Below are 144,179 nucleotides of genomic sequence, written 5' to 3' on the forward strand. Positions count from 1 at the left end.
AAGTTGCCAAGTTTGGAGATTACTGTTCTATAACCCAAAGTTACATTACATATTGCAGTACTTTGAATGCTACATTTCCAATTAAATTAATATATCAAATTATTTGTGAAAAGGTGTGTATGTGTCCGGTAGACAGGTTTTTATTGAATTAATCATAATTTTGTACCTATTGAAATGTGATAGCACATATACATTTCAGTTCTTTACTCCATATCTTTTATGCATGTCTAAGTATATTTAAGAGCCGTTAATTAAAAAAACCCATTATAAACTTGTTATATTGTACAATGGGTTAAAACCTCTAGTAGAGGTGGTTCAGACCTGGGACATTATTTAAGATAGCAAAAGATGGTGCCTCTTTGATCTTTTTTGCTGATGACTGTGTTGCAATTCACAGACAAACTTTCATCATCAAATTCTACATACACTGATCTAAGATAATGCATTCCAAACCCCACCCAGGTTTTCCAATAAGTGGATTGCCTTGGTAGTTTCAAATCTAAATTATTCTATAATGTTAATTTAGCTGAATGTAATGACTGGAATTGTTACTTTATGCCAGGCCTCCCTAACAACTAATATAGTTGAAGGGAAACTCCATACTTTCCAAGGTAGCTGGATCATTTTTTTTTCTTCCGTTCAATCTTGTCCAATTCTCAGAGACTGCTGAGAAAACTGCAGTTTTCTTGGCAAGGATTTTTAGAAGTGATTTGCCATTGCCTCCTTCTTAGGACTGAGAGAGCAGTGTCACCTAAAGTGGGACGCATGGTTTCCTGATTTTTAGCCTGATGCCTTAATCAGTACATCAAACTGACTCTCAGTTGAATCATAAAACTCTTTAAATCAGAAGGGTGTGCCCTTCCACTGATTCTGCCAATTGTTTTCCTCATTAGTCCAATTTCAGCCAAATGAAACTCTTGCGCCCTTGATCTTCTTCTCCCTATTTCAGCACACAGGGGAATCCCTGATGAGCAAAGAAATAGCTGTTCTTCCTTTCCTTCTCTGGTCTCATTTCTGAGTTATTTTTCGTTTCCTCTTTCGTCATATGGAACACTGAATGCCAAGAGCTCCACCATGGGACAGAGACTGCTGACGAACCACTAAATCAAGCAATTATAAGATTTCATCAAGGTGCCTAAATGGCTTGTCAGGAAGGTTCAATAAAACATGTTCCAGAGCTGTCTGGAGTATGTTAAATAAATAAATCAGCTTCCAAAGGAAAGATCCTTAACTTATTCTGGTCCCGCCCTCTATGGAGGGACACTTATTGGAACAATTGAAACCTCAGCAAGTGGTGGTTTATCCATAGCAAGGACCTTGTAACACTTATAAGATAAAGATAAGACTACTTATCTTTAAGATAAAAACAGAACAAGGGTACAAATTTATTCCTGGGTAAGTTCCAAAATTCCCATTCTCCCATCCATTCAGAACAAGCGACACATACTTGAGCTACTACTACTTGGTTGTTGAAATAACACTGAATCAGCGCTTTTCAACCCTTTTAACATCATCTCCAGCACACTCAGAGAAGATTCTGCAACATACATCTTATCACTCGATTCCACACGACACCGTGGATAATTTTGGGAGGGGTTCTGCCCCACAATCTCCTGTACTTTGCAAGCAAACATGTGGTACTGCTGAACAACACTTCTTCATCATTAACAATATAAAGGGGAAAATCCCAGTGACGGGATTAAAACAAGGCAACCAAATGAATCAATGGTCTAATTCTTGTAATGGGAAAATGCTTGAGATTTGAATTCAGTAGGAGTTGTCATTAGAAGATGGGTTCCCAATCATAGGCAAGTGCTAAAGGAACATCAACTAATTTAGTATCAGGCTCCATTTAAAAAGAAAAGGTATTCATAATATATATGTCTAGATGCCAAGTACAGACTTACCTAGTTGTCAATGAATGCTAATAGACATTCAGTATATTTGAAGCAAAATAGAGATTTACGAAGAAACACATTGAACCAAGAGAGCCTTGCTTCTCTTAAACTACTTCTTGAACAAAAAGATAAAGGGGAAGGAGAGATGAAGTTTTTTTGTCTTTTAAACCCATAAATCCCTTTTACAACTTTAACAATAGGCCAAGCGAGAGACAGAGAGAGGTAAAACTCTACATCTTCTCTATTTTCTATCCTTTCTTTGCCTTAGTGGTCAATAGACTGAAGAGATGATGGCTTTTCCAACAAAGTGTTTGGAATTCTAAAGCAGGGTGGGGGACTGAGTAAGATAAATGTGGGTGGTGTTTTTTCTATTTGCTTCATAAAGTTAGAAGCCAAACTTATGTAATGAATCTGAATAGAGGGACACAAAAATGTTTTTCATGCAATGCACACCTAATCTAATTGCTGATGCCATTGCTACTGTAAGAATTAGGAACTGGTAAAAAGGCAATGAGAGAAGACAGGGTTGAGAAATAACTGCAGAGGAGACTGCAGTTACTCCTCTGTTTAGTATCAGAGGCAACAGCTTCTCTGAATAATAGTTACTGTGCCACATTACCACAAGGATGATATTACTGCTTGTCAACATTCCACTGGCACTTGGATTGAGAAGAACAGAATGCAAGATTAGATAATGCCCAGACAGTTAGAAATAACTCTCAAATAGTTGGCACAACTGGAAAGTCTAACAAAATACTGCTTTATTAAAGCCTTCTCCTCTTCTAGCATTTTCCATTCCATTCCATCTCCTTACTACAGTTCCATCCTCTCTTCTTAGTCAATATCTTTGGGCTTTCTTCAAGAGTTTTGCTTCTTGCACACAAAAGTAATGTCTCCATCACGTCCAGGTTAGTTCTGTGTGTCTTTATGGACGGGCATGGTCCAAATCTACTTAGTTTCCAAGCCCAGAAAAGTTTGGCTTCCTGAGAGTCCCACCCATCATTTCACTAGAAAATATTCCAGAGTTCATCAAGTTCCTCCCCACTCACCTCCAATGTCTTTACCTTTTTCCATTAATAGCACTATAAGTCTTTGCTCTTTACCACTGATTTACTATTGGGTTGCTTGGCGAAGGTCCTTTGGAAGGGGATAGGTTGCACATTACAATTTTTTTTACAGTACTCCAAATGTACATTTGTCGCGATTTGTCAACTTAGTTAACATAGATTTGTTTCCATTGAGACCTATAAAGTAGTCCTTCCCTGGCCTATTTTGTTTTTTGTATAGTTTCTAGAGTTTGATTCTAGGGCTTTCTGTGTGTAAAAAGCATTTCCTCCACTACACAAAACTCAGTTCTTCCTCTTCCTCTTGTAAGGGCATCACCTCAAACTTCTTCCACCGAATGCCAGTTCCCTGCAGGATCTGGTCAGTAATCCTCTACTGTAGTTTTCCATTTTGCCTGCCCCAGACCTGTCAAATCACTTGCAGCCCTGTAGTACATAACTTACCTAACATTCAGAAAGTAGTCCAAGATTAGTAACCTAGGCAACCCAAATCCTTTATTAATGTTTGCAATTTCTTTCTGAAACCATATAATATGGTGGACATCACCACAACTGATTAAATTATAAATTAATTACATTTTCAAAGCATGTATACTTTTTTTATACCTCAGACTTACACTCACTTTCCTATCAGGCTCGTAAAGCGTCCCCCTTTCTCAGAACCAAAAGAATGCAGGGATCATTCATTGAACCATAACGCTCCCGTACAGTTTAAATTATTCAGCCAGCTATCTGCCCAATGCCCATTGCCGCTGCCAGGGGGAAACGTCTTTAATTACAGCGTTGGCTCTTTGCAATCCTGGAGTCGGGATGGCTTTAATGACGTTGGTCCCGCTCGAAAGAGTAAGTCAGCCTTGGAATGCTGGCCGGTTGCAAAACTTAACCTGAATTCATGGCATGGTAGGATCGCATTTTGGCCACAATCTAGAGCAGTCTCCAGGCGCCTCAATTCTCAATCCGCTTCCGCATTCTTTTCATCTCGGCTGGAAATTCTGCTTTAAGTGGAACTGAAGCCCCGTAGATGATGACATTCTTCTTGCTAAGATGCCCGGTGCTTCCACCACCACCCCTGCTTTGCGGAGACCCTGGTTCCTTCCGCGCGGAGGAGGCGCCTGATGACAAACCAAGAGACACACGTGCGGGGCGCTGGGGGCGGGTCTCCTCTTTCGGTTTGGGAAGGGAAGCACTCCCGCTCCGCCTCCAGCTCCACCCGCGCAAGGGCCGAGTGACTAACCAGCCCGGCGCGGAGCATCGGGCGCATTTCTCGTCGGAGCTTCCCAGTGGCGGCTAAACGCGATGCCCAGACGGCTCTCCGGAGCCGGATCGCGGCATCTGATGCCGCCCGCTTGCATCGTCCGCACCGTCGCCTTCTTGCTCTTGGCGCAGGTCCTCGGGGCGAGGAGCCTCGGCCTCTACTCGCCCGATGACCCGCTGGTGCAGCTGGCCACCACTACCTTGGAACGCCGCATCTTCAATTCCACTGGCGCGTGGGTGGTCGAGTTTTACGCCTCCTGGTGCGGCCACTGCAAAGCTTTCGCCCCCGTTTGGAAAGGCTTGGCCAACGACGTGAAGGGTAAGTCCAGCAATCGCCCGTGGCCAAAAGCCAACAAGCTGATCGCCGGCGGGACCTTCTTGCTTCTCTTCGCTGCTCCCCCCCCCGCTCCCGAGCAGGTGTGTGTCCGGGAGGGGGGACGTCAGATCGCACTAACTCAGAGATGCCCTCTCGGCTGGTCCCGGCTTCGCAAGTTGCCCGCAGTTGGCGTAGAGTCTGCCGCAAACTAAGTCCTGACGAACGAAACCAGCCGCTGCTTCCACGCTCATTGAGCTGAATTGCTGCCTCTTCCGGGACAGGAGTTTTCCTAGGCGCTGGTTTTCTCGGTGTTTGCTTTTTTTTTTTTTAATCACGTTTTCTCTTGCCTGTTTTGTGTAACGCAGCCTTTCCCAGCTGCCCGGTGCACTGTATTACAACGTCCGTAGTTCCCAAACATGACTCACCAGACTAACTGAATGATAGGACCTGCAGTCAGTCCAGGAACAGAATTCAGAAGTTTCCCAGTGTGTACTTTTTACTGTGTATACTGGGAGGCAAACCTGATAGCGTTCACTAGGTTTTCCTTCAAGTAATTTATTTTTCTTTCCAAAGAAAAGATGAAGACCGAATTATTGATTTTTAATTGATCTCTCTCTCTCTCTCTCTCTCTCTCTCTCTCTCTCTCTCTCTCTCTCTCTCTCTCCCTCCCTCCCTCCCTCCCTCCCTCCCTCCCTCCCTCTCTCTCCATTAAAAGCATAATAATTAGAGCTTTGTTTTGGGGGAGAATGGGGGAAAGATTAAATTCCTAGCTATTTCCAGTTGCAGATAAAAAAAATACCTGAAACTGTGAAGAAGAATTAAAAAGGGTGCCTTTCTCTCTAATTGTTCCTCCATCTGCAAAGAACTTTATTCTACAAGTCCCCTCCACTATAAGTTGTATTATTTCCATGACTCTGTCCTATACCACTCCCACTCTGCCAATTACTTTCCTCACTCCAGTAAGCTTGCATTAAATCATTAAAAGGTACATTGTACATTTAGATTGGTGGTCTTGTATTGACTGTACTTGCTGTATCAATTAGTTCTAGCTAAGCAAATAAATTAGTTCTAGCTAAGTAAATACCGTTTAAAGCCTTTCCTGCTTGTGTCTAACAGTGCATTGTCTGCAAACCATTATGTAGGATAGTTCAAATATCTGGAGGGTGTCTTCTTAGAAGGACTCCTCTAGATACAGGTAGTTCTCAACTACGACTACAATTGAACTCCAAATTTATTTTGCTAAGTGAGACAGTTAAGTTAATTTTGCCTCATTTTATTACCTTACTTGTCACAGTTCTTAAGTGAATCTGGCTTCCCTATTGACTTTGCTTATCAGAAGGTCGTAAAAGGTGATAACATCATCCGGGACTCTGCAACCGTCATAAATATGAGGCAGCTAGTAAGTGTCTAAATTTTGAGAATGTAACCGTGGGGAATGCTGCAACGATTGTAAGTGTGAAAGGTGGTCCTGCGTCACTTTTTCAGTGATGTTGAACTGTTGTAAAACAAGGACTACCTGTATATGCTAACTAAACATACAACCTATGAAATCTTCTAAATCCTCACATTTTCTAGCTGGAGTAAATTACAAAAGATATGTGCAGTCTTCTTCTCACTGCATGGATTCTGTGAGTGTGCCCTGAAGCATCTGTGCGTTATTTAATATCACAGTTGAACAATTGTTTCATCTCTGTTTTGCTTAAAAAAGAACAAGAGCTACAATTTAAATCCGTTTTGCTTCTCAGCTGCAGACATCTCAGTGCTTTACAACTAATCTTTGCGGTTATTACTGACTCTGTTAACGGATACATTTGTGTAATCCTGCCATAATTGGTCTTTTATGGATTCTGTATGAACATTTACCACCAACTGTCATTTTCATGACTTTTTCAATTATGATCAATTGTCTTTGTTATTACTGTTACTATTTTTACATCTCTTGAACAAATATTCTCCTTCCTTTTCCTCAGGCATCTTCTGTAGTGCCTTTTTATGCTTCAGCAGTGAATTTCCATTTTAGTGCCAATCTATTTCATTACCCTTGGCTTTAGGATTGCAATGAGCCTCTTGTTCCTTTGTATCTCTGTGTTTAATTGTTTTTCTTTTGTTCTAATTCAAAAGGAGAGATAGGGTTGGTTTTTTTTTTTAAGTTTCCCTTGATGGATCAGTATTCTTTTTAACAAACTGGCTGCTATAGGTGCTTGTGTTCAATAATACGTCTGAATGAGTATAGGATTGTAGCTTGGAACTTTCAGTCCAATTTATGGGAAATATTTATTAAATGTATGTCTTACTTGACGCCTAGCCCTTTTGGGAATCTTCACTCCCATCTGTCTTTCAGAATAGGTAGGTGTATCTCGCTTCATGAGGCTATGTTTAGCATGAAACTATATAATGGAATCATGGCTCAATTCTTATTGTGTCTACTTTTATGCTAGTCAGCCATTGTTCTGTGATCATTTGGCAAATGGATGACCAAATCAGTATCAACCAGTGGTCCATGGAGTACTGGTGGTCTGCAGAAAAATTATTTGCATTTTTGTTATTGCGCTAAATCCTATTTATCTTTTTAAAAAAATCATATTAGTGGTCCGTAGGATTTAAAATTATAAATTTAGTGGTCCCCTGAGGTCCAAAAGGTTGGTGACCCCTGGTGTAAACAACTCTTGCACTCAAAACTCAACCTTGCTCTATCTTCATTAGGCAGTTTTGGGCAGAAAACAGAGTCCTCCTTGCCTTTTGCAATCTAAAGATAAAAGCAGCAAAGACGATAATGATTTAATCGTGATATGCTTTGCACACAAAAGCACTTGTCATGGATGCCCTTCCTCTATCCTAGCAAGAGGAAATGAGCAGAGAAGCCAGAGACAGTTTAACTTTACATTTGTTGTTGTTTGCATAACAACAGTGGGAGATACAAGAGGCCATGCTGGGGAGCTGGACTGATAAGCCATATCAGTTAAAGCTAATCAGCTTTAATAGAGAGAACTGAGGGTACAAGCAAAATGTTAATGGCTTGGAAGGAAAAAAATGTGGAGGATATGGGAAAGAATCTTGCAGGCCTGTTTCTCTCTTTTTCTTTAATGAGCACCTAAAGAGGCAAAGAAGGATAGTATTTAGTGATAGATTGTACCTAAAAAGACAGTCATACTCTCTCAAGGGCACCTACCCATCAGAAGTCATTCCGTGCTGTAATATATATGTTGGAAGTTATCACCCAGCCCTCTCCCAGAAAAATGAAATATCCTAGGAAATATTGAAAAGGCAGAATATTATATTTTTCTGGATGTGAAAAAGGGAGAAACACCTTTTAAACACAAAGTAAATTCCTGCAGCTTCCGGCCCATCCCCACTTTGTCAATGGGCCATTAAGAAGGCCAAGCTAGTCCACTTTACATAATAAAGAGTTCTCCTCTTCAGCTCCAGAGTGATGGGATTAAGGCAGGAAAATATTGCCTTTTACTCAACTGACCACATGGCATCTGAGAACTCAACCAAACCTGGATTCAAAACTCAGCCTAGAGGGTTGCCCTTGCACGGGTCCATGGGAGTCTGGCAACCAATCAGAATACATTTCTTACATAGGAACAGGAAACAGATAGGTGGGGCAGAACAGATTATAAAAAGTCCTGCAAGCCCTTCTTCACTCTCTTCTCTTCCCTTCTCTTCTTCTCCACCAGCATTGAAGCATGTGATCACCTTTTCTGTTCAGGACTCAGGCCATGTGGTCCTGTCCACCATTAAAACCATCTTTCCAAGCAGCCTCCATGTCTCCAGTGTCTTTTTCCCCACTTGGAGCCGAACCCAGAAGGATATTTCTTCCAACATATATAAACGTGGTTCTCAGCCAGAGGGCCATGTGCTACTGTTATAATAACAATAACAATCCCAAAGCAACTGGAGCAACAGTTCTACACCACTGGCGTTGACAAAATTACCATCTATGGTAATTACCATTACCGTTGCAAAAGGCAGGTTTACTTTGAGGAGCTTACATCTTGCGATGATACCTTTAGCACCATTAAACAACAACTTCTGCCTATCCCAGGCCTTTGGGAAGGACTTGATAGATGAATAAAAACACCAAAGCCAATATAAACTTTTGGCTGACTGTTCAACCAACCATAACAAAAACATTTATGGATAGTCGAATTGACTCGGGGGGGGGGGGGGCAATATTGACCACTTTGGGGAAGCCTTGTTTGATTGCTGTGTGGTGTAGATGGAGAGAGTCTGCAGAGGGGGAGTCACAGAAGTAATTGAGGTCCAGAAGGGGGCCATGAGCAAAAAATGGTTGAGAACTTCTGTTCAATAGCATCTTCCAGTATCAACTGATACTTTTGGGGCAAGCATGACATAAATAAGGATAGGCTTTAGATCACTTCAGCATTAGATATGTGATGCTATGAAGATGCTATTTTTCTAAGCATCTTTGCAATTTAGAAAATATTCTGTACAATATATTCTTACATAAAAGTATACTGTACTTTTATTTATTTATTCAATAGCTGCCCATCTCAAACTCTGAACAGTGAACAATCATATAAACAATGAAAGCACAATATAGAAAAAAATTAAATTCAAATAACAAGCAAGAGATATTGTAATCTGTTTATGTCAGCATAATCAGGGCCTTTCACAGACTCAAGACCCCAGAGCTGGATACATAGCCAGGACTTCAAGACTTCTGAAAGGCCAACAGGGTCCGGGCCATCCTAATTGCAGGAGAATAGGTGCTATAGCAGAAAAGATAAACATCTGGTTACCCATCAGGGGCTATATTCCCTGGTTGACAGGACCTGGAATATGCCCTCCTAACAGATCAGATTGGACCAGATACAAACTATTGGAAAAAGACATCCTTTAGGTAACTTGCTCCCAAGCCATGGAGGGCTTTAAAATTGCCAGCCATCACTAAAAAACACTGGCAACCAAACCAAAGCAATAATGTTATGAGTGCTGAATAGCCAATGCTATTTACAACCCATGCAGCTGCATTCTGTATCAGTTTAAAGTTGACTCCCAATTTCCCCATTATCATACAAGTGGTCATGTCTGCACGCACACACATGCATTATCCATACCAGAGAAACAACAAAAAGGGGTGGGGGAATCAAGGAGACATTGGGATGAGGGGAAGTTGTACCTGCACAGAGAGGAAAAGGAAATAGAAAAGTGGGAAGAAAACTGAACAAGAAGAGGTTAAGGGGAATGTGTAATTGAATGGGGAAGAAAAGAAAGAGAGAATCCCTATTCTGTTTTTTCAAAAAGGGTTATGTTTTGCAAGTAAGAGGTCACTTCCAAGGAAGGGATCAACTCCAGGATAATATATTAAAGGCACTACAATACAGCTCTTTTAAGCAACCCTGCTTGCAATTGCTGACAATTTATTCTTTGGTTTATTATTTGCTCAGCAAATACAAGATTTCTGTGGTAGACTATAGATCCTCAGGAAGGAAGAAGTACATTCTAAGAAGGGGACAAGACAAGAGCCAAGACAATCCGGATCTGGATCAGGGGGGAGAGGAAGGGATTTGGGATAGCCACTCTCTAGAATCTCTCAAAATACGTATATCCTTTGGGTTAGAGTAGTATAAGTTTACTCTGGCAAGATTCTATGTAGTATGAGTAAATAAGGAACTGAACTTTGGCTGGATTGTCTTACATCATTCTTGAGCTAAACCTGACAATCTCCTCCCAGGCAAAAACTGGAGAAAAACCCTCGTTTTTTTCAGGCAAATAAGATAACCTCTTGGAACTCTATACTAGGTCAATAGATCCTATTGACAGTAAGGTTCAAGAGTGTACTGGAAATATAATCAAAATAAAACCATTATATTTTTGTTGCAAGATCTGCGACGTGAATATGGCAGAAGACTGTCTAATGTTTAAACTGCTGTCTAATTTAATTTATTGAAGCTTTTGTTCTTATGTTTATAGATTCTAGTTATTGAGCAAGAATTCTAAGTTGGAAACTTAAAAATCCGCTTGATCATCAATGTTCCCATTCATTTCCCCCTTTTTCTTCATGGTTTCTTCTCTTTTTCCTTTTTTTATGGTTCATTGCACAGTCAGCCAGATGCTCAAACTGGATTTGGCATTTTTATCCACCTATTGAATCCTTCTCATGTTGATATTGACGTTTGATGGCATTAAAGGTATTGTTCCAGGATGTAAGCTGTTCTAAGTAAAGCTATCTTTTGCAATTGACTGATGTTGATTTTCCAATGCCTTGTTACTATTGGTAACAATACACTGTATTTCCTTTTGCCACAATCATTCTGCATCTATTTGCAAGTCCTTATCTTTTGTATTCACCCCTCCCCCCATTTTTTCTCTTCCTGTCTGGTTCCAGGTATTGCCATGTCTATTATCTGCACGTTCTTATTGATAATTGTGGTGTAATATGGCTATTTGAATTCTAAAGTTCCAGAGCACTTTACCTTATTCATTTTCTAGGACTTTCTCTATTTCTAGGACTTTCCTACCATTTCTTACTTGCAGGCAAAGGGTATTTCTTGTAGATCTTCCAGTACACCATTGTTGCTACTTTGTCATGCTGTTGTTTGTAATCAGTTTGTGCGATCTTCTTGCAGCAGTTTAATCAGCAAGTCCACTATTTCTTCAACTTCTTTCAAAGATGGCACTTTCTCTTTGTTATTGTCTTCTTAATTCTGACTTTGTATCCATTTGCTCTTAAGCCTTGATCTTATGCAACCAGAATTTGTCTGTCTGTCTCTTCAACATTCTTGCTCTTATCCATTGCTAGGTCTAGTTATTAACTGCTGCTATTTTTTTAAAGTACTAGACATGTAATACTTTGTCTTCCCATGTCTCTTTTCTATTCTTCATTTATTTTTTCTTGTAGGCAAGTTTAGCCTCTGTAGTACTCAATAAGCCTTCCTGGTATACTAGCTTCTGTGCATTTGCTTCAACGTCCTTCAGCTATTTTACCAATGCCTTTTTTTTGGTCTGATATACTTGCAAAGTTCCGTGCCCACCTGTTTTCCTTGGTAAGTAGAGTCTGTCAACATTACTATGAGAATGAAAGGCACGATTTATTGTCATTATTTTTCTGGTCTTTCTATCAAGGGATTTTAATCTGCTTGAGTCCAAGCCATACCATAGCTGTGTATCTAATGACTGGAATTGCCCAGGTGTTAATTGCCTTGATGGTAAAGTACACTGAATTTAGACTTTTAAGATCCTCGTCGCTCCCTTCATGTATTTACTTCTGACTTTTTTCTTGACTTCAATGTGCTTGATGTTGTCAGCTTGAGGGATGCCCAGGTATTTGTAGTGACTGTCTTCATCCTTATTTTTTATTTTATTTCCAAAGGGCATCATGATTCCTTCAGTTTTCAGTAATTTTCCCTGTTCAATGGTGAACATGGCACATTTGTTCAATACAAACTCCATTGCAACATCTTGGCTACTACATATGCACAGCATTGAGCAGTGATTCTATTTCAGATGGTGTTTTTCTATACAGCTTCAGATCATCCATGTAAAGGAAGTGAGATAACCTAGCAGATGGTTTTGATATTTGATAGTCATGGCCTGAATTATTCAGTATTGTTGATAAAGGAATCACTGCAATGACAAGCAGTAGTGGAGATAGTGACTCTCCTTGAAATATTCCTGCTTTGATATTAACCTCTCTCAATTTATCATGATTGACCAGCATCTGAGTCTTTGCACAAAGCTTCTGATGTTTCAACTGACTCCAGTTATTTGTAGCCACCTGATTATCCAGTCATGTGCCAGGGAGCTGAATGCCTTCTTTTAGTCAATCCATGCTACATTCAAGTTGGTCTTCCCTTCTCTTGCAGTTTTCCAAAATCATCTTGTCAGTTAGGAGCTGATCGTTTGTTCCTTGGCTCTTTCGGCTGTTTCTTTTTTTGCTCATTTTTGCTTTTGCTCTTTCTGGAAAGAGATTGCTTTCAAACAAATGCTGCAAACTACATCAGCTACTACACCGGTTAGCAATTTGAAAGTTGTTGGTGAACAGGTAATTAGTCTGCAGTTGCCTGGGTGCCCTTTGCTAGATTTTTTCATTATCAGATAGGTTTTACCAGGTGTTAAACCACTCTTCAATTTTACCCCCTTGCCGTATGTTATTAAATGCTTCACAATAAGTGGATGTAGACCAGTCAGATGTTTCAGCCAAAATCAGCAGTTCATCTTCATCTGGTGCTGATCAATTCCTAATATTTCTTGCCCTTTTGTCCACCATTTCTGCTGTTATTATAAATTCTTTCATTTCAGTTTCTTTTTTGCTTATCTATCTCTTTTAGCCAAGCTGTATTTCTTTAGGTTATCCCATATCTGTACCCAGAATGCCACTGTTTCTTCTTTTTCAGGTGTTGATTGATTTACTGCAGCCTCCCCATTGATGGATTGGTAGAAACATTTTTGATTAGATTAAAATTAGAGATTCTACCCTGTAATTTAAGCCTAATATCTGCTGATTTTCTTGGCTTTGGCTGTTATTTGCTGCTATATTATTTCCAGTGTTTCCTTGTTCTTCCTTGTTTTATTATTATCTTTATTTCTACATTATTATTGCTTCGGGCCTGTCCATGTCAAAATTATCTCCCCAAAACACTGAGACTTATTTTGCTAATTTATCACTGTAGATAGGACTGTCTGAATCCTTTTGCTAGCTACAGGTAGTCCTCAACTTATAACCACAACTGAAACTGGAATTTTGGTCAGTAAATGGGGCATCACATGACTGCAGTGCTTAGCAGCCTCAATCCTGGCACTCCTGCTTGGCCATCATTAATTGAGGATCACAGATTGTTAAGCAGAGGGAGCCACGAATAGGAGTGTGGCAGTGCCACAGGAGGATGTGGGAGGCTTTGGAAGACCTGGCACAGGCTGCACCTGAATTGGGAGATTGCTGTAGTACAGCACAAAACTGCAATTGCCCTGGGACCCCTCAGCCACCTCATCTGACCCAGCAGCAATTATGATTGTTCTTCATAATAAGGTCTGATAATAAATGTCCCTTTCCTTTTGCTATAAGGCCTTAGGCCATTTCTGTTATGAGCTTCTCCATTGTGCTGCAGACGTAGATCTGAATATTAATGCCCAGACCAGATTATAAGATTAAGCCTGAAAATGGCTGTGGAATTTGGACAAGTTTATAATGTGCTGCTATAAAACCAACATAGGCCAAGTTATTCATACGTTTCATAAATGCTTCTTCTAGCAGGTCCGTTTGTCACAGAAGCTAGCATTCTGTTCAGTTTCAAACGGGGGTCTCCACATTTGGTCTGTAGCAAATTCCTGGTTTTCAGTGCCACATTTTTTCTCTTATATAGATAAAACGAAGAATCTAAATTAAGTGGGTTAAGAAAAAAATAGTGTGGCTCCTTGCTATAAAAAAACATCTTGGCCTCCAGGATAAAGTCCAGTTCCTATACCTATCTGTCTAAAACCCTAATTTATTTGAGTTGATAGCCAGATTTTCTTTTAGTTGCAAGACTGAGAAGGAACTGCTAGAGAGTATTCTATATTTAGGATGCATCTTTGTTTAGAACTCTCAGCTCCATAGGTAGAGTGGAAAATTGCCCAAATATAAGTGTGCCACATTACTGCCAGTATAGCAAGTATGTTTTGTGCTGGAAATGAGAAAGAAAGCTTTTTTTTTCATGTGATACTAATGAAATCTTCCTTCCCCTCAATTATGTTAAAACATATCATCCCTGTTAGATGTTGTTTAGATCTCGCTACTATAGCAAACTCAAATGAGCTAAACAACTTTTAGATAAGAGATCAAAAAAAGTTGTGCATGTAAATCTGTGTCTTCTGCACTTTTTGGAAAGAAATACTAGCTTGGGAGAGGAAATAAATGAGACATAAATTTGAAAGTAAAATTGAACAAGTATATTCAATTGCCTTCCTTTAAGGGATTTTCCTTGCCAGCAACAGTACCGTCAAGTTTCTGACTTAACGTCTTAAACTCATTCTTTGGCTGCGTTCAGGAAAGTCTTGGCTCTTGAAGTAGTCACGTTCTACACCACACACTATTTTCGCTTGTAGTCACAATTTTGTTTTCCCTCTGATCCCATTTCACCCCTAACAGTGGAGACAGTTTTCTTGTTTTTGTTTTTAAAAGAGTCCATTTGAGAATTTCTTCACTGTTTGGGATGGCTCATAAGTAGGAGCTGGAAATATTCCACTCTGGCAAAAGTTGACAATGGCAAAATATTTTTTAAAGGCAAAATCTATGCAGAGGCAATGGAAAGAGTAGCTTGCCAAGTCTCCCTTATGTGCATTTCATGTGAAAATAAAAATAATTAATACAGAACATTTGTTCAAAAATAGCTTGCTGGTTGAGTATCTCTTCCCCAAGAATAGGCAGTAGATGACCTGGTTTGTCTGCTGACCAATGGGAGCTCTCTAAGGCAAGACATTTGAAGACATTTGCCATGGAAGTTTAAAACTCAAACTCAGCAAGTAAAATGTGTTGCTCTGAAAGGTAGTTCTATCAAAAAAATATGTGCCTTCAAGTCAGTTTTTGACTTGATGACCGCTTGATCTGGTCCCCGCAGTTTTCTGTTTTTTAAAAAATAATTTTATTGATTTTTAAACATTTATGGGAAAGGGTAAGTGGATATACAAAAATTTTGGCAGCTCCATCATGCTAGAGATAGAAATCTCTCCAAATCTCACAACTTTTACAGAAAAGAAAAACAAAAGATAAAAGATAAGCAGAAACAGTGTCTTGTTATACATTGTATCAACAATGTGATCAATCATCTCTTTTACCACTTTCTAATATATCAACAATTACAATGACATTTCAAATGCATGTATTTTTGTGACCTGAGTCTTTTCGATATTACTCCCTCCCCCCTGTCTTCAAGCAGAGCCACAGCCCCTCCCTACTTCATATCTTATGTATTGTCACATTTTTCACTACCTCTTATATTTTCGTCTTCTAAGAGGGCACTATGTTTTTTAATGAAGGCCTCTGCCTCCACAACTGTTTTAATTCTAATTCTGTTTCCCTCCTAGAAGATCAACATTCCTTCTGGCAATAACCATCTAAACCAAACTCCTTTATTATATAATTTCTTTGATAAGGAGGAATACTTCCTCCTCTTATCTCTTTTTTCCCCCCGAATTTGCTTAAGAATGGTAATTTCTTTGTCTTTATATTTTAGTGGTCCCCCCCTTTGGGCCCCTAGCACCTCATCCCTTGTGGTCTTCCTAATAAATTTAACATGTACTTCCCTTGGAACATTATGTGTTCTGGCATATGCTGAGTTGATCCTATAAACCAGATCCACATCCCACCACAACTGTTCTTAATCTCTCTTAATATATTCTGCTAAGATTGTACTCATAATATCCTTAAGATCTTCATCTTCTGTCTCCGGTAGGTTCTGGAATCTGAGAAAAAAGGACATTCTTTCAAGTTCTATCTTTACCATAAAATTTTCCAATTCTCTATTCCCCTTCTGGACTGCCTTAACCTCCTCCCCCAGCCCGACCACACCCTCCTTCAGTACACCGATTCTTTGTTTATTTGCTGTTATTTGCTGCTGTACACCTCTGAGCTCTTCTTTAAAATCTGCCACCTCTTTTTTCAACTCATTTTGTCCCTTCATAAGCCTGGAACATTTGGATAACAGATAAATCTTTTGAACTCTCTCCAGTCCCTTCTTGTTGTAAAAATGATGGAATTTTTGTCTGTTGTGTCATTGGGCTGAATGTAGAGGAGGTAGGTGCCGAGGCTGCCTTGCCTGAAGGTGGTTTTCTGGGCCCCATTTGTCTGAGTTCAGAGATGACTGTAAATCTTTTGCAAAAGAAAGGGCATCTGTGGAGCGTGCAGCTGGGTGAGTCCGAGAAAACAGGCAAGTCCAAAAGTGAAAGTTAATCCTCAATCACAGTTCCAAGCCAAAAAAAGAAAAAAGAAAATCAAATAATCCAAATCCAGAAAGACCACATAACAGGAGGAGCTCCAGGAGTCCTTCAGGGGGGAATAGTAATATAAAGCCAGGAATTTCTTCAAAGGTAGTTTCAAAAGGCAAATTTCATTTATAAGTGCGAAGAAGAAGACGGAAGCAGGTCATCTTGGCTCCCCCTTTCACAGGGAACCAGGGAGTAGAACATCAAAAGTTTCCATAAAGTTTTTAAAACAGCTCAGCAATCACCTCTTGCAGTTGTGATATAAATCTTTCTGACATAGTTAGTGCAAGTGACTGATTCAACTTTTGCTCTCTCTCTCTCTCCATTCCGAGATTGAGAGATAGTCCAAATGCCACTTTACCCAAGGGGGGGTGAAAGAACCCCCCTCCAATCTTCCAACTTCAAATAGATTGAATCCACAACTTACAAAAGGCTGCTGCTCATCAATTAAAGAGGGTTAGAGAGATTGGAAGGAACTTCTCACCTCCAGCACTTCAGCCGCTACTTCTGATTAATTGCTTCCTTCCGACTGCTGAGCTATGCACCCCCCTCGCTCCCCGGCTCCTGAGGCGAGGCTGGAAACCCCCACAGCTGCTGCCGATTCCGGGGGTTCCAGCAAGCCGCCTTACGGCAGGTGGGCCCTCCGAGACCGCCTGGGCTCCTAAAAGGAGCCCACCGGAGAGGCGAACAGCAGATGCCCAGCGTCCGTCACCTTCGGAAACCAGAAGCGATCTCTCTCTGGTCCCCGCAGTTTTCCTGGCATGATTTTTCACCAGTTTCCTAAGGCTGGGAGAGAGTGACTGGCCCAAACTCATCCAGCTGGTTTTGTTGCAAGGTAGGACTAGAGCTCATAGTCTTCCAGTTTCTATGCTGGTGCCTTAATCACCAAACCAAACTGGCTATCTTGCCTAATGCTGAAGCTTTGTGTTGGCTGCCACTTGCAAGATCTGGTCTTCCTTAATACTGGTCACATCATAGTCCTTGACTTATGACCACAATTGAGCCCCAAATTTATGTTGCTGAGACATATGCCCATTTTCTGACCTTTCTTGCCATAGGAACCACTGCAGTTTTAAAAGTTAGCAACATGGTTGTTAAGTGAATCTGACTTCCCCATTGACTTTGCTTGTCAGAAGGTCCTAAAAGGTGATCACATGACCCCAGGATACTGCAACGGTCATAAATACAAGCCAGTTTCCCAGCATCCAAATTTTGATCACATGACCATGGGGATGCTGCAATGGTCGTAAGTGTGAGAAACAGTCATAAGTTCCTTTTTTCAGTGCCGTTGTAACTTTGAACAGTCACTAAATGAACTGTTGTAAATTGAGGACTGTCTGTGTGCACCCAAGATAACCTTCATTCTGCAGAAGACAAAATGCTGAGGAAGCCAGGAGCTGCCCTCAACAACTATGGAGTTCTGTAGCTTATATTATAATAATTTTGGTGAACAGGAAACTTGTGTATAGGAGAATATCCAAATGACTTTACAGCTTTTGCTTATGATCCAGGAAAAATATGGTTCTAAATCCATAGATTAACTTGCTGCAAGATTTCTGCCAAAATGTCTTTCAAATGGTTCACTAGACAGAATGACATTTTCTTAAACTTTCCCATGGAAGTTAATTTGTTTTTCCTCCCATATGGAACAATTGTTGCTTTGTGTCTAGAAATCAGGAAGCCATTAGTACCTAAGCCAGCATTCATTTGTCTTTGCGTTCTTCATTGTGTTGCGTTGTAAGTTCTATATTTCCCAACCAATGCCATACAAAATTACAATAATGGGTGTAGTAGATGACAAGGGAAGACAAATACCTGAAGAAAAAGGTTAGCCTTGGTCTTTCTTACAGAGATGTAAATCCTTCCACATGGTGAGTGTGGAGTTTGCAAATGTTCCATATAAGCATAAAATTCTGTATTTGATATTGAAATAAATACCTTTGTTGGATCTTTTCTTCCTCATCTTCTGGTTTTTTTTTTTTTTTTTGGAACTACAGCTATGGAAGGACAGGAAGCTATTGGATGAAGATAGGGGGAAATCAAATGAATGACCCACGGTAGATCCCATCACTTGCCTTGATCTTTAAACAGCAGAAGGGGGCAAAAATTAATCTGTTTTCATTCAGTGGTTCACTGGTTCTTTGTCTATCTTCCATATATGATGGATCTCAAGGGACAAGCTATGGTTTCCAGGATTGGCAAACCTGAAACAGGTTCATAATGCCCTATAAAATTAGAGGTTGTAAGGGAAGTGGAGGGATAGCCTCCCTTGCCTCCCTTCCCCAACTACAAGACATAGAGCAAAGTAGCTACTCTATAAATTGTGTTTGCATGATTTTCCTCCTACCCATTCTCTTTCTTCTCTGTTTCTTCAGCTTATACAACTAGTCCTTGACTTACAAACACAACTGTGCTCAGAATTTACATTGCTAAGCGAGACATTTGTTAAGTCAGTTTTATCCCATTTTATGACCTTCCTTGACACAACCTTTCTTGTTGAGACGACCTTTCTTGTTAAGTCATTCACCGCAGTTGTTAAATTAATAACACAGTTGTTAAGTGAATCTGGCTTCCCCATTCACTCTGCTTGTAAGAAGGTTGCAAAAGATGGTCACATGACCCCGGGATACTGCAACCGTCATAAATATGCCTTGGTAAGGCCACACTTGGAATACTGCATTCAGTTCTGGTCGCCACGATGTAGAAAAGATGTGGAGACTCTAGAAAGAGTGCAGAGAAGAGCAACAAAGATGATTAGGGGACTGGAGACTAAAACATATGAAGAACGGTTGCAGGAACTGGGTATGTTTAGCTTAAGAGAAAGAAGGACTAGGGGAGACATGATAGCAGTGTTCCAATATCTCAGGGGTTGCCACAAAGAAGTGGGAGTCAAACTGTTCTCCAAGGCACCTGAAGGTAGAACAAGAAGTAATGGGTGGAAACTAATCAAGGAGAAGCAACTTAGAACTGAGGAGAAATTTCCTGACAGTTAGAACAATTAATCAGTGGAACAGCTTGCTTCCAGAAGTTGTGAATGCCCCAACACTGGAAGTCTTTAAGAAGATGTTGGATAGCTATTTGTCTGAAACGGTATAGGGTTTCCTGCCTAGGCAGGGGGTTGGACTAGAAGACCTCCAAGGTCCCTTCAAACTCTACTATTGTATTGTATTGTATTGTAATATGAGTCAGTTGCCAACTGTCTAAATTGTCATCCGGTGGCCATGGGAATGCTGCAATGGTTGTGACCATGAGAAACGGTCATGAATCTATTTTTTTCCCAGTGCTGTTGTAACTTCAAACGGCCACTAAATGAACGGTTGCAAGTCGAGGACTCCCAGTATGCCGCTGCATTGCTAAAGACACAGAGCAGATTTGTACTCTTGCTTCTAAAAAGAATACTTAACCTGTCAGGAAGCAAAAGAAAGCCAAGCAATGTTTTAACTGGGAGAAGTTTAACAATATTCTGATTACTGAAAAGATGAAAGGAGTTTGCTAAGAAAAGAAAATATAGTTATTGGGTTAATATAAATAATAGAGGGGATAGTGGACACCCTTGTCTTGTGTTCTTATTTATGTTATGTTAAATTTATTTAAATTAAATTTTTCTGTTATTACTTCATTTACTATCACGTTCACCATTTGGTTGGAGTATATGGCTTGAATAGTCTTTGAAGTTCTGAGCTTCGTAGAATTCCAGTACATTCATAAGAATCCTCATGTTATTTTTCAATTGTCTTTTTGGTAAGAAACCGTTCTGCTCGGTTATTGGCTGCTTTTTGATTCATAGGCTGAGTTATCTGTATCCTTTAACACATTGATCTTGGGGCTTAATCTCATAGTCAAACTTTCCTCCACCTGAGACTTTTTAGATGTGTTTGGACTATTCATAATGAGAACTCTGAGTCATCTTTGCCACTCTATATTTCTGCCCTGACATTCTCATTCCCATCCTCCACATTATGCAAAAAACTTGACAACAGTCTTTTGGGGTAAGACCATATGCTTGCTTTTCTGGAAGAGCAAGATGGTTTTTCAGGTGAATTTGGATCAAGCTAAAAGGTACAACTAGCTGGTGGACTTGGGTTTAGGCAATGCAGTTTACAAAATTCATCATGTGATGAAAACCTAACATTTAAACTGAAATATGATCCCTAACTCCCCTCAAGAAGTGTGGCTTTATCTTATGGGGCTTTAACAGAAGGCCTTTTATCACATGCCTGGTGTTAATCAGTTCTTCATGTAAAGGACCTTGGAATCCTTTGTATTATCTTCATTTATAGGGGATAAAGAGTCTCTTTGCTAGGTGTAGTCATCCTGTAGTGATAATGGCTTTACTGGCTGAGAGATGTCACTCATTATCAAGACACTTCTGGAATACGGTAGTTTGATGCAGACCTCATGTTTGAGTTCCATGGCCATCATGGCTTCATGGCAAAGGCCACAAACTTTTGCTCAAATTGGTTATACCTGCACCTGTTGAGGCCAGCCTGCCTCTGATTTTTGTCCACTGCCATTTAGAACAGATTGTTCCCTTATCTAGAGGACTGACCCTTAAGTGTACAAGTAGCCCTTGGCTTACGACCACAGCAGTGGTGGGTTCCAGATCCTGTTATAACCGGTATCGTTGGAACGGGCCTGGCAGCATGCACATGGATGCACGCAGCGCGTGCACGTGTCTTACTGTCCAGCAGCACCTTCGTGACGTTCCAGCTGCTTAGCGGAGCATCACACAGGTGCTGTACGAGCTGTGCACATGCGCGGAAATGCCGAAGACTTTAAAGACAGGTAAGGAGCGTGGGTGGGCCCTCCGGAGCACCATACCAGAACGGTACCCCGTGCTCTGGGCAGGCTCCGGTACACCTGTACCGCCTGCAACCCACCACTGGACCACAGTTGATCCTAAAATTTATGTTGCTAAGTGAGACATTTCTTAAGTGAATTTTGCCCCATTTTATGACCTTTCTTGCCAAAGTTGTTAACTGAATCATTGCAGTTGTTAAGTTAGTAACACATTTGTTAAGTGAATCTGATTTATTGGTTGACTTTGCTTGTCAGAAGGTTGCAAAAGGGGATCACATGGTCCCGGGATACTGTGATCATTGTAAATATGAGTCAGTTGCCAAGCATCTGAATTTTGATCACAAGACGATGGGGATACTGCAACGATTGTAATTGTGAAAAATGGTTATAAGTCACTTTTTTCAGTGATGTTATAACTTTGAATGGTAACTAAATGACCTGCTGTAAGTGGAGAATTACCTTTATTCTCTTTTCAGGGCTATCTCACTATTTTGCTTCAAAACCTTTGGACACTAAAACATATCAGCTTCCATGACAATTATGAGACACTTTTCTTACTTTTTGGATTACAGAATTCATGGGGGACCACAGTAGTAAATAGCCACAATTTTACTACTGCTGCAACTAACATGTATATACAAGACTGTTTCTACAAAAGAGTTAGAGCCAGTTTCCTTGCCAATTACTAGGCACCCTGCTATAGGTGGTAATCTCTGTTCTGTTTTCTGTGCTTGAGCCTGAGATAATTCCTCCTCTTGTTTCTCCCTTGTGTCAAGGAATCCTTCCATTCGTGGCTGATTTTAGACAATTTCCCCAAAGAAGCTTCCTTAATGCCTCTGTCAGATCTACAAGGTAGACCAGACTAAGACACCAATCCCATATAACTCAGAATTGTATTATTTATTGTATTATTTATTTATTGTGACAGTAATTGTAGCAGAGCATGCTACGCCCCACCCACCCACCCACTCACACAACATCTTCATGTGAACTAGGTAGGGCTTGCTTGTCTTGAGATCTTTTCTCAAATTAGTTTCTGCTCCAGGTTCCAGCCCCATTTGTCTGACTGTTGCCTTATAGTGACTCTTCCTCCTGTCTTTCAAGGTTATTTCCTATACCCTCCCTTATGCATGTCCTCACCACCACTGCTTCCATTTCCTCCACATCCTCTGAATCTAAGGTGTCTGGTCCAGCCATGAAGCATTGAGACACATTCATGAACTTAAAGCACTTCCAAGGCTGTCATTGTCATCAGTCTACATGTCAGTCTTTCAAGGTAGATCAGGTCATAAAAAAATACAAGAACTACTGGAATTCTTTTTTAATTGTTATATTGTTGTAGGATATACAAAAGCCTTACTCTCCATCCAGCCTTAGCTCATGCTCATATAATCACTATTGAATTCCTCCTTCAAGGCCATCCCCCTGTTTCTCTACTTGACCTTAGATAAGATTGAACTCAGCTGCAGCTTTCCAGAAACTAAACACCAAGCACTGCACGGATATGACAGAATTGTTATTATAACATCAAGACTAAAGCCCTATTAGCACAGTTTCCTCTTACAATTAAGGTTTCTGTTCCACTTTATTACATCTTGGATTAGGTCCCCACCCCCTCTTTTTTAATAGCTTAGTAGAAACCTACTTATGCTTCCCTTGGTGGGTGCTATTGACTTTGTCTACATTCCTATCCTAGTATACCCCACATCCATTTCTGGATTTTTATGCAGCTTAGGGGAAATACGTTTAGGAATTTATCTGAATACTTCAGTTTAATATCAATAACCAATAAACTGGGTTATTTTAGGGTTTTTAATCTGTTGTGTCCGTTTTAGGGATTTTAAAAAATTATATTTATTCAGCTTTGTACAGTTCTTTTAATTGCATTTTAACCTCCTCCAAACTGTACATATTTAATATTTAATTTTTTATTGTATTTTTGTGATATTCTCTATGGACTGTACACCGCCCCGAGTCCCTTCTGGGAGAGGGGGCGGTCTAGAAGCACAAATAAATAAATAAATAAATAAATAATAAATAAATCATGTTATACCAGGTTTTTCAAATTTTGACTTTTCTGTTTCATCTGAAAAAAAGTGATGCGTGGCTCCAGTAACATTCATAAAAAGCCACAATGACATCAAAATGACCATATGCATCATGGCATCATCATGCAAATAAGAAGAACTGATGCAAGTGCATTGAGTCTCATGATTTATGTGGTGACGGATGTATAGTTGTCATTTCCTTACCCTCCAACATCCTTGTTGAATGCAATATTTGACTTCCATAACAATATATCTTCTCCCTTTTTCCTTTGCAAATTGGCCCTTTTTGTTCCTTCCGTTTTTCACGTTTTACGGAAAGCCTAGTATGTTCCTGCTGTTTGTGACTTTGAGCTTTCCTGTGATTTCTCAGTGTTCAGGTCAAAAACCTTTGAGTTCACTGAGATACGGTTCCAGTTGACCTTTCAACTTCTCTTTAGCTAGGAGTTGAAAGTGATTTTATGGCACTCTTACTACTGGACCTAATGGGATGAGTAGGAGTGATTGTAAAGAGGTGGTCCCTAAAATAACTCTGCCATGAACGGCCTTATAGGTCAATCAATAAGACTTGGTGATAGAATCAAGTTTTTAAGATATTGCAAAAGGTCCACAATGTTGAAGCCAAACTAATCTTTGTGGGAATGACAAACAGCAGGCCCCACAACAAAAAGAAAGCTCTCATTCCCGGCCCTGCCAGATGACATTCCCTAATAGATGGGACCCAGAAAACGCTTTTACTACTGGACCTGATGGGATGGGTAGGAATGATTGTGAAGAGGAAGTCCCTAAAATAATTCAGTCTTTATAGGTCATCTTGAACTGTGCTGGCCAAGTAGCTTGTGAAACAGAGACATAATATGCACTAACCAAGGAAAACATATAACTGTCTTTGCAACTACATTTTGTACCAGCTGTAACTGTTTCAACCAGGCAAACCTTTTTCCTTTTACTAAAAGCTTTTATAGAACCTTTCATTTGAGAATCTATTGGAAACTACGTCATGATTAAGTTAGTGGCAATTTCTTAAACACGATCCAAGCTTTTTGTCTAAATTAGAATGGGATTCAAGACAATTTTGGGGCCATATAGAGTTTTAAAGGCTTTACTGCCAAAATACGAATTATTCAATTTGAAAGGCTATAGTTAATAGTTAATAGCCAGAGATTTTTCTGCTTGATATTCTCTTGATGTCAGGGAGGATCAGCAAATCTCGGCTGCAAGTTGGAAAAACTATTTCTTTTCTCTTTCTCTTTCTCTCTCTCTCTCTCTCTTTATAAACAACTCTATTTCTTGGATGTTGTACAGAACAAAAAAAAATAGGGAACAGCTCCTGGCTATCTAGTCATTTTATATGCACTCAGTTATATGTTTTCACATATTGGAAAAATATGATTTATTATTTTTTGTGTCGTTCTTCCTTCTAGACTGGAGACCTGCTGTAATGCTGGGAGCTATAGATTGTGCTGATTTTTCCAATAAGGACATCTGTTATAAGTTTGGAATAAAGAGCTACCCTACTGTGAAGGTAAAAATTCTAGTGGGGAGGGTTACAATTCCTGTTCTCTCCAACCAGCATGATTTGGGGTAATTACAAGCCAGCATCCCAGGAGTAGAGGGTGCCCTATTCATCACTAAAGGCTTTATTCCCGAAGAATCAAGACTTCAATGAATCGGAGCAATTTTGTCAGTGAAATACTGTACAATTGCTTACAATAACCAAGTGGGAAATTTCTCCCTTGACTTTTTCCTGAAAGTAAATTGGAAACCCTGAACAGGGGCTAATGGATGACAGCTACTGACTCAATAAAGGGAAAAGGAGCTTACTTCTCCTCCTTTAGTGAAGACCATGCTTTGTTGGATTTGTGTTTTACCTTTATCTATGGGTACTCCTGATATCATTTGTGATACTTCATTTCCCATGGCACCTTAAGGCTAATCATATTCAGTATCCAGCTTGCCTCCCATTGCAATGACACACCAGGTATTGAACTGAACTGCCCACCAGAGGTCTGGGGAAGTGTTTAAGTTCTCTAGAAAGCATTTGGATCTATTGGGTGCTTGGGAAAGTCCATTAGACTGGGTCCCTTTGCCTCAAGGAGGTTTTGGGTGGTTATCCATCATATCTGGATCTATTCATTGCAGATCTCTTAATCACTCTGAGATAAAAATGAGCTCTGATATATGCCCACCTGTATTTTCTGACCCTAAAATTAGAGAAACCATTTGTTGCCATAGAGGCCAGGAACTTCTAGGCTTTTTAGAACTACCCCCTCCCAGCACATCAGGCTAGAAAGGCCAACATCAGAAGATGGAGGTTCACTACCAGCCCTGAGACTATTCCAAGCATCCAGAGGAAGAATCCTGCTAGGCAATACATTAGTAAAACCCCCAGCTTGTCTCCACAGCTACACTGAGCATGCAGACACTCCTATCCCAGTATCTCCAGAACAAAGTTCTTGATCACAGGTAAGGTACCATATCAAAGACACACCATATCTGACCACGGTGTTGATCTTTCAGCTGAAGATATTTCAAAAAAAGCAATTTTGTTGCCTTTACCCAGCCAGGTTTCAGGTGCCACTTCTTTCACAAACAGTTTGTGGGAATAGGTGATTTTTCTGCAATTTGTTTGCACCTTGAAGCCAAGCCTCCAGCAAACTGGTCATGCAGCCTCTAAGGATGAGTGGTTGGGTTGGAAATTGAGATAGCCATCAATTTGGAGTGTAGGTGTTTACTGTACACTATGGATTGTATGGATTAGACACAACTTGTATTAAGTTACTTTCATATTGTTGGTTAGTTAGTTGGTTGGAGCCAGTGGGTACTTCTGAGAATCAGTGTAATCGTTGAAAGGAATGATATATGGTGATGGTAGATATCCATGGATTCAAATTTATTTCTTGGCACAAAAGAAGCTGCCCCATTGGGTGCCCTTCAGTATATCTGCCTCTCCTGAGTCCAAGCTTTGTTTTGTTGAAGGTATATGAGAGAGTATAGCACCTAGTCCTTGTTGCTAGGATCTTCTGTAAAGAAACAGAACAGAATCCTACTAGATTAATGTTCATGGGAAAAAGCAAATAAATTAGGCTTGCAGAAAGGGGGCTGATTTTAATATACAAAGATGGTAATTATCTTAGGATTTATGATGCTGGATCTGAATTAATCCTCACTGTGCAGTTATTTAAGAAGAAAAGCAATCTTATCAATCTCCCAGAACTTGCCTTTTCTAACCTTAAGTTTAATATGTATGTATGTATGTATATGTATATGTATATGTATGACTTGTTCCTTTTCTCTCTTTCCTGGATCTACATTCAGTTTTTGTTATAAGCTGATGTGGCATTTTCTGCTTCCATTTCCTTGTATTTTGTTAAATTTCTAAAGCCTAGTCATTACACAAGCTCTTGATTTGTGTACATTTGATCAAGTGGAAAGTACACAGCTGGCAGGACATGTTAGAAATCTTTCCAAAAGAATCAACATAGGAAAGGGAAGGCATATTTGCTTGGTAATTGAGTTCTGTTGCTTTGCCCTATCGCCTATCCAATGCCACTGGCAGCATAGGGATGAATTTTTCCCACGCCATAATTAGAAACTAACTTTGCAGTTTTATTTCAAATGATTGATAAATATATTTTGGGGGAGATATAAAATGGGACAAAAATGATAAATACACCTCAGCACACGGTCAAAAAATCACATCCTCCTGCTCAGATATGAGATCTGCAGTAAGGAAATGCAATTGCCTGAGACAGTATTGTTTAAGATTTTGTAAAACATTTTTTTTGCAAACCAGTTGGAGAACTCTCTCTGTGTGTGTGTGTGTGTGTGTGTGTGTAACAATTTTAAATAGCATAATGTATGAGCATATCAATTTTTTAAAATGAGATAAGTAGGAAGGCAAAACGAATAACCTAACAGGGCCTGGGTAAAAAAAGTTTTATAGATCCCTACAAGGTATTCGTGTAGACGTGCTATAAATTTGGGAAGAGATGGAGAACATTCCAGAACGTATCCCCATTACAAGAATTAAGGTCTGGGAAGGCATAAAAATAGCTGAAGAAATAGAATATTTAGTGATGACTGTTTGTCTGATTTTTGGCCAAATATGACAATTAGGAATTATCCTTTATCTGGAGTCTATAGAAAGTTTTCAGCTAAAATTGTAGCTATGAGACTATGTTCCTACAGAGGTGGCCACAGGAGAGGTGAAAAACAAGGAAAGGAACCCCCCTCCCCAAATCCTTCAGCTCTGATGATTCCTACAAAATGATAAATCATGAGCTGGGGGTTGGCATAATCTTTTAATATTTGCAACTACATGAGCTATTCTTTCATCTGGTATTTTTGCTAAGAAATGGATTATTGATTAATTTTCCCCCCTGGCACTTTTTCTCCCTTGATGTTAGCTTTTATGCTAATGGTATATGTCCAGAACTTTGGACGAAAAAAATCTGTTAAATTAGAAACAATTAGGATACTGGAAGTAGTCTACAAAACAAGATACGTACAGTGTCCCACAGCACTTATAAGATCTCTTTTTAAGATCTCAAAGAACTTGTTGTTCTATATTAGAACAAAGTGAAGTTTGAATCTATTAGCAGCGTCCTGAGCAACATATAACTCATAAAACAAATGTAGCTAAGTTGGAAACCAATGGAGCTCCTGGTAAGATGAATTATGTCTTTTATAATAAGTATCTAACTGATTTTTTAAATTAATTAAAGCCACATATTTTTTTCCCTGGGGATGCTTTTATAGTTCAGTCATTACATCCTCCCTATGCAATGACCAGCATTCTTTGATTGGTCCTCTGCAGGTGAAAATGGGGTATTTATTCTGGATTTGTGGGAAATGCCCAACCCAGCAAGGGGGAGGAATCAAGTGGGGAGAAATCCTTGAATTGTTTGCAGTCTCAAGAGATCCAGGCCTAACACCCACCTCCACCCTGCCATCCCCACCCCCAAACTCTATGGTGCCTTATCTCTCTGTTCCCAGAGGAAGATAAGCAGTTTGGGGAGAACCCTCTATTATAGGCAGAATTGTTTGAACTTGAGCTCTTCACATGTTGATTTTTGCTTGGGCCTGACAGGATCCCAGAACAGAATTCAGTAGAATTGAAAGAGGCATTTTAATTGAATTTTAAAATAAGAATTCACAGGGATTTTTAAAGCAAAGTATTATATATACAATAGCTTAACAAAAAGACAGTTTTCAACAGAAAGATATGGATAGATTGAATAATTGATTAGATAATGCGCCATCAAGTTGGTGTTGATTTTTAGTGACAACATAGTAACGTTTTCTTCACAATGATCTGATTCCTAATCTAGTTTTTCAGATCTTCCAAAAGTGAACAGAAAGGGAAAATATCAACAAAAAACTGTCTTGGTAATTTTCTTCCATCTCAATCTATATATTCGCCCAGTTTATAGGCTGATGGGTGAGAACTTCAGATTATAACAAGGCATTTGTGTTGCTTAACATACTACAAAAGCAATATTTAAAAGCAAACTCTAACAATGTGGTTTATTTCTTTCCAGTTTTTCAAGATGTTCTCCCAAAAACCTGAGGATGGCATACAATTCAACAGTATGTATCATATGCAGAATTCTTGCCAGTAAAGTGGCAGCTAAATAAATTGTCTCTTTCTATCCCCAAGGAAAGTCACGCTTATCAAAGAGAGAGATGATCCACCATGTAATATGACCATTATTGTAATGCAGTTTCTTTGTGATGTCTCATACCTTTCCTGTACTTCTATTACATATTTCATTTGGACAAGGCGTGAAAGATATTTGTGTCCTTCTCAAATCAGCAAATTGGAACTTCCATTTTGGGGTGCCAAAATTCTGTATCCAGATAAATAATATGGCTTATGGGTAAATCAGAACCTGATTAATGAATTTAGAAAAGAACATATCACTTGACTTTCTCTTGTGTATTAATCTAAGGCTTAACATTGTTCAGAATGACACATGCTTTCTTTTTGCTTTGAAAAAAATTAAACTATAACCAGTTGTGGTTGGGATTTACGTTTCCAAATAAACTGTGTGAGTGCTGGCTTATTTTCTGATTACCTGGATGAAGACCTACTTAAAACCTAAATATTTATCTAATAGCGGCTTCCTGTTTCTAGGGACAACCAAAAGTGTTTGTCTTGGGAGAAACTTAAGAATCTGTAACAAAGCATTCTCAGCATGTTCATTAGGCTGCAATATGGACATGCCATAGTGTGTGTGGGGGGGGACATAGATTCAAAAGAAAGTCCCCAAAGAAGAAGCAAAATCTAAAAGCAAAGCGGAAAGTGCTAATGCATTGCTGCATAAAGATTGCCACAGCCCAAAAGCCAGCATCTAAGTTCATCTCCTTATGAACTCCAACAGATGCTGTTGATTGCTTCTTGAACTGTAGGAGGATCAAACAATTATTCTTTCTTTATTGGCGATGCTTGTTAGACAACATTTGTGAAATTCTTGGTCAAGAGAATTACTCAGACTCTCTGTAGAGGAAACCCCCCTTCAGGAAGTACTGTACTCTGGGATGAACTATGTTAGAACTAAGTTGGGAATGGCTCATTGGCAGAAGGGTTACATTTGAGTGGCTAGATTCAATTTTTCACTTTTACTTTTGTCCCTCAATTCTCAACTGAAAATTGAACTTTATGAGTGTGCAGCAGGCATATAGAGATTTGCTGGGACAAATGAACTACAGGTGGCTGGAACTCACCTTCCTCTAAGTATTCGGGGAGGAAAAAATGGCTGTTTCTGTTGTTCCATGTTCCATGTTTAGAAGTTTGACCTTGTAAAATCTATAAAAGTTATTTGCATGATGTGATCATTTCCTGCATACTCTCTCTACATGGATAAAGGTGATAGACTAATCAGAAAAAATGGAATCCTTGTCCTTAAGCCGTTGGAAAGCCTGTGTTGGCAATAGTTCCCAGTAATCAGGTGGTAGAAGCTGCTGGGACTTTGCTCATGTATGATATGTTCTGGAATAACCTGAATTATCTTGGGTTTTCTTGACCTAATCATACTGGTTGAGTGGAACTTCACAATGATATGCTTTTTTCCCTATACAGATAAGGAAAAAACCATTGAGTCTCTAAGAGGGACCATAATCACTTTAATGGAGAGTCATGAAGATACGTGGCCTTCTCCCAGCCCACCTTTGCATCCAACAAGGTAATTTGAAAGGCGATTGCAAGACAAACTATCCCTTTTAAGCATTAGTATGCATCCTGCTCATTTTTCCTTCATCTCAACAGAATAAGTAAAAGGGCTTTGGACTCTGAAAATTGAACATTTAACATAGGATAGTGCTGTCCTACACATTTAGCAGACTGAAGGTATCAGATCTCTGCACCAAAGGAGATTGTAATCTAAAATCATTTATGAGAAGGATAACAAAGAAAGGGGAAAAAAAGTAGAGACTGGGGCTACATTGAATCAATGTGAACAGATATAACTTGTTCGTGATTTGTAAGGCTAAGTGTGTGTATTATCTCTTAAAGTATATATACATCTTCCATGTTGAAAAATCAGCATGGATAATTTGCTTGGGCCACCAAATCATTTTAAATTCAGCTATAATGTCACTTGACAGTGGGATGGATGACATATACTGTCAGTTTAATAAATAAAAAAGAACATAAAAATGAGAACAATGTATATTTTTAATTAAACCAGCTTGTACTATGCTGCATGGATTGAAATTACATTATCAATTATTTATGTGATTATTGATCTTGATAAAATATTTACTTTCTAACAGCTATAGAAAAATATTTTAAAAACAGTTATTAGTTTCTATTTTCTGGAAGGCTTCTAATATTTTTATGTTGACTTAGTTTTTGAATAGAATATAGAAGAATAGTAGAAGATGATCTTAGATCACCGTTATTATCAAGCCAGAAGGCTACAGGAATTGATGGAATATTTATAGAAATATTGCAAGTCAGTAAAGATGTTAACCAAGTAATGGGAGCAAATATGGACATAACGGTTTCCAGATTGAAGAGATCAGTCTACATAGCGAGACCAAAGAAAGGAGATTTAAGAGAGTGTGTGAACTGTCGCACAATAGCCTTAATTTCACATGCTAGCAAAATAAATTATCCCACACAGATCAGAGCCCTAAATAGAAAGAAAGGGGTGTGTCAGATGTTTAAGGTGACTTTAGAAAAGGCCAAGAAACCCAAGACATTTTTGCTGATGCTCCCTGGGCAATTGAGAACGCCAAAGAATTCCACAAAGAGGTCAATATGTTTTTCACTGATTAGCAAAATGCCTTTGATTGTGTCAACCCAGATTCTTCTCTGCCTTGTGAAGGATTGCTGTAGGAAGGATATTGTAACGTTGCTTGTCTTACAAAGGAGATTATGTCTTACTTCTGCAACCCAAATTATAATTGCCTTTGATAAAATCTTTATTCAGTTTGATCTCCCTGAATCTAAATGACTCTGGGTGGCTCGCAATACATGAAACAATATAAAAAGAATATCATAGAAATAACAGACAATAAAACCAGGGTCCAAGAAAAAAAAAGGAAGAGCAAATGGCAAACCCCAAACCATCTTACCAGTGACTAACATCCAGGAAAGGAGTCAATAGCCTCCCTAGCCCTGGGCTTGGGAGAACAACCATAGTCTCATAAAATAAAACAAGTGTGCCCTTAACTACAAAAGCCTTGACAACAATGGGCAGTCAATTGCCCTTTTGTAACTGGTTACTCAATTAGTTATATAGAATCCACACTTGGGGTGACATTCTGTGGCCTACCTGAGTGGCATGTGCAGAATTGTATAACTTAGCTTTCCTCAGACTGGTACCTCCCCCCTCAATATGTTGGATTAAAATTTCCATCTTCTCCAGCCAATATGTTCTTAAGTAAATTTAGTATTTCATCATCAGGGATGGTTTCTGCATTGTATTGAGCCCCAGGAATGAAGAAAGGAGTGGTTTTCCATTCAAAGATTCCGCAATTTTGTCCTCCTCTGACAATTAATAGTCTAATTATATTTGTAATTTCTGGCTTTATTTTGTGGGCAGAAATATCCACTCATAATACACTCATATTCTCTTGTAAGGAATTGAGTGATTAGCGGAACTGACATTTCATTATTTGATGTTGTATGTTTTGGAGATAACCATCAGCTCGCATATTTAGAATTATTCATTTTATAAAATTTATAAACAATGACTCAATAAATGATGCGTAGTTCTTAGAACAGTGCTTATATAAATATTTGAAAGACAAGTTATAGCTTATAGTATTTGAATACGTGTTGTAACAACTGCTCATTTACTGAATCATTGTTTATAAATCATCGTGAGTCTTCTACACACCTATCAAACTTCTTATTTTATAAAGTAGAATTTTCTGTGGTTTTCTCTTTCTTGACCTAATCTACCTTGAAGACCTGACAACACATCGGGTAATCAAACCTTTTAATTTTTCACTTAAAATAATGTTTATGCATTAGATCTGGTAGTTCCCTTGGAATGTGTGATGGATTTTTTTCTTACCATAGTGGACAAAATTGGGCTATCTATCTTTGCCTTCCTTTTTCTCTGATTCTGGAATTAGAGATAAACTTTTAAAAAAAACCTCAAAACAATTATTCATAATTATATCAAACTGATTATGTATGAAAAATAGAAATTACTTATATTCTCTTGGAAAACATAACAGATATCCTCTACTTATGACTACAATTGAAACTGAAATTTTGGTCACTAAGCAATATGGCAATTGAGGGAGTCATCATATGACCAGACCCAATTTTATGATCATTTTTACATTAAGCAAATCATCATAGCCATTAAGCAAATCACATAGCCATTAAGTGAATCACCCAGTTGTTAGGAGAATCCAGCTTCTCCAATTAACTTTGCTTGTTGGAAGCCAGCTGGTAAGATTGCAAATTGTGTTCATATGACCACAAAACACTTCCACTGTCAAAAAAATCAAGCCAGTTGCCATGTGCCTGAATTGTGATCAGATGACTGCAGGAGTGCTCCAATGGTTATAACTAAGAGGACAGGAAAGCCGGAGACTGTGAATTCAATTCCCATTTTAGCCATGAAAGTCAGCTGGATGACTTTGGGCCAATCATTCTCTCTCAGCCCAACACACCTCACAGGGTAGTTGTTGTGTGGAAAATAGAAAGAAGTTGTATTGGATGTATTCACCTCCTTGACTTATTACTAAACTAATAAAAGGCAGGATGCAAACCAATAAAAGCAAGCACAAGCTTGTCATTAAATTGATGATTACCTTGTCAAATCAACTCAAATCAGGTTTATTACAGTCAAAGACCAGACACCAGAACAAATAAAAACACTCAAAGAATATCCAGTTAAAAATTCTAGAATAAAGTAATAAATGACAGATAAAATGTATATTAAAATCACAATTTGGCATCCAATCTGTCAGTTAGACATGGCCTAACTATACTATAATATCAATCCTTAAACTGTGAAGCCCATAGTCATTAAATACTAAAATGAAAAAGAGTAGTAATGCAAAAGGTTTTGCTACATTAGCTGTGTAAAATAACTATGGTGGATTAAATAAAAGCAAGCAAAAGCAAATTTCAAACTGTTATTAAATCAATGATTGTCAAAGGGAAAAAAGAAAAGAAAAGTCTCCTAATTGCCAAAGGAAGGACCTTTAGAAACAGCGATTTCCCCGAAGATAGGATGTGCTTTCTTCCTGGCTGTATATCTGCTTTCTTTAAAAAATCCACCGGAAATAATCCTGTATCTCAGTTCTCTGTCCCCAACTCCATAACATGCCTCTCACCTGTTTCAGGACATGTTGTTTTTGTATTTCAATGTACAAAATAATCTTAAAAGTGAGTAAACCAGCCTGGGTACCCTGTCAGTCAGTACTGAGTGATGAATGCTGGGAGGCAATTACAGTGCAATGGGAAGATGGCTATATGAAGGAACACTGACGAAAGCCCTAGCTACATTTTGTGGAGGTGGACAATTTGCACAAGGATGTCACTTTTGATAGCTGCTCTATATCACTTGTAATACCTGTTCTCCCGTAACAAGTACAGATGTAACAGCTGAAACATTTTCCCATTGCTGATATATGCCAGCCTTTATATCGCTTGCTTGTTATCAGCTGCCATAGTAACGGGGAGGGAGGGGGTTCATGGTATTTGGGAGGCGAATCGTGCTGTTGGAGACATCTCGAAAGAGGGAGTTTTATTCTCACCATCTTCTGCTCATGCTGAAGTCTTGTGTTTGGGTTTGGTCAAGGTCAGCCGTCTCTGCATACCAGCTGGACGAGGCCACCTGAAGATGCACCCCACATGAAACCCTTGGGGACTGGAGATTGGACATTTGAGCCAGGATAACTGGGGGGGGGGAGGGATTTAGGTAAACATTTGATATGTACAAGTTTACACCTTTTTGCCTCAGATCTTGCTTCACTTTCGCTGTTTTCATTTCATATCCAGTAAAAGTACATTTTCTCTAAATCAATGGAGTTGGGGGTTTCCTTTCTTGGATTTTGAAAGAGGCACGCCTGACAATATATCTGTGCTAAGGAAAGATGTAGCTGCCGTATTTGGAAAAGGGGAAATAGGCCAGATTTTTCAAAGGGTGATTTGCATTCCTATATTCTCATATAAGATCAAAAATCCTGTTAGATTAAAAATGTATTGCTGTTCTCTACATTCAGGAAGAAATGCTCATAAGTTGGTTGGGTAAGATTTCCTATTGCAGGAGGTAATGGGCAACTAAATTTGCATAAGAAGAATTTATCTGTACTTGGAACAATATATAATATTTTTCCTCTTTTTCAGTGTGACAGAACTTCGTGATTTCTTCCTGGTAAACAACGTGACTTATTTGGCCCTGATATTTGACAAGGACGACTCCTTTTTGAGCAGAGAGGTGAATCTTAATTGATTGTTAAAACATACACATCACAGTCAGTATTATTACTGTTTATTAAATTTATATCCTTCTTCTCTACACAGAAAACATTTGAGGCCTCTAACATAAAATTAAAATAAAGAGTTGAAATTGGATTAAAAATTTTAAATACAGGTAGATTGCTATCTGTGTGAGTTCAAATAATATGATATTTGGTTTAGTGCAAATTAATACCAGGTTGTATTTAATGGGACCATGTGAATGCAAGGCTATTGCTTGTGCAATTGAGACTTGCACAGGTGCATTTGCAGTTGGGGTTTTAAATGCTGCTAATCTTTGTGGAAAGTGGAGAAAAGGAAGATTCTGTCAGAAGAAAATAGTACAAGTTTTAAAAAAGAAGAGACTTATTACCTTGGAGCAAAAATGTGATGTAATTGAAGACATGAAAGTGGTTGTAATAACACTAAAATAGGATATATTGAAATACTCATAGCATTCTTTTGTTTTTATTTTGCTTTCTGTAACTCTGTGATTTTGTTAACCATAAACTTTAATCAAGAGTATATTCTTTTTATCCTTTATTATAATATTTAATTATTGTTTAAAATACTTCACTGCCTATTTGAGCTGGAACTAATTTCCACATTTACCATAGAAATATCACTTTGGATAGTGCAAATTCAAATAATCATTTTTGGGACTCACTAGCTGTACTAATTGAGACCCACTTATAATCATTATCAAATTCAAACTGAGAAGTTCTGAATAAAGAGGAAGGACCCAGCTAAAAGAGTGGAGTCTGAATGTAATTCCAAAGCAAGAACGTGCCACAGGGTAAAGAGTAAAAGAGATGACCTTGACAGAAATATGCAAGAACTGTTATTTATGCAAAAAAGGCTGGAACTTTCTCTATGTCCTGAGAAACAAGATGATCTTTAATGTGGCTCAGGTAATAACACCTTGCTGATTCACTGGGCTATAGGACGGCAAGATACTGCTACATTGTGCATGGGAAATAGTTGACAACCAATTATAGGATTTTCTACACAGGTACAGTGAGGTTTTGGTATTGGGTGTCTATTAGCGCCCTGCATGCTGTATTTTGCACTAAAATTTCAGGACACTCTTGAAGGCATTGCAGGTGTCAAGTGACTAATGGCTCATTCCCTGTAACATTGGAATGACCTTTAATCAACCTGACTAAGAAACCTGCCCAAAGTGAGTTTTTAGAGCACGCTCTGATGCACAGATAAATAGGCTAATTAAACATTATTATGTTATTATAGACCTGTAACTTTTGTGGAAAGAAATAAAAAGTACTGATTATTGGCTCTTCCTTCCTGTTCCTTCCTGGAATATCTTACATGGGTCAAGCACTCTGTGGGAATATGTTTGACGTATTAATTAAATCCCTGATACTGTCCGCAATAACTATTCTAGGGATATTTCCCCATCTCTACTGGTTAATTGTCCTGTGAAGTCTTTGGTGCATTCTGAGTTTGATTGTTGCTTGCAAATGTTTCATTACCCGACTAGGTAATATCAGTGCTAGTGAATGTGGAGTTTGTTCCCTGTTTATATGCAGTAGCCTGCCTGCCAACATTGGTGGGAGTGTGATTTCTTACACACCATTCATTTACACACCATTCAAAAGAGACCATAAAAATGCTATAAAGAAACTAAAAAGAGAAGAGCACTTCCTCTACAGGAGCCTGTACCCAGATAAGCAGGGATTAACAGCAGGCAAATAATCATGCAAAAAACAATACCCTAATCAAAGGACTACTAAGCAGAACCTTTCCTCTCACTCCCCCCAATACCGTACTGAATATAAATAGGGAGGAACACCCACACTTACTAGCACTAATAATTTTATCTAGTTAGGTACTGAAATGTCTGCAAGCAAACAACTAAGCTCAGAGAGCTCCAAGGACTCCAGACCTACATATATTCTCTTCTATTTGTGCTGTGTGAGGTCAAGTTAATATTTCTGAGTTGTTCAGGAGATGTTTGTTTTACAGCTTTGGGATGCTTCCTCTTCCCTGGCTTGGCTGTTGCTTACTTTATTAAAAATAACTGCTATGCATATGAGCCCAGATATCGTCTCTTGACAAGGTTAAATTGAAGGAAGCAAATGGTATAGTTCACAGAACATGTTTTCTCCATATGACTAAATAAAATAATATTTAACTTCCAATTAATCTCCTGTGAAAGAATTTCTTTTACATAATCCGCCCCCACAACCCACAGTGAAATCCAATGAAAGAAGGAAACCAGGATAATACTTCTTCTGGTTAGCTTTTTTCATTCAAGGTGACAGGGACATCTCTTTTGTTTCTCCACAACAGTTACATTTGTATGGTAAATTAGAACACAATCTCTTTCTATAAAGTGTGTTTCTAGTTAAAGTAAATATGGATAACACTGACAATAGGATTTTGTGAATTTGCCCAGATTTTTGTTTTAATTTTTTTGACAGGCTAAGCATGAACTTCTGATTCCAAATTAAGCAGGGAACATCAAAAAGATCTTTAATTTAAAACCTAATGTAGATGTGAAAGGATGTAAATTCTGATTCTAGCAACACTGACGTGGTGGCAACACAGAAGACGTCTCCATGCATGAAAAAGTGTGGATGAGCAGCTGCTGATTTCAGCTCCAAGCATCTTAGTTATTTCCCTCCCAACGTCTCTTTTTAGCTGCCAGTTTTTCTAAAGATGGAAGAACCATTTGTTCCTGGAAAGAGAAGTGGGAACTGACTAATGGACAGCCATTATGTTGCCCATGCTTTTATGTACCCTCTGGCTTTCTATGACTATTTATCTCTTGAAGTCTGAACAGAAAGACTTCTACCAGATTCAGTTTTGGCAATGGAGGCACTGTACTATTCAGAATGCTTTCCCCACAGATCAGGATCCCAAGTAGCTCACCCAAAGTGATTATAAAATCTTATGTGTATCATGACCATTATTGAGGTGTAACCCTGACCTAACATCTGATGGTAAAGTGATAGCCTTTGGCTTTAAATTGATGATGCTCCCTGATGCAAATCAGTACAAAGAATTCCTGCATAAAAGAGGGGAGAAATAAAACTATTTTTATAGATAAGTTTGCATGCTGAAAAAAAGTTGTTTGTTGTTTTCAATTCTTTGTTTCTTTCTCTTTTGACTTTCCTCTTCATGGCCTACTGGGTACCTCTGGCTGCTTTATTTCCTTCAGTGAACTTTGGGATAAGAGGGAAACAAAGAAAGTAGTTAATTGCCACAAGGCTTAAAAGAAACAATAGGTTGTACCTACTGGCTCTTATAAATATAAACACAAAGATGACGCTAAGAATCTTTAATTGTGTAATCATTACGCTGAGTATATGTAATGGTATTACCTACCTCTTTTCCAGTTCAGGATTCAAGGGACATTTTGGCAATGGATATATCATTGCTAAAGAAATAATAATGGAATGTTCCAAAGAATGTCTGCACCTCTGATTCATCCACAAATATGCAACGTGACACTTGTTTAGATGTGAATAACCTGAAAAGGATCAGCAAGATTTCATTGGTAGTGGACCATGAGAGCTGCAAGAAAGTCTTTCAGAAGATAAAATTTTCAAATAGAGGAGGAAGAAAGTAACTTCTTGCATCCAGATGAGCAATATTAACTCATGCCTTGTTTGATTCTAGGTAGCACTGGATATGTTTCAATTTGAGAATATTGCAGTAAGGCGAGTCCTGCAGAGCAATGAAGAGCTAGTGAAGCAGTTCAACATCACTACCTTTCCATCTGGCCTCCTTGTGACCAATAATGGCTCTTGCAGAAGCATCCCTGGGTGAGATGTTATCGTAGTCATAGAAACCTCCCTTTTCTGTTTTATCTAGTACTGTTGCTAAAATGCTTAAATTCTCTGTCACCCATGTTCTCCTTGTTCAAGAATTTAGGTTCCTGTGGCAACCCAGATTTTTTTTGTGAGGACTTTTTATCCAATTCACAATTTCTTTTAAATATGTTACAAAAATTGACTGTCTATTCTTAAATTTTGTTTCATAATTATTCATTTAAGGAATTTGCAGAATATTTATATTTTTGGGATTGCCTGACCGGTTCCTCTGTGAGAGATATTATTTAGAAGTTTTGTTTTATTTTATTCGTATTTAGAAGGGGAACTTATCAAATTTACAGATGACACCAAACTTGGGGGAATTGCTAAGATTTTGGAAGATAGATTCCAGAATCAGAAGGATCTTGATGGACTACAGCAATGGGTCCTATCCAATAAGATGTGGTTCAGTGGCTAGAAAACTCCTTCATTTAGCCAGGAAAAACCATATGCATGACTATAAAATAGGTACCAGTAGCACCTGGCTCAATAATAGCAATAGAGAGAATGAGGTTCCTTGTGGACTACCACTTAAGTATGAGCCAGCAGTGTGCTGCAGTTGTCAAAAAATGAATACAGTCCTAGGCTGCATTAACAGGGATAGCATCAAGATCACGAGAAGTGATAATACCGCTCTATATTGCACTAGTGAGGGTATAGTTGGAATACTGTGTCAAGTTCTGATAGCCACAATAGAAAAAAATGCTAAGATCCTAGAAATAGTGCAGAGAAGATCAGTAAAGATGATAAGGGGTCTGGAGGCTAAACCATATGATGGATGGTTAAGGGAACTATGTATGTTTAGTTTAACAAAAAGTAGCATTAGATGAAATATGACAGCTGTCTTCCAGTACTTGAGGGCCAGTCACAGAGATGAGGCGATTGACTTATTTTCCAAAGTACCTGAGGGCAGGACAAGAAGCAATGGATGGAAGCATTTAAAGAGATATTATACCTCAAACTCAGAAGAAATTTCCTGATAGTGAGAGCAATTAACCAATGGAACAGCTTGCCTCCTGGAGTTGTGGGTGCTGGAGGTTTTCAAAAAAAGATTGGACATCCATTTGCCCAGGATGGTATAAAGAGACCTACCTTGGGCTAGAAGACCTTCCAATCCTATGATTCAGGCATCTGCAGAAAACTGCAACAGGATAGATTTCTACAGAACTTCTGTGATCATTGTAGCAAGAGATCAGCCTGTTTATTATAATTCAGACAGCTGCATTGTCAAAACCTGTTTTCAGCCAACTGCTTGGGCATGCAAGTGTTTGTCTGCTAGCTGGATTGGGAATGACGGAATCTCCACTGATGGGAGGTTCTTGTTGTATGTGAAGCATTGTGTGGATTTTTGTTCTGGGTGTTGCTCAAAAAGAGATCTCCTGGGATATAAAGGATTTGTGTATGGAGGGTGTGGATATGGGATATGTCTTGCTAATTTCTTACAGAAGCATTTGCGAGTGCTGTTATTCCAGAGAGACAAGCTGTGTTCTTCTCTTATTTTTGCATCATACACACACCATAATTAGAATCCTCTAAGGCAGCAATATCAAACCTGGTTCTGTATAGATGTGAGGAACCGTGCCTCCGATTACTGTGATAAATTTTTGACTGTGGTCCTGTAGTTTAATCTAAGTCTCCCCCAAACCAGACTTGAACAATGTGTGTGCCACGTGTGGCCCCACGCATTTCTGATAAACTTCTCTATTCTTTAATATCAAGGCACCAGACCTAGTATGTATATATTGGATTTATGCCATCTGATCTAAACAGTTTCTTGTCTTCTACATTCCTTCTTCTCCTTAATGATTTATATACACTGACCTTTTTGTGGTTAGCTGCACATGTTAGGAGATTTCCTCTGAAGATAACATTTCATAATCCAGCACTAGTTGTACTCACTATCTAAAATAAACAGTTGTCACTTCAAATGCTACAGTGTAATATATCTACACAGGTAAATTATTAATTCATTGCGAATCTTCTTGAGAAGAAAGGTGATTCCCTAATTGTGGAGCATTCAAATTTGAACTACTATCTCTTGGCAAAGTAGCTTGGAAGCTGAATTTTGAGGCACAACTTAATAGATATCATAATTGTACCTTTTTAATATACTCAGCAACTGTAAGTAGAGCTGAACAGCTGAATTCTCAAACTAGAATGTGATATTGATATAAGGCATTTCAGATGTCATTGTAGTTTGTTGCATTCATTCATCGGGAGGCCAACAGCTTTTAATTAGTATCTGCAAAATTGTAGCACACAGAAAGACATAACATAGCTGGTTGGCTCAACTTGTAAGTGTCCCGGCTGGTCAGGAAGCACCAGTCTTCTTATTTCAAGTGGGCCAATGAAAGGAATGGGAAATGGGCCATGTTTTAAAATATATTTCCCATATTCTTGCTTATTTTTTCTTCTGGATTTAAACTGCAATGATTAAATACTTAGAGCTGCTTTCCAGATTTTCCCGTAACTTTGAAAACTCTCTGAGAACATGACACAACTGGGAAGGCCTCCACTTATTATTGCAGTGAATAAGAATATTTATGTCAAAAAAAAGTGTGCTGTTAGTTTTTTGGAGCCAGGCTTTTAGAGGCTCAGGAATGAGAATTAAACCCTTCAACTTCATGCAGTAGTAGCAAATCCATAGTTTGTGCAGGTCTTTCAGCTATGGAAACCGCTGTGAACATAGGACTGCTGCTTTCATTGCTGCAACCTGTGCCCCTTTTAGACATAAGTGCAATGAAGAGATCTATGGTGAATAGGGATTGCATAGCACCACTTTTGACAGCATTCTTGCTCCCCTTAAGATGCTGCCGACTATGGTTTTATAGGGCAATGACTCTTTTGTTATTCAGGAAGGTAATTCCACATTGAACTTGGTAGAATTAGTGACTGGAAATGACTCATGCTTATATCACTGTAACTAAGCTATCCTAGTCCATCAGTATATGTATGTGGCTGGCATAAACACTCTTCGGCATTAAGGTGGGCATCTCCAGGCCATATACCTTATGCTTCAGAGGGATTTCAGCTCCATTCACAATTATCCATTTCCTTGATTTAGAAACCATTTACTCGTACTACCTTAATTTCACCAGGATTCAGGCCCAGTGTACAGTATTGATCCCCTGCTAGTCTATTATTGCTACTGGGCATTGCACCAAACCTTTTCATATTCTTTATCGTGTCTTCCAACGCTTTACATAGATGCAGTATTAAAATAGCACCAAAGTACCTTGGGTTTTTCTCTGGCAAACGTATCAAGGAACTGAAAAATATTCATCCAGTGCTACCTTTTATGATCAGCCTTGCAACTTGTGTTTCTCGGCCTGGTTTGCAGAAGGGAAGTTTTATTTCACATTATTTGGAAACAAAGATAATTGAGTGTGGTCTTCCGAAAACCTGGCAAGTGATCAACTGTGTTCTGACCTACCACCTCACATCCACCCAGCTGCTCGTCTCCTCCACATGCATTTCTAATTACAGAAAAGTTCATTAGAAGCCAGACAATGGCTGGTTCTGAGATGCTGGCAGAGAACAATGGAACCTGTGCTTGGACCCTCTGGTGAATTCCTGCTACTGAATAGTGCATTAAACAACAAGCAGATGGTCTCCCTCTGCCCCCTCCCCTACATCGCTCTTAGCAGATGATTGATGTCCACCTGGCAGTGAAGGCATTAGTGTGATGGGCAAAGGGGCAAGTTGGCACTGTTGATTTCCTTAGCAAGAGGTTTACAGATGCAACGGCACTACTCACTCCTGGACTGGAGGGGAATAATTGGTGCACGTGAAATCAGTATGCTTTCTTTTGCAGTGAACTAACTGGAGTGAGGTAGCTGGCTGGCCTAGAGGTGGTCGTCTTGCTTCTTTCCTGCCAGCTTCACCCAACAGGAGAGCCATTGTTTTTCTTGCTGCAGAACTGGCAGAGAAGAGAATTATTTGTGATGATGCCGACTCTTGGCCATCTGCTCACAGAGAGCATCAGGCCGAGAAAACAGAGTGTAAAGTGACTGGTCCTGCTTGTGCTTCCCTGAGGATTTTTTTCTTTTGATGGTACTACTGCTTGCTACACTGGCAAGCAGCTTTCTTTTAGGTTGTTGCTCTTTGGGATGTGGGGGAAATTGGCTTTCTCCAGCAAGGTTATTCAAAATTCTCTGTTTATATCTTAAGCCACCTTGTTTATAGATAAAGGGGTGACTGAGATTAGACTTGTCTCTGTTTGAGAGACTGAGTTTCAAAGGGAATCAGATTTTGTGTGTGTGTGTGTGTGTGTGTGTGTGTGTGTGTATGCTATTATATATATATTTGGGCTATTGAAGTCAGTTAGTAATAATATTCACAATCTTTGCTGACATCTCTTTCTTTCAATTCACCTGACCAGATTCTAATGGTGCCTAGTTATAAGTCAATGTCATTCCATCCAATCTGAAGCTCAAGAATACAATCTGTATTTCTCTGCTATATTCTAGGTACAATCCATTTGCTGAACATGCTGGGAGCAAACTGCCTAGAGAGGGCTGTAAAGCACTGTGAAGTGGTATATAAATCTAAGGACTATTGCTATTAAGAGAAAGGAAATGTGGATTGTTTCATCTGTAGATGTGGTATCAGTAGGAAATAATAATATACTGACTAACTTCATAATTACGTCACAGACATACTGAGTGCAGGACTGTTCTTTAATTTGGACTTAGCTGTGGTGGGGAAGGGAGCTGGATCTGGCAGTTTATATGAAGGATATTTCATTTTTTTTGTCTTTTAAATTAATTATGTGGCAAAGGCTATAAAGTGAAAGTGAAGTGTTCTAATTTGGGACGAATCTGCTTGGCTTGCCGTATCCTATTATAGCTTGTTTCCAAGGCCCATTTATTTTAAGTGTTTGCAAATACTATATTGCCTGTTTTGCAGAATAGTGATATGATAATAATTTTAATTTACTATTCCATTCATATCCTGCCTTTCCTATTTAATCATAAAATCTAGAGATAGATTACTCCAATAGCCTGATTTGAGTTTAACAAACCATATTCAATACCCAAAAAGAAAGATTATCAAGACCAAGTTCATTTCCTGCAAAGTTACGTGGGATCTTGTCTCTGGAAATCAGACTACCAAGATGTTAAACATAGTTATGTATAAGAGCTGTGAATGCAGAAAATGTGTACTGCTTAAGGAGAGCTTATTGGTGTATTTTTTCTGAAAATTTTAATCAGTTGGAATTAGCACATGGAGGTGATAACAGGGAGTAGTTATAAGGTGAGCTATCTATTAAAAATTAATAACTAACTAACTAAAATATAGAGAAGATAGGGTAGCCAGTTAAGCACCTAAAGAAAAATATGGGTCTTCGTTTCTATATATAAGAATTGCAGCAAGACATTTGTACGCATAAAGATGAAAAGTTGTACTGATTCCTATAATGAAAGAATGGATGGTGAAGTTAGTGCAACTGGCTGAAATGATTAAATTAACTACATTGATTAAAGAAAAGTCTTTGTCTAATTTTGCTTTTACGTGGAAACCAATTTTGGACTTTTTGCTAGAAACTGAAAGAAATGCCACATTAATTTTGGGATTTGACAATTAAAAATGTTTATGTGTATAGAAATGCTATTACTGAATTTTAAATCAAGAGGTTAACATATTTTATATTTGTAACTGTATCGAAGAAAGTTGGAAGCTATTCTTTCTTTTCATTTTTCTTTATTTTTAGCACCTTCCTTTCCTCTTATCTTTTTCCTTTTTAATTTATTTTTTACACTTCATCTTTCATACAAATTGAATCCTGTATATAGCATCTCTGGTAATAAGGTATATTTGGTCATTCTGCATAATAGATAGAACAGCAAATGATTCTATGGCATACCTATTTGAAATTCACTAGTGCAAAACATTACATCTCTTTAGTAATGTTATATACTCATTTGTGTATTTTGATGCTTAAAGAGAATTGACAGTTCAGTTTTCTCTTTTGTAATATATCTATTGCTATGTGAGTTCTAACCACACTGAAACTTAAAGATAGTAACTAGAAAGGACACAAATACACATTGTTAAAGTTTGTCTCCTATCATGTTTCCTTCCAGGTTGTGGGACTGGAGATCTCAGTATACTAGTTTCCTGCGGAACTTATCTGGGGTGTTTAGACGAGATGTTTTCATACCAACGGTGACCCCCACTGCACAGACAACAACTGCTTTTACAATTTGGAAGGTGGCAGACAAGTGAGTGCCAGCTTCCCCGAATGGTTTAATGTTTTTTCTTTCCTAGTGCTGTTTCAGATGTTCTCACGATATAAGCTAAGACTGGTTAGTCTCACCATTCATAGTTATGAGGAGCAGGGTATCCAGTCTGTCCTGAACAAGCTTATACACGAAAAGGGGGCTAGCAGATGCAAGAACTACACATCATGGATGTACAATGCTTTGCATCCGAAGTAGAAACGTAACTTTAGAGATAGCATTGGAATATTCTCTGCACCTTTCAACACCTCCTTAAAAAAGCTACATCTTTTCCTGTGTTGGCACAATAGGCACTCATCCCAGGAAAATCTATGTTTAAGCTAAGCAGCATGTTATGACAAGTGTGCTGCATCTTTTTGGCACCTCATTAATGCCAGTGCATATTTTCTTGGGACTCTATAGTTGCTGTGCCAGCCCAGGAAAAGATGCAGCATTTTAAAATAGATCATGAAAAGTTCACATGCATACTCATCACTTGTTCCCTTTCAAGGTAAGCAACATAATGCAGAATGTAGAAAGGGAGTAAGAATTGTAAGCCAAAGAAATTAAATTGTGAGTTTAGAAAAAGAAAACAAAATAAAGCTCAGTCTAGTTCACGACAACATTCTCTTTATACTTGTCTACGGTGGCAACTGTCTTTGCTTCCATTATGTCCTTTCAGAGGTAGATACACTGACTCTTCTTTAAATTTCTCACCTCTCTTTAAGGACCTCAGAATCACCTACCATTCTTCCTCTTTGTCTTCATAGATTTGCTTTATGATTTAATTCTTAATCTTTCTTCCTATACAATCAAGCCATTTCATTGTACTTTCAAACTGATCCCTCATTTCCATAGTTACCACTGATTTGGCACTCACTCATTCTTGATTCTTTTTCTTGTTTTACCACCATATTTCTTAAATGCCCCTTTCCTACTGCATTCAACTTAACTTTTCTCTTGGCATAATAAATTCCCACTGCCTTATGCAAAAGCAGAAGCATGTTCTTAATACATAGTCATTCTTGCTCCTTTCAACAGTCATTTCTCACCACAGACCACAAACGATCCACTACGTTTCTACCAGCATTTGGTATTTCTCTCTCCTTTTTACCTTCTTAGGTGGCTATTGTGTCAAAAATACATAAATTCATTTACTAGTTCTCTATCTATCTATATTTGTTCATTCCCTCCTGTCAAATACAATTTACATTCTTTTCAGATCCATCTTCTTTGGTGCATCATACTATTTATCTAACGTTCACTGCAACTCCATTCTGGATCTCGACCACCATCTGCACCTGAAAGAACACAGGCGTGTATGTCCCTGTTCAACTTTTATTAGTGTCATCACAGGGATTCCTGACACCTATTAAGCAAACCAAATGCCTCACTTTCTGCTCAATGCTAAACCATTTACTAAGCACTCTTGTTAGTATTCACAATTTATTTACAATTTTTTTCTATTCAGATTAGTTTCAAGTCCATTTTCATTCCATAATTCAGACCCATTCATTTTATCAGTTTCTCCAAAATCAACAAACGTACAATAAATATTCTCACAAACGGCACAGGACCTGTCATTTCAGAATTTTCCAAAGAATGTCTCAATGCCCAAATCACTCTTCTGTTCAGCTCCAATTCAGTAGAATTTTGGTGAAATTTCAATTGGGGATGAATTTTCATCAAAATCCTACTTTGGATAGATAATTCATGGAAAAATCATTCCTGCATTCCGGAGTATATTTGGGCAGAGATGACAGAATACATGATTGAATCCAGCTCTATAAAAGTACGCACATAAAAACTGAAAGATGAAGAGAACTGTTTCTTGAGAACGTATCTTATTAAGTCATTCTACTCATTCTCAAAGCACATTAAAGTGGTTCTGTCTGGATAAAGTAGTTAGCTCTTCTTTCTTTTGTCCAAAGTAATTTTCATATTACTTAAAAGTTAAGATGGATTATCTGATGTCATAGAATAAGATACATATTCATAGTGGAATTCACTGAGACCAGCTCCAATTAAAGATACTCTGGCAAGAAATCTTTAAAAACAGCAAATCATTTGGGGAGAAATAAAACAATGATTGATACAAAGCATGAAGGCAAGACACTTAAGCATTAAAAGAAATAGAGGCCTAGTTCAAGTTGTAATTTGAAGGGGGTCTGGTCAGAAGGGAAATTAAATCATGGAACTCTATTATGTGCAGGATGCTAACATTTGTGGACTTTTGGAATTTAGCAAAGAATATGGTTGTCAGTGCAAATTTAAAGAAATTAATCTCAAAAGAGATAAGTGAATAGAATTAAAGTCTCATTTCTTTTTCCAAAGAAAATTGTTACTAGTTCTATAGACACATCTTGGGCTAGCTTTATGTATCTCTGACCTCTGCCAGAGTCAGATGATGCCAAAGGAGGTGTTAGATTACACCCTAGAATTGCCATTTTATGTTGTGTTATCGATAAATTTTCCATTTTTGGTTAATGTTTGTGCCACAGGAGAAAGATATACATGGCTGATTTAGAATCTGCAGTGCTTTACACTTTAAGGGTGGAGGCTGCAGTATTCCCCAACCTTGAGGGAGAGCGACTCTCTGCTTTGAAGGACTTTGTGTCTGTTTTGGTCCAGGTGAGTGATGTGAAGCCTTTAGACCCGAGAGACTTTCCAAACAATTCCTCTCTCTTGTTGCACTCTCCCCTTTTATATCCAGGTATTATTCAAAGTATGACCATTTGTTCAGCAATTGTTTGACATTAGTGTGATGCTGAACAAATGGCAGTTACACCTGGTCCCTGAAATTATGGTTATTGCAGCTCCCCCCCAATTGTCATGTGATTAAATTTTCGGCACATTGCAATCTGCCTGCATTTATGACTGTAGGGTCATTTCAACTCCCACTATCTGCCTACCCTCCCCCTTCTCTGCCATTTTGGCTGTCCTGCACTCACTGGCCTTCTCACCTCTGCTGACCTTGTCACTCCAGCTGACCTTTGCCCTCTTCTTCCTGCCATTGTTGATAAGGCATAGGGGATAGGTCTTTGGCTATCAACTAGCCAACCCAATATAGTTTGGTTAATGATGGCAATCAGGATTGCCGGGATTAAGCAATGCTCATGTGACTTCATGCTTTACAACCACATCATTTAATAATGGACAGCAAATCAATTTAACAAATAAATAATAAAATAACATTCGGGTCCCAATTGTCATTATATCTTGAGGACTACCTCTATACATATTTGCCTTTTTATAATTTTACAGTAATTCTTGCTTTTTTAAACCTATATGAAAGTATTTCATTTGGAGAGTAAGTTCAGTCTTAAAAGCCATCCATAAGCTGTTAATACCCTCCTTTCTCTAGATAAAAATCATAATTCCACCTTTAATAAACAACACTGTGCCTTTACCTTTTAGAGTATTATTAATTTTGTGTAGCATCCCTGTGAACTTGGCTTCACTTTGTGGTGTTTCCCAAACTGTGCTCAGAAGACTGCTGAGCTGCATCTATGGACAATTCTGCAAAAGCAGTTATAAGAGTTTTGTTGCTAAACATTTTTGAATGTTTAGTTTTTAAAAAGTTTCAAGGTCTTTTCAAAATTCAACAATCTTTTGAAATTTCAATTTTTTTTTAATTAAAAAGGGAGACAGGGAGTACCTCACATCCAGTGGTGGGTTTCAAATTTTTTAGAATCTCTTCTGTAGGTGTGGCCTGCTTTGTGGGAGTGGCTTGCCGGCCATGTGACCGGGTGGGAGTGGCTTGCCAGCCATGTGACTGGGTGGGCGTGGCCAACTTGTAAAATGTGGTTGAAACTCACTTAACAATGCTCTTGCTTAGCAACCAAAATGTTGGCTCAGGAACTCTGGCATTGAAGTGTGCAAGTCTTAAAGCTGTCAAGTTACAAGACTCTTGCACCCCTAACCCTTTAGAAAAAATACCCCAGGGGTGTTCAAACTTGACAGCTTTAAGACTTGTGGACTTCAACTCCCAGAATTCCTGCTCTCGCTCTTCATTTTGATGATTTGCGGATGGGCGGGGGGAGGGACCTGGAACCGGTTCTAAATGGCATGGCAGATTTGTGGAACCTCTTCTATAGAAGAGTTTAGAACTGGCAGGAACCCACCCCTGCTCACATCTGAAAAAGTTACTTTTGGAAAATTGTGTACATGTTATGAGGCCAGTCACATAATATTGACAGGAGACCAATTCATGGAGATGTTTTCCAAGTTCTTTTTTAGCCTTCAATGATATTCCTGTCATTTCAGTTGACCTCTGTCTTTTTTCTGGGCAAGTGGTTGTGCTCCTAGAGAAAGCATGGAGCTACAGCCCTATCATTTTCATTTTCTAAGAATCTCTCCAGGATTGTTAGAGAAGAACAGGCAGAGCTGGGGGATGGAGGTAAGCATGTAATCAGTTTAGAGTCCTTGAGTTGCCACAAGCATTCTAAATCCATTCCCTCCTGAATTCTATTGACTATTATCAGGTGCCAATTTAGTGCTGAACTTTAGTTTACCAGATTCTTGTGTATAGTGAAATATGAATGGTCCTGATTCTTTGCACCTGACAAGGATTTATGCATTCCTGGAAATAAAGGTTATGCTTAAGGCTGCGACTTCACTTTCCAGCGTGCTAGTTTCCCATGTGTGCTTTTTTTTAAATAGCATGATTTAAAAATCTGTATCAGCCAAAGTCTCTGTGGGCAACACATTGAGAAACAAGGGCATAAATATTTGTGGTTCTGATTCAATATAAAAATTTGTTTCTCTCTTGAGAATCCATGTTTTTCTTAGTTGCATTCCAGGATTTTGTTGAATACCACTCTTTGAACGTTTTCTCACTCATCACTGTTTTAGAATAATTTGGGTTTAACAAAAAAAGAACTGTCTAATAGTTTTGAGCAATAGAAGATAATTGGCCCCAATTAATAATGTCTGGGCTTAAACAAAGCTAAGCAGGGAGGTCCACCATAAATCTCAAGGGTCTAGATTAGACTGAGAAGTCAAAAATTATCCTGAAAGAAGGCAATGGAAAATTACTTGCGTATTGTTGCCAAGAAAATTATATGGATGGAGTCCACAGGAACTGAGCTGGATTTAGGTCAGATTGAATGGTAATATTGTATAAGATTTATTATCTCATGTCAAAGAACTTGTCTTATTCAAAGATAAATCTCTTATCTACTTACCCAATTTCTCCTAAATCCACTTCCTCAGAATGGCTGATATAATTCAGTCAATTTCTTTCCCTTTCCAAACAATGTCAGAGAAAAATTGAGCATGATTAATTCATACATTAAAAAGTAAAGCAATTGTATATGAAAAGCATACTTGTTTTCTATTCTACCTCCACATAGTCTGAACCTTTCAACCACAATTCTTTGTAAGTTGAAATAATGCCGCTAGGCCAATCTATAATGAAAGAATTCTTCAAGTTCCAAATTTTCATTTCTGACTACCAGTACCTTATACAGTTTATTTTAAATTTACTCCTATTCTTGTATGTTTGAGCAAGCATAAAACAGAGAAAAAAGATGCAAGCATTAGCAAAACATTACATTTTTTGTTTTGACTGCTTGTAAATTTTCAATGCAGTATTTCTCAACCCTGACAGCTTGAAGATGTGTGGTCTTCCAACTTCCAGAATTCCCAAGCCATCAAGGGGAATGTCTTTGACTGGCTGGGAAATTCTGGGAATTGAAGTCCACGCATCTTGAAGTTGCCAAGATTGAAAAACACTAATAACTTCTAAGATATATCTGTTGCTTCTCTAATGTGGATATCAAGGGAAATGCTTAAATGTGCTTACAAGGCTTGTGGGGGGGGGGGTGAGATCCAAAGATCTCTCCCCCCCCCCACTGTAATTCTTACTGTAATAGGAGGAGGATATTATCAGTTTATATGAATATAAACTTTATCTGCCTGGACATGGATTTTCATCATTTGAAGCTATACAAATCTTGGTTGAATATAAGTGTTAATAAGACACGTGCTATGATGTTTCAGATTTCCTATATCACATATTCACATGGGCAAAACCTCTGTGTGGCTGGGAGATTATTAAATCTGCCCTTTAAGATTGCCAAAGGGAGGGTCTTAAAATAAGAAAAGGCCAGCAGATTTGCAGGGTAATAATTTAGGCTTTCTCTAATACTTCTGTATGACTGATGGTTTGGCTGAGCTCACACTGTAACTCTGTAGCCTCCACTATTAATCATCCCGTTAGTTCTTATTCCACATCTGTTTATATACATTAAAAATACCCGCCAAGTCAAATTGTAGTTTCTGGGATTAACTGTAGCATAAACTTTGGTCAACCAATGTTCGAAAGAGCCTGTGAGTTACTTTCTTTTTTCCCATAACCAATTTACATTTGAAAAAGCAGAGTCAATCTTGTATCGGATGCACGTGTTTCTAGATTTGGGCCACAAGGTGGAGAAGTCTGACTAAATTCCAGTTATTTAACTCATTATTAGCTAGAGAGAGGTTTCCTGAAGATGGGCTCCAGGACAAGTTCAAAAGCTCGGAAGACAAAACCTCTCGTCCCCAGTGACCAACCTAGACTGAATCCTGTAACTCACTATTTCCATGGTCATTATTTTGCCAGGTTTTTCCTTTTAATCACATTCCTTGGAATTTGGCTTCTCTATATCCAAAATAAAAATAAAGCTTTGGAAGGCTGTATTTTTAAAATTATTTTAGAAGGTCCGGGTCTCAACAGGCTTTCTGCTACCTAGGCATTCTCCTCCCAATCTACTGTACTAAATTAAAAAGATAGATTTGTGTTGCTTTAATTCTCTATAAAGTGTGTCTGGCTATATGTTCAAATAAGCTAGTGTATACTCTTCAGATAGAAGAAGAATTTTTGGTTCTCTTGAACTCTCTGTGTGCTCGTTTTTTAAGTAAATAATCAAAGAAAAATCTCCTTTCTTTCATCAACATCCATTGCTGATTTACTTTAATTGCCCATTGCCATTTAATACTGCTTACATTTTCTCATTGAGAAACAAAACAGGTGTTTTCCTTTTATACATTCTCTCAATCAATATTCCTGTTTTCTCTGAACTTGTTCCCCTCCTCCAGTCAACCTGTCATTTTCCTGGCTTTCTTTTAGTGACATGCCTCTTTCTGCTACATTTCTCCCCCCCCCCACCCCCAGTTGGAGCATATAGCTCTTTGATCCCTTTCCCCCCCTCCCTGGAGTGCTTGTGGTTTTAAAGTGCTGATGCTAATCGGATTTGAGATGACTTATTGTCAAAGTAGCTTTCTGTGATCCTTGGAGACTATTTTGGACTTAGAGTCAAGATTTGGATCTTGGCTGTAAGCCCACAGGGACTGACTTATTTGCTACTGCAGCATCTTGAACACCACTCAAAAAAAAAGTATTAGCAAATAGTGGGCTGGATTTGAAAGGAATGCCATAAAGCCCATTGGAAAACAGGAGATGAACTACTGCGCTTACAGGGCAAGTAGCTGTTCTCTGTTTTCAGTGCTGTCCCCTTTTCAAATGCTGTCAAGATCTGCCACCAATAACTGGATGGACAGTGCAGAAAGATACATCCATGGCTTTTTCAACATATGGGAAACAAGGGTATGGTTTTGGCTCAAGTTACTCCTCCTTGCTGACTTGTGTTCTCTGCATGATTGGGAGGACAGGTGTTCTTGCATTTGATATTAACAACATCATGCTTTTGGTGCTAAAGAATGTCAGGGTCTATGCCAGTAACTTTTTGCCGCAACAGTTCATGGTTGTAACTGAATATTTTTCACACTGCTTTAAGCCTTATGTGTGGCAGCTAATATATATCTGATAGTTTGAATAAGATGGCACTGATTAGTGGTATCTCAGTGATTCTGTTCTAATAAATTGCTATAGGTTTTAGACACCAATTGTCTATTGTGGCTTAAACTGGCTTATTTGTCAGTCTTTAGTCTGATGGAGGCTAATGGGTCTTAGATTATTTCCTCTTAGCATGCTTACAGCTTCTATCAGAATCCTGGATGGTCTCTGGAATAATATGTTCTGGACAATAAATATGAGCCTGGCTATATGTCCTATTTTATATTTGTTGTATTTGAAATGCCTGGATGAATTCCATTCTTTCTCTCTTTCCTACACTAGAGAAAAGGCTCATATCATGTGGTTGATAACTCTGGTACTTGCATATGTCCTACTTGGGGCAGAGGTGTTTCTCTCCCCCCCCCCCAAGTTAATGTTGTTTGGTTGTTGTTTTTTTAAGAAGATGAATTTGGCATGCTATCCATTATACTCTGTTTTGCACACCATGATATTATACACATATGCTTCAGAGAATGACTCCATCTACAAATCTTAATCATTTCCTTCCCATTCTTATTTTTAAATTCAGCATTTTGCTGGGCGGTTAGTAGTCAAGAATTACCTTTACAACCTGGAATTGTGGCTGAGACCAAAGACAATTGTTTTGCAGAGTGAATGGGAGGAAGCTCTAAAGAATAAAAAAGAGGTAGGTTATATATAAAATAAATATAAGGCCCACTAGATATTGGTAGTATTCTGTCTCCAACGCTACAAGCTCTATGTGTAACTTGCTAAATGCCATTGTTATCATATATTATGGAGCTGTCTCAAAATCTAAATTTATTGCAAAAGTATATTGAGTTTCATTAGGTTATATTATGAATAATGTAAATGTTTTCTGTGATCTACGCACTGTTCCGTTTAAACATTTTTCTTTAAAAATATATTGTCTTTGGTGTTACTGAATACTTTTAAAAAGTAAGGAATTTGTGCTTTTAATGACCATGTTATTAATAAATAGTGTGCAATTCTTGCATCGTTTGGGTCCTTTATTCATTTATTGAGAATTGAATAATGTTTATAAGAGGGAATACTATGACAGCTTCTGGATGAAGGGAGAAATATAAACTTAAGAAATAATTAAATTAAAACATGGGAAAAATCCTTACTGCCATATTCCATCTTCCCAACTGAGACAGATAAGGGTCACTTTGATATTATTTTATTATTTTAATGTTTTTCATGCTGCTCACCACTGAAAATTACTTGTATTGGATGGGTGGTATGTATGGGTGGTATGAATGAATAAATGAATGAATTTACTAATCGGGTGGTACAAAAACAGTGGGCAGCCCTTGTTCAATATATGTTCCTGTCAAATTTCTTTCTTTTCTTTTCATTTTTTGTGGTGGTGGAGGAAGGACAAATAGCTTAACTGTCCACTGTACACAGGCAGTAAGGAAGCTGCCTGTGGAAACAACCTGGGAAGGCAAGGAGATCATGGCCCAGTGCCAAGATGCTATAGGGCCGGGAAGGCGAACCTATGGCACGCGTGCCACAGGTGGCACATGGAGCCATTTGTCAGGGCACGCAAGGCATTGCCTTGTCAGCTGGCCAGCGTGCATGTGCACCTGGCCAGCTGAGTTCAGCCTTTTTTAAAGCCATTTTTTGCCCTCCTCAGGCTCCAGAGGCTTTATAGGAGCCTGGGGAGGGCGAAAATAGCCCCCCCGCCCACCGGAAGCCCTCCGGAGGCTTCAGGAGCTTCCCTGAAGCCTCCGGATTTAAAAAAAAAACGGCCCTATGAGCAAACAGGAAGTTTGGGAGTGGACTTCTGATTTGCTCTTAGGGACGGTTTAAGCCCTTCGGAGTCTTCATGGAAGCCTCCTGAAGGTCCCTGAAGACTCCGGAGGACTAAAAACAGCCCTATGAGCAAATCGGAAGTCCGTTCTCGAACTTCCAGTTTGCCCATAGGGCTGGCTTTTTGCACTCCGGAAGCTTCAGGGAAGCTCCTGAAGCCTTCGGAGGGCCTCTGGGGGGGTGGGGTAGGGGAGGTTGTTTTCACCATCCCCAGGCTCCTATAAAGCCTCTGGAGCCTGGGGAGCCCCAAAAAAGCATGCAAAAAATGTAGGGGGAGTGACTGTCATGCATGCATGGGCAATGGGGGGGTCACGCATTACATTATGGGTGCGACATGCCCGCACACGACCCCCTGCACTCCCCCCACTTATGGCACATGAGCCAAAAAAGGTTTGCCATCGCTGCTATAGGGCAAAAAGGAGAAATCCTAGGGAAAATATTCGGAGAATGAATGAACAAAACAACCAGAAAAACAATTGCTTTGAACCCTGAACAATCCACTCTGTACATTTCCATTGAATTATTGCAAGCATTCCATGGTTTGGCATAAATTTAACCCAGAACAGATTGATTGTTCCAACCTTGATGAGATGAATGTGGTGAGAACTTCACATCCTCTCTTTCTTAAGCCGTTCCCAGCTGCTTTTTTGTTCCATCTACCTGCTCCTCACCCCCATCCTTGATTTTGTTTTTCTTTTGCTTGGAACTGACATGTTGTGGTCCATGCAGTGAATGAAATGGGGTATCTTGTTCTATGCACAGCCTTTTTCCTTCAACCTCCCTCCTATCTTTCAGTTTCCAAATGCCACGTTACCTGAGAGACCTCACTGGGTAGGATGTCAAGGAAGCAAACCTCATTTCCGGGGTTTTCCATGTGGACTCTGGACTCTCTTCCATCACCTGACGGTTCAAGCAGCATGTCAAAAACAGCCTGGTAAGTAACTGCATTAAAGCTTTATATCCCATTCATTACACTGAACTTTAGAATGGAAGGCCTGGATCCACAATCATAGTCCTTGGATATATTACTCTTTACCATTTTGATGAGATTTTTAAATCATAAAATACTGTCAGAACTATACCTGCAGTGTCCATTAAGTTCATCACCATTTCACTCTCATCTGTTGCAGATAGAGGATTTTATACATATTGTATTATTTTATCAGATTTATATCCTAGATTTTCCCTCCAAGATCTCAATCCAGTACACATTGCATTCCCTTCTCATATTTCCACCACCACCACAAGAACAATTCTATAGGTTAAGCTTATGCTGAGTGAGAGAGGCCCAAAGATAACCCAATGGCTTTCTTGGGTGGAGATGGACTATAACCCTGATCTCTCCAGCCCTTGTCCAAAACCTTAGTGCGTACATCATGCTTGCCCTCACATTTGAACATACTCGGAAAACATTTTGGGAGTTGGTTCATCACTGGCGATGTTCTGTCTTTGCCATTCATATATTAAAAAAAAAATAAAAGAGAAAGAAATGACAGAATTACTCTCATACCATTTTTAATATTGTTTGTGATGATCTGGATGGATGACAACCGACTCAAGCTCAACCCCTCCAAGACGGAGTGGCTGTGGGTGCCAGCTCCCTGGTTCAGCCAATTAATTCCATCATTGGCCATTGGGGGCGTTCAACTTGCCCCCGTGGAGCGGGCGCGCAATTTGGGCATCCTCCTGGATGCCCGGCTGTCCATGGATGACCATGTGACAGCCGTGGCAAGGGGGGCGTTCCACCAGGTTCGCCTGGTGCGTCAATTGCGCCCCCTACTGGACCGGGACGCCTTTTGCACAGTCACTCATGCACTGGTGATGTCTCGCTTGGACTACTGTAACGCTCTCAACATGGGGCTTCCCTTGAAATGCACCCGGAGGCTACAGTTGGTCCAGAACGCAGCCGCGCGGGTAATTATGGGGAGTACTAGGTACTCCCATGTGACACCGTTCCTGCGCGAGCTGCACTGGCTTCCTGTGGTCTATCGGGTGCGTTTCAAGGTTTTGATAATAATCTTTAAAGCGCTCCATGGCTCAGGACCTAGTTACTTGCGGGATCGTATTCTGCCCCATACATCCCTGCGTCCAATCCGCTCGCACAGAGAGGGCCTCCTCCAGGTGCCGTCCACTAGACAGTGTCGGGGGGCGGCGCCTAGGAGTAGAGCCTTCTCTGTGGCGGGCCCAGCCCTGTGGAATGACCTCCCTCCGGATATTAGGAATACCTCTGACCTCCGCTCCTTTCGTATTAAGCTTAAGACCCACCTTTTCCAAGCAGCTGGCCTGGCTCAACTTTGATCTAACCATATCGCTCCTGACGGGTTTTCACTGGGTATTTTAATTATATTTAATTATCTAGGGGTTTTTAAATACTGTATTTTAATTGTTTTATTTATCAGCCGACCTCCTCCTTGTGTATGTCTCGGTATATGTCTCTGTTATATGTTTGTTCTGTCCACATATTTATTTCATATGTTTCATTGTACGCCGCCCCGAGTCCTTCGGGAGAGGGTGCGGCTAAGAAATAAATATTTATTATTATTATTATTATTATTAAATATCTATCTCCCTTTTTTTTGGAGACGTTATTACAAAGCATGTTACCTCTTTAATTTTATTTTTTACAACCATTGCTCTATGACCGGGATGGCAAACCTATGGCACGTGTGCCACAGGTGGCATGCGGAGCCGTTTGTCAGGGCATGCAAGGGGCTGCCTTGTCAGCTGGCCAGCACGCATGTGCACCTGGCCAGCTGAGTTCAGCCTTTTTTAAAGCCATTTTTCATCCTCCTCAGGCTCCAGAGGCTTTATAGGAGCTTGGGGAGGGCGAAAAGAGCACCCCCTGCCCACCCACCCCTGAAGGCTTCAGCAACCTTCAGGAGGCTTCCCTGAAGCCTCCAGAGCGCTCAAAATGACACTCCGAGCAAACCGGAAGTCACTCGGGGGGGGGGGGCAGTGGAGGCTGTTTTCGCCGTCCCCAGGCTCCTATAAAGCCTCTGGAGCCTAGGGAGGACGAAAAGAGCATGCAAAAAATGGGGGTAGCGCCTGTAGTGCACGCATGTGCATTGGGGAGGTCACGCATTGCATTATTGGTGCGGCATGCCCAAGTACGACCCCCCTGCGCTCCCCCCACTTATGGCACATGAGCCAAAAAAGGTTCGCCATCGCTGCTCTATGAGATCTACGTTTGTATGTGTATGTATATGTGTACATATATTCAAATTTCAAATTTCTTGCCAGATACCAGGCTGGTCAGATGGCATCATTGAGCTTGGGATCAAGAGGGAACTTCAACCAGCCTCTCTGGTCCATGTCTAGCATTGTAACTACTATGCTACTGCTATACTACACTAGTTCTACACTATTTTGTCACACCTCATCCAAATAGTTGCATACAATTTTATGGCTTTAAGAGAGAGAAGGAAGCATTTATGTCAGAAACATTACTTAGAAAAGAAATGGTAGTAACGATAAATGAACATGCTGGATATTTCTCCATTTAAATTCAGATAGTGGTCATTTGCTCTGACAGTAAAATATTTCATTTTTAGATGGACTGCCTTATCAATTCAAAGTAACAGAAGAGAAATAAGTTGATTTTTGATTAGCTAATGATAATAAATTGCTTTTAATAAATAAATTACAGGTGAATAACGCTTAATTGTATCGCTTTTCCTTCTACAATATTCTCACTTCTTGATAAGGTTGGCTCTTTTTAAAAATATCAGGGGCAAATGCATTCTTCCCCTTTCATTTGTTGCTCTGCTTCGGAGAAGAAACATGATTTGAGTTCACTTTAGGAAGATGGTAGTTGTCATGAGTTACTTTTTTTCATTCTCTCTCTTTTTTACTTTGGTGTTAACAATTGTGGTTTAATTTTCAGCTTCCTCAGGTATACCTGAAGTTCTTCCTACAATGAGAGGATACATCCACAATTTCTTTGGCTGCAGGATGTGTGCAGAGCACTTTGAAGCGATGGCAGCTGAGTCTATGCATGAAGTGAAGAACAGGGATGAGGCTGTCCTATGGCTTTGGTCAAGGCATAACAGGGTCAATGCTCGTTTGGCAGGTGAGGATTCTGCTCCTGGCAGCCTACTTTTTGACCATTTTAACCAGCAGATATCCTGTTTCCATAGTAATATATAGCCTTCCAGAACCTTACTTGGTGGTTGGATTTGCCTCAGAAGAACGGTCCTTGGAGGTAAGCTGTGGAGAAAGAGAACAAGCTCACCCAGTGAACTTCCATGATTGAGGGTGGACTTTAATCTTCTCCATTGACTTTGGATATCAGAAGCTTATGAAGATTGCAAATGGCAATCCCATGACTGTGGGATGCTACAACTTTTGTAAATGTGTGCTGGCTTCTAAGTGCCCAAATTACAATCATGTGACTGCAGGGACTCTGCAAGTAGTTGCAACTTCAAGGACCAGTTATAAGTCTCTATTTCCAACACCCATAATATGGTCAAATGTCTGCTGAATAAGTGGTTGGTAAGCAAAGACAACTGTATATTCTCACTGAGTTCCATCTCATAGAACATAGAATAACTGAGTTGGAAGGGACGTTGGAGATCTTCCATTCCAAACCCCTGCTCAAGCAGGAAACCCTATACCAATTCAGACAAATGACTGTCCAATCTCTTTTTGAAAGCCTCCAGTGATGGAGCATCGCAACTTCTGGAGGCAAGCCATTCCATTGATTGGTTGCTCTTGCCATTAGGAAATGTCAAATATGAAAGCTTTTAAGTATTAGCCTGTAACTCTCCTAGAAGACAATTGATGTTGAATATGTGTTGGGGAAGTTGAATATAGGTAGTCTTCACTTATGGCCACAGCTGAGCCCCATATTTCCACTGCTAAGCAAGACAATTAAATGAGTTTTGCCCCATTTTACAAACTTTCTTGCCACAGTTGTTAAGTGAATCACTGCAGTTGTTATGTTAGTAACATGGTTGCAAAGTGAATCTGGCTTCTCCATTGACTTTGTCAGAAGGTTGCCAAAGGTGACCACATGATCCCAGGACATTGCAACCACCATAAATACATTGCCAAGCATCCAAATTTTGATCATGTGACCATACGGATGCTTCAACCATTGTAAGTATGAAAAATGGTCACGTCACTTTTTTCAGTGCCCTTTTAACTTCGAATGACCCCTAAATGAATGGTTGTAAGTCGAGGAGTATCTGTAATAGCTTGTTTCTAGAACTGGTTGGCTACATTTTCATTCTACACTTTAGTGCAGTTACCTTCCAAGATGCACTGGCCTTTTTAATAGCCATCTCACCTCTACTGGATTTATTGTTGTAATGCTGAGATCTGAATAAAGGAATAGGCAATGGCCAATTGATTCTGTATTGTGATGGCGCAAGCTAAAAGTGATCAGAGTTCTTGATATGAGAAGCTTCCTTGTCTTTTTTTTGTTAGTTTGCAGTCAAGACCTGATTAAGGGAGATATTGTTTCTTGATATAGATCAGGGGTCCCCAAACATGGCAACTTTAAGACTTGTGGACTTGTGGAATTCTGGGAGTTGAAGTCCACAAGTCTTAAAGTTGCCAAGTTTGAAGACCTCTGATATAAATAGTTCCAATTATAAATGGAAGCATTTTTGAAACATATACACAGAGATCATTTTTATTTGACTGAGTCTACATGCTGCATCTCTTCCACTGACTCTAAAACAAAATAAATAACTTTTCTATCTCAGAACACTTTCCTTAGAACCTCGATTAGGCCCGACAGGCTATACATTTCTGGCTTGCAGAGTCCTTCAGCTGCCCTGTGGACACTGCAACTTGAAAAGAAACCTCACCACCCACCATGCTGAAAAAAAACTACCCTCTTCTTCCCTACAAAAGGAGGAATTCCCGCAAAGTATTGTAGGCAAGAGCATTGTGAGTTAACCCCTGCCTGCCATAACAAAAAAATAAATCAGTGAAGAATATTTGGATCAGAAGAGGGCAGAGAGGGTCAGACAGCAAACACTGATTCTTTTTGTCAGAAAGGAGTCAACAGCTGGTGGTTTTGAACCAGAGACTTAGCTACTAAATCTTCTTCATCTTTTCTACTGGGGGCTTCTAAAGGCTGACACGTGCCTTGAGAGGACCTTCCTCCAGGACTGCTGCCCAAATGCTGTGCTTCTCAGAGACAGATGCAGTCCCTTGTTCTACAGTCCTGTTTTCCCTGACAGGGGGAGGAGTAGGTGACTCCCCTTGACAGATGATTGTGAGAGGAGAAAGTAGAGGGACTCATTGACCAAGCCAGGGAATCAAAGGAGTTATTTACTCTTTGTTCCACTTGGGTTTTCCCACCCTCTCTGTCTATCCCTAGGGACTTAATCTCTGATCTTCTGAGGCATATTTTCTTATTCTCTTTACACAGACACACACCCATACATTTATTCCTTCAAACCCAGGGTAAATAACAGCCACTAAACAGGCTAAATCCTCTTCAGAATTTCTCCTTTAATAGATGCCTGTTAAAGTCAGTCTCTTAAATGCTTTGGACTGTCAACAGTCCAAGGGAATGTTGATGGCATATCTACTGACAATAGGGAAATCGCCCAATGAATGTAGAGAGCAGATTCTTTATTGCAAGCATTTACTAAAACTGTGATGTTATGATTTAAAATACCCACAAGATGTTTCCACAATATGAATCTTTCTTTGTTGTTCTCAGCAGATTCTCCATATAGAATGCTTACCTGCATTTATCTTAACTCATCCTGCTGCACCTTCTTCTCCTTCTTATAGTCTATTGAGTTGCTCTGGACTTAAAAACTATTTCAGCCCTTTTTGTCTAAATAGAAGTTTTTGCATATGTCTGTTGTTTTCCTGTATAGTTAGAGATAGAAGATTGACCTGATATAATTGGGTGTATTTCAAATATCGGATACTTAGAAAGAAATGATAAAAACTGGGTATCCTTGGCATGCCCTATTGGCATGTCCTAAATTTGGGGGAGGTTAAATTTTATTTATTTACCTTTGCTTATTTAAAACATTTATATGGCCATCCAACTCAAACAAAGCAACTTTGAATGGCGTCTAAAATCATTAAACAAAAATAGAAAAGGAAAACGGTATGTGCCACTAAAACAAAATAAGCCAGTTTAATGGTTTGTTGTACTCTTATCAAATATGACATCTGCTTATCTTGACTCAAGTGCTGGGATTTTAACTGCTTAAAGTTCTTACTGTAGTGGTTCACTTTTGGCAAAGGCAAGTCAGGTGTTAGGTAATCTACATGGTGCTTTTAAAAAAAACTGGCACTAAGGAAAGCAGATTCATTTGTAAGATAGAAGCATGCAGTTTTACTTTTGTCAGTAAAAATAGTACTATTTCCAAGTGGTGGCAATGATGATGATCTGCTGCAGCCATTTCCCCCCACCGCTTAGGTGTGTCCTATAATTTAAATTTTGGAAGTTGCTTGCTTGCTTTTGTTGTGGGACCAGAATTATGCATATATGTGTAGGAATGACAGGCACAGTATTCCAGTTTGCAGCAGTGAAGCCCATAAAGTTGTACAGGACAGGACAGCACCTTCAGCCAACATATTGAATTGGAGCAAAGAAAATATTGGAAGACTTGTAATAACAAGTGAATAAATAAGGTTATTTTTCTCTGTTGTTTTTTTTTTCATCCAAGATTTTACATCCTTATCTGGAGATGGATTATTGAAGCTATTTTGCGGTAGAAATGTTTTCTTGGCTAAGAACCAGGGAGTTCAAAAGTTTGCATTGCTTTCAAACTAATGAAGGGAATATTTTTATTTTTATTTTCTCTTCAAACCTGTTTCATTGTCAACATGTTTTTATGAAAAAGCAGTGTTAATATTTTGATGCCTACTTCTCTTAATATTTTATGTCACAGTTACTGAAAACACAGTAAAAATTGTTGAAAGCATTAGCTAACTATTTCCATAAATATTTAGAGACATCTTCTTTGGGTTATCTTTCAGTTTTTGAAAACGAATAAGCATTGATCAGTTTTTAAAGCAAATCAGTATACAGTAGTAGTTATATTGAAGGTGTGCTTATAATTAAGTGGAGTACAGATAAATAAAATGGTACACCATATTCACCAACATCATTGTAGGAAATTAGCTAATGCAATATAATAATCAATATAAATGTTACCTAATACTAGCAAAACCTTTGTATAATCTACAGTGAATAATGAGTTATGTTTTCTGGCTTCATAAATGTCCATCATAAAGAAGCATTTTAATGCCTTTTTAATAATAAGGTACCGAAGGCAGTAATTAATTAGGCACAGGTCAAACTGCTTATAGACTAAGTAACTTGTGAATGTTCATGTGTGTGAGAATATTATTTGACTAACATGATAGTAAGATTTTTTTTCATTTTTTTTGTTCAGGTACAGCAACTGATGATCCCAAATTTCCCAAGATCCAGTGGCCTCCCAAAAGCTTCTGCCCTTTATGCCATCGCATCTCAACTGACAGTTCTTTGCAGGATGGGAAAAAGTCTATGTGGAATGAGAATCGAGTCTTGATGTTTCTCAAATGGCATTTTTCTGGAAAAAATATTTACATGGATTCTCCCCTGCAGCATCAAACAAGAATGGGTCGAAATGTTGCTCAGCAAAATTATGAAGCTGAGTGGAAGCTAGAAGGGGGAGGAAGAGGAGAAGAGAGTGACCAAGATAATCAAAAGGAGACTGGGAAAGTAGAAAAGAAGAAATTTGATTTGGGAAAACCTGGTTTGCCAGAGTTGCATAAACCAAGCATTGTCAAGATGAGCACAAAGGCAAAAGAAATGGTGGAGGATATTGTTGATCTTGATCCATTTAGTGAGCAGCATTTTAAGAGCAAAGCCTTGAAGCTGGCAAGACAGATTAGCATCAGGGAGAGGCGGACTAAGAGGGACACTCGGCTGTTCCTGATGGAGAATGAGGGCCGACGCTCACTTGATTATATTAGAGAGTCCCTGAGGCGTAAGAACTTGGGAGCCAGACAGTTCTCTGGCATCCAAGTGGAAAAAGAGAATACTTTGAGAAGAAACCAGTGGATCTATATCCTGGGAATGGGTTTCTCCCGGTTGGATGTCAGCTTGTGTGTTCTCTTGTATTTGCTTTCTTCTGTCTGCCTGTTGGGCATGTACACCTTCTTCCGCATGCGCATGAATTACCGCAAGGCCCGGTTAGGCTACTCACTGACATGAAATTGAAGGATCCATTAGGTAATGGAAGGGATATGTGCACATCAGCTTGATTTGGTGGTCTTTCACTAAACTAACCATTCCTATACTGAATATACACAGATGCAAAAATACACAGATGATATATTGGTTGTGAAGGATGCAAATTAGTAGAGTATACTATTAGATCTCTTAAAATGCATGGAAATTGCTATTTCTATATATGAAAGAGTACCTAGTGAACAGGCAGGTCTTATTGTCACAGTTGCTGGATCATTTGTATATATTTGTGATTCTGTACCAGAATAAAATAGCTGAGTGTGGTGCCAAAAGGGGCATGGGGTCATATTTCAGAGCACATGGTGACAGGCTGATTGTCTGAGGAATCAGGGGCTCTTTATTGTTCTTGGTTTGTGATGGCGGGAAAGGATTAATAAGCAGAAAGGATTCAGATCTTATTAGATAAATGTAGTACAATCATCTTTTCAACAACCAGAACGTAATGCAAATACCGTTGCTATTTTAGGGGGGGGGGAAGCATGATGAGTTTAGGACCAGCAACAAAGTGGTACTTCTGAAATCTTTGTGCCTTGTGTCTTGAGATATGTCCAAATCCTGTAACATTGTGAAGAAACCTAGTATACGAGCAGCCTAAAATATTGTGCTGGAATATCTCTTGAACACTTTTAATCTCTCTTCCAAAGCTTCTGTGCCATTATAAAACTACCCTTAGTAAAACCAGCTCTATAGTGTTATTTGCAGACAGCGGTAATCAAGCAAACCAAAAAGAATTAAGTTCTCAATCTCTCTTCCATACCTTTCTAAAATATAAATCGAAGGAGTTTGCTCGCCCTTCTGCATGACTTCTTGGGGTCCTGCGTGGAATATACTTACGGTAGTGCTTTTGCCTGTATTTCCCATGCAGCCCAGCTTCTTCCCTTGATCAGATGACGGAAAACAAAAGCCCTTGAGGGTTTTGAACTTGAACTCATAGTGTAAAGAATTGAAAGCAGTTGGCAACAAGTCCAGGTCAAAACTATGCCGTCGAATAGATAGATCGGTGTAGCAGTTTTTACTAGCTGCTACGTTTCTTTCACTGTGCCTTTTGTCTTTCTCTCCATATCCTAGTAGCTTCAGCTTTGATGTCTTTACCTTTTTCTATCTTACTCTGTAAACTACGGGTGTCAAGCTTGCCGCTTCACGTTACTGTCATGTGACATGTTGCAACATTTCTTTCTTCACGGAGCTGGGGTGGCCGTGACTTAAATATGAAGCATCGGAACGGTAGGCCACCAGTTTGACACCCCTGCTGTAAACTTACATATGTTCTAGTTTTTTAATCAGGTGATCTGTGTCTTCATATTTTACTTAATAGGAGAGAAGAAATGAAAGCAAAGATGCATTTTTAGGAGTGTAGCTATCACTCCCTGAGACATTAATTGATTATTTTTGAAATTATTAGAATTATCCCTGTTGGGGTACCTGCATTCAACTGGAAAGAGTTCTGGAAGAGAGGGAATTAATCAGGACCTCTAAGGATCCTTTTGGCCATTAGGTTTGATTGCTGAGGATTACTTTCCAATTGTTTCTGAGCTGCTTCAGTGTGGAAAGAAATAGCCTAGTCTTGTTTAAAAAGAAAAAAGTTATTGGTAAGTCAGATAAAAAGTTAATGTAGCAAGATTTTTTTTCACTGGGGAAGAATGATAAGACTTTAAAAGGTAGAAGACAATTTATACACTTAGATGTCTAATAAGACATTGCAAATTCCTATTCATTGCAGTTAAACCTGGTGCCATTACCCTAGGATGACAATAAACAACTATGGCAACTTTACAACCTGTGGACTTTAACTCCCAGAATTCCTAAGTCCGCATGGCCAGCTCAGGAATTCTGGGAGTTGAAAACTACAGATTGTAAATTTGCCATAGTTGCCCACCCCTACACTAGGAGAAAAGTGACTCCACCTGGCATTAGAAAAATAGAAAAATATGTAGCACAGGAAGATATTATTGAAGGTGCATTCTTCAGAAACTGACTTTCCTCCCCTAGAGTGCTACTTTTATCTTGGTTTGTCGTCTGTTGTCTTTGTAGGTGGATATTCATCTTTATGCAAGTGCCTTTTGAGACTTTATCCAGTCTAAGAGAGCTAATATGAATAGGCTTCAATAGTTTGTGATTCAAATCTCATGTACAAATATTACCTGATTGTCAGATACCTCTCCTCAAATTTAATCTTCTGTCATAGATGATATAGAAAGATAGATAGATGATAGATAGATAGATAGATAGATAGATAGATAGATAGATAGATAGATGATAGATAGATAGATGATAGATAGATAGATGATAGATAGATAGATGATAGATAGATGATGATGATAGATAGATAGATGATAGATAGATAGATAGATAGATAGATAGATCTATTGATTATAGCTCAATCAATGGATGATAGATGACAACAAAATTGATGCAGACTACTTGTATGAATATTTAAAATCTACAAGAAATATGTATTGATATTACTCTTGGAATATCTGTTTTTCCTGGTAACCCTAATAGAAATTAAGGAGGAATAAATCCTCAAATACATCTTCCATTTTGGCTATTGAGAAATATTAATAGTTTTATTCAGCTTCATTTCCAATCCTGCTTTGGTATTTTGAAATAAACTAGTCTAAAAGGTAGTATCTTGACAAAACATCTGAAGGGAATTAATCACTATCATCCCTCAATTTCTTACATTTTTTCAGCTCATCAGGGATTGGATTTCTCATTTGACTAAGATCAGAGAAAGCCATGGATTTTAGGATCATATTTAGTGTGCTTTGGGATTTGGAACAATTTAATCCAATTTTAGCTAGGATCTATAATGCTGATGTCAGATAGATGAAATGACCAGTATTTCTCTATTTTTTTTCAAATAATCTTAAGAATTACAAGTAGGAAGAAAACTTAACAACCTTAAGTTTTAACCCCTTTAAATATAGTCCCAGAGCTTATTTTCTGTACATCTTTTTTTAATCCAAGAATATTTATAACTTTAAAAGACTCCTTTTGTACATCCAGCAAATAACGTTTGGCCTTTTTAAAATCATTTCTCATAATGTCCTTCAAGACTTTAACAGATCTCTTTTGTAAGTTCAGTAAGAAAAAGTTATTTTTCTGATTTCAATGTATATCCTCTCACAGTGAAATATCCAGTTTCATTTGCATATTCAGTATATCTTTTTATATTTTATATTTTTCTGCTTGACACAATTAAGTCTACAGTCTAATTAATTTCATACTTATCTGTTGTAGCTAATTCTTCTTGTCTAACTTCATTGTCCCATGTTCCCTCATATCAAAAACTTTGAAGACCAATATTCAAAAACATGCATTAAAGCTTGTTGTTCCATTATTTATTTCCTTGTTAACAAAATGAATGTATTATTCTCTAGCTTCCTCCTTCAAAGTCCCATTATCATGTTTCTTCTTTAAAAAGCCCAAACAATTGCCAATTCTGACAAGAAAAATTCTTCTAATAAATTCGGAATTCCAAGTCTATCTGGACTTTTAATCCTTGTTACCATTCCAAAACCATATTCTATACATCTTTTTCCATTTAATCAAAAAATCAATATTTTTCCAGAGCCTTTAAAATCACATTTAAAACATCTTTCTCCAAGGAGAAGGCAACTCACTCAATGAATACAGCAAATATTTTCAGGACAATAAAAGAAATAATCCAAAAAGTGTTTAAGAAATGAGGGTCAGGCAGGCTTTATGTCTTTAAAAGGCTGTGTTACAAGTATGAGCTTGATCATTCACTATCCCTCAATTCTCAGCCACTCAACTCATAAGGTGACCATGAAACAAGTGTACCCTCTGATCTACTCACAATGAGCAGCTGTCTGGAGTCACATGGATTATCTCAACAATCTCTCCTTCCTCGGGAGAGATTTTGCTGGTCTGGAGCCATCATTCAGCCATTCTTTGTACACCTGGTCCTGCTGTCAATAGAATATTTCTCAACCTCAGGAACTTGCTCTCTGGACTTCAACTCCCAGAATTCACTAACCAGCTTGTTGAGGTAGAGAAACACTGGCCTAGACTAAATTTAATTAGACTGTAGTATTTCAAATGATATGAACTCTGTCATATCATTTAATGCTGAAGAATACTTAAGGCTTCCCTTGGTACAATGGCTTTCTAACAATTATGTGCCATATGACTATGTGTATGAGGTAATACTATGGTTACAATAGAGAAATAAAGGGTCATTGAAATTACTACCCCCAATTAAAATGTTATGATCTGTGGATCAAAGACTTAAAACTATAAATCATATTTGCACTAAATGAGAAACACCATAGACTTTTTCAGGTATCATATAGCTCAGAACTGTTTGGTTCCATATTGTAGAAAAAAAATTCTGAGAATTTTGAAATACAACTTTTTAATGTAACAAGATATTTCTTGCATTGTAAATTGCCATTGCATTCTCTTATGGTTGTTTACAGGTGACAATAAACACCAGAATTATATTTTGTTTGTTTAATGGTTGCATGCGTGTTCAAGGTAAGATGCACTCTAGATTTTCATTCAAATGGTGTAGATGTCTTTTGGTGCATAGACTTTGTGGTAAAAATAATGCTGCCGTTGCCTTGTTTCTTGTCTGTTAGCATAATTGTAGTCTCAAACTATTAATTTATTCAAGGAACAATAAGTTTGAAAAACTATTCTTAAAAATCCTGTTAATTCTTCTTGGCTATCGTCTGTTTAAAAGGTTATAATCCAGTGAGCTTTTTAGTCAGATTTTAATAGCTAGAGTAGGAATAAATTCTTCTACTCTCATGGAACATAGGAATATATTATTTTCAAAAACTGTGTATTGCCTCAAAAATTAATTTCACAGTTCTTCAAGTCCTAATATAGTTGGTACCATCTGTGTATGTATGAGAGTATGTGTGCTTGGACAAGAATAGGGAGTTTAAATGATCTACCAAATGCAAAGGATTAATAGAAATAATAGAAGTATTCCAATACTTCTAATATTCCTAATAACTCCATGTATTCCTTCTTTTCCCTTTATGAGCAAAACTGAGAACAGTCCCCTTCCATTCACACAGTATATGGTGATGAAGACACTTAGAAGCCAGAATGTATTCTAGTGATCAGATCTTTCCTGTAAACTGCCACTTGACAGTTTATAGTATAGTGACAATAATGATGTCTTCTTCATTCCTTATAATGTAAAATGCAGATGAAGGTAAAGGCTAAAAAACAAAATTACAGAGTAGACCTATAAGATTAGATAGTATGTCCTTCTTGATCAGATATATCTCTGACTCTAACTACCGTAAATAAGAAATAACATACTGTTGAATGAGGTTTGCTGGTCACATTTTGCTTCATAACTAATGTGGTTGAGGTTGGGCTGAAGGATGGGGAATCACCAAGCCATATATTTGTGCCACAGACTGACTGCCCAATAAATGAGTAAGTGTTATAAGTATAGTATATACTTTGCTAATACAGTTGCTAATTACATGATCTCACAAATATGCCTTTTGTTTCCCAGAATTTCTATGCCAGTCTACCTCAAAGGTCATTGCAGAGACAAATTGTCCTAACCATCTTGTATGATATAACAATAAATTTGTCTGTTAGTCTTTTTCTCCTGTACCATAATGCTGATTGCCTTGTAATGGAATGCTGAAGAAGCCACTTTAAACAGGAAAGAAGACGTTTTCATTTGCTTTTAGTTCTTTAGAGCCATCTGTGGCTGGTTTGTGGATCTAGGAAAACTTGGCATGGCCAACACAACATGGCCAACTTGCTGCAGGGCAACTCTCCACGGGACAAGAGTTACACTAATATTGGAGAAATGGTGGAATAAAGGATGCAAAAAGAGGGACAGAATGGAATGGGAATCATAAAAATTAAAATATTTTTAAAATTATTTTAAAAACTTAAATTGAATTGTTGAATTGTCCTATAGTGAGTTGTTCCAAGGCAAGTTGACTGCGTCAAGTTGTTCCATTCCACTGGTTTACTGCCTTTTCTTTGTATTCCACCATGCTGCATGGAAATGATCCAAGAAGCCTCTGTTTACCCAAATTATTTGACCTAGTGGAATAAATTTATTTTTGCTAATAAATACGTTTGTGTATGTAGCCTGTGTATTTGCTTTATGTTTCTAAGATTATGATACATTGCACTGACTAGTGGGAAGGCCATGGGAAGTTTGTAAACTAAATCACACACACACACCACAACTATTAAGTTTTTTTTTAAAAAAAATAGATTTAGAAATTAAGCTTGAAGTTATTCCATAAAGTTTGCTGTAAAATTCCTTTGCAGCTTTGAATTTTGAAAAAAAGATAACAAAAGATTTTTTGTTCTTTTTTTTAAAATAATTTTGTTAAATATTATAATTGCAATAGTAAAAACATATACTAAAGAAGTAAATTAAAGACAGGAGATTAGAAAGTAAAAAAGTATAACAGAAAAGATAAGAATTTAAAAAAGACAAATGATTTCCAACTTTAATCACAACTAGTACAAACAATTTTGTTTAGTTTATTTCTTAATTTACAAACAATGAGGTCTTCATCCTGTGCCCCATCTCTTACCTATAAGCAAAGCACAGGCATTTGAATCCTAGCAAAATTCCATTCAGAGTTATCAGAAATTACATATTTTAACCTTGATCAAATAAACCAACTTTATATTCCTGCTTTTTATTGTACTTCTGGCAATCTTAATCTTTAGTTTTTTTAAGAAATGTAGAACTTGATTTCATTTCTTTTTTGCCCCTTCTCACAAGATTCATCCAACTTTAAAAAAAATATATCTTTTGTAAATCCAATATAAAACAATTAACAGGTTGCTCTTAGTTTATTATTTGTAATTCCATTTTAATTTTAACAGCAACTTTTTCCATATTCTGTCATTTATAGTTCCGTTTTCATGTCAACTCTGACAGATAAAACCTGTTCCTAGTCTGCCATTTCTTTCTTAACATCATTTAGACACTGTCTAGTCATAGAAGCAAACATTGCTATTGACATTGTTGCTATTAAACTTCTGATTCCATTTTTCAAAATTGCCCTTCAGTATTCCCAATGCAGTATGTTGCATCATTCTATACTTGTTAATCAGGATCATGTATTATCTTTTCATTAAAGTCCAGTTCCCTCCAATGTCCAATTTTTAAAATTACATACATTACGTTTATTATGTTTTAGAAAAAAATCAAAACAAATCCATTTTCCCATGAGAAGGATTTGTTACAATTAATTCCAAAATCTTATTTTAAATTAACTGGACCTTTAATTCAATTATAACATTCCAAAATCAAAGTCTTAACTATTTACTCTTTATTTCAAACATTTAAAAATTAGTAAGCTTGTAGTTAATTTTTTTTCTTTCATTAAGGATTGAAGGCAGACTCACTGGGTGCTTCCAGACTTGTTTATTTATTTATTTATTTTCAAGATTTATAGACCACCCCCTCTCCCCGAAGGGACTCGGGGCAGTGTACAGGCATCTCATTAAAAACCAGACACAAAAATAAATACCCTTAAATACCCTTAAAATCGAATTAAACCTAACAGCTGTACAAGATAATAAAAGTTAAAAATCAACCTAAAACTAACCCCTAGAAATTTAAAAATGCAGACTTGAGGGACTAAACTGGGATTAGGCCAGGCCGGCTAACTTGAACAGGTGGGTTTTAAGCTTCTTACGGAAGGAGCGGAGATCGGTGGTGGTTCTAATATCAGGGGGAGGTCATTCCAGAGGGTCGGGCCCATCACCAAGAAGGCCCTACTGGGCGTCGCCCGCTGGCACTGCCTAGTGGATGGCACCCGGAGGAGTCCCTCTCTGTGAGAGCGGATCGGCCGAAGGGATGTATGGGGCAGGATACGATCCCGCAAATACCTAGGTCCTGTGCCATGGAGCGCTTTAAAGATGATAACCAACACCTTGAAACGCACCCGAAAAGCCACAGGTAGCCAGTGCAGCCCACGCAGGAGAGGTGTTACGTGGGAGTATCTAGTGACTCCCGCAATTGTCCGCGCGGCCACATTCTGAACCAACTGCAGCCTTCGGGTGCATCTCAAGGGGAGCCCCATGCAGAGAGCATTACAGTAGTCCAGTCGGGACGTCACAAGCACATGGGTGACTGTGCAGAGGGCGTTCCGGTCCAATAGGGGACGCAATTGGCGCACCAGGCGAACCTGGTGAAACGCCCCCCTTGCCACGGCCGTCACATGGTCATCCATTGACAGCCGGGCATCCAGGAGGAAGCCCAAATTGCATACCCGATCCACGGGGGCCAGCTGTTCGCCCCCAATGGCCAGTGATGGAAGCAACTGGTTGAACCGGGGCGCCGGTAGCCACAGCCACTTCGTCTTGGACGGGTTCAGCTTGAGTCTGTTACTTCCCATCCAGATCCGTACGGCTTCCAGACACCGGGACATCACTTCGACGGCATCGTTGGGGTGGTTCGGGGTAAAGATGTACAGCTGAGTGTCGTCAGCGAACAGATGGTAATCTACCCTGAACCCACGAATGATCTCGCCCAGCGGCTTCATGTATGTGTTGAACAGGAGAGGTGAGAGGACCGACCCCTGCGGCACCCCGCAGGTGAGACCTCTGCCCCCCTGTCAACACACATTGTGCTCGGCCAGAGAGGTAGGAGGAGAACCACCGCAAAACGGTGCCCCTCACCCCCAACCCCTCCAGACGATGCAATAGGATACCATGGTCGATGGTATCAAAAGCCGCCGAGAGGTCTAATAGGACTAGGATGGAGGAACAACCCCCATCTCTGGCCCTCCAGAGATCATCCATCAATGCGACCAAAGCCGTCTCCGTGCTATGACCGGGCCGGAAGCCGGACTGGCGCGGGTCCAGATAATCAATTTCCTCCAAGTGACATGGGAACTGTTGCACCACCACACTCTCTACAACCTTCGCCAAGAAGCAAAGGTTGGAGACGGGACGATAGTTAGCTAACATAGCTGGGTCCAGGGAAGGATTCTTTTTTTTTTTTTCAAAATTTTTTATTGGTTTTTCAACATTTATAGGGAAAAGGGTAAATGGACAGGTATACAAATTATGGCAGTTGCAAAGTGTGACAGGCGCCCCTCTCTCCATACTCATAGTATACATTTATATATAATGCATTGGTATATAATTGATTACAATCAGCATATTAGTTCTGTTACTAAATTCAATCAGATTAGACATTACAATATAAAATCCAGATATAATTCCATTATCACTTTCGGTCAGTTTATAATAATATGATTTTCTTGTTTATTTTTGTGATCTGAGTCTTCTTGCTATTGCCCCATCTCCCTCCACTGGCAGAGCTCTGGCCCCTCCCGTGTCCTGCGTGTCCGCTGTAGTGTCTCGTGTTTTTTCTAGGAGTGTTCTGTTTTTTTCCATAAAGGCCTGCGCCTCTATGGGTGAATTGATTCTAATTCTTGTCTCCTCCCAGAATATCAGCATACCTTCAGGCATCAACCATCTAAACCACACTCCTTTCTGGTATAATTTATTCGCTAATTGCGAATAATTCTTCCTTTTTTCTCTAATCTTCTTAGGGATCTGCTTCAGAATGGTTATCTCCATATCATGGTATGTCAATGCTTGCCCCCTTTGTACACCCAGAATTTCATCTCTTGTGCTTTTCCTAAGAAATTTAATGTGAACCTCCCTGGGTACATTGTGAGTTCTAGCATAAGCTGAGTTCACTTTATAAACCAGGTCTATATCCCACCCCATCTGTTGTTTTTCTTTATGTGTGTAGTCAGCCAGGATGTTTATCATGATGTCCCTTATGTTTTCCCCATCTTCTTCTATAACATTTTGAAATCTAAGGTAATAGGACATTCTCTCAAATTCTATTTTCATCTGTTGGGTGTCAAGATCTTTGTTCCCTTTCTGCACAGCTTCTACCCCCCCCCTCACCTCCTCCACCCCCCCTTCCACAAGATTCAGTCTTTGTGAGTTCTTATATATTTGGGCTTGATTTTCTTTAATTTCATCTTTCATTTCCCTTAGCTGTTTCTTGATTTCCTCCTGGCCCTGTAAAATTTGTTGAAGCATTTGTTTAAAGTCCATCTCTGTAGTCTTATGTTGCATCAGTTCTGTTATCTTTGACTGTGTGGCTGGACTGGATGTTGCGGATGTTGGAGCAGAAGTGGCAAAGCCAGGTTTTCCAGGAGGGGGTCTTTTGGATGCCATCCTTTATAACGTTAGAAGTTCAGTCCAAATATGAAGTGAACAGTTAGAAAAGAAGGGTAGCCAGGTGAATCCGGGAGCAGAAGAACCAGGCAGAAGAGAGTCTCTCCAGTAAGTCTGGCAATAGATAGAAAATTTCCCCTAGAAGGTTTAAAAAATACCAATCCACAAGAGATTCCTCTGGGAGACACGGAGACAAAGACCGGAAGCCTGAATTTTAAAGGTGGAGTCAGGTTTCAGAGTTCATAAAGACAACGGAAGTGTGCCATCTTGCCCTGCCAGTTTTGGGCACAGAGGCATAACAAAGTTTTAAAAAGTTCCAAAAGTCCTCAAATCATTGTAATATGTAGGATTAAATTGAAAAGAAAATCATCTCAGCCTGAATGAGGCTTCATTCGTTGGCTCTCCCCCCTCCTCCTTCCCTGGGGGCTGAGAGCAAAATTGTTCCTCGCCGCTTGTCCAAGGGGGGGGGAACCCCCCTCCCTCCAGCCGCACCTCCAAAATGCTCCGAAAGTTATTTTAAAGTTTTAAAAGGCTGAGTAAATCTTCATGCAGAATAAGGGATGAAGAGAGAAGCAACCTCACCGCACTGCAGCTGCTTCCTTCAATTGTTGCATTCTCCAGTCGGCTTATAGCGAGGCGCGAGGTGTAGGAACGCGAAGCGCCCTCTGAGCTTGCTCCCCGGTGCCTTGGGCGCGCGAGAGACCTCCCGCCGGCTGCCGCCGCCGCTGCAGGAGTCCTCCGCGATGCCGCCCCTCCGGCAGGACCCCTCTGCGGGGTGTCCTGTGCCACCCAAGGAGTGGGGAAGCCCACCGGGGAGCCAGAGCGGGCAAAGAGCTGCCCGTCGCCGCCGCCGGCGGAACTGGAACCCCAGGGAAGGCTTCTTGAATAGGGGCCTCACCACCGCCTCTTTTAAGACGGCCAGCAAGAACCCCTCTCTCAGAGAAGCGTTGACTAGCTCCTGGAGCCAGCTTCGTGTGACCTCCCAGGATGCCAGTATAAGCCAGGAGGGACACGGGTCCAGTAAACATGTGGTGGCTCGCAGTCGCCCACGTAACCTGTCCATATCGTCGGAAGTAACAGAGTCAAACTCCTCCCAGGATGGCGCCTCACGACCCACCTCTGACGTCCCTTCTAGACCACTAAAGGGGACCCACTCGCTGTGAATCTGAGCGATTTTGTCCTGCAGATATTCCCCAAATTCCTCTGCTCTACCCTGCAAAGGGGCTTCCCGCGGCCTCTGTGAAAGGAGGGAGCGGGTCACCCTAAACAGGGCGGCAGGGCGGTTGTCTGCGGACGCAATAAGAGTGGCGCAATACTGACGCTTGGCCACTCTTAATGCCACAAGGTAAGTCCGTAAATAGGCTCTCACCTGTGATCGGTCAGACTCAGAGCGTGACGATCTTCATCTGCTCACTAGGCGTCTCTTGCGGCGCTTCATCACCCCCAGCTCCTCAGTAAACCAAGGGGCCTGGGAGGATCGATGCCGCAAGAGAGGCCGCAAAGGCGCAACCCGGTCCAAGGCCCCGGCGGCCGCACTATTCCATGCAGCCACTAGGTCCTCCATCCGGGTGCGGGTCAGGGCTACAGGGAATGGCCCAAGCTCCGTCTGGAACCTATCAGGTTCCATCAGGCGCCTGGGGCGGAACCATCTAGGACCTTCCGGTTCCGCCTCTCCGCGATGGGGAGTAGCGGTTGGAAAGTCGAGCCGGAGAAGTGAGTGATCTGACCATGACAGGGGTGTAATGATCAGATCACTCACTTAGTGTAATGACTAAATCCCCTACTCCCAGATCACTCCTCCACTGGCCAGAGACAAAGATAAGGTCCAGTGTGTGACCTCCCTCGTGTGTGAGGCCCTGAATTACTTGGGTCAGGTCCATGGCTGTCATGGAGGCCATGAACTCCCGAGCCGCCTCGGATGTTTCCCCTACCGATGGCAGGTTAAAGTCCCACATGATCAGCAGCCTGGGGGTCTCAACCGCCATCTCGGCGATCACCTCGAGGAGCTTGGGCAGGGCCGCTGATGCATAGCGAGGAGCCAAGTATACAATCAGCAAGCCCAACTGTCTCCCTGGGCCCCACTTCACGCATAGGGACTCACAACCGGTTATCTGTGGCACAGTGGACTCTCTCGGCTCAAGGCCTGTTGATCCAAAAAAGTTAAGAAGCAATTTCCAAATGTAATTAGAAAAGTATGTATGCAGACTTAGTGTCCTTTTTAAAGGCATCAACCACAGACTGGCTATTCTCTCATCTCCCAGTGCTCAAAATCCACAGGAGACTTCTGAGGAGCAACTGTCTAAAGCAGGGATGTCAAACTCAAGGCCCCCAGGGTGCTTAGATTTTGGCCCAAGGAGTCACCCTGGAATGAGTGATGTACTGGCCTGTGGTGCTTCTGCCAGGGAAAACAGAGCTGGGGAGGGCCACATGCAGCCCTCTTGAGCTCCATTTTTGGCTGCAACAGCCTCCTGCAGCGCTCTGCCAGCAAAAATGGAACCCACCCAGACCTGCTTTTTGCAGAACTGTATTCAGTCTGCCATTTCTTCCTCCAGAAGTCAAGGATTTCCTTTGTTCTCATTGGAGACAAATTTGCAAATATTAAATGTATGGGTAACACATGAAGTGGCTCTCATTTTATCTGTGAAGAATGACTGCAGAGGCTGAACAAAACAGCTGGTAACCTTATTTAGTAACGAAAGCTGCAATTTAAAAATGACCACTGGTTACAGAAACACAACCCACAACACAATTGAATTTAGTCATCAACAACACAACACAAGAAATTTGACTCTCCTACAATATGTGCTATTTGTCTCCTAGCCAATAATGCAAGAAGGGGATATGAATTTTCAAGCGGGAAATTTTAGTTCTCTAGATCTTGCACAGCATTTTATAATCAGTACAATATCAGACTTTTCCATCTCTTGTGGTAAATGATTGTACCAAAACAGATTATACCACTGAAGTTCTGAATGTGATGCCAAGAACATTTTTACCCCCAGACAGTTTCTTTGGTACATGGCATGCTCTATGATCCCCACTCTCTGACATTTTCTTTCTGTGATTGGGCAAGGTCACCAAAGCAGCTATTGTATGAATGAGCATCTTCTTTCATAACTGCCATCATCTCCATAAGATGATGTCTGAATTCCAAAAAGGCCTTCAGTCCTAAAACTCAGAGAGGCCTAAAATACAGTATTAATGTAGTATGTATGAAAACAGATGATAGCTTTCATTAGTTTCCTTGATATCATTGTGAGGCTAGAGTAGCAGGAAAACATATCCTGCATGATATTCCCAACAAATAACTATGATGTTAGAGAAATGTTGTTAGCAGATTTTAAATGGACAGCTTTTCACTGGGGAAAAATCTATTTTATGGCAGCTACTCACAAAGCTGTATAAAATTTAAGAACCTAAATTTTACTCCCATAGTTTATACTGCCAGACATGCTAAATAAAGTAAAAGAGTCCTGTTGAATCACACTAAATCATTTAGTTCAGTATTCTCTCTTGGGGCCCTAAGGAGCCTGGGAGGGCAGACGAGGAGTGGGTGGGAAGGGAGGGATGAGTAGAGGCTGGGAAGGCACTCCTTGACGTGAGTGACATTGAGTTGGCCACGCCCACCCAGACACATGATCACCTAGCCACTCCCACCCAGCCAGTCATTAGGCAGATCATAAGATCATGGTTCTTGAGGTCCGAAAGGTTGGTGACCCCTGCCCTATATGGTGATTTCTTGGATTTGCATAAAGCAAACTATTTGTGTCTTTCTTTGTATTCATTCTTAATCATTTCCAGAAGAGAATTTCTGCTTTCCCAACACCTATACATTGGAATAACGTTTCACTGAAGACCGCAAGGTTTCTTTTCTGATCCAATCACTGTTGAGGTCATCATTTTTTGCTCTGGGATGCATCACTTGACCCTGGTTCACACTGAACTGCATTTCCATTTTAATTTATCTTTCCCAGGTTTGGAGACATCCTTCTGGAGTGCTACACATTTACCATTTTGTTTTAAGCACTCTAAATAATTTGTTGTCCTTAGGGAATTTGATCACCTCCTTCCTGCTCACATCCAGCGTGAGAGAAACTGCCAAAGCTCTTTCAGTGTAGAATGTTTCCATGGTGGGCTTTCCTCCCTTGTGCATCCACTTTACTTTCAAGATAACTACTGTATCTGATTGCATTGAATTTGATGCGTCCGTGTCTGAATTCCATTGTACACTGAACAGAGTCAGTGTGTGTGTGTGTGTGTGGTCACTTATCTGCAAATTTAGAGAAACAGCCTGGGAACAAACTGGGTATCCTAGTGAAAACTAGGCCAAAATCCTATTTTTTCTGGGATAAACAGAATTTAGGGTCTACAGTCTTTCCATTCCTGTTGCAAGGGTATGATTTTCTAAAGACTAGGATAACGCTTGTTGTCTCTACCATCCCCCATCTAAAATCCCAGAACCACTGCTCCCATTTCTCTTGTCCTTTTATCCTTGTTCCTAATCATTAAAGAAAATGGTTGTTTTCCAAAGCTGGAACTTGGGCCATCTGCTCCCTTGGTACTAGCTAAATCCTCCTGTAACCAATTCATTGGGATTACATTGACCTCTACTAATCCCAGCCCTTCCCCTGCTGTAGAGGATTTAAAAGGATTACAGACTGCTGATAATAAACTTTATTAAGGAGGCAGTAGTGGGTGTCAATCCGATTTGATGCCTCTCCCCCACCCCTTACATCTTCACTTTACTGAGAATCGGGGGGTGGGAGAACCAAATGTAACAGCGCATCAGTGGAATTCTAAATGCAGTATTAGGGGAGCTCTGATTTCTTTACATTTCAGCCAAAAAATGCTCCAAAGAAGGATAAAAAGAGTCCAGAGTTTAAGAGAACTTTAGAAGTTTCAAAGAGTTGGTTATACTCTCCTGCCTTAACAATATCAAACAAGAAAATGATGAAATCAATTGTGATATAAGCTATATTCAGACTAATAAATATTTTTCATATTGTCTAACTGCAACAATGGGATTAATTATTTCTACTCTTCATGTCTTTCTGCATTCCCTACTCTCTTTCACCCCATGAAACTCTCTTAAAGTTTGTCCTTCTATATAAACTATTTGAATATCATTGCAACAAGGTAAACACCTGTGTCTCTGATGTTTTTGGCAACATTACAGAAGTGCTTTCATGATTTTTGCTATGCTTTCATGATTTTTTCTTCCTAGTCTAGTTAACAGCTCTGAAAGTTTTAACTGATCCCCAATCCAACTTCAACCACCCAATGCTTAACTTCTGAAATTATCCAAGATTGAGTACTATTGTAAAGTAGGACTACTAGAACAACTGTCTGTTTTAATAAAAATCCATGTTCCATAAAATAGTATTTATAGATGCATTCTATGAAGTTCAATTTCTAATTCCCTAGTCCCATTAGATAGTATATATATATATTGTCTATATCTATCTATCTATCTATCTATCTATCTATCTATCTATCTATCTATCTATCATCTATCTATCTATCTATCTATCTATCTATCTATCATCTATCTATCTATCTATCTATCATCTATCTATCTATCTATATCTATCTAGCTATCTAGCTATCCATCTATCCATCTATCCATCTATCCATCTATCTATCCTATCATCTGCTATTATATTAATTATATCCCAATTCCCTAGGCAATGTTTTATTTCTATTATATAGGCTAATGAAATTACAGGCTGAGAGGGATAATGTAGGATATAGGCCCATGTAAGTTTCCTTCTTCATTAGATTCTATCTCTAGTCAAATGTGTTTAACTACTAATATAACCATCCTTAAAGCTATTGCCTCCTGTTGGTTGATGTTAATGGATATGGAACTCCAAAATATCTGGAAGGGACCAAAATGTCTGGTTCCCATTAGAAGGGCAACAATATGTTCTGGATAGACAGGGATTTTTTTAGCTTGCCTCCTGGCTCCTTCTACCTATGCCAGGCAAGGTGAATAAAATTGTGGTGGAAGCCAACAGTTGAAGTTCTACCTTAGCAGAAAGAAGCTGAGACACAACTTTTCTTTTCCCAGACCTCTTGGCATTCCCTCTTTCTCTGCTCTATTAACCCTGGGATGTTTGCCCCTCTCCTCCCATTTTTCTTCTTTTCTGATATATGGTTTGAATTTCTTGCTTATTATAAAGGTTAATTTGAGCTGCTGTCACTTTCTGTGCCCGGGTAGTCTTCATCTATGCAGTACCATATGCAGACTGCTGGTATTCTGAATAGGCCCAATCATTTTGATAAGTTGTTGATATTCACAATGCCATTTTTGTATGATATTTTCAATTACTTTTGTTTGTTCTTTTGTTGTTATAAAATAAGACACAGTGTATTGTCAACTTACCTTAAGGCAGATCTGGTATTTAATTGAGTAAGAACTCCTGCAGTAATTTATGAGCACAATATTGGAATCTTATGGCCTTTCCCAGCTTGGACCCTATCCAAGCCTGAGCATGATTGACAACATTGGGTTCCCCTCCCCTCCGATGCCCCTGTGAGATTGCTCTCCTCTCATCCCCAGCCTAGCCTGTGAATGAGACAAGCTTACATCAACCTTACTCAACCAGGGTTGAAGTAGCATTCTCACACTTTCCCACACCAACTAAAATCTGTCAGGCTTTCTACCCAATTACCTGGAAGGAAAGTCAAATGTCAGACATTAGCCTGAAAGAGAAGCGGTAGTGGTAGGATAGGGATTTGCAATGGAAATAGCAAATTTCACGTGGGAGTATTTTCAGAATGGAGAGCATTTCCTTGCAGCCATCTCTCTCCCTTTTATTTACATACAGATATACTTCTATAGGGACGCGGTGACTCAGTGACTAAGACACTGAACTTGTCCATCAGAAAGGTTGGCAGTTCAAATCCCTTGCGTCACATAACAGAGTGAGCTCCCATTACTTGTCCCAGCTTCTGCCAATCTAGCAGTTCGAAAGCATGTAAAAATGAAATAAAAAAAATAGTAGCCACCTTTGGTGGGAAGGTAACAACGTTCCATGTGCCTTCGGCGTCTAGTCATGCCGGCCACATGACCACGGAGACGTCTTTAGACAGCACTAGCGCTTTGGCTTTGAAACGGAGATGAGCACCGCCCCCTACAGTAGGGAACAACTAGCACATTGTGCGAGGGGAATCTTTACCTTTTATACTCCTACCTTTGCTTGCTGGCTTATTTTTTGCAGTAGCCTGAAATTTAACAGATGATTTTTTCTTACTGCCTTGAAGGATACAGAAAGCCTCACTTAATTAACATCTCAAGGCACATATACGTAAGTGGCATTGGGTGCAGCTGACCCTGTTGGCTTTATTTTAATTAGAATTTTGGTGAGATTCTGATCTAGATCCTCTTCCACACTTTGGTTCCCCTGCTTTGGTTAAGCATCTTTTTCCACAAGTTAAAAAACAAACAAACAAACAAACAAACAAATAAGAGGGGATCCAGGCTAGGATTCTATGTGCTCCTTTTAATGTCAGTGAAAACGGAGAGGGGTCAGCAGCACTTTTAATGTGATTTTCTATTGGGAAAAAATCCTCACTCAGTTAAAAATGAAAGCTAAAACTCTGGCAGCACCTTGATGGGATTTGTGGGTGCATCACAAAATGGTCCTCACACATGTTTAAACAAAACTGTCTAAGGTTACGGCAATGCAAGAGCTTACAAGGTTGGTGCCCACATCTTTGAATCAATTCCTGCTCTGCGGTGGGCTGTCTCACGGGCACTGGCCTGGCCTGCCTCTTCCTCAACGCTCAGATTGATAAATAGGGTGCAAGTGGATGTCTCCTTAGTATTAGCAGAGCTGCCATAGCTGCCTTTCACCCTGATTTCCCCTGGGCACATGTCAGCAATAGCAGTAATAAGCCAAAGGTTTTACATGCCCACCCACCTGTCTCCATTTCCACAAGCGGATTCCTTTCTTCCCCCTTCAGCCATTTTCTTTTTCTTTTTCTAAAAAAGTGGGGGAAAGCTTTATAACATTGAAAATAAAAAGACATAACCTTGGGTCATTAGTAGGCCAATTCTCTATCTCCATCACACACACACACACACACACACAAGAGAGAGAGAGAGAGAGAGAGAGAGAGAGAGAGAGAAGGGGGGAGGGGGGAGGGGGATGTTTCAACCCGAAGAATAAAGAAACAATGTCCTTTCTTTTTTTAAAGAAAATTGGCTGTTCTGTCATAATAGCTGTGCGTTGTTATGTTCTGTGCAAAATGCATGAGGAAAAGGGAGCCCCCTCCTCCATCTTCCAAACCAGAATATTTCCCATGTCTTGTGCAGGGGGCAAGAAAATCCACTGCCCCCCCCCCGCCCCCAGCCAGCCCCTTGCTTTGTTGACCCTAACATTCAGCTCCTTCTCAAAACCTGACCACCTGCCCCTCAGTCAGTGGGTCAATGCCACAATGCAGCACATCCTCCAGAGTGTCCTCTTTTCTCCCCCCAGCTGTCCTCCAGTTTAACCCCAATCAATCTTTGTCCAACCCCATTGCTTCCTGAACCCAGCCCTCCTCCAGCCTATGCTCCCTTCCTTTGGAATTCTTAAAGTTGCCCAGCCTCACATGCTGCATATTTACAATCTGCCCTGCCCTGCCCTAGACCCATTCGGAATTATCCCACTTACAGAAATCCTGACCAACAACTGGGGTGGATGTGATCAGTATCAGATTCAAGGATAGGGCAGAACAGCAAAAAATGGTCCTTTCTAGAAGGACATGGCTGGAAGAGAAAAAGACTCCTATGCCTTTCACAGCCAGGCAGAATTGAGATTTTGGCAGCGGAAATGTGTCTTATTGCTTGGATTAAAGCTTTACCTGTTGGACTTCCCTCTTCAAGAAAAGCCTATTCAGGAATCCTGTGTTAGGAAAGCAGCTTTTGGATTTCTGATCATCGAATTTATTTATTTCAGAAAACAGTTATGGCCACCCATCTGACACAGAAACTCTAGGTGGCTAACAACAATCAACAAAATCAATATAATAAAATCTCGATAAATCAGAATTAAGATCACCATAATACAATAACCAAGATGCAGTATTACATAGGTAGTCCTCGACGTACAACCACAACTGAGCCCAAAATTTCTGTTGCTAGGTAAGACATTTGTTAAGTGAATTTTGCCCCATTTTATGACTTTTCCTGCCTCAGTTGTTAAGTGAATCACTGCAGGTGTTAAGTTAGTAACACAGTTGTTAAGTGAATCTGGCTTCCCCACTTGGCTTGTCAGAAGGTGACAAAAGATGACATATGAACCTGGGATACTGCAACCGTCATAAATATGAGTCAGTTGCCAAGCATCTGAATTTTGATCACATGATTATGAGGGATGATACAATGGTCATAAGTGTGAAATTTTAATAAGTCATTTTTTTCAGTGCTGTTGTAACTTCAAACGGTCACTAAATGAACTATTATAGGTCAAAGACTATCTGTAAACTCCACTTCACAAACCACACAAATCTCCACTACTACACTGACCTCATCAAACGTCCTGGCCCACCCTCTGGAGGAATTTAGTTTTTACAACCTTCAGGAGGCCATGAGGGCTGACGGGGTACTCCTGATCTCAATGGAAAATATGTTATTGTTGAAATTGTTACTAATATTTAGAACAGGGGTGTCAAACTCGCGTCATCACGGTGGTATCACATGACATATCGGGACTTTCCCCCCCCCCTTTGCTAAACCGGGCGTGGGCGTGACCAGCGTATGATGCATCCAGCCCATGGACTGGGAGTTTGACAGCCCTGATTTAGAATTATTATAGACACTTCCCAAAACTCTGTGTCATAAGGAACCGTGGGAAACATCAGCATTAAAAAAGCTTCCTAGATTATCTTTATATGGTTTCACGGAAGCTAATCCAGGAGATGGAAGAGAAATAGAAATAGATGGGACTAATACTTTTCGTTTACCATGATAACCTATTGACTGGCAAACGTTTTAGGATGGCGAGCACATCATGCTGTAGATTGTAAATGTCTTTTCAAACCTGGCACTTTTAAGGTGTGTAGACTTCAACTCCCAGAATTTCCCATCCAGCATGCTGTGAGTTAAAGTCTACACATCTTAAGGTTGCCAAGTTTAAAAACACTGTGCTAGATGTCTCAGAATGGACATCATGGCAGAAGGTTTATCTATTCACAACATAGATGCCTTCATAGGACTGTGGGCCGAAATTATTGCATCAGTGGCTACACCTTGCAATTCTTTTTAATGAAAGTGCAGCCCCCAGCTGCAAAAAAAATGCCACTCCTCTCTTAGGGCTTGACATTTTGCTAAGATATTCATGCAGGAGAGTGGCAGACCCAAGTAGTGTCACAGCATCGTGATATAAACTTTTCTTCCCTATTAAAATATTTAGAGAATCTTCTAAAATAATAAAAAAACGGCTAGAGGCGAAACGTCAGGTAAGGGCTAAAGTTTCAGGGCTCTGTCAATTTTAAGTGCCTATTTTAGGGCTGGCTCTGTGGCTTTCTATATGCTTCTCAGTTAAAACCTGCAGGAAACTGTATTGCGGTTGTCAGAATCACATTCACCCTTTTTAAAGCTTCTGCCTGTTTTAAATTGACTCTCTAACTTTCTGTCTGTACGGTTTGAGTTTTATTTGAATTGTGTGGTTCTTTTATGTACCTTCAGAACAATTCTTATAAGAGCAACACAAACTGAATAACTAAATAAGATTAGGATGTGAATAAGATTAGGAAACTGGTTAGGAACCAAAAAGGTTCTCCCCCACCCTCAAGAGCAGACTGTCAAATGGCAGCCTCTATTCTATAATAATCTGGCTTGGAGCTTGGAGCTGAGCCAGCCAATTTAAAAGCTCCAAGTTTTCTTCATTCCACAAAGCTGCTTTTCATCTCATGTTTCTCTAACCTATACTGACTAAACAGTAGCTTCACACCTCACAACCATAGGCATATTACACAGTAAGGAAATAAAATTATGCACACTTTTAAGTGGCATCCAAATGCTTAATTCAGAATTCCAAGTTTGGTGTGCACAGTAACTTAAAAGACATAGGCTTACTATATTTTATGGCTTTCTCAGAGTAACTACCTTGGATGTACAGGCCTAGAGGTGTGGACCGCAAATATAGGGGGCGGGGGGAAGTAGGCAGCAACAGCAGAGGAAACAGATGAATTTTCTACCAGGCATTCTGATCCCAAAGACTGAAATACTGAGATTGAACCAGTGGTGGGTTTGAAACGGTTTTACTACTGATTTGCTCATGCGCGCGTGCATGATTTCGTGCACGCAACACTTCTGCACATGTGCAGAAGCTTCTAGGCATGCGCAGAAGCATCCAGGTGGGTGGGCGGAGCCTCCCACCACCGCCACTATCGGTTCGGCCAAATCGGGCCAAACCAGGAGCAACCCACCTCTGTATTGAACCAAGTAGGGAAGATAAAATTGCCAGCAAAGGCATAAGAAAAATAGTCTAATCAGTGGAATTTCCATCCTCTGTTTCGTACATGTCTAGTCCTCTGGAATTCTAGGTCTTTGTGGTCAGGAATGAACATGCCAAGAGTCCCTTTTGATTTAATCACATTTAAGACTTCTCTCCCTTGGCAGTACCCTACAGGAATGGTAACAGGGGGCCTCTGCGATATCAAAATGTTATCTTCACCCCACCAGTTGTACCACATACCAAGCAAAATAGCAGAAGCTTATTACATAATGAAAAGCTGACCAGGACATTTTTCATTCTCTCATTTTCATGTTTATTGATTGTCACTTATAGAATCATTGGGACATTGGAAGGTTTCTATTTCAACGTCCTGCCTGGGGCACAAATCCTCAGAGCATTCCAGACAAATGGCTGTCGAGACTTTGATTGGAAACCTCTAGAAATACAGCCCACAGGCCCAGAGGTGGGTTCCTACCTGTTTGGACCGTTTGGGGCAAACTGGTAGTGGTATGCCAGCCTGGGTCACCAGAACCAGCATTGACCCAGGCCTGCCATGCCTCTGAACTGGTTCCCTAGTTGGGGCGGCATGTTTTCCCCCCATTTTTTACTGTTCTGCGCATGTAGCTGTGTACGCGTGCGGAGTATGCCTCTGGTGCAAAATTTTGCGCCCACTGAACCAGCAGTAATGCCGGAAGCAACCCACCCCTGCACAGCACTCCAGGAGGCAAGCAGATCCATTGCTTAATAGCTATCAGAGTGAAGAAATCGCTCCTTGTTTTGAGTTTTGATCACTTTGTGTAAATCTGCCATCATTGGTTCTTGTTCTGCTCCCAGGCATTACAGAGAATAAATCCATATCCCTATGGCAGTTGTTTAAATATTGGAAGATTGCTACCATGTCTCTCCTTGGCCTTGTAATCTTTAGACTGAACATACCCAGTTCTTTAACTATCTTTCATGGGATTTATCTTACAAGTCTCTAACTTCTTTGATAATTGCTTCTGCACCCTTTCCAGCGCCTCATCAACCCTTTTTGTATTTTGAAGAACAAAACTGGAACTGGCTGGAGAATTCTGGAAATTGAAGTCCAAAGGTTGAGAAACTCTCTTTTAGATGATTTCTCATCACCTTTGCCAATTTTGACATGCATTTCTTTCCTTCCCCACATTGGACAAGTTCTTAGAGGACCTTTTTTTTTTACTTTTGCAAAAAGACAGATGCAAAACAGGAATTAAGCACTTCAGCCTTCTTTCTTTTTCTCTTGCCATCATGGGAACGTCTCCAACCAGCAAATCAATGTCTCATCTCACATCTCAGCCATGTGGTTAACTAATATTTCATCATTATTCATCCAACCTTTAAAATATAACAACAGAGCCAGTATCACTTTTTTTAACATTTCATATTCACACAAAAATCTTTGGCCTGGTTTTTTATTTGGTGTAACTTATGTCAATCAAGGTATACATTATTTATATATGTGCCTGTCCTTTCTTCCCTTCTGTTTCTGTGGAACAAACTACTTCTTTCTAATGCAGTATTCCAATCATAGATTTTCCATTAACAATGTCAACTTTGTCTGCTTCCCCCCCTCCCCCCCAATATTAGGATTTCAACTTTTTGGTCCTCATACTCTGCATGTTGGTATACAGGCAACTAAGATCTTTATTACTGCCCTTCATAGATTTGACTGTTGCACTTCCAGGTGTATACCTAAGCATCCCTCCCTTATGATCACTTCCTTCCCTGTTGTAACTTTTACTGCCTTGGAGTTTATTCTTTCAGAGTGGTTCAATGTATTCATGATTTCCCCACTCTCCAGATTTAGGTTAAAATCTATCAGAGGATATGGGGAATATAATCTTCCAAACATGTTCTTCACAAACTTTGTGAGGAATAGTCTATGTCTCAACAGAGTCTCTGATTCTCCAGGAATCTAATATTTTCTTAATAATATTGTCTCTTGAGCCAGTAGTTCTACTCCAGAATCTTCCGTTCTTTCCTTGGGCCATTACCTCCATTCAGAATTGTAGACAAAAACACCACCTGTGCTCCAACTCTTTTGTTTTCTGTCTAGTTCTTTGTACTCCCTTGATATTCTTTCCAGGTTATTTCTGGAAGTGTCATTTATTCCGAGATGAAATTTTAAAAGGGGATGGTGGTCAGTATGTTTGTTTAGTCAGGTCAGCTTCTCCATTATGTCCTGGATCTTCATGCCTGGGAGACAACACCCTTCCCCTGATATCCAATACAGTCTGCTCATCTCAGCATCAAGTCACCCATCACCACCAAATACCTTTTCCTCTTTGGGCCTGCAAGTCACTCTCCAAGAGGAAGAACTACACAGTAGACAAGTTGACTATACAGTTTCAGTAACAGAGAATGTCTCTTGGTTTTCTTGGTCTTCTAAATTATATGCTGCCAGGCCTTTTCCTCCAGGATTTCTGCTTCCTTTACCTTGTCAAGGAACTCTTCATCTTCCCCAGTTAAGCTGAGTATGGCCAGATATTCTTCCAGACCCTCTATTTTCCTCTCTAATAATGTGATAAGCTTGAACTCGGTTCAGGCAATGTTGGGCTCATGTGGACTAGTGACACATGACTTGGGGCAAAACAGATGGATCCAGAGGTATCCCTTTCAGTTATTAAAGGATTCAACTTGGATCACTCTTTTGATTCAGACATTCTATGAAACTGCCCTTGAATTCATTCTCCAAATCAACCCAGAGATGATGTGAAGATTAAAACCATTACAGTGACACCAACAATACAGGCCCCAGCACTTCCCCCAAAAACATCCATAAAGCTGACACTCCCGGGTTTTTGGCATCCGATGAGATGACTTATTTTCTCTATGCAGTTACAGAGTTGAATAGGCTTGTTGCAATCTAAAAGAATACAAAATTAATTTTGAAAAATCTTATCATTTATATCCTACCAATCAATTAAGTACTGAAGGTATAATTGTAGTTACTGCCAAGCTAAATGATCAATACAGTTGAAAGTATTTAATTTCCCTGTCCTATCCCATATAGTCTTCAAAAAGATCAAAATGTTGGGTTCTCAAAGAACAGAAAGTTCTAGTTATATTTTACTATAGCAGAAAAGATCAATGCCAAGTTAAAATAAAGCAGGATGGACTTCAAAGAAATAATTATATGTCCTTTACACACACACACACATATCACACACACACATATCAGTTCTCATTGCTATCATGCATTTTAATACCTCAACAAAGCTGCATTAAAAAAAGCACCCCAAGCTTTCAGACTGAGATGCTGCAACGGTTATTTGGTATCTCACGGTCAATGTATCTTTCAGTTGTCTCTTCTCCCCCACTATTGTGGACATAGAAAAAATGCCAACAGCTTAATTTATTTACTTCAAATGTTTTTTGTGGTGGGAAACCAGCCATTTTGAATAGGGCCAGTGAAAGGAAAGGCGAGTCAATGGGCTTTCTCTTCCTTTTTAGTGAACTAATGTATGACGTGGGTTTCTTACTGCATTAGCAAAACGGAAGCAAGTGATCTGGAACTTGGTCAGCTATCTGGTTGGAAAAAGTGAGAAGGAGTGTCCAGACTGCACTGGCTGCAGCTAAAAGTGGTGGCTTTTACCAGGTGATTCCTGATTCATCTGCCTAGACATGCAGCAGGAGCAGTTCACATCATAAGCAGAAAATTGGAAGATTTTGTGAAATAAATGGAGCAAGGCAGCACCCAACTTTGAGTTACAACTAGTTACTAAATCTGAAAGGGTGCTTACTTTTTTCATGCTGGCACATATTATGTGTTGGGAGATTTTGGGAAATAAATGAAGCAAGGCAGCACCCAACTTTGAGTTACAACTAGTTACTAAATCTGAAAGAGTGCTTACTTTTTTCATGCTGGCACATATTGTGTGTTGGGAGATTTTGGGAAATAAATGAAGCAAGGCAGCACCCAACTTTGAGTTAATTTTTCAGCCAGATTCTCTTTCTAGATCAATAAGAGAAATGTGGAACTTTGATAGTGTTCAGGAGCAAAGATATAGGCAGAAAGAGACAAGCATCTTTCTACAGAAATGTCTAAAGAAAGGAACGTTGATTCTGTGAACCACTGTCACCTAACCCTGATATGGCACTGCCCAGTGGCATATGTTTAACTAATCAGTTAAGTTAAACAGGGTCTAAAAGCTTTATTTTGTCACCAGAGAATAAGAGAAGCAGGAATTCTGGATAGCAAAATATAGAGGCTGGGAGCCAATGAATTAAAGGAAGCTGTAGTTTAAGTTGAGGAGTGGAGTTAGAAAAGAAGGGGCTAGAAAAATCACTTTTAACAGGATCAAAGATTGGGTGACATAACACATTGAGCAAGAACCTCACATTGAAAGCTGTGCCATTTTAAACTCCTGCCTTACATATGGTTTTTTTATTGGGTGTATTTCCACAGCACATTTAATCAGGTCAATTAGAGATCAGACAGCTACATTTCAACTTACGAAACTTAAATCAACTTACGAAACTCGATTTTAATTGTGGCACATGTGCATTAATGTGTTGTGTAAATCCATTCTTCTTGCTCTGTTTGCAATTGAAGGTATTGTGTAATCCTTTCAAAAATAGGTTCAATAACTGAGGTACCCATGTTATATGAACATAGTGTAACTAGAACTCTAAACAAGTGCCATTCAGGATCTCTTTTACCTTGATAGGGTAACCTTCAACCAACCATACGGAGCAGAAGCTCAAGATCACAAGAACAAATCTTACAAGACATTTCCAGGTAATTCTAGCAGGAGCCTTTGGATATAAATAAGGTGGCAGACTAAGAAGCATGGGGCATTTGCATCATAGTTAACCATTTTACAGGGATAATTTCAACAAATGGCCAATCCCTGTAGCAAAATCTGAAAGACATAAAAATCCCACTAATGTTTAATTTACGCAGATGTTTAATTTAAACGTAAGTGTGGAATGCATGACTCACACTGGCTCCTGGACCCGTAACCATATGAGACCAATTTAGGCTTAAGGCCCTATAATTTACAGTAGGGCAGATTTGATTTCCTAACCCAAACGTAGCTCCTTGGTAGCAAGTAGGGGGCTGGGGGTACAAAGGCGCCTGCTCCCTGAAGCCAGGAGAAAGCTAGGCCTGTGATCAGTCAAACCAGGCCTGCACGACCAGCTCCTTGGATGGCTATTCCTGTCCTGCAACTAATTACCTAAATGGATGCAGGCTGTTGAGAGACAGTCACTATTCCCTAATAGAATTTGCCCTCAAGTGCAATTTAATTTTCTCAGAGGTTGTTTTCCACCCCCTCCTTCTTTCTCTTCTACTGACCCACACACAGAATCACTTTTCCCACTCTACACCAGGAGATCAGAGTACCTTCTCTGCATGGAGACTTGACACCCTTTGCCGCTTCCTCTTTCACACTTTTTGGCTTCCTCTCACCTTTTAAGTCCTAGTCTCTCCTATAGTATTTTAATCTGCTCCTTCATAATTTCTGTTGAAATCAAGCCCATCTGGGTGGGGGGAAGAGGGGGGGGAATTAAATGCCAGGCAGCAGGTCTGCTGTGCTACAAACAAGTTTCACTTCTCAAGGTTAGGTTATTATCCTCTACGTATCTTGAAAGACTACCTTCCTTTTATCACTGGTAAGTACAGCCATTCTTACTTATGTACAGCTAATTCGGGACATCTGAAAGTTTTCGTGGGTGCAATCATTTAAAGTGGGGAGTATCAAGTTTAGAAAGAAATTCTGGAATGTTCTTGTACCGAAACCAGTTGCTTGATGGAGCTGGTGTAGGGAAATTTCCTGATGGTTTGGGGCCCATATTTCTATCAGCAAGTGATTGTACTTTTCTTACAAAGAAAAAATGGAGCCTGTATCAAGAAAAAGATTACAAAAATGCCTGTATCAGTGATGAGACATTTTTCTTCCTGTATCAAGATTAAGGGAAGCAGCTTCAGATCAGGGGACTTTTTCTGTTGTGGTTGGGACTGGACACGGTTTGCAGCTTACTGAGATGTAATTTTTAAGATGTATTTTTTTTCATAATAGGTAGGATTCAGTGTTTTCTGTACCTTTGCCTTGCTATTGCTTAATTTACACATGTTCCTTGTTATGATGCTTTTCTTCCAGGTTTTCAAATGGGGTGGTGGTGCTTGGTTTATATGTTATTAGTATTTGCATTTTATATCACTGCCATTTGATAAAGTCACCAAGGCAGTACTCCACAAACTGAAAATAGAATAAAAGCACTTTGTTATGAAACAATATAATGCAATCAATCATTTTACTGAAGACTTTCAAGAAATAGGTCCCTGGTTTCTCTTAAAGCAAAAGAAGCATCTTTAAATAACCAGAATGATTCCATCAGCTGCCAAATCTTCATACCAATTTCTCTGAAATTATTTCTCAGTGCTGACATGAGGTGTGCTGCAGCCTTTTTAGATGAGAGAGAATTAATGGCCGCTGGCCAGGGAGGAAAAGAAATCTATGAGCAACACTAATAATCAAGCACACTATGAATTTTAGACTAATTATGCTAAGTAATCCCATGCCCGCATGCCAGCCATGTGAAGATGTGAAGACTGAGAGATGATGACACCCAGGGAATTTTGTGGTTTAACGGGAATTTAGACCAGGGATTTGTTCTTCTGTATCCAACACTCTACCTGCTGCCCCAAGTCAGGTCTCAAACTAAATGGCACCAGGCTTTTCCCTCAAATTATAATCTCAGTAGGCTTTAATTAATAAGAGAGTAAAGGTAGAGTTTGAGTGGTTCAAGTCCCTAAATAAATATATATATATATATATATATATATATATATATATATATATATATATATATATATATATATATATATATATATATATATATATATATATATATATATATATATATATATATATATATATATATATATATATATATATATATATATATATGCCAGGGTTGCTGTTTTAAAGTCTTGAAGCATGTCCGGTTCAGATGTGCTTCTTTTCTTAAGGGTTGGATATTCTCCTCTATAGAATATCTCTGATATATCTTTGAGACCCAGTTTGATCTAGTGCGTAAGGCACATTGCTAGAAAGCAGAAGACCGTTAGTTTAGCCTTAGTCACAAATCCAGATGGGTAACTTTGGGCCAGTCACTCTCTCTGAGGCCAATCCACCTCACTGGGTGGTTGTTGTGGGGGGAAATAGGAAGAGGAAGATATGTTGGATATGTTTGCTGCCTTGAGTGATCTGTAAAAATAATAAAGATGTGGATGCAAATTAAATAAATAGAATGGAGACTAACCTTAGTAAATTTCTCAGTGACACACACACAGTGATGTGCTCCAATCAAGGTGACAGATCTTTACTATCTTGAATATGAATAATATGACAGCTTCACATTTTGATGCATTTAAAAGAAAATAAGTTTATTCTCTGCTTTGCATTAAATCTTCAATTAAGGTTTTACATAGGTAGATTAATTGCAGCAAAAGAAGGAGGAATTTCAGAAAAGGGGGCATAGAGAATCCAAAATCTTAACTTTTGAAAGCACTTTTACAGTATGTCATTTCCCAGGTGTTAAGCTCTACTTTTTTAACATGGTTATTTATGCTTTATACAGTACTCATTTTGAGAGTTTTGAATGAAAAGTAAAAATAGCTTTTTCAAGTAATGAATGAATATATAAATGAGGAAATGTTGTCTCTTGGGAAAAAATAACCAATGTGCATCAAAGTAAAACATTCCGAAAGAAAGTATCGATGCTGGGGTATAAATGAAGAGAGATATTTACATTCATAAAATATTTGCTCAAGATTTTACTGTGATTGTTTTCAAAGAAAAGAAAATGATTGTGATGTCTTTAATTGATACAATAAACTGGTTTTAACTATACAAGAATCCATAGTTTATGTGAAGGTTAATTCTTTTCTTCATGATAACACATTTTAGAATGAAGCATAAGGAACACAAAATGATGTGGTTTGGGCATATGTGTTTAAAATATTTTTATTGATCAGGAGTTTTTTAAAAATAGGCTTTATATTTTGCCTTTTGGGTTGTGTAGCCACCAACCTGGCTGGCAAATTGTGCTAGCCAGGATTAGGATACAAACTAGAAGTGACGTGACTTTGAAGTAGAAAGTGCAGGATAAATAACAGACAACAGTTATCCCAACCAGAGTTGGCACCTTCTATGAAATTGCTTTTTCCTGTGTGGTTCAGTTGTGTATTGTCCTACGTACAGTACTCCTGCAGAAGGATTCCATTTCTGTTTTGTCTTTTCTTTTCTGAACAGTTTCCCTTTGATAAGAAAACAAACAGAAAAAGCAGAAAAGCTTAGCTTACAGTGTCATCTGGTCCTTCCCTAAAACTGTCTTGGGAGGCATGAGCTTAATGTAATTCCTAATGTAAGAATTGTGTTGCTCAAATTGATCAGGGTTTCTTCTACCTCAGAATGCTGGCAACATCAAAATTAGCAGTGCTTGTGGACACGGTGCACTTTTCAAATACTTAGGATCCAGAAGGGTATATTGCTTCTGAACATGGAGGGTCAGTGCTTACCTAATATTCCTTGATACATTTATCCCCTGGAAACTGATTTAATCTAGTGACTTGTTAAACCTGAGGTCTGCCTGGAAAGGTGAAAAGGTTAGGATCTGTTCTGCTTCTGAAAAGCAACATTGAAAGACAGATGAATTAGCAGGTTTTCTGCTATGAGGAACAAGTCTTCCCACAGTAGAGTTAAAATATTCTCAGCTCTCCAGCTAATTAAATTTCTAGAACAGCTATGCAACCATAAAGGAGAATCTTAGGAATGACTATAAAAGTGTATCTTTTGTATTTGTACCTACACACACATACACAGATCTTATTTCTCTGACACCTGCACAGGCAAACTAACCAACCTGGAGGGAGAATGTTCTTCTTTCAGATACTTCTCTGGTGGTTGGGGACAGAGAGACAGTATAAATACCATGCTGTACCTTCTCTGTTAGTTCAGAGATGATCTTTCCATGATCTTAGTATAGTCCAAATCAAAATTGAAAGGATCTTCTGGGCAAAGGTTTCCCTCTCCCATGACAATGGATAATCACTGCCTTTCCCATCTCTCTCTACCATTCTCCCTCCCTCTGCTTTTCCAACCGGTTTCCCTAATTATTCCATTCTGCCAAGGAGCTGGTTCATCATTCTTCTCCTCCCAGCATCCTTTGATTTATCTTTCTGTCTGAAGCACAGCTCTTTCCGCCTCCTCCTCCTCCTCCTCCTCTTTCTCCCACGGGAATTCCATTTTCATTCATTTTTCTGCTTTGCTAGATTGATATAGACCCTCTGCCCTGGTCCATATTACTCACCGCAACCAGGAGTGCAATACTGCAGAGAAGCTAGGTTTGAAGGGAGATTTTTTTTCAATATGCAAGAAAAGGGCAAGAACCTTCACTGCAGAAGAATGAGATATGTTTTTTACCCTTCTGATTTTTTTTTCACCTTCGCTAAATGTAACCCTTCATAATATTTCTTGGATCTTATTTATGGCTATTCTAAATATATATCTCTGTGTGTTTTCTTCTCTCTCTCTCTCTCTCTCTCTCTCTCTCTCTCTCTCTCTCTTTCTCTCTCTCTCTCTCTCTCTCTCTCTCTCACACACACACACACACAAAATCTTGGTTTGAAGTAAAAATAAAAACCATGAGTATCATAAACTTTTCTATAGTGGTTCATCACTAGGGATTTCTATATCTGGGCGGACAAAACCAAAACCTGACCCTAGCAACAGTGAGTATTTGAAAATGAGCATACAGGTAAAAAAAATGGCAGTGCCATTTTTACACTGCCGGGGTTTGCTGACTCTCTATCTTCAGGGTTTTTAAAAATTCTGTCTCGTTGCAGAAATGCCTTCTCTTAGAAAATGAATCTCTTCTTGCAATTTGCAATATTGATATCATCGTTTTAAATGTGTTCGTTGGGAGCACTGAATGTGTGCTGCAAAATGTGGACAATCGCTAGAGGGTAGCAGGGAGTTCAAAGGGGCCATTTCTCTTTGCTGCCATCTAGTGGTTGCATGATTTTTGCAGTCAGGTTATGGTAGTCCTTGTGCATGTCAAAAAGAAAAAGAGAGCTGACTTTTGGAAGAGCATTTTAACCTTCATTTTTTTCTCATTAGAGCACCATAGTTAAACACATTGGGAAGGCCATTACACAACTCCATCTGGTGTGTCCATTGCACTTTTTCCTAGATTTGGGGGCCTTTAGGCAGCAATGCCCTAGTCAACTCATGGCTTGACTACATGCTCTATATAGGGTTGCCTCCGAAGGTCTCCAGAAGCTTTAACTGATCCAGAAGGTGGCAGCATGAGCAGTGATGGGCATGCCTTGATATGTCCATGAAACATATTAGCTTCTCAGACTGCACTGATTTCCAGTTTGCTTCTGGGTGTGCTTTAAGGTGTTAGTTGTTACCTATAAAGTCCTACATGGCTTACTTGAGGGACTGCTTGTTCCCTTTAGCATCTGCCCACCAATTCAGTTCCGCAGGCTCTGGTTTCCTTTCATTAAACAATGTCATTTATTGCAATCCTGGAAACACACTTCTCTATATCAATGTCTGCACTCTGGAATGAGGTTCCCCCCAAGAAAAGGATGACACCCATTCTGCTATTTCTTAGAAAAGTCATGAAGACCTGGCTCTTCACCCAGTCTTTTGACAAGGGTGAGTGTGTGACCCCCTCACTTTATTCCATATGGTCCGTCATGCTTGTCGGCTTTTATCTTTCATTGATTATATTGTGCTTTCTTTCATTGTTTTGTGAGCCACCCGGAGTCATTGAAAGTTGGGTGGCATGCAAATTAAATAAATTATTATTAATTATTGTTATTCCTATTACCTCAGCGCCTCCAGTTTGCAGATTCTTAAGACCACAATAAATTTGTCAGTCAGTGAATGCAGATGCTTATTCAGGGGTCAACCAATTCCTTCATGAATTAAATTTCATTTTATCTGTCTTACACACACACATTCCAATTGCAATTCCTTCCTTCCTTATTCAAGCAAGAGAACAGGTGGTAGAGGTTCTCCTCTGTGCCCCTGCTCCTTATGGATAAAAGAGAACTATATAAATATTCCAGATATTCTATTGAAAGGCATGGACTTGTGAATATTTAGCATCATAAATCGTATCAGCCTCACTTTATCTAATTATACATATACTAACTGCAGCGCGCATAACCTATGCACAGTATTGGAAAAAAGAAAATACACCATCAGAGCTAGATATAATCACAAAAGTGTTGGCCTGTGCAGAAGCAGATAGGCTCACTCTTGAACTTAAAAATAAAGGGGAATCAGAATATTTTGAAGTATGGAATAGATATTATGATTGGTATAAGACAAGACGACAAGACTGGAACAAATGTATATATTGTGATTGGACAGAAGGATAGACAATGCATTAGGTAGATTAATTGTTAATGGTTGAAACTAGCTGTATATAATGTGAATGTATGGTCACTTCGACTCCACGGTATTGCATTGTTTTAAATGTAAAAATAATAAAAAATATATTAAAAATAAATAAATCGCATCAGCCTGATCTGACTATTTGATTCTAATTGATTCTGATGTCTAAAACAAATCAGACTGGTTTTCCACACAGCAACCATTTGAAGCAGTCCAAGCTTGATTGCCACAGGCCTACTAAAAACACACTCTGTAGGGAAAAGGCCAGCACTATTCACCATACAGGCATGCACATGCACACACAGTGTGTCAGATGACGCTAAGCTTGTAAGGTCGGTTGGGACCATAAGCTTAAAAAATTACATGCTGGGTGGGAAATTCTGGAATGTGTAGTCCTAAGACATGCGAGGGGCTAGAGCAGGGGTCAGCAACTCGTGGCTCTGGAGCCGCCTGTGGCTCTTTCATCCCTCTGCTGTGGGTCCCTGTCACCAGTCGGCGCCACAATTTTGAGAGGAGTTTCCAGTTGGGAGTGGGGGGAAAGCACAGCGTGCCAGGAGACTATGGCAAGGAGCGGGTTTTCTGGTCGGGTTAAAATTGATAGGGCTTTCAGTTAGGACAGGTAAAGGAAAAAGTAGCTGTGCTAGGAGGAGAGTCTATGGTGCGGGAACCGAACTTCCAGTTGGCTCAAGAACTGAACGGGGACCTCCCAGTTAGGACCTTTGCGGCTCTTTGGGTATTTAAGGTTGCCGACCCTTGGGCTAGAGAAAACTGGAGATTGAAGAGGACCTACTTATTCTTTAATTGGTCTATTAGATGATTTTGAGAAGCATCATTGGAGACAATATTTCCAATGTCCTGCAAGGTCGTTCCTTCTTGTTCCTGCTTTCCTAGAATGATCCCTCAGGTTGTACTAACTGCCTCTGTTGAATACAGATATTGTATATCTCATATGAAATGAAATAGTTCTCAATCATGCTTAGAAAAAAAATGGGTCTGAGTTCATCTTGATGATGCCTTCATGAGCTTCTGTGATCTGCGCAACAATGCTTCTAACAACTCCAAAGTTACAAATAAGAAACACAAACATGCAATTTTTAAAAAGCCTAACTGGATCAAACCGAAGACATTGCTAATCCTCTATTTTTTACTCACTGTGAGTGGGCTGATGGCAATTGGTAGCTCCCAAGCTGCCATAGCACTCTCCTTGCTAATGTTCCCGGGCAACTGATATTACAAACTTTTTATCATCCATACTGGAGGTAATATATGGTCATCAGGATTAATAGCCTGTTCTTTTAATCCTATATTTCAGCAGGGGGTGCAGAACTTGGGTTCTACTTGCCATGGCATTATTTAGACAATTGTGCTTTAGTGAGTTGGCTTGTGTATCAGCTCCAGTATGGCTATCTAATTCTCATAGCTGTTGCTACGATTGCTTTTATGAAATTGACTATAGTTCTCCTGCCAAGATGTAGCTGCATTAGAAGGAGTGCTGATCCTTATTTCAGTGTGTGTGTGTGTGTGTATAAGTAATAGATATATAAATTAAATTCATATGTCAATACACTCAGGAGGCTGTTGTATGGGGAGAGCCTCTTGCCACACTAAAGAGACCCTGCAGTCCTCCTCTTCCCCTAGACAGCTGACTCTTAGAGCTAATCGTGCTTGGAAGGTCTGCAGCTCAGTTCCCAGTAGATTCATATTTTGGCCCTCTGGGTCTCCACTGACATGCTTTAACTCTGAGGCCAACTTGGGCTAAGAGTCATTAGATTTGATGCTCCCATGCTGGCTGGATGATGATCTATACATCAGCAGGGAATGCTCCAGCGAGTCCTTTCTTCTTCATTAGGCAGCAATTGAACGCAAGGTTTTAAAGATGTAATTTTTAAGAGTTTGGCAGCTGTTTTCAGCGTGAATTCCAGATACTCTTTTGCAAAATAAGCCAAGTGGCCATTTGGAGAGAGGAGAAAAATGGGAGGAGAACGTTTAAAAATAGGATTATGAGATCCGGACTGCAAGAATCCGGAAGACCAAACCCTGGCAACAATGAGTACAGAGACCCTTGATAGCCCTATTTTTAAAGAAGTAAATGGACCTTAAAATACATTCCAATGGCACAAAACTAGAAATTGATCCTAGAGGGTTATAAAAAAATCAAAGCAACCCACTATGACACCAGTAGTATTTTACATCAGATATGGTACCTACTCTAGAAGATAAATTCTTGCAAAACCCAGCTACAAAAGAAAAGGTCAGAGACTTTTCATTCTATAGTGTGATATATAAGTGGATGTGGGAGGAAACGAGGAAGTGAGATGTATGGCCATTCATCCAAAATTTCTTTAATCCTTTACTTTCCATTTCATAAACTACAAAATAAGACTGATTATTTACACCTTGAGGGTCAAACAACACATTTATACACATAAGGATTGTAATCGTGACAGCAGTTAGTAGGTACAAATGTTCCTCCATAAATGGTAGGACCATTAACCTTGGTAGCTCTGAGTAGAAAAGATAATGAGATGCTCAAGGACACATCTCTCACCTAGGCCTTCACATCCCTCAATCTCTGGACAATTTATGGTAGTCTGGGTGGGACCACAGATTGGGACTACAGATTGGGGAAAGCTGGTCAGAATACATTACAAGTAATCCTCAATGTACGACCACAATTGACCCCCAAATTTCTTTTTTTTATAAAGATTTTTTCTTATTTTTGAATAAACACAAACAGACAAAACACAAAAAACCCCACAAAGCCATCTTCCATTACAAATTGTAGAAAGTGTGTTGATTGGTTACAAAAATTTCCATGCATCCCTTCCACAGTCATCACCTACAATTCATATCAAATCATATATTTTAAATCAAATATATTTATATATATTACTATCATTATACCTCAACCTTGACTAGAATTGTTTTTACGTCCTTTTATATAAAATATTCCAGATTTAAAGCAAAACTACATAATGGCATTCCATTAGCTCTTCCCAATATCATCCAGTAACATTACATCTTTATAACATGTTCTAAATAAACATTGGTTATATTTAATAACAGAGTTTCTAAACCTCCTTTCGTAGTCACCATTTGCAATTTATATCAAATTTCCTCTTATCAAACCAATACATATATATGCATTATTATTATTACCATTATCAATCAATTATTTAACTGTATCCATTATCACTTCATTTTATACATAATACTCTAAATTTAACTAAATTTGACTTAATTTTTTATTACAAGCTTTCATTACATCAACCTGTGTCTTTCCAGTAATAGTGCAGTCTTATGTCTCTTGCCATTTGTGGCATTAGTATTCTGGTTATTTCCTTAGTAAGTTTTGTATGGACTTCTCTTCGTAACTTATTGCTTATTGCATATCTTGTATAAGCTCGAAACCCTCCATCTGCTTCTTCGATCAACTTATCTTTGGTTATTGCTGGTGCTTCTGACAAAATTTCTCTCCTTAGTTCCATCAATTCTTCTCTCTTTTCTTCTTCTATACTTTGAAATTTTGGGTAGAGCTCCAGTCCATCTATTTCCCCTTTCCATATTCCACTCTTTCAATTTCCAATCATGCTCAGTTCACTGTTAGTATCAATAATTTTCTTGTCGCTTTATTTTTTCCTTCAGTTTTTAGAATTCTGACCTCCACTTTCTTTATTTGATGAACATCCTCAATTTTTCCATCAAATTTTACTGTTCTACGATCTATGTTCTCCAATCTTTTCTCAATTTTCTCTGTTACTTCTAATAATTTTTGAATTTCAAACATAATCTTTTGAAATGTTAAGGTTTCTTTTTCATGTTGCGCCATTCTTCCAACTTGTAAACACTGCCACTCTGGCATTCAAAACTTTTTATTAAATTTAAAGCAAGTTCATTTATAATCTTTCAAGACAAGGCTTTGTTTTCACTCCACTCCAGCTGCCAATAAAGCTCCTGAAGAGCACCTGTATAAATAACCCATGCTCTTCTCACTATCACTCTCTGTAAACAAGCTGAGGAACCTTGAAATGCAAAGTCAAATGATAAGAGAAAAAAGAAAAGACAATATTTCCAAGCCTTCCAAGCCTCCAGCCTCTAAGTGGCAGTATTACTTCCTTTCCCTCTGTTATTACAGCCCTCTTTGTATTCCTTTTATATCTTCCTTATATTCCAGGCTTAAAGAAAACAAAATTCTTAAATGGAACAAAAAACCCCATCCAATCCAGCATTATAAAATAAGAAAAAAGATTTTAATCCATAGGTGTATAAAAAAAATATAAAAAGTAGAAGAAGAAAAACTAATCCGTTCAATTTAAAGAATCGGCAAATTCGATTTGCAAAAGTTCCATCTGTAAAAGAAAATTTAAAACAAAAGGATAACACACTGTCTAATGTAGCTTAATTTCGCTGCTTGTCCTCTTCTGTTTGCAAATTTAATTTGGCTTTAATTTTTTTGGTGGGGGTAGTCTCTTTTATAATAAGATTTCCTCACCAGATGGACACACTTTCTCTTTCCATTTTCCTCCCATTCCGGAGCTGTCCCAACTTCAGCAGCTTCAATGGCTGCACTTCTGTCGCCGGCAAAAAGAGATTCTCCTGGATCAATCAGGGACTTTGCGGTGTCCCTGAGATCAGCAGGACGTACTCTTCCCTGTCACCGTCTCTTCGGGATGGTTTAGGTCCAAAAGGACCGTCCAGCGGCAAAAGTATCGACTGCAATCTTGGAGCTCCAAGATCGCACGTCGTGTCATTGCGACGTCAGCTCCTCCTTCAATTGACCCCAAAATTTATGTTGCTAAGCGAAACATGTGTTAAGTGAGTCTTACCCCATTTCATGACCTTTCTTGCCACAGTTGTTAAGCGAATCACTGCAGTTGTTAAGGAATCGGGCTTCCCCATTGACTTTGCTTGTCAGAAGGTTGCAAAAGGGGATTACATGAACTCGGGCACTGTGACCATCATCATAACTACGAGTCAGTTGCCAAGCATCTGAATTTTGATCATGTGATCACGGGGACGCTGCAACGGTCGTAAGTGTAAAAAACAATCATAAGTGACTTTTTTCAATGCCGTTGTAACTTTGAATGGTCTCTAAATGAACTGTTGTAAGGCGAGGACCACCTGTGTAAGCAGAGGGGATGCGATTGTCAAGAGTGTATTGGAATGTTTTCCCATGAGAAAAATTATTTCATTATATTATTTCCTCCCAAAGACATGGGGTGTGGCTGTCAAATGATCTCATCACTACCTTTACCTTTACCTTTACCTTTATTTCGATTTTTATACCGCCCCCTCTCCCCAAAGGGACTCGGGGCGGTACAAATGGAATGAGATTTTTGGCTTTTGTGAGGTTGAAAAGGCTTTAAAAAATGAAATAGATATGTTAAACCTATTGAAAACATATTTTTTTTTGCTAATGACTATGTTGTTTGATCTCAGTGAAGGACTGAGAATAATACTTTACTATGGAAATACACTCTATTTTGAAAATGTCTCATAATGTAAGATTGACTGTAGTTACTCATCAGTCAGGGCCACTCAATATTATCAGATTCTCTGCTCTATATTGTTTCTCTGTGGGTGAGCAATATACTTAACTCAATTACTGAATCAGTCCATTAATTCAATTTCTGAACTAACCTATTTTTAATTTGTTGAATAGTTAACTAATTAAAAAGACCGTGATTTCACAACACTACCCCCCCCCCAATTAACCAATGTTAAAATTAAGCAAGATCGCTATGCTGTGTGAAGGCAACTTGGTTAGGCATGTGGTGTAAATCCAGACATTTAAGAAAAAACTGTAAGAAGTAAAGTTTAAATTCAGTGTCACACTGTATGTAGTATTTGCTGAAAAAGAAATTCTGCAATACTACCAGTGGTGGGTTGCTGCCAGTTTTACTATTGGTTCGCTTCTCGCAGTGTGCGTAGTTCAATATAAATTGTTCTTCGTGCATGCGCAGAACAATTTACAGTGAACTGCGCATGCGCAGTCACTAGAAAACAACATGGCAGCGGCATCAGCGGTGGTGAGGGAACCAATTTGGGGGCGTGGCAAGCCTGGGTCTCTGCCGGTTTTTCAACCCAGGCAAAAATATCACTACCGGTTCGGCTGGACTGGGCCGAACCAGGAGCAACCCACCTCTGAATACTACGTATGAGCAGGAAGGTAGATTTTAGTGTCAAAATCTGATATGTAAGACTCCCAAAACATGACCATCCTGGAGAAATAAGAAATGCCCCTTCAATCAAAGCATAACAGATCCTAATAGTATAAGCAGATGTTTAGTTGCTGTTTGTAGCTAGATCATTTAATGAGGCAAAAAACCTAGGAGAAGATTCCGAACTTCAACATCCTAATAATTCAGCCTCTTGCAGCCTGTCTGCTGTATTTAACCACTGTGCCATTAAATTTACCTCTGTCAGGGTAGAAATTCATTTTTTAACCAGCTACACTGGAAATCTGCAAATACGTAGCTATTCTACATTTTCTTGGCATCGGTCTACCATCAAATATTTATTTTCCTCTGGAAAGGGCTGCAGATCCAAGTTTACAATGCCAGGATGCTCTATAACAGTGTTTCTCAGCCTCAGCATCTTTCAGATGTGTGGCTCCCAGAATTCCCCACCAATTGAGTTAAGTTGTTTTTCATTAAGAACCAGGAGCTTGTGCTTAGCCTGTTTCTTGTGACTGTTCCTAGCACTCCCCCCCCCGCTACTCTAATGAGTAGGCCAGGGGTGGGTTCCGGAAGTCGCTACTGCCAGTTCACTCGTGGGTGTGCCCCCCTCCCATGTGTGTTTGATGCGCGCTGTGTGCTCATTTGCAGTGCAATAAAAATTGTTCTGTGCATGCGCAGAAGCAAAAAACAAGATGGCGGCGCTTACAGCGCTGCCCGGAAAACCAGTTTGGGGGCGTGGTGCCTGGGTCGCTGCGGGGTCACCCAGGCCACCAAACCACTACTGGTTCAGCTGAGCCGGTCTGAACCAATAGGAACTCACCACTGGAGTAGTTCCAATTCAGGGGACCCATTTTTTTTTTCTGAACAGAACCTTTTCCTGGGTTGCCTAGGCCATAAGAGAAATAAGCTGTGCTCTTCTCCAAATACAGTTGTTATTTTATACTTCCAGATTATTATCTTGCTTGCATTCTGTAGAACAATCTACTTGCACTTTAAATTCAGATCTTCTCCCTAAAAGTCCCCTGGAATCACTATTTTTGCATTTGTTTTGGAGACTTGGGGACCTGAGTGTTACACTATATTGCCTGTAAATTGTTATAATATAGTATATAATTCTGCCTTCCATCCATTATCTAGCTATGTATCATCTATCTGTCTATCTATCTATCTATCTATCTATCTATCTATCTATCTATCTATCTATCTATCTATCGATCTATCGATCTATCGATCTATCGATCTATCGATCTATCGATCTATCGATCTATCCATCCATCCATCCATCCATCCATCCATCCATCCATCCATCTATCTATCTATCTATCTATCTATCTATCTATCTATCTATCTATCTATCTATCTATCTATCTATCATCTATCTATCTATCACCTTATATCTCTCTATCATTTTATATCTCTCTATCAATCTATCTAACCACCCACCCATCTCTCTCTCATCTATCTATAGTGTCCGTCTGTCCGTCTGTCAGTCTGTCCGTCCGTCCATCCATCCATCCATCCATCCATCTATCTCATTACATTTAAGTGATTAAATGATTAAATTTCCATAGCAATGGAAATCAAAAGCCTAGAGCAGTAGGGCTGAGTTTCTCAGTTAATTCTCTACACTCTTAGGGAGCTTCCCTTTCTTGCTTTCTTTTCCCACAGATCACCTCTCTCTCCCAGTTTGGAATTTCCCCCAAATTGTTCTGGGTCCAAAAGAAAATGTCATTTTTAGACTCCTCATTTGCAATGCTCCTCTATGGAGAGGAGATAATTCCTTTGTACAGCATTTTGTCAACAAAGTCAGTCGTGCCTGAGATGTTAGCTCATCCTGTTGTCTGGATTTCTTCTAGTCTGTGACCTCTAAGGGTGCTTTATTGGATGCCCTTGGGCACATGCCCTTTGGATCTCTCCTGGTTTGCTCAGGAAGTGGATAAAGTGATGACCCTCCTTGGATTTGGGAAACCTTCAATTCCTCATTGCTGAGGGTGGAGTTCCAGACACCTTGAAAGAGACTGTGGTCCACCCCCGCTTTCTGAAAAAACCATCCCTTGACCCAAGTTTGAAATGAAGATTATGTTAGAGCATAGATATTAGGAAGGAAGTTCACCTATACTCCTAGAGGATCCTTTTGGAACCATGGCTCCTGCTGAAACAGCAAATAGAAGGTGTGCCGGAGGGGGGGGGGGTGTATTCCTAGTTTCAGCTGGTGTGTCAATTACAACCTTACCTGAAGCAAGTGGACCTAGATACAGTAACTCTTACCTGTACCCAGTTGGACTACGTAATCATGCATTCTACTTGAGCCTCCCTCAAAAACTACTCGGAAATTACAGTTGGTTAAAAATGCAGCAGCCTCTGGTACTAGTGCATAATACTAGTTGTGTGAACCCTGTATTGCTTGTTGCTTAGTTTGGATGTACAATTTAAAGTGCTTAGCATCTAAAGCCTTCTATGGCTTGAATTCCCAATATCTGCAGAACAGTTTATTGCAAACAGTAGTGGACCAACTTATTAGACCAAATAAGGAGAAACTGTTATTGATCTGCATTTTTTTTGAGGATCATTGGGCTGAAATAGGAAGGCACTACTATTCTGTGGCAATGCCGATTTAATGCAACATCCATCCAGTAAGGATCAGACTAGCCCCCTCTTTGATAATATTTTCAAAGCTACAAAAGACGTCTGTTTCAAAGGGCTCTTTCCTTATTTTATCATGCCACCTCCAACTGCTATTTTTCTTTCCTGTTTTCATTCTTATGTTCGGTTGGTGCTTTTTTAAATTAAAGTTTGTACTTAATAAACCATTGGCTATTTCTATAGTTTTCTCAAAGGTTTATTGTGGATACTTCAATTGTTTTTTATATTCTATGTAATTTGCTGAGAGGGTTTTTTTGTTTTGTTTATTGCAGCAGGATAGAGGTCTGTAAAATAAATACATACATAAACTTCATTACCAAATTGTAGGAGTCTCTCATAACAATTCACTGTCTATTACTGCTTGAGGTTTGAGTAACTTTGAGTAACAACAGTCTTGAATTACACCAAAATGAATGGATCAGAAATTAACCCGAGCATATTAGGATTGCCTAAATACGTGCAACCAGCTATTAAATGAAGTTACCTCATCTCCTAACTTTGACAGGTGTACTACATAATCCCATGTTTCCTACATTTCTGAGTTTAGTGTAATCTTCAGTGATACAGATGAAACAATTGCTTATGCTGATAATACAAAAACAAAAATAGAATGACTTTATTCAGAGGACAACAAGGCAAACAGCTTCTGTTAAAAGGAAAGGTGACCATAAAGTCATATTGTGTGTGTGTGTGTACATTTAAACAACTACGGATTTTCAAATAACTGGATCATGGGAATGCAATGCATGTCTTAGATGCACAGCCCAATATTGATCCATTAATTGCCACCAAGACCTTAGCTGACGGATGTTTCAATTAACTATACTGAACCTACAATAGTAGCTTTGCCAAGTGGTTTTCCAGGGTCAGAAATATGAGCTTCTGTATGTCAAAGCTGACTAAAGGCATCACTCTTTTTCCATCTTCTACTTGCCCATTGACTGCATTCCAATGATCTATCAAGTCAGTTACAGTATCAAGAAAGCAAACACAAATCAATATTTGGTTGGGGCAAATGTCTTCTGGAAAATAGTAATCTTTGCTTCCCCATCTTAATACCCAGATATTACTAATACAGGAAATTGTTTGACGATGGTCATGATAATAGATGTGATACAGCATTCCATGAATAAGAATAAAACTATAGGTTATAAGCTATAGCTGGTATAACAAGCCATGTGATCATTAGGAGACTCTGGGGTATTTAGATAAGACCTGTTTTCTGTGTTTTAGAACCACACTGGCTGAGGAATGCTACATTCATAAACCAAGACTTTCTCCAAATGCTTAGGACAAAAGTGCATCCTATGCTCATAAATGCTGTGTATAAATGCAAATCTTGCTTTTCCTCATGGTGTGCACAAGTCAGGCTCTTCTACGGCTAGCTTGAATGAAGTCTTGATCATTTTACATAGCAATACATAGAGCACGCTGTCGACCTGATCTCTTTCAGAAGCAGTTGGGGCTGCAACTAATTCCCAACTGGGAAAAAAATCTGTGAGTTCTACTTCCAATTAATCTGGAAAGCATCAACTTAGATAAAAAGTTAATTACTGCTACATCAGTATCACGTTCATTTGATTCTAACCAAAATTATATATTACCTATAGCACTTAGAATTATTATTTTTTGCACTTGCATTTTTTGTATTTTCCTATTTCTTTTCAAGCCTTTTAGGCAAGTAATTTTTTTCTTTGTTGTTAATACTCTTTATTGTTAATACAAGCCATCTTCAGCATGGTCCCTTCTAGAGTGTGAGACTATGTCTTCTATTATCCGGAAAATGAATTAGCATGGTGTAATGACTTGAACCTCTGACCAGGGGCAGAACAAACCAGGTTTAAATTCTGATTCATTTCTTTTGTGGTTCACTTGTGAATTCAAGTAAGACAATAAAATCTCTCAATTAATGCATCTTATAAGTGTGTAGGAATAACCTGGAGGAAGAAGAGAACCATATACTTTTCCTTCATTATCTTGGAGGAAATATGAGTTTCATATATAATTAATTTCTCTATTTCCCCGAGAATAGTGATCTAAGTATACTAGTCTTAAAAGCCCTCTCTATTCTCTTATCTCCCCACATCTTCCTCTATTTTTTTAAAACAAAGAGAAGTTTTATTTTTATATAATTTTAGGGGGAGGGGAGGTGTAGAAATCCATAATGAATCTGAGCATGTGTTGACTTGCATGCCAGGAAGGTGAATAATAATTATTTTGCTTGATGCTGTTTGTGGATTTGATGGTGCTGACAACCTGCGATGCAGGATGGTTGCAAGGTTTTTATCTGCATGTTAATATACTGGTCCATCAGTGAAATCTGTCTTTGTGGTCATGACAGCTACATGCCTCTTCACTTGAAATTATGAGGAAATAATTTACTGAAGATCTAAAATTCCTGGGCAGAGTCCAACCAACGATAAGTGTTTTAAAACTTAATTTTAAATTATTGGTTAAATGGGCTCATCTGCATCACCACAATGGTCTTCCAACAAAATGAAAGGGCTTCAATTGCAGATCAAAAATGTTACGGTATGTCAAAGTGAGAATTATCAACCAATAAGGAGTTTAATCCCATGCCTCGATTTTTGCACGAACTGTGATTTCAAAGTAAAGGAACCTAGGGCACAGGTCTTGTCCTCTGAGAAAAAGATAAATCCTGCTGAAGAATGGAATTGTCTTTTAACTTCCCTTTACTTTGTGCTAGCTATTTTACCTTGCCTGATTATCATGTAGTGTATCTGTAATATGTGTAATAGATAATGTGTCTACTCATTATGGGCGCTAATTGAAAGGAGACAAGGCCAGAGTAATTAATCATGCCAAAGTGTGATGAGCAGCCTCTTCTGGGATTGCATATTTTGGGTTCATATGAGTGGACAATAATTAAATTTATTTATTGTGATGCAAGCAGTTGCACACAATTTACAAATTACTCTTGTAGCTGCCCTGGTTAAATCAGGAGAATTGGAAACGCATCCCAGGATGGATCTTGCTTGATGGGCAGACAGTGCCCTTGATTCTACTGAGCTTCCCCACCCCCACCCCAGGGGTATCTGAACCGTGTCTCTGCTGGTGGCCAACTTGCCACTTTCTAGTATGTTTCTGTTGTTGCAATATCTTTTGTCCCGGATGGTGACAGTAACCTTCTTTCAGGTCTTATGCAGAGAGGAGCTAGCTTAAATATTGAGATCTGTTTCACTCAATACTATCAAATTTATAGACGTAAGCACAGCACTTCAAGTATCTGTTTTCAATATAAATTCGGAAAATTTGGAAAATTCTTCTCGAAGCAAGATCTCTCTCTCCCTCTTGGCATCTACCTTAGTAGGCACACAGATGGAATTATGAAGAAGGAAATCAAATATTACATTTTATTGTTTTTTAAGAATCAGATATAGAAATAAACTGCAGTCACTACCGTTGCATTTTTTTAACCAAATGTGTTGAAATTTTATTTGGTAAATTTATTTCACATAGGGTTCCTCTCCTTCCCATCCTCTTACGCTATTCAAATGTTCTGAGGATTTAATTCTTAATTATACTGGGAGATTTTACTCCTGCCTCCATTCTAGAAAACGTTCTCGGTCACTTAACTAATGCCCGAAAAGAATTGAGCAATTTGTAATCGTTGATGTTAACATTTTAACACCATGGAAGTAAATGACCAACCACAAACGTCCCTTTTCCCTGTTTGAAAAGGGAAGATTTGGCCCCCTTGTCAATTTCCTTAAACTCATCAGCTCAATTCCAAGCCAAACAAAACCGAAGTGAAAGCTCAGCATTGTTAAAAGTAGCCAGAATATTGCCCAGAGAAAAATCTAATTTTCCAAGCTTCCAACTGAGCCCTGATTTTCGATTGCGAAAAAAAGAAAAGCTGTGTTTCAGGAGCCGGGCTTCTGTTCGCCAGCAATGTCTTTTCTTGGTTCTTGCTGTTCCCTGCGCCCAGCCCATCACTTCAGCCCTGCCACATTCATTCATCGCCGGTTCTGCAGATTTAATCTCAGCATTGTTTGTGGTTGATCATATCCATCTACCTGGTACTTGCCTCCGTTTCCCTGTTGACTTAAGCCCGGACAGGAGTAGAGCAGTTACACCCAAAGAATTGGGTTAGAAATAAATGTAATGACAAAGAAAGGCTGCGATATAACCCTTCAAACGGCAGGAAATCCTACATAGCGAAAAGAAGCGTGTAAGCCAGGCTTACTCCTCTTCGGAAACACGCATTTACCGCGCAATCCCGGTAACCCTAAAGCCTCGGGATCCGAACGAATGGCGGTCCCTGCAGTTGGACTAAGAATGAAAAGGCTGGGAAGTGGCTGCCTCTTTAAAAGCTCTCTTCTCTCAGCGATGGCCGGGGTTGTTAATTGAAAGCAGAAATGAATTTGTCCTTCCGTTTCTGATCCGCGCATTACCTTCACACACACACCCTTCAGCACACACACAAGCGTGAACGCCGTCACCTGATCCGCTGCGAGTTTGAGAAAGAGAGCGAGAGCAATCGAGAGAGAGAGAGAGGTGAACGAATTTTGCAGCGCGCTTGCTTTCAACTTTCGATCAAGAAGCGAGTGCTCTCCACGTCTCGTCTCAACTTTTCCTTTTCCCGGGGAACCGGAGGCAAGGGCTTTTGGTTTTTGTTTTGCCCCGGAGTTGTCAGTGGGTCAGAAGCCAGAAAAAAAGAGAGTTTTGGGGTTCGTGGGAACTGAGGAGGCAAAACAAAATGCAAGCTTTACCTCAAGGCTTTAGGCTCATAAACCACCCCGGTTTCTTAAAAGCAGACCGGGATAGGCTCAACTTATTTTCTCCACCACAGTCTTGAAATAATGGACCGAGTGAGTCTCTTTACCGAAGAGGGTGTGTGAGGGAGGGAAAGGGAGGGAGGGAGGGAGGAGGAAGGGAGGGAAGTTGGGCCAAGGTCTTAAACAAGAGTTTTGGTCAGGCTTCCTAGTTCAACCCAAATAGTCCCCACCTGGTTTGAGAAAGGGAAAAGGGGTCGAAGCGAAGACTACCTGGTGGGTAGGAGGCGGAGAGCAGTCCATCACCTAAAGCTGCTTCCCCGCGCTCAGGGCCTAGGGGAGCCCCGAAACGCTCAGACTTCGTGCTCGCTGAGAGGGAAGGGGAAATCCCTTTCGCGGAGCCTGGCAGAGACCGCTAAGCGCTTCTTGCAAGTGGTCCTCCTTGGGGATGGGGGAAGAATCGTACACTGTTGGAAAGGAAAACAAGTGTTTATTTTCGTTGCATCAAGCGTCAAAATGCAATGTTACATTGATGTCTGGGGCGGTGTTGAACCTTTCAGGGCAGAAAAATGCCATCTTTTGAAGACATCCTTAAAAACTACAGACGGGGGTGACTGGACGAGCTGGTCTCGTGAAGAAAGGGGTGCTTAAGAGGCCTCCTTCTACGTTGAGCGGGAAGGGCTTGGATTCCCTTGGCTGAGCAGCTCAGAAAGAGAGAAAATCCAGGGAAGAGATTTTGGATGGAAAGGCAACGGTGCAACTCCCCTGGACAGGAATCCACAGTCTCTCCAGGTGCCTCGCCTATGCTGCGAAAAGACTAAAAGAAGAGGGAATCCGACGGGACGGGACGCTGTTCCTGGCAGAGCCTCACACAGCCCAATCGCAAAAAAGAAGACAGGGCTTGCGGGCGGGGTCTTCTCGGCTCAGAGGCATCCCAGAGACTCTCCAAGATCCTTTGGGGTCCATTTTCCCCGCCCAGATTTTTTGAAAGGAGGCGCACCGGGATTGGCTGTGGGGGCGGGGCTTCCCTGCGGAAAGTGACGTCACGCCCTCTCCCTGCAGTGTGAATGAATCAAAGCTGCGTTCTCTGGACCAGCACTCAGCTAGCAGGCGACTTGCTGCAGCATCACTTTCCAACCGGGATAACAGTCAAGCTGGAATAGCAGGAGACTCCAAGGGGATCTGAAACCAACTGGGCCCAACCTTCTGCAAATCGAGAAGGATCGGTCCCGAATAGACTTCATTTTTTAAAATTCTGAGTTTTTTAAAATTTATTATTATTTTTTAAATAATAATCCCCTTGAGTGTTTTTCCCCCCCTTCGCCCAGCGTTTTCGTCTTCTCTGTATATTGAAATAAAATGATGCAAAGCTCAACACTCGCCACGGAAGGTTCTGTGAAGGGGCTTCCAGAAATTCTTGGTGTGCCAATGCAACGTAAGGAATCTTCTTCTTTTTTTCTCCCTACTCTCTCTTTCTCTCTTCCACGTTAATGTAATAATCAAGAAATGTGGCGATTTGGAGAGCTTGAATGGTGCAGGGAGGTTAGCTATTAAAAACAGCTGCGTTGTCCACGTTAGGAACAGGAGTAGAAGATTCTGCCTGGCGCTATGTGTACATTAGCGTGTGTCTCTTAGGGGGCCTTGTGCGAGCGATCTTCCAAGGTTGTGGCCAGGAGGAGGACAGGTTGTTTTGCAGGGTTGTCTTTTTGCCTTATGGATCAATAAATCCTAGCGCTGAAAAAAACAAGATGCCAGATGGCGAGTGGTAGCAACTCACCGCTTACTATATACTCACACAGAAATGAGTCCCGCTGAGTTTCAGGGGTCTCTCTCCCAGATAGGCGGGTGGGGTGGGCAGGGGTCAGGATGTTGGGCAGACACGAGAATGGCCTTACCGTGGAGTAAGGAGGGCTGAACAGCGGCTTGCCAGAAGTCTGCCTCCGTCTTATCGCTTGTGAGCCCATCGATCCCCTTCCATTGCCCTTCAGTTATTTTGCAGTCTTGTTTTGAGTCCCTTTACTGGGCCGGATGTTGCTTGCGTTTGGGGCATCTCCGGGTGGCTGTGGTGGGGTTAGCTTCCTTTAGCGGGGAGGAGAATGAGAAGCAGCCGGCTCTGCATTTTCTGCAGACCCGAGAAAATAAGCGTCTATGCTGTGTCGTGAGAAGGCGTCTCTTTCACCCTGCAAAGGGGGAACTGGTTAATTAAAATTCTCCCCTTGGAGGTTCCGCGGATCCCATGAGGTGAGTCAAGGAAGCGGATCGAAAACCGGTGGCAGAAGCGGGAGCGTTTCCTTGCCTTCAAGGACCCAAGAAATAAGGGGAAAGGGCAGGGGTCTCCCGAGAACATTTTATATGTTCACTTCTCTCCTCCGATGAGTGTACTTTTCTCCAACCGGAGAACTGCTATGAATTGGGCCTTCGTGAGCAACAAGCTTCTGCTGGCCTCGGTTCCACTTCCTTGTGTCCCGGCGGATTTGCTCATCGATCCGCCCTGACGCTGTGTTGAGTCAGAAGCAAGTCCCTCTGATTTAAAGGGAGCGGACCTTTAGGGAGAGCCCCGCTCAGGCAGTGCTCGCCTTCCCCGAGGTACCTTCTTAGAGGTGCCTTCTAAGTCAGAGAGGTCGCTTCCTGGGAAAAGGGGAACTCGGGAAACTTCCTCCTAGAGAAAGAGTCACTATTTGGCCTCTGTAAAAAGTAGGCGCTTTGCGAGGACCGATTAAGCAAGCCAGGAACGCATAGATGGTGCGGATGGGAGCTTTCCGTTTTCTAAGCAGAAGGGAAGGCGAAGGGCTCGGTCCCGGGCTGGGACGGGGTCTCCTCCTCCTTAAAGACTGTCCCTCTGGAGAAGGGAGGGTTTCCACCGCGGGCTGCCAGGCCCCGCTAGTTTGTCTCAATGCCACTGCAGAACGTCGGACGGAGGGCCTGGCGGCTGCGCTTTAACCGGAAGGAGGGAGCGCATTAGGGAAGCTGAGTCTTCCCAGACAGGTCCCGGTGGAGCCAAAGCGAAGGGTTTTTAGGTTCACTTCAGGTCAAGGGAAGCCTTAGGAGGGGAAGGTTTGGCGGAGCATATCGGTAGGTACAATTATCCTCGCGAGGTACCTGGGCATCAGCACCCCTCCTCCCTTTCTGCATAGCTTCGAGGGAGCGAACCACCACCACCACCCAGCCTGAAGGTCAAAGGGGCTGAGAGTCTCCTGGGTAGCAACAGTGGCGCTGGGACTTGGCCAGGACAGATCAATCGCTCCCTTCCCCTCTTGTGCTGCTTGGGGCTCAGTCTGGCGCTCTGAGAGCGCAGGATGGCCGGAGCAGCGCTGCGGTCCCGCAAAGTTGGCCAGGTCCTGCCTAGCAGTGGTGCGAACGGGTCGGGACCGGGTGTCATTGTTTGTCGAGCTGCCCTGCCGCAGAGTCCGGTTTCCGACACTCCATCCTTGGCTGCTGTCATCGACTTCCCGGCCTCTTCGGGTTCTTCTCTCGTTCACAGCTTCGGACGGCCTTCGTTGCACTGGACTGAGCGCTTCTCACCGGGCAGTGGAGGCTCCTTCGCCAGGGCAAGCTGGATGCTTCCCGTAGGCGTCCTTCTTCCGGAGGAGAGCACTCCGCAAGAGGTGGCTTCTTTTCGCTTCCAGTCCACAGGAGACAAGGGTCGCCTCCGTTGTCTGGAGTGTCAAAAGGGATTTGGGGAGTTGTCTCAAGAAGCAGGCAGCTTCGCTGGCCCCAGGAAGAGGGAGGTGGATTTGGGATGGGGATCTCAGGACCTGCCTTCATAAGCAAGGCAGCCCCGTCCCTGCTAACCTTGTCCCCGCTGAGCAGCTTTTTGCCACCGCCCCTCCATTTGCTCCCAGGCCAGCTTGAGGGCAATTGTTGCTGATTTCAGAAGTTGCAGTGTGGAAACAGCAGGAGGGAGACTTTCTAGTGGATCAGGCTGCCCGGTAAGGAACCTGGCCGGGTTCTCGGCCTCGTCACCGGCCTCAGCCCCAACCATTGGCCGAAAAGCGCTGGAGGGCAGGTGAATTGGCCTGAAAACAACCTTTCTCAGGTTTGGGCAGCAATACCTTGGCGCCTCACCTAAGCTAGAACCCGACTTGGGTTGAGTTGGCTTCGTACCTGGAGTGAAGTCAGCCATTTTGAACCAAGGCGTTGCACCTTGTCTGAACCCAGTGGTGATGGCTGGTCAAGCAACCAGAGTTGAAATTTCATGAATTTGAGGGCGATTTATGTCCTGACGTTTGCCCACAAAACGGGAGGGTCATCCCCAATCCACCGCAAGTCTAGATTTTACTGGATTTTACTGGAAATAGACTTCGGAGGGTTGATTTCACCGCATTGTCTTGATGCGGCCAACCTCTTAGAGGGCAAAATGGGAAGTTGTGAAACACGCGAACTGTGAAACCTGGGTCTGGCATGATTTGAGATGTGGTAGACCCGAAATTGGCAGGAAAGACAATGTTTGTTGTATACGTGGAACCGGCTTCGTTTCTTCATATCTTACCTCCTCCTGCTTTAATTTCTTTCCCGCACCTGGCGTTTATTCCAATCAAGAATCCTTTCCTGATTCCCCCCATTAGTGGAAAACCGTCCTTATCTTCTTAAAAATGCCACTGCAAGACAAGCCCTTTTATTTTCTTGAAAACCGGTTCCCACTAAATTAGGGAAGAGGAACCCACTGAAAGCAGAAAGGCAACTGGGGAACTCGCTGAAAACCAGGTGCCCCAAATTTATAGCCTGGGTCACTGCTCGAGTTTGTCTAATGGAGAGTCAATTGGTTCCATTCAATTAGGCCTAGAATATAACTCAGAAAGTCCGTTAAATTCCAATTATCTAACCGCTGATGTGTGTGCCTTCTCACTTTTTCACCTGCTTTGCTTTCCACGCCAAGAGCCCTTTATATCAATCGGCATTTTTCTCTCCTCAGTTAACAGTGGGGTGCACATCTCTTCCTCTCCATAGATATGCTCATATGCATGCACACTCTTTTTGTACCTTTGTACACACAATCCAATGTCAAGTTCAATGCGCCTAAGCATACTAATACCGTATCAGCACGAGATCTGTAGGTAACTGGTGTAATGTACTTTGCATACCTTCCACACCTTCACAGCTTTCCCTTTTCTTTTCTGATTACAAATGTGAGAACTGCCAGCAGGAGTCATCGAAGGATTGACGTTTTACCTCTGTTTTGTTAGTTTGATGGGCTATTTTAGTAGCAGTTTTTCTGCGCTCCCTTTCTCCAGGGTCTGCACCTTCATAGTTTTTCACACACTATTTCTCTCCTTTCAAAGCTGCCCTGCCCAATATAGCCGTCTTGGTTCCCGTCACTCCTGGCCTTTCCCAGTTCTTTCTCATGCAGGAGCTGTGGGACGCTCTGAAGGGGCCCTTTCATTAGTGGCTCCTCACTTGGAAGCACAGTCAGATCCTTTCCTTATTATCCCTTCCTCCGAAAAGGTAATTCTGGAGAGAAAGCCCCGCTTGGGTGCGTCAGGCCTCCAAAGGACGGTGGATTGTGGACTCAGGTCGGCTTTTCCCAATATGGTGCTCCCAGTTTAAGAAAGGTTGGCTTGGCTTTCCAAAACATTTGGGAAACACATGGGTGAGGCGGGGTGAGGTATGGGATGTCCTTGGATTTGTTTTGAGCTCCCGAGCATTGCTGGAATAAGATCCCCAGAATATCTCCTTGCTTCGCGGAGAGGGAGTTGAGCATGGGAGTCAGTTTCCTTTCACTTTTTCTAATAACAGGAAGTCATCCTGGTTCAAAAGCCCGAGATTTGTGGTCACAAATCAAGCCTTTCTCTTTCTATCTTTCTTCATCATCTATCTCTTTCTTTCCTTCCCTTTTCGACCTATCTCCAAGGCAAAAGAGGCTGAATATGAAGCAGAGGGAAGGGAAGGGACTTCGTGAAGGTCCAGCCTTTTTCCCAGGTCGGAGCCCCCTCGGGGCAAGAGGCGCTGCAGTAGAGAAGTTTTCTTCGAAGGCAATTCTTCCCTTAGCACAGCTGACCTCTGCTTTAATCCGCTGTAATTGCTGGAAGCCTAATTGGGACCTGGAAAATTTGTGGAAAATCAGCAAATTTTCCTTAACTGTATGTGAGCCAAGAGTATATCCCTCTCCCCGGGGTAGGGAATAAAATCGATTTTCCGGCTTTCCCTCCCCCGCCGCTTTCCCGGGATTTTCTGTCCTGCACATGGTTTAGAAATGGAGCAAAGACTCCGTTTGCCATCATCCAACCAGGCGCAGCAATCAGCTGCGCTCCGTTTATTTTGTATTAGCGAAATGCGAGGAGGGGCTAAGAGTAAGCCGTGGTTAATAAGAAGCTGGCGATGCGTAATTTGCTTGATTTTTTTCAGTCACATTGTTCTCCAACCGATTCGATGCAAATATGCCTTAATTCCAGCAAAATGCCAAGCTTGCCCTCCGTGGAGAAAACAGGGCAAGCAGGTGGGATGACCCTGGGTTTTGCTGTAGATAAACTGCTTGGGGGAGGGGAGGGGAGGGGTGGGGAGGGAAGAAAGTCTGAGAAAATCCACCTTTCGCAGTAGAACATATTCATTTAAGGCGCTAAACTACGATGTCATTTGCTTGCTTGTAGACTCAGATACGAGAATCTGAACATTGTTCTATCCAAGAAACCCAGTTTGAGCGAAGTCTGATTGAGCGAGATATGAAAATGCGTCTATCCATTGGCTTTAATTCTAATTACACACGGGAAGCACACTTGTGTACATATTTCTATTGTTCTCTCGGATGTAAAGCTCATTTCTTCTCCACCTTGGTGGGTAGGGTATAAGTAGACTAACCGCTTTGCAGTTTGAAGACAGATTCAAACATTCTCTCCTGCAACCGTCGAGTCTAGTTCCTCGAAATAGACTTCGGTGTGAAACCCGGATTTCAGCTTAAATATCCCCTTCTTCCGATTTGATAGGAGGGAGAATTTCAATCTTTCGAGACAGATTAGACTCGAGGCAAAGGCTGTTCCCGGTTCATCACAGCTGGGATTTGCCTCTGTCTTTTAGGAATAGTTTTCCGAGTTCCAAAAAGATTGGGATTAACCGAAATAGCTGCCGTGCTCTTCTCTGCTTTCCTGTCCAATCTTGATTCGGTTTTAGCGAGTTTCGATTGTATGAGTTGCCCAATTTATTTAACCGACAGTTCCTTTACATCTGCTAGTTAGGGCAGTCAATAGATAAACTTAGTTTAGAGTTACAAAAATCAAGCATCAGAAGCAAAAGATTAAACAAAGAGTGAAGGAAGTAATAATGAAAAGAAAGGCAGATAGAGAGGCAGCAATCAGCGTGGCAAATACCATTTTTTAAAAATGGCATGCAACGGCAGACTACATACACTCTAACATGCACTTTTCCAAGTTTTTATTGCGCCGCCATGCAAGCAGATCGGGCCATTTATGCAGACAGGATGTGCCTGTAAGTGCAGGTCCTACGTTAAGCGCGGGAAAGATCACACTGGGGGGGGGGGGGGACTTGCGGCCCGTCACATCCCGGAGGCTTTGCGTGCTCTGGTGGTTGGCGTTTTTAGGAAAAATCGGATCTTATCGCCAGGGTGGGGCTTCTTTGGGGTTGCTTGTAATCGTTTTCTCCTTCTTGTAGAGTCTGCAATACTTGGTGTAAAATCGCAATTCCAGTTAAGAGTCTGGGAGAACAGCCTGAAATAGCATTTCTAACCTTAAGCGAAATACTGATCTGGCACATTGCCGCAATGTACCTTTCCTCCCTCAAATTAGTGTGTTTTAATTTCATTTGGGACCTTTACCGACCCAGAAAGAATAGCGGAAGGAGGGGGAAGTTATCTTCAAAATAAAGAAACATGGAAATAAATTGCTGGCACATTTTTAAAGATATGCTAACCTTCATCTTTCTCACCTTTTGTTTGGGAGAAGCTACAGAAAGAAAAAAGATAATCACTCGAATTGAATTATCGAGACCAAAACAAATAAAAAAAACAACCCTTGCATTTTCAAAACTATAGTTTGGAAGCATAAACATTACTATTAAAAACACATTCTTTTTGAAAGTCATATTTGCGGGGGAAGGAGGAATAGATATATGGAATTCAATTATTGCTCGGTGTGTCAAAGAGGTTGTGAGGCCTCTCCCAAAAACAACGAAACAGCCTTTCATCTCCCCAAGAATCTCGACCATTTGGGATCTTTGCTTGCGCCCAGACGAGTCCCTGTCCTCTGCAGGTGATGCTGACCCGGACGGGTGTTGGAAGGAAGGCAACGGTCTCGGAGGCTCGACCCGTAACCAGGGATCGTTCCTTCTTTAAGGCCTTTAGCTGGCGAACTTAATTCTCTCTTGCAGACGAAGGACTCTCGCCAATTCATTTTGTTCAATTTCTGTTTTGGCCCCGGTAGAAAAAGCGCGGAGGCCTCGCTCCCTCCTTCCCAGCCTAGCCTTCTCTGGGACAGAACAGCGGCGGGCGACCTCCAGGAGGCGAGTAGACCAATTCACTTCTAAGGGTCAGGATGGCGAAGGTTTCCTCGGGAGGTTCGAGCGGCTCACGAACCTTCTTGAGCTGCTGATCGCTTATAGGGGAGGCCCTAGGAGAGAAAGCCCGTGGAACCCCGTGGAAGGAGAGCAACTTTGAAGGGAAGCGCAACCGAGAAGCCGCCCTGTTTCTTCAACAGCGGGCCGGAGGGGACGGCAAACCCTTCGTTTCGCCCGATGGGAGGCCAGTCAAGAAGCCGCCGAAACCTCCCTGCTGCTTTTCTGCTGCTGTGGAGGCTGGCTGTGGCAGGCCTGTTTTCCCCTAGTGGGATTCGTAATGAAACTGGGCTCGCCTAAGGAAAATCCGGAGAGGAAAGGAGCCGCCGTGGGATGTGGAAACCCTGTTCGCCTTCACTTCTGACAGGCGGGGCAGGCATGGAATTCCGTAAAATGCAAATGAATTCAAATATATTTGCGCTTCGCGACCGAGAGAAAGAGAGAGGGAGAGAGAGAGAGAGAGATGGAAAGGGAAGAGGCAGCCCGCCACCCTCCTCCGCCTCCGGGGAAACTATTCCGCGTCTCTCGGAGGAGAGGCCGGCCTTCCCTTCTAGCGAGTCCCGCGAGGCTGAAGGAAGCGTTCAACTCTGTTAGAGGCCGGGTAGGTGGCTATTGGGGCAAGCGTTAAGAGCGCGTGAAAGACGGAGAAGCCTTTTACCTCACGGGGAAAAAGAGCGCTAAACTCGCTGTGCTGAGAGGGGCAGGGGGCGGGTCTCGAAACGAGGTAATTCCGCCCCCCGTTTCAGAAGCGCCCCAAAAATTCGAAGGGAACAACGACGAGGCCTTCGGTGCTCTCCCTCCCCCTCTCCTGCTTTGGTCTCCGAGGTGTTTTGGGCCCAGTGCGGCCTAAGAGGACCGTGATCCTTCGCTTTCCTAGATGAGAGAGCCGCACTTTCTTCTCTCCTCTAAGGTTTAATGGGTTTAATGGCCGGGTTCTCTTGCAGGCCTCGAATGAGCACTCTTCCTGAATTTAGCTATCTTTACCTTTCCTTTTGACTTGTGGTTTTTTAAAACAAGCTTGTTTTTTATCTGAAGTTTTAGTCTCTTTTGGAGAAGAGAACCAGCCAAAACAGACTATGAAACAGATGAGATGATGAAATGATAATAATAATAATTACTGCCTCCCAATCCCCTCTTCTCCTTCTATTGCAACAAAGTCTGTCCTGAAATTCAACAAATAATCTACTGCAGAGCCTAAGGGTAGCCAACAAATCAAGAAGAGATTACTCTAGAGTTGGTTTTTTTTTTGGTTCTCTAGACCAAAGTCTAGAAGGACAAATCAAAATATAAATCTTGCCCTCTGGTAACACTAGAGGCATCAAACCCAAAATGATTTGAAAAGCATGCAGCTTCTGTCCTAGAGAAGTCATGCTGAACTCTAATGAAAGAGATCACACACTGATTGTATATCAACAATTTGTGATGAGTTATAAGTTGATCTATGGTATCAGAATCTTAACACACAGCTTACTCCTTATATAAGTGTCTAAATACTTTCTGAATACTGGACAATGAATTTGCTTCATTTCCATTTTATATATCTTTAAGAATAACATAATTAATTTGGGTCTATTGGGGATCAGGTTCTTAAGCTTAGCTTACTGGGTTTTGAATTGGAGGCATGATTCAGTGGTGCAGTTTGTAGATCAATTTAAGATTAACTTCATGCATTTATTCTCATTTAGCAAAATAGTATCTTGGAAAAAAGAATTGTGTTGTATTGGAACAAATATTATTTTATTGTAGGAAAGGAACTTTTAAAAACAAAATGAGCAGATGAAACCATTTATATCTCAGTTATCTAATTTAGGACAATAATATTTAAAAAAATCAGAAGGAAGAACACTGAAGAGATCAGTACTTAACTCACTTGTAATTAGGTATTTTTGATAAAGTCAGTGTAAATTTACACCATATCAAATGGATCCTGTGGTTTTTCCTGTAGTACTTTTCTCCTTTAAATTAATTAACATTTGTTTGGGTTTTACAGCCTCTGTGGAAAATTCTCAGTCTTTTCCCTCCAACCCCCTCTAATTAATCTGAGGCTGAGTCTGTTGGGAGGTTTCCTAGGCGGACAATATTTGAAGCCCATAAAAGCTTCAAATATGCTTTGATGGTTTTCCTGGACCTATCCTTCAAATCAAATGATGGAGACTGGCATAAATGTTTTCCTGAGCTTGTTTATAATCTCTAGTGAATGTTGTCTGATCAGTTCTGCTTTTCTCCACAATTCTGGCTAGAAAGTTTAAAAAAAGGACAAGGAACAGATTTCAATATGGGTTGATATGCCTGAGGGGAAAAATATCACAAAGTTAAGAAACTACTCTTGGACTCAAGAAAAGTCCTCCTAAAAATGGTATAGAAATACAATTATTATTGCCTGTGCTATTGTTAATATAATGAAAACATAATAAACACATTTCTTTGCTTAAAGATGGTGACTACTTTTATATCTCATAATATTTAACACATGACATATTCCTGACAAATAATCTTACAAATGACTTGATATATACTACTGGTCCCTTTAATTACTACACAAACTGAATCTCATTAGCATTGATAGAAAAGACTTATTAATTACCTGAGGGTAGTTATTATTAACTACGTTGTATTTTATTTACATTTAAATTTAATCAAAATGAGGTTTTGACCTAGATTTAGCTGCTCTTTTGTGCTGCCCCAGACACTTGTTGGCAAATATCCCTTGTCTTTAAGTCAATGGCCAGGTGCAACTAAGTCTGAAAAAAGATTAGATTCCCTATTTTTTTTCCTTTCAAAGCATAAATACATGCAAAATGAGACAGGTGACAATCCACAATGAAAACACTCATCATCTATTATTTGTTACTGATATGGTGCAATTAATTCTGAAACAACCCAATATTTACTTACCTAGTGACAAACTTTTTGTGTTTATGTCTAAGTAGGATTGCACTGTATATGCATTGATTGGATACAATAATCATGTGTTTTTAAAAATATTTTGAATACATTATATTTTTATGTTCTGATATATTGCGGTGTTTGAATCTGCAATTAGTTTGCAATGACATCTTACAAAAATATGAAATTTGTGAAATGATTCTTTCAACTGAAGGTTGGATGAGGTGTGGGGTACTTAATTGTGGATAAACTCACATTTTATATATATATAATTTATAATGGTTACGTTTGTCACACTTGAGCATATTGCAATGTATATTATTTCACAGACTTTTCCTCAGAGTTTATTAAACTGTAACTGTTTTGTTTGTATCCTTGGCTAATCTAATTATTTGAAATGTCACTTGTTATCTCTATCATATACCCTGAAATCTTATATTTATATGTCCTTCTTACTTTATAGGGACTTGTCTGAACATTTTGTCTTATTTAGATAAAAATGCATTTGAAGAACTCTTTCACAGGGAGACTGGGAGGGAAAGAGTTTTAAAACAGCAAAACATACAGATACGTTAAAAGCCAGCTGAATAGTCAGCTATGTCCAAAAAATTTTTATTTTCCATTCATGTTTACTCATGAACTTTCCTTGACTGTGATCCCTCATTAACCTACATTTTCATTTAGAGTAAAAATATTTCAGAGTTGATTATTTTGGGGGGTTATCATTAATAATATTAATAGAGGATTTATTTACATATCACTTTCCTCCCAAATAGAATTCTGTACTTGTACATTCTGTTGCCAATAGTATTTCATCTCTTTAAATTCTCTATAGCCTGTTTTGGTTCAATTTCTCTAGAATTCATCACTTCTGTATAAAGGCAGAGGGCATGATAAGGGCAGGAAGGGATATTTGCCCAAGCATGGCGTTGAACCACCAGTTCTAAAAACTGGAACCTTTTTCCCGGCACATTTTTCATTTGTTCAAGCATAATTTATGCCCCATTGTAACAGAGCCAAAGGCCATGTCACAGCTTTTCTCCTAGACATCCTTCTCATCTCATTGTCTTCTACTTCCCACCTCACTGTGTTTTCATACCCTCAATATAAGATCTTCTTGGTTCTACTGTTCTTAAAGTATAATAGACTTTAACATATGCAGAGGGTTTCTACTGGTAGAAAAAAAGTGCAATCCGTATATTGGTAGACTGTGCCCAGGTGATGTGGTAAGCAGTTTCTTGGAACTGCATGAAATCTCAAGATTATTAAATAAGTAGCCCAATACTTTGCACACTCCCCTAAATCCTATTGATTCTGCATGCTCATCACCTTAGTAGGGGGAATTTAAGTATCTGCGTAAGGAGAGAAATAAAGGGGGAAAAAGTAGTTGAATCTCTGTACCGCATTTGGTTTCTTGCTGAAGCAAAAAGCAAAGAGAGACTCTCTGGTCTGTTTGGGGAAAGGCAGGGAAATCCAGTGTGCTAAATCTATTCAGCATTTTAAGTTATCTATAGTTCCTTCAGAGGCAAGTCAATGCCACAAGTAGGAAGGCTGCCTATATATTATGGTATTAATATTATGCAAACAAACAAGCCTCCTTTGAAATCAATATTAAGTTGTTCATGATCACTATAAAAAGAAGGTTACTGTGTGGGGACTGTGGTAAGATACAGTGTCTTGGTTTAGAAAAGGTCATTTGTTGAATATGTTTTCAAGTTATAGTAATGAAACAGCAAGAAATAGCTTAGCTTGACATTCTGGAACTTTTCTGAAACTTGTCAAGAGGACTCTGACACTTTTTCTTACAGAAATAAGAATATATGGAGATTGTATTGTGGGTGACAGCCAATGCTGTTCCACGGTTCTAGAATCTAGATGAAAGCCCTGGGATGACTGACAGATAACCAGGGCAAAGGAAAAGCCCTTTAAAATAATTTGAACCTTAAATTTGGTAGTAGTAGTGCTTAATCATTTCAATATATTACATTTCAACTTAAGGTTTTCTTGTTGTGTGTTTATATAAGACATACAAGTCCCCTTGAGCCTCTCCTGGACAATCTGCCCCAGATTTTCCCCTGTGCAGTGTGTCTAGATTCTAGAATGTGCAATAGATTTACTGATTATTCTTTTTGTCCTGTTAAATTATTGACTACAATCATGGTTTCAGTGGCCATCAACATTAAGATTGTGCATGGTTGGCAGAGAGAAGAATCACTATTCCCATTGTGAATCCACCTCAGATTAAAATAAGTGTGCTATATCGTTGAAAGGAAGGACTTTCTAGACCAACATTTGGCTGAGTTGTGGATTAGAGGTCTTTATGTGCCCATATTTTAAGATGGAGATTGCTTTGGCTTGCTGCTTATTCTTGCATTTAGCAATTAATCACGGAATTCTGTCTCTCATTGTTAATAAGTGTTCATTTAGCTAACCTCCTCTTCTAGGGCACAGAGGGATTCCCCACCCCACCCAATATCTTTGCAATGCCAGCTATTACTTTTCCCAAGTGTAATAGAGCTGCTATTTAAATCCTCAGCTTCATGCATCGAAACCTAAAGTACGGTATGTTAAAAGTACCACATTTAAGTAAGGAAAGTAATTCTCAGGAAGTATTTGATATTTTTAGGAGAGGATCAGTCACAATCAATCTGCTTTAACCCAACAGTCTTTTAATTGCTTCTATACTTTGATCTTCCAGACAGAGGTGACACATTTTTGTTTGAATTATGGACCTCTGCATAATGGAACACTTACAGAAGCATAACTGGACTGACTTGGATGAAACTAGGATAATAAATTAAGAGTATCATTGCCCTATAACCTATCTTTGTTTCATGTATGAATCCTAAAACTGAATTTAGCCAGGATACTCTATCAGTGACAATATGAATTGTGTTGCTATTGTTATTAGTGTGTTTTCTTTACATAAGCAAAATGCTATTGAAGGATGCTGGGACTTTATACAAGTCAGCGATTATGATTAATTAGCCAGATGAAATTTGAAAATATATTCTTGTCATCTATATTGGAAATGGGCAGAAATGGATTGCAGGAAGCACAGCATGCCCAGGCAACATTGCTTTTCTGTTACTATACTCCAGCTTTAAGGGTTGCTAATAACTTTTAAAATATGGCATTGTCTCAGAGTTTCATTGGTCACCTGGATATACTTCCCAGAAGCTCTCTCAGTTCTGCAGAAGAAGCAGACTCCAGGATGCAATTATTGCAGTCAAAGTTTTATTGGGGTTTTTCCCACTGTCTATAAGTCTTGCCAAAGGAAACATCATTTCAGGCATTTCTAGGTTTTAGATCACACTATGACTTCTCCTCCTCTTTCTTTCCTTTTGCAGTACTAATATGGTTTTTATTTTATAGTTTGCCATTTTATTGGCCTTCTATAAATCCTATCATCAATCAGAGTGACACATCATCTTAAATAGCAAAAGCTTAGTATTATGCAGCACTCATGGATTGTCTATTCCTGACAAGTTCCTCTTCATTCTGATCTGTTGGAAAACAAAACCTTCAGCCTCCATAGCATTCTGTATTATAAACAAATTTGTCCTCAGATATGGTTAGGGAGGGATATTTGACCTTACTTTTTTACTCATGACATGCTTATCAGAATTGAGAAAACCTACTCCATCAAGGCCACGTTGCTGGGAAAATTGGCATTCAAGATTTGTCTGGCTTTCTGTTTTACTGTGACTTGAAACTTATGTCTTGAAAGAACAAGGAAAAGGGAGGTAAAAAAAACTAGGGAAAGCATATTTGAAGAACCAATGGGATAAAATAAATGCTTTTTTTCCAAGAAGGTGTTTATATTTCCCTTATTTGATTTATTCTGGTATTAAATATTCTGTAATATAATACTTCACATAATTTTATTTTACATTATAAAAAGGCAAAATAAAAGAATATATGTGTACAAATTAAGATAAATATAACTTTTGGATTTCTCAGTGAAAATCTACCAATCTCAGATAAGGTAAAACCCGTAATAATTGACTTAGTCCTCTTTTAACCACCTGCCCAGAAAGAAATTCTTCAATGATAGGAGACAGTCTGATCAGTGTTATGTAGACACTATGTTGCACCTTGCTTGATGTGTCCAAATTGTTTCAGGCATGTTGTTTAATTACTGTGTATCAATACAAATGGATTGATTTTATTATTTAATTTATTGCTATTATTTATTGTTTGTACATACTTCAAGTAACATGCTGTTGGTAGAGATTACAGCATGAACATTGCCATCCCCACCTCCATAGTGGTAAGGACCATACAGAAATGTAAAAGAGTCATGTTATAATGTCTATAAAAGTTTTAACATTTAAAGTACTATATGAATGCTAAATTGCTATAAATAAATAAATAAATTTAAATCTTAGGGTAAATAAATCAATCTAATAATTAAATCAGGTAGCCATAATTTTCCTGCGTTCCATACTGCAATTTCTAACTTGCAAGGTATTAATGTTGTCATTAAAATGCTCTACTTCCTGTTATGTACACAACAACTTCCTGTCACTGACTAGGACAAGTCATTGCGGACTTTGGCTCCAGCTCAAGGAGAACTATCATTTCCTTCAAGCCGTACTTTTGGGTGATGTTCAAGTTCTGCCCATTTGAGCGACATCACTGTTTCTATGGTAACTAATGCACTTCAAGGAGAAGCCATTATTGGATTTTCTTTTCTTTTAAAAAGGGAAACTAAAATTGGTGGCATAAACAAAATCTGCAATGTCAGTGATGCTATAAAGTTTTCATTGCCACTTATGGGGAAGAGCTGCATAACTCACTGACATCTTGGGAAACCTACGCAGTCTCAACTAAGGGAAATAAAACATTTATAGAGCTGAATTCTGCATTAATTATGGCACTGTCACCATATTCCTCATCAAGTACATGAGGAGGTCCCCCAAATAAGGCAATGAGCATAACTTGCAGTCTTCTTTTGCCAGGATCTGCAGAACACTAAGAGAAAACTGCACTATCTAATGGGGAGTACAAATGAATGAGTTCATACCAGTATCTACTTTCCAGGGGGGATTTTTTTTTACTTCCCAGCAACCTGATTGGGTATATCTTCTTGCCAAATTTAACCATAAGTTTGTTCTCTCCTGAAATTTTTGAACCTCTTCCTAAATTGATGAGTGACCCATTGGTGCCTTCACCCATCATTAGGAGTCTGTTTAATTGCATGGGCAGGATAAACAAAAAGACCAAGAAAAAGGTGGGTGGAAGAAGGTGCAAATCACAGACAAAATCCCCAATTTCTATCTGGAAAGCATATAGACAAATTATAACATGTATATTTTGATTTCTGTTTCTCCACTGTCTATTTTACTAGGGTATTATATTTCTTTTCCCTTCCTTCCTCCTCATTTTTTCATTACCTATTTATATGGCCTTGTTACCACATTGTTACAAAGAAATACTTATTCTTTTTAAAATCATTTGCTAATTCAGAAGCTACTAACCGTCAGTTGGTCAAAAGCCTTGAAAATGATGAATACTGAGTGCCTGGAACCCAAAAATGGAGCTTTGGAGCTTTGGTTGGACATAAAACATTCAGCCTGAATTGAGGAAACCAGAAAGAAAAGAATATTTCCAAAATTTCAAAAGTTTTTGTGTCACCTTCAAGAGCTTAATTATTATCGCCTTTCACTAAAATAAAGCTGCCCTGAATAAAATGTCACAAGACACTAAAAGCAAGATAGAGGTGAGAGAAGTCAAGAGTCACAATTCACAGGTAGAATGAGAAAGGCAGATATGTGCAAAATTGAAATGATGTTGAAGTGTGTATAGCAGCCCTACCTTTTCTTGTTGTGATATTTAGATCTGTATATTTTTCAGCCTAGAGGGAAAAATTGACAGTACCAGAGGGGACATGTAAAGGAGAACAGAGATAGCCTTGAAGAAAGAATTAAACAGACATTAGTTAAACATTAACATAGCACTGGAGGAGGAGTGAGTGACAAAGAAACTCAAGATTGTGTTCCACCTTGGTTTTCTTTGATGTAAGAAGTGGGGAGAAAGAATCTAGATCAGATGTTCAAGATTCTCTTATTACACGTGGTAGCAATAAAATGTTGAAATAGTCTTTGGAGAATTTATTTCTTGACCTGGCCTACCTCTCAGTGCTGATAGAAGGAAAAGTGAGGTGTGGGGATATATTGCTAACTCCTTTCAGTTTGACACTTAGCTCCTAGAGACACAACAGTTGTTACAAAACCCAGCTGCAGGCAACAACCTGGATGAATTTAGAACAGCAGAACCTTCTACCAACCTAAGGAAGGATGAGCAGGATTCTAAACCAAAAGATGGTCTTAGTGCTGTGATGGCAAACCTATGGCATGCATGTCCAAAGTGGCACGTAGAGCCATGTTGCCTGGCATGCCGTGCATCGCCCGTTCCTCTTCCAGGTTTCTGGTGCACATGTGCACGTGATGATCAGCTGGCCTTTGTGTGTGTGGCAGAGCCGGAAACTGGAAGATGGTCTTCCATTTTCTGGTGTGAGTATGTGCACCAGCCAGCTGATCATCATGTATGCATGCACGCCAGTAACTGGCAGACTAGCTTGCTGGCGCTCATGTTTGCACTGGAAACCAGAAGCTCATTTTCCGGTGCGCACATGCCACCTGAGCAGCTCCTTTTCCGGGTTGTGGCCCAGACAGCACACGTGTGCTTGCTCCCTTTTTGGCACTCGGTGCTGAAAAGTTTCCCCATCACTTCCTTAGTGTGTTTCAGTACTTTGGTCCATCATACGATCCATCAGTGCAATAAATATATTGCAAGCAAAGTGCATATGATCTTTGATAGTAAAAGGCTGAAAACAAGAAAAATCCCTGTGAAACGTATTTAGTATGCAAAAAACCCAATGTATCTCAAAAGTGTGGTTGACATGATCAAAGAAAAAGATACGATGTTTATCATTTTAAAATAGGGACCAGCGTTTGGCAGATGTAATTAGTTTCATTTCTACAATATAAAAGCACATTTTAAAATGTTTAATGACACTTATTTTATTTCTTTAATGCTGAAAATCAAATTACATGAAGAACATGAAACCAATATACAGTAATATATTAAATATCTTGATGCTATCCAAATAACTATTAATACAGCATGAGCAAAAATTCCTATGTTCCAGATTTTTAATAGAAGTTATATCACTGCATTTGGAAGGAAGAGTAACAGTGAATTCGTAAGATATTTTTACACTAAAGACAATTTGGCATGGTCTCATCTCAAAATCCTGCCCCATTTCCTTCTAAAGCACCAGATAGACAGATATATTGGTGGACTGAATGGAACTCAAAGCTTAATTTGGACATCTCTCCCCACTTCTCTTTCTGATTTTGTTCCCACACAAATTCCACCCAGCCCAGTAAAAATATTGTTTGAGTAGAAAGAAGTGGAAAGAGAGCTAACATAATCTGTTGTCTCTTGGGCAGTGGGGGAGGGAGTGTGTTTGGAGTGGGAGGCTCTTCCCACAAAGTCATCTTCTTGGATGTTTCAACTGTGTTTGACTTAGGGTTAAAAGAGTAGGTCCATTAGCTAGTAACCTAATCAAATCTGTGGCCGCTGAAAGCAAGTGCAGAACATATAACTCTCTGTGTATACTGCAAAGAAAAAGGCTAATAGATTTGTTGGAAATAAGAAGCAGGTCTGTGGTGTTTGTAAAACAGATGTGATCATTTATTTTAAAAATGGTAGAAGAATCAACACAGAAATGTATCTATATTTTATATTGTAAAGAGACAGTTACTTTCTCTCAATTTGTTTAGCTTTTTTCTTAAAGAAAAAAATTTTTTTTTCTTATTTAAGTCCACAGATCCATAGTTGGTATGCTGTTTCTGATATATTTAAGCAACAGCTTTTTTCACACAGTTCATTACCTTGCTGATAGCTTCTTGGATTTGAAGGTGTTTTTCCTAAATTATAATGTATTGTTTTTGTCTTGAGTGATCTCCAAGCATACTTTGAGATATGATGTTGCTGATTTTCCCTTTCAGCTTCCTCTTTAACACTCCTCTGATTTTTGAGACATTTCATCTTATGAACTTTATTGTAATTTATGTTGGACTTCTTTACATGCACCTTACAATTTATTTAATTATTTAAACTTGCTCATAAATTAGAGTAGGATTTGGGGAAAGGATACTTATACCATTTATCTCAAATGATGTCACTGAGCAGCTTTCTGTAGTACTGTACTAGGGGTGTCAAACTCACTTTGTCATGGTGGTGTCACTTTCTCTCCCCCCTTTGCTAAACAGGGTGTGGGTGTGGCCAGTGCATGACGCATCTGGCCTGCGGGCTGGGAGTTGGACTGCCCTGTATACAGTATTCCCCAGCTGTTCAGGACTACATTTCCCACCATTCCTAGCTAGCTCATCAAAGGGCAGGCCCTAATTTGGAGAAGATGTTTGGAAGGCATTATCTAATACATTTTTGTGAACTGAAACCATATTTTATGTAGTGCTTATATAGTGATACATATGCCACTGCTGAGACTGTTGGTCAGAAGGAATCCATTTCCCAATGGCAGATTATCACAATCTTTGATGCTGGAACAATGCAGTGTCATTTCAAAAGTCTTCCATGGAATGGAGTTGATGTTTTCCCCAACAACAGAATAACAATTGCATATTCCATGCCCTAAGCACCCATGAAAGAGTCCCTACCAACTTATACTTCCATTCGGGAACCTTTGTTTTGTTACCATCTGACATTCTGAAGGACAGTGAGGCATTTTGAAATTTCAGAAGCAAGGTATACAGGATGTTCTAATATTAGTGATATATTAAGTGCCTGATTAAGACTCTTTTGAAATCACTAATCATTTTTGAGAATGTTGGCCAGTTTATGGCCAATCGATGGCATATTTAGAATTCTAATGCTTCATATTTATTTTTCAGTCCAATTCTGAACAAAAGTCTATTTTTTTAAAAAAACAAAACCAAGTATAGGAGTTTCAAAGGGAATTGTCATAAATCTCCCAAGGAATTGTCACAAACCTCCTAAATTTTAAGCAAAACCTTCTGTTAAAAATTTAACACCTGCAACTCCCTGAGCAAGGAATTTTTCACTTGTACTGAAAACTCTAGAAAGAAGCAGCTTTCAAGGGATTCCACAGTGCTTCATTAAATATCAGGGCCAGAAACTGAAGAAGTAATTTGGCTTTGAAAAACAAGATTGAGAACACGACTCGAGGCTCCAGAATTTAGTTCTTTATCCAGTGGCACTAGTTTGTAACTGAGCAATTAAATAGCAATACAAATCTAATCCTACTGAGTTGAATAATGATCTATTCTTAACAGACAAACTCAAAAGCAGCTTCTTCTAATAAAGTACTGTATTGTAAAGATAAAGTAAACGTTTCATATTATAAACATTAAGTGGAAATATTTGTTGCATTAAAGCATTAGATTTTAATCTGATCACAAGATGTAATTTCACTAACTGTATTACTGTTATAGTTAAAATAAATTACATAATTGCTTGATGGAAAGATTAGGAGAATAGATCATCAAGATTTCTCAGGACAGATAATTGTACTTAGAAAGTCAATGCGGGCATATAGATTTTTCACTGAAGCCTTGCTTTATTTTCTTGTTTTGCTCGTCATTGGAGGGGAATGGATTTTATAGTTTGGTTGATTTATTTGCTGTCATGTGGAACAACCAAGTTTTAAAGAAAGAAAAATAAAGTCTGAATAGTTTTACATGTTGTTATCTCTTTATTGATAGAAATGGTATTGGAGGTAAGGACACCTCCATAGGAGGATTCTGTGCCAGTTTGAAAGCAGTTCCTGATTTGTTCATACTCATAATATAGACAATATTGGTGAATGAGACAATTTATTTCCAACTCAGCTGATCTGGAACTCAACCCTAACAGTTCTAAATTTATTCTTGCTGAGCATTAGCAGAAAATCTTGCTTCGCCACATCTCCTAGCTCATGAATTCAAGAGAAACTTATTCTCTCTCCCTTTTATCTGCTTCCACCAGCTTTAGTATAAAAGGTAAATACAACAATACATCCCTAAGCAATAGCCTGGTCTTCTGTGAAGCAAAAGGAGAAGGAATTCAGACTAACCTTTGCCTTCTTTGCTCTGGGCTAATAAAGACTACAGAAATGGTTTCAGGGACTTGCAATTAGTTAAACAGCCTAGAATCTGGATTAAACTTGGCTATGATCTTTGGCTGCAAAAATGCTGATGTGCTATTCTTTTGGCTTCACAGTTCATAGTAGTTTTTAAACAGAAAGAATGGCTCTTTGTAGCCAAGGAAGTTCTCCTTGTAGCAATGGCTCAGATTGAGGTGAGTGAATGGGGACACATTGACCACAAAAACTCACAGCTTGTATGAAAATGAAGAGACATGACACACTAGCTACCTGTTTCCTTTAAATTTCGGGTGGAATGGTGGAAATTGATTTTGGTTAGTTCAGAAATTGTTACCAACTTTTTTTTTTTTTAGAAAATTTTATTGGTTTTTACAAATATTTATAGGAAAAGGGTAAATAGGTATAGAAAATTTTGACAGCTACATCATGCGAAAGGTGGAAATCCCCCCAAATCTCACAACTTTTACAGAGAAGAAAAAAAAAGAACATCAAGATTTAAATAAACATTAGCAGTTTTTGGTTTTACATTATATCATCAATATATTCAATCATCTTTTATATCACTTCCAACAATTACATTATAACAACAATTGCAATAATGTTTCAACCTCATTTTTGTGACCTGAGTCTTTTCACTGTTGCATCCTCCCCACTGTCTGCTGGCAGAGCCACGGCCCCTCCCTCCTTCATATCTTGTGTACTGTCCCCTGTTTTGTCTAGGAGGGCACTATGTTTTTTAATGAAGGCCTCTGCCTCCGCAACTGTATTGATTCTAATTCTGCTGCCCTCCCAGAAAATCAGCATTCCTTTTGGCAATAACCATCTAAACCAAATTCCTTTATTATATAATTTCTTTGCTAAAGAGGAATATTTCTTCCTCTTATCTCTTACTTTCTTCGGAATTTGTTTAAGAATGGTTATTTCTTTGTCTTTATATTTTAATGGTCCCACCCTTTGAGCTCCCAAGACCTCATCTCTTGTAGTCTTTCTAAGAAATTTAACATGTATTTCCCTTGGAACGTTGTGTGTTCTAGCGTATGCTGAGTTGATCCTATAAATCAAATCAATATCCCACCATAGCTGTTGTTTATCTCTTTTAATGTATTCTGCTAAAATTGTGGTCATGATCTCCTTGAGATCTTCATTCTCTGTTTCTGGCAAGTTTTGAAATCTAAGAAAAAAAGACATTCTTTCAAACTCCACCTTTATCATGTGATTTTCAAATTCTATATTCCCCTTCTGAATTGTCTTAACCTCCTCCCTCAGCCCAGTCGTGCCCTCCTCCAGCACACCTATTCTCTGTTTATTTTGTGTTGCTTGTTGCGTTTCTCTGAGCTGATCATTTAAATCTGCCAGTTGTTTTTTCAGTTCGTCTTGTCCCTTTATAATAGTTTGAAACATTTGAGCAACAGATAAATCCTTTGAACTCTCTTCAGTTGTTTTAGGTTGTAGAAATGAAGCCAAATGTGTCTGTTGAGTAATCGGGCTGGACGTAGAGGATGTCGGGGCCGAAGATGCCTTACCAGGCAATGGTTTTTTAGGACCCATATTAAGCTCAGAGATAGCTATAAGTCTATACAAAAGAAATGGCATCTGTGGAAAAACACAACCGGGAGAGTTCGTGAGGCAAGCAAGCCCAGAAGAGAACATTAGTCTTCCTATACAGCTCCAAGCCAAGTAATATGAATCAAATGCTCCAAATCCAAGGGAGATACGTGAAAGGAGATGCTCCTGGAGGTCTCTAGGGTGTGATATAATACGAAGCCAGAAATTCTTTCAAAAGGGAAACTTCATTCATAAGAACAAGGAAGAAGGAGGAAGTTGGCCATCTTGGCTCCGCCTTCACAGGAGATCAGAAAGCAACATGTCCAAAGTTTCCACAAAATAGTTTAAAAGAATCAACTCAGCAGTCATCTTTTGCAATTGTAGCAAAAAGTCATTCTCCCATTACTTAGAGGAAGAGAAAGTAACTTTTAACTCACTCTCTCTCCTCCGAGAGAGAGGGATATTCCGAATGCTGCTTTTCTGAGGGGGGGAAACCCCCCCTCCAGTCTTAACACTTCGCAAGATTGAAATCAGAGTTTGTAAAAGCTGCTGTTCATAAATTGATTAGTTAAAAAGGAGATTGAGGGAAACTTCCCACCTCACCGCATTTCAGCTGTAACATCCAATTAGTTATTTCCTTCCAGGCTCTGCTCGGCGAAGGTGCGCTGCTGTGCACCCCCCATGCTCCCCGGCTCCTGGGACGAAGTTGGAGACCCCCCTGCAGCTGCCGCCGATCCAGGGGGCCCCAACAAGCCGCCCTACGGCAGGGAGCCCCTCCAAGGCCCCCTGTGCTCCTAAAAGGAGCCTACCGAGAAGACGAGCAGCGGACGCAAACTTTGTTACTAGTGCTAAATTGTTACTAACTGTTAACCTTAACCCTAAGACATGCTCAGACAATAATTATATATATCCATTTCATAAATATCCTAAATAGCAATCCAAGAATTATATGGATAGTGAATAAATAGGGCATCTTGAGATACTGAATGATCAATTAGAATTTTTAATGCCATTTTGCAAGCTCTTTGAATCTTATAGAGATCTCTGTAAAATCTTGTCATTTTTGGAAAAAATGGCAAAAAGTATTCAACGAGGTTGGACAATATATGTTCAATGTTTAATGTTGATTCTGTATATGTTGTGCACATTTTTTTTCTTTTGCCTTGTCTGTAATTTTTCTTTTTATTGTCTTTGTAGTTGTTTGTTTTAAATGTAATATCTTGTTTTTGAAATAAAAAAAAGTTTTATGAGAAAAAGTGAAATGGCCATGTTTAAAAAACAATTTATTTATTTATAAAGAAAGAAAAATGGCAAAAAGTCAGGATTTTACTTTGCCATAGGATATATTAACTTTCATTGCCACTTGCTCTGTTTAGAAGCTTTTTCAGATTCCTGAACTCTTTTAGTTAATGCAACAGGCATTCTGCTTTAAAACAACCAACTTCTATATTGGGATTTTGTTTAATACGTACTGTATATATTATCATCTGAAAGCTGAAGTTTATGTTGTTCCTTTGTCAAACTGTAACTAGCCTTACATAATGTTGCACTGTTAACCAGGATTTTAAAAATGAGCATTTGGAATAATAGTCATAATAATAAATGGTACTGAAATGAAATACATGCACAATGATGCTATCATGGAAGTTCTTTACATACTTATATCCTTATACAAGCTCGTATGTCATGACATTTGTATATGAGATCATTACACATGGGTTCAACCAAGTAACAACCATTTTACAGAGAAAGAAAGATATTATGCAAAATCAATCTTGTCTTGCAGGTTGGAGGTATAGATGCCTATGCATTACAGTGAACCTGTGGCACTAAATGATTAGTTTCAAAACTGATGTTAAACCTTTAAAAAGCTTGGTTTTGGCATAGTCTGGTGAGTGAATCCATCCATAATGGCCCAGCAATATAAGCAAATCAGGATAGTACAGGTTATCAAAAACCACAATTTAACCAAAGAATCTTGATTTAAGGTTATAGGAAGGTAGTTATTCTCAGACTAGATCATTTAAAATTGTAATGAAAATAAAATGGGATGATTCCTTACAGGAAAGTTGAGAGAAAAGTTTAATTAATGCAGAAATTCAGGAGGACAGGAGGCTCAATTTACTTCATAATGAATTGGAGTCTCATTTGGAGGGTCACAATGACTAAAATTTCTGCCTTCCCCCTATTTTATTATTTGGGTTTTTCTTTCATTCTTTGTGACTTAAATTGCTTGGCAATTGCTCAGCTTGAGAAATTGAATTACAGCAATAAGATAGAGAATTCATTTATATTAGAAATGCCTTTCTCTCATTTTTTTATAAGGCTGGTTTAGAGAGGAATCTCAGATATACATAAAGTGGTCAGAAAATTCACTGAAAATTCACTGAAAAGAAAGGCAAGAGGTTCAGGGATTATCATGAAACCAAGAAGAAAAGGCGAATATGATGAAGAATAGTGCAAATGTCCTTAAAAAGCCCTGTGCATTATAGCCTGCATTCAGCACTTCAGAGGCAACCTTCATAACCTCTGTAATAACATGTGATAATGAGCTGATTTCATCTGGAATAAGCTGTATATCTTCACTTTAAAATGTTTTTTTTTCTACTGCATATTCATATCCAGGAATTTCTTGTCTTTCAAATTTTTTTATTTCAAACTTTTCAATGGCATTTTATTGCATGTTTTTTGGATTAGATTAATAAATTAAACTGAAATGAAATACTTGAGTTATCTTGCAGATATTAAATTCCGCATAGGTTTTCTAGCAGGCAGCCCATGCAACTTTCCAAACTGGAGCGTCAGACAGAAAAGACAAGTTCTTTTACAATACAATACAATACAATAGCAGAGTTGGAAGGACCCTTGGAGATCTTCTAGTCCAACCCCCTGCCTAGGCAGGAAACCTTATACCGTTTCAGACAGATGGCTATCCAACATCTTCTTAAAGACTTCCAGTGTTGGGGCATTCACAACTTCTGGAGGCAAGCTGTTCCAGTGATTAATTGTTCTAACTGTCAGGAAATTTCTCCTCAGTTCTAAGTTGCTTCTCTCCTTGATTAGTTTCCACCCATTGCTTCTTTTCTACCCTCAGGTGCCTTGGAGAATAGTTTGACTCCCTCTCCTTTGTCGCAACCCCTGAGATATTGGAACACTGCTATCATGTCTCCCCTAGTCCTTCTTTTCATTAAACTAGACATACCCAGTTCCTGCAACCGTTCCTCATATTTTAGTTGATATGTGTGTCAGAGCACACAAAGAGGGTGCTCTCAAAAATCTATCCTTGAGGGAGAGAGGTGTGTTAGGGAGGGAGAATCAAATATTTGGAAAAGAGAAAATTTCCTCACAGTCAGTCAGATTTAACATTCCTCTCATACATAGAGCAATCAAATTTTGGTGAGAAAAAAGGCAGGCAATTGGCATTAATGGACGTTCTTTTTCTTCAAAGCTCAGATGCCAACATTACGGAAGGGGATAAGCAGCACTTTTTAAAAAATTCAGCATGTGTGTTTGTGTGTAGCCGTTATTTTTGTCTTCATAGTTGCAATCCCCCAATCTTCCTTATTTTCATTAAGACCGAGACAAAAAAAAAATCCCAAACCGTTCCGGTAATGCTGATGGACAATTGAGGTCCAGAGATTTTGGTGTGGTTTTGATCCCCATGCTTGCTCCCTGTTTTTCTTATCAATGAAAATTAACTAGTGGTCAGAAAATTACATGTGAGGTAGAAAGCATGATCTGGTGGTGAAGTGTATTTAATATGTTTTTGAAAAAGGCCACTTTCCAATAGGCCCACATTTGCAGCTGGAGACAACTGTTTTAGGAATTGAATCATATCGGCATAATTTCACATTGTAAATACAATTCTTTCTTTAGTCTATTCTCTATCTCTCTTGTAGCTTTTTATGTACTGCAAAACCTTGCATTAATCTATAAGCAAGCCTATAGAGTAGATGTTGAAAATGCACAAAAGGCCTGGCTTTTATTAGGCAGCCATCTTAGGGGAAGAAATTAATGATAGGACTTGGAAGACAGAGAAGAACTGAGAAAGAACACACTCTTTAAGACAGCCTGCTAACCTCAGGAGAATGTTCTCTCTTACCGCCACAGCTCAAACCTGATTTCAAATCCTGTTGTTCTGTTCTGTCCCTGGGACCCTGCTTTTTATTTCAGCCAGCCAAAGGAAGGTTGGGGGTAATGATTCCACTTTCAGTCCTCTTGAGAACTAGAATCTTTTTTCAGCAATAGAATACTCCTCAGTTAATAAGCCAATCAGTGCTTCTGTTTCATTGGGATTTCAGTACAAAAGCTTCTGAGATGCCTTTCTGGCCATCCAGAGGATTTGTAGGGGCATAAAAAGGCAACAAATTCTTCATATTTACTGTGAGTCGGTCTCCTGCCATTCCAAAATTCCTCCTTTCCCTGAAAAAGGAGGGAAAAGAGGGGGAAGGAATAGAAAGAATCCTCTGATGCATAAACATCTCTTGAAATATTACACCATATCTGCTGTGTGGTTTGCTTCTTCAGAAATCAATCTTTTCTTCAGACATATATATTAGAATTTATGCGCATTGCTTTTACTGGGAAATCTCCCCTGTCAGGCTTTACTACATTTTCTACATTATTTGGGACTATAGACAGATAGAAAGAGGCATGAACTCACAGCTCTTTGTAGCTGTATACCCTACCTATTTCTCCTGCAGACAGACAACTCATGTAGGGACAGGGTGCACAACCAGATTATATTTTATTGGTCTGACTAATAAGCCTGAACCTGGTCATGCAAGCAGGATAGTAGTCAAAATTCAGCAAAATGGTACCTTCTGCCAGGCTTTACCCACTTAGCAGCCTTTTGACCCCAACTGCATCTCATCCAGCACTTCACATCCTTGACTCTCCAGTCTTGGCCTCACATAAACAAAAAATTGGCAGTCCTGTCTATTTTTATTTATAATCATTGAAGAGCCATCTTTAATTTATGCACGGCATGTCAGAAAAATACAAAGATTACACCCATTCTAGGAAACTGCAGAGTTTCTCTAACATATATGTTTGGTATTGTAAAACTGAACTTAAGCAGTACTGGGTTTTATCTTGTCTCTGGTTTCCCAAGAACAAATGTTTTTGATTTGTTAGACATGTATTATTTATGCAGATTTTTAGCACTGATTTCAATCAAGTGTGGAAATAAATCCTTAATGTATTGTATATATGTACCAAAGCTATAATAAAGGTTAAGAAGGTTGGAATATCTATGGAGACAAAAATCATCCATCCAATTTTTCTAATCTCCAGCTGGATCTGTTTAATCATTTACAGATCATTTATTCCTCTGTACCTTGTTAATATGGTTGATAAAGTATAGGATGGTCATGTGTCCTGTTTTACATAGGGCAATCCTTTATTTGAAGAGCGGTTGAGTACACGTCTGGTTTAAATATGAAGCATAATAAGACTGGGTAGATGAAACCATGAAACTCACCATCCTTATTTGCTATCTGGATTGAATAGGCACACAAGTCACAGCCTCTCCCACTATGGTGAAATGTACTGCATTTCTGTTGTAATATTATGTCCATTTTTACCTTTATCTTGGGAAAATGTAGGTCACCTCATTAATTACAGGATTTCTCATGATGGAATCCAAACTTAGTGTGCTATTCTTTCCAAACAATTTCTTGCTAGCTTTTAGTGACAGAAATCAGTCAGACAGAAATTAGCAGGTGAAGTTTCCTGGGGTATAAAAATGATTGTAGTAGAACTGTCATTTATTAAATGTCTGGATTCCACAGTTTGACACAAGGAATTGTGCCAAAAGGAAGGGAGGGAGGATATTTGAATTTGGAAAGGATTTTTAAAGGAGGATGTTTAGTATAGTCACTACAACTAATCCTTCAGAGTAGACTGATCAATATGGTAGAAAGAAGGAACAAAAAAACCCCATCTCTTAGTAATATGAAGATCTTACATTGCGAAAATAGAAAACCTCTGAAAAAAGAGTTATCGTGACAATATTAAAATCCTAAAGCCTTTAAAAGCAATAGTTTCATTTTCATTGAATCAACATGGTTTCCCCCCTAGTTTCTTTTAAGCATTTTCTAGTTTAGAAAACTAAGAATCTGCATATTTTTACAATGCTGCACAGCCTTAATGGCCAGCAGAGACCATAAAGCTGGGTGTTATGCTGTGAATCATTTTGTCTGGCTACTGTTTTAATCAAGATTTGATAAAATATTTGCCCACAGTTCCATATGATAAGAAAAACAGAAATGATTTTAGATGGCAAGAAACTGAAACAGTCCAAACTGTAATGTTAGATTTCTATTGAATTTTAGTCATGATCCAAAATGATAACAATGTGTTTTGGAAGTTTCTGAATATTCTTAATAAACATGGTTTGCCTTGGCAGAAATCTGAACATCCCAGCTTTAATTTCAGAAAGGAAATCACAAACAAAATTCGGGGAAAAGGAACATAGATCCTACATGAGTTTCTTGTTCCTGCTTATTATGTGCTTTTCAGTTTTACCCTGGCCTTGATGTCTTGCTCTTTAATTTTTGTGAGCTGCATCAATACATAACACATCATCCTACATTTGACAATTTGACTACAGAATTTGGGCTTTTCTAGCTGCAGAGCCTAAAATGGTTAAAAATTACCAATGGTTTATGGATGAATAGATAATAGAACTTGTATTCGGTCTTACATTGGGTAAGGCTAAATATAAGTAGTCCTCAACTTACGACTACAATTACGCCCAAAATTTCTGTTGTTAAGTGAGACATTTGTTAAGTTAATTTTGTCCCATTTTATGACTTTCTTGCCACAGTTGTTAAGTGAATCACCACTGTTGATAATTTAGTATCCTGGTGGTTAAGTGAATCTGGCTTCCCCATTGACTTTGCTTATCAGAAGGTGCAAAAGGTGATCATATCACCTCGGGACACAGCAACGGTCTTAAATATGAACTAGTGGCCAATCATCCGAATTTTGATCATGTGATCTTGGGGATGCTGCAAAAGTCGTAACTGTAGAAAAATCTTCACAAATCACATTTTTTCAGTCCCATTGTAGCTTTGAACGGTCATTAAAGAACTGTTGTAAGTCGAGGAGTACCTGTAAATGAATTTCAGACTGAACCTGGATTATAAAAGTTTCCAAGCTTTTTAAATGATACAAAACAAACAAGATGTTGACTTTAAACAGGCCAGATTTGTTTGCAAAGAATAGAAGCCTTTGGATCTTCTCCAGTCATAATATTATACTAGAATCGACATGGAAATGATGGTGAGGGAAGTGGTGGCATGGAATTGTTGCTGCTTAGAATTTAATAGCAGCAAGTGGGACTGATAAGAACTGGAGGAAACCAACTTCTTTCATTTTTCTCCTTGTTAAAAATGGACTTTCCACGTGATCTTCAGCTTCATGTTCCTGCAGGTTCCCCTCACTGGGGAAAAATGTGGGAAAGAGAATCTTAAGTTGGAAAAAATAAAACAGGGTTAAACTTACAACCTCATTCCCATGTGCTTCAAGTACCTTCTTCATATTTAGGTGTGCACAACTAAATTCCTCCCCCCCTCCAGTCTCCTCCACCAATCAGATCTGCCTGCTCGCTGCAGTCTTTTCAAGCTTTGCAGAAATGTTTGTTGTTTGTTGCTGATATTGTTCTTGTTCTTCCTTTGCCAGAGATCCCCCAGTGTGCTGGTTGCAACCAGCATATCTTGGATAAGTTCATCCTGAAAGTCCTTGATCGACACTGGCACGGCTCCTGCCTCAAGTGTGCAGATTGCCAGATGCAGCTGGCAGAACGTTGCTTTTCCAGATCTGGAAGTGTCTATTGCAAGGAAGACTTTTTCAAGTAGGTACAGAATAGCTATCCAAGATGCCTTGGAAGGCTTGCAGGACTACTGTCTGGCCATGGGCAATGGCCTGAAATGCCCTTGTTTTGGGGAGGTGGCAAGGGGGTAATTGAGGGTTGTTAAAAGGGCGAGCTAAAAAGAGGCTAATTTAAGTGTCTGCAGTCCTAACATGGCATTGCCTCTGGCAAACTATGCTGATGACTGAAATCAGACTTCCCAGATCTTTTGAAAATACTATTGCTATAAGATGTTTTTTAAATTATTCATAATCTCTTATCCTGATGCTATGATGACTTCTATATGTAATGCTATTTTGGAAGGGTATTCTTAACACAATATAACCTATGGACTTCAGCCAAGAATATCTATTCCAGTCTTATATTGGGAATGTATTTGATTTAGATTCTCTAGTCAACATTTTCTTGGTGTTGGTTATTCAGGCTGTAATTCCATGTGCCTTTCAATTCCATTTAATTCTGTTGCTTTTTTCTGTACTGACCCATATAGGATTCCTTTATCAAGGTCCCACAATCTTATTCCTTTCAGGTAGAGTCCCTTAGGATGCTTGGACCATCTGCTTGGTCTTCTGGTGCTAATTCCCAAATAAGCCTAGAGCTGGGGAGAGGAGGAGGCAGGCAGGGGAGAGGCCAGGAATAATGTCCGTTCATAAGTCACAAGCCCTGCATTGGAAGGGGAACAGTAACTCTAACAGAGAGCAAAAAACTTAGAGCAAACATCCCACTCGGAGAAAGCTTAATCCAAGACATCCTCCAGCGTTTACCAAACCCTTTTGCATTGAAAATGAATTGTTTTGAATGTAATAATTTGTTAATCAAACCCTGATTTACTTTGTGCAGCTGCTTTGCCCCCAGGGGACAATCTAGGCATGAGAGGAGTTGGCTGGAAGAAAGGCATGGCCTCTGAGATCAGTGCCAAGGAACTCAGTGGCCTTGATAGCTTGGCAGGCAGCCAGAGCGGTTCTAGGACTGGCAGGGAGAAAAAAAAAGTAGCTAATGTATGTCCACTTTGAAATCAGAGGGGGAAAGGCCACCTAATCTACTTAGTTATTTAGATGGACAATCCCAGTTATTAACATTTTGGGTCTCGGTATTTAATATTTATTGGAATATAAATTAACAGAAAATAAATACTAGTTCACTAATTATTCCATCTGTAATGTAAATAAACGTTTCTAGCCTGCCACTAGTAAATAACTAGTGACTTCAGAATTAATTGTTTACAAAGGTAGGCTAGAAATATTTGATTATTTTACAGAACTGCAGAAAAAAATAATGTGTGTGCTTAGGTTTTGTTCTGTGTTAGTGACGCATTGCTATCAATCTGTCATAATCCAGATTATTTATTTGCATAATTTATATCCTGCCCAAGTCTACAAGCCTTGAGCAGCTCACATAAAAACATCGTAAATATCATAAAACAATCAATTTAAAACAACAGGGATCATTAAAGTAGCACAGCACATCTAACAAAACAGCCCTCCTGAATTCTAAAAGCGCCAGCACCATATATAAGATTTTATAGCTCAAAACCAACATTGAGACATGGAAGCATCCTGGAAAAGCTGTTGATCCTTTATCCCTCTGTGCTGAAAGCTCAGTTGGAGAACCATGCCTTAGAAAGACCCAGAATTGCATACTTACATGAACATAACTCTTGTAAAAGTTATGTATATGTTTGCATTTATCAGATATTCTTGCATCTGCTAATCTTGGGGAGGTCCAATGGCTCATAGAAATCTTATTCTTCAGCATCAAAATGCACCTGTGGCCAAAGTTTTCTTAAAACCTTTTCCTCTGTGATCACTTCCAGTCACTAAAGAGAAAGACTTGCTTTTAAAAAACAGACAGTGAAAATATTCAGGGAACTATCCTTGCTATGCACCAGAGCAAAGTCTAGACATGGGTGATGATTCACAGTAGCCTTCCCTCTGGAAGTCTCCTGCACATGGGTTATGATTGCTGCACATGGGTGATGATTCACAGTACCCTTCCCTCTGGAAGTCTCCTACTTGCCCAGTTTGCTCCAGGTATGAATCTAGAAAGAGAAATGCTCTTGTAAAGTAGATTCCCAAGTACACGAAACATACATATTGCTGGCCAGGTGATTTATATCTGTAGGGTAGAGCCAGCCCAGCTCAGTATACAGGTGAAAGGAAAGTGTAATCCAGGAAATGATGCCCCCTCCTCTCTTTTCCATTATTTGGCTGTATTGCTTGATATCAAAAGCATCTGCCTGACAACCTTCCCTCCCTCCCTTGCCATTAGCAAGGGAAGAACATGTGACTGAGGAGATGCTAAATGCAGAGAGTCTTTGAAGTCATCATGTAGAGTTGGTGGTTGCATGTATGCAGGGGATTAGAGAAATTAGAGTGTGTGTGTGTGTTTGTGTGTGCGTGTGTTGGTCATGTGACTGGGTGGGCCTGGCCAACTTGGAAAATGTGGTGAAACTCACTTAA

The 144,179-nt window shown here is 39.7% G+C and overlaps 2 protein-coding genes across 2 annotated transcripts in view; both read left to right on the forward strand.

The window, feature by feature from the left end:
• The first annotated feature begins 2,671 nt into the window (after window positions 1-2,671).
• On the forward strand, window positions 2,672-70,249 carry QSOX1 (quiescin sulfhydryl oxidase 1). The gene is made up of 12 exons (XM_081949276.1): window positions 2,672-4,535; window positions 24,727-24,827; window positions 28,846-28,894; window positions 30,387-30,489; window positions 35,127-35,217; window positions 38,880-39,025; window positions 45,160-45,297; window positions 47,796-47,925; window positions 53,661-53,777; window positions 55,724-55,862; window positions 58,812-58,997; window positions 63,307-70,249. Exons 1-12 carry the CDS (start codon window positions 4,259-4,261, stop codon window positions 64,110-64,112), a joined length of 2,283 nt encoding a protein of 760 aa, XP_081805402.1. The 5' UTR covers window positions 2,672-4,258; the 3' UTR covers window positions 64,113-70,249.
• A 49,231-nt stretch (window positions 70,250-119,480) lies between these two features.
• Window positions 119,481-144,179, forward strand: part of LHX4 (LIM homeobox 4) — a 51,319-nt gene continuing 26,620 nt past the window's right edge. The window contains exons 1-2 of the mRNA XM_081945983.1: window positions 119,481-119,876; window positions 141,531-141,702. Coding sequence (XP_081802109.1) covers window positions 141,638-141,702 — 65 coding nt within the window. The 5' untranslated portion in view covers window positions 119,481-119,876; window positions 141,531-141,637. The remainder of the gene's footprint in view (window positions 119,877-141,530; window positions 141,703-144,179) is intronic.

This window comes from Natrix helvetica, assembly GCF_964273705.1.
Source record: "Natrix helvetica genome assembly, chromosome: 3".
Classification (NCBI taxonomy): Eukaryota; Metazoa; Chordata; class Lepidosauria; order Squamata; family Natricidae; genus Natrix; species Natrix helvetica.

Excerpts from the sequence above, each read along its gene's own strand:
- QSOX1 (XM_081949276.1), top strand. The coding sequence starts at position 4,259 with ATGCCCAGACGGCTCTCCGGAGCCGGATCGCGGCATCTGATGCCGCCC. Across the intron at positions 30,490-35,126 it reads CCACCTTTGCATCCAACAAG|TGTGACAGAACTTCGTGATT; the intron begins GTAATTTGAAAG and ends CCTCTTTTTCAG. Across the intron at positions 47,926-53,660 it reads TTGTGTCTGTTTTGGTCCAG|CATTTTGCTGGGCGGTTAGT; the intron begins GTGAGTGATGTG and ends TTTTAAATTCAG.